At 46.6% G+C, this 144,179-nt stretch overlaps 1 protein-coding gene across 3 annotated transcripts; it reads right to left on the minus strand.

The window, feature by feature from the left end:
* Window positions 1-13,514: 13,514 nt before the first annotated feature.
* Window positions 13,515-105,742, minus strand: LOC121292179 (probable G-protein coupled receptor 132). Of its 3 annotated transcripts, none has more exons than XR_005946208.1 (4): window positions 105,661-105,742; window positions 44,514-44,621; window positions 19,154-20,593; window positions 13,515-14,624 (listed from the first exon to the last, which is right to left on the minus strand). XR_005946208.1 is itself a non-coding variant. In XM_041213829.1 (3 exons), exon 3 carries the CDS (start codon window positions 20,542-20,544, stop codon window positions 19,513-19,515), a length of 1,032 nt encoding a protein of 343 aa, XP_041069763.1. In that variant the 5' UTR covers window positions 20,545-20,593; window positions 44,514-44,621; window positions 92,749-92,885; the 3' UTR covers window positions 17,929-19,512. The 3 variants fall into 3 exon arrangements, 1 of the variants encoding a protein (XP_041069763.1); XR_005946207.1 differs by lacking the exon at window positions 105,661-105,742 and adding an exon at window positions 92,749-92,885; XM_041213829.1 differs by lacking the exons at window positions 13,515-14,624; window positions 105,661-105,742 and adding an exon at window positions 92,749-92,885 and having other exon boundaries at window positions 17,929-20,593.
* Between the last annotated feature and the right edge of the window lie 38,437 nt (window positions 105,743-144,179).

The raw sequence follows: 144,179 nt of genomic DNA on the forward strand, positions 1-144,179 counted from the left end.
GGCAGATAAGGGAAACCAGTGTGTAGTGATGGAGGAGAGCCTCAGCCCCAAACTTTGTACAACAGGGCACGAGGTGCTTGTTACCAGTGTGACTGAGGAGAAGGACTGCAATGTGGATGAGCGGACTGATCATGGTGAAGATGCCATTCAAACAGGAGGAACAAAGAGGAATGTGGCAGTGATAGGAGACAGCATAGTCAGGGGGATAGATACTGTTCTCTGCAGTCAAGAGCGAGAGTCCAGATGGCTGTATTACCTGCCTGGTGCCAGGGTTAAGGACACCTGCTCTGGGCTGGAAAGGAACTTGCAGTGGGAGGTGGAGGATCCAATGGCTGTGGTCCACATTGGTACCAATGACATAGGTAGGACTAAGAAGGAGGTTCCACTTAGAGATATGAGCAGCTAGGGGCTAAATTAAAAAGCAGAACCTGAGCCATGAGCAAATTGGTGTAGGGTAAACAAGATTAAAAAGTTAAAAGCGTGACTTAAAGATTAGTGTGAGAAATGGGTTTTGTACTGAGGGAGGTGTCACCTGTACCATTGGCACAGCCTTCACCTCAACTTCCTGTGACCAGTGCTCTGCTGAGTCATATAAATAGGGCAGTAGAAAGGGAAGATGTGACAAACTAAAGAGAGAGGAGAAGGTAAGAGGGCAGGATTGCAGTAAGGGAAATGGTTATCAAAGTGTGTCAAGAAGGGACAGAGCTGTCAAACAGCAGTTAAGGCTAGAGGTTGCAGAAATAATAAGTCAGAATTAAATGTACGCAGCATTTGCAACAAGGTAGATGAATTGACGGCACAAATAGAAGTAAACAGGTGTGATCTAATTTCTGTTACAGTGATGTGGCTGCAGAGTGACCAACCGCAGAGCCATAGAAATGTAAGAGTGCAGAAAGAGGCCATTCAGCCCATCGTGTCAGCGCTGGCTGTATAAAGAGAACAAGGAAACTAGCTGCTGATTTTTAATCCCACTTTCCAGCCCCTGGTCTGTAGCCTTGCAGGTTACAGCACTTCATGTGCTGATCCAGGTATCTTTTATATGAGTTGAACATTTCAGCATCAGCCACCAATTCAGGCAGTGATTTCCGGACTCCCGTCACCCCCTGGGTGAAAAAAATTTTCCTCGTGTCTCCTCTAATCCTTCTACCAATCACCTTAAATCTGTGCCCTCTGGTAATTGACCCCTCAGCTAGGAGAAACAAGCCTTTCCTGCCTATCCTATTTAGGCCCCTCATAATTTTGTACACCTCAATTAGGTCACCCCTCAGCCTTCTCTGTTCTAAGGAAAACAACCCCAGCCGATCCAATCTCTTCTCATTGCTGCAATTTTTAAGCCCTGGCAACATTCTTGTAAATCCCCTCTGTAATCTCTCCAGAATAATTATGTCCATCCTGTAATGTGGTGACCAGAACTGTACACAAAACTCCAGCTGTGGCCTCACCAGCATTTTATCCAATTCCAGCATTACATCTCTGCTTTTGTATTCAATATCTCGTCCAATAAAGGAAAGTATTCCATATGCTTTCTTTACCACCTTATCCACCTGTCTTGCCACCTTCAGGGACATGTGGACATGCACTCCAAGGTCCCTCACTTCCTGAATATCCTCCCGTTTATTGATTATTCCCTTGCTTTATTTGCCCTCCCCAAATACATTACCCCACACTGCTCTGGGTTGAATTCCATTTGCACATTTTCCCACCCACTCAACCAAACCATTGATATCATTCTGGAGACAACAGCTGTCCTCTTCACTTTCAACTATACAGCCAATTTTTGTGTCATCTGCAAATTTCCCAATCATGCTTCCCATATTTAAGTCCAAATCATTAATATACACAACAAACAGCAAAGGCCCCAACACTGAGCCCTGTGGAACACCACTGGTAACCACTTACCACTCGCAAAAGCATCCATCGGCCATTACCCTTTGTTTCCTGTCACTGAACCAATTTTGGATCCAACTCTCCACCTTTCCTCTGGGATCTCTTTTCTGACCAGTCTGCCATGTGGGTCTTTGTCAAACATCTTACTGAACTCCATGCAGACAACATCCACTGCACCACCCCCTCATCAATCCTGTTATGTTAGTAAGACACGATCTTCCCCTAACAAAACCATGCTGACTGTCCCTGATGAATCCGTGTCATTCTAAGTGACAGTTTATTCCGTCTCTCAGAATTGTTTCCAATAATTTGACCACCACTGAAGTCAGACTGACCGGCCTATAATTTTTTGGCCTGTCCATTGCAGCCTTTTTAAATATTAGTACAATGTTTGCAGACCTCCAATACTCTACCTGTATTTAGTGAGGATTGAAAATGATCCCCAGAGCATCCATTATTGCCTCCATGGCTGCCTCTAAAAACCCAGGAAACAATCCATCCGCCCTGGTGATTTACCCACTTTCAAGGATGTCAGTCCATCCAGTACTTCCTCTCTCATTATGCTTCTTGCATCTAATATTTCACACTCGTCCTCTTTAACTAGAATGTCTGCATCATCCCTCTCCTTAGTGAAGACAGATACAAAGTACTCATTGGGAATCTTGCCCACATCTTCTGCCTCAATGCACAAGTTACCATGTATGTCTCTGATAGGCTCTAATCTTTTCTTAGTTATCCTCTTGCTCTTAATGTACTGGTAAGACATCTTTGGGTTTTCTTTGATTTTACCTGCCAATATTTTTATGCATCCTCTCTTTGCTTTCCTAATTTCCATTTTTTACTTCACCCCTGTACTTTCTATAGTCCTCTAGGCTTTCCACAGTATTAAGCTTTTTGTAACTGTCAGAAGCTTTCTTTTTGTGCTTTATCTAACACTGTTTACTTCTGGATAACCAGGGGGCTCTATATTTGGCAGTGCCACCCTTTTTCTATGCCCGTAGAATCTCACCTTTGAACGCCCACTGATCTGACACAGTTTTCCCTTCTAGTAGCTATAACCAGTCCACTCTCACCAGCTCACCTCTCGGCTTTGTAAAGTTTGTTCTCCCCCCAATTTAGAAACTTTTCACCTGTTCTATCTTTGTCCTTTTCCATAATGATGCCAAATCTAACTGTAATCTGCTCACTATCTCCAAAACGGTCCCCCACTGCTCCTTCATCCACTTGCCCAGCTCCATTTCCTAAGACTAAATCTAGAATTGCGCCCCCTCCTGTTGGACTTGCTACATGCTGGCTGAAAAAGTCCTCTTGGGGCAGAAGATTGCCCCCGTCGGGCGGTCGTGAAGCTGAACCCCACTGCGATTTCACGCTGGCTGACCCACTACCGGCCATCCAGCGTGGAACATGCACCGCAGCGCTCAGCGCCGCTGGGATGGGGGGCAGGAGGAGCACGAGCGCTGCAATTCATGCATGCACGCCTGTGTGCACACAGTAAAATCCCCCTCAGGCACGGAGCTGCTTCAGGGAGCTGAAGGATTTTAACAATAAACATAAAGATATTTAAAATAGTGAAAACACGTCATCATTTTGGATGAGGTTTCCAAAAGAAAAATGCAAAGGCAGCTGGGCCTTTCCACCTGCCCACCAACCGTAAGGTTGGACGAGCAGCGAAAATTTTGTTTCAATGACCTTGTTAATGGCCTTAACAGGCCTTTTAACTGTCAGTGAGCGACTTCAGCACGCACCCGCCGACTGAAATATCGCGCAACTGCACATTGAACCCGGGACGCTCGCCCGACATCAACGCGGGTCATTTTACACCTGAGCAGGTCAGGCACACACCCGCATGCCAAGGTAAAAATTCTGCCCCATATCTAGGGAATGTTGAGCTGCCGTTTTTCCCCCTCTTCAAGCCAAGTTTCCATTACAGCGACGATTATCATGCTGCCATGTATCTATCTGTGCCCTCAGCTCATTGGCTTTAATTGCTTTGCTCCTTGCATTTACCTATACACCTTTTCACAATGCCAAGTTCCTGTGCTGTACACTTTTTAACCTGTGCTGCTTCTGTCTTTCAGAATCACTCACTAATTCTCCATCTCCAGCTCCTTGCTCTGAATTTGCCCTCAGATGCCCAGGTCCCTGACAATCTAGTTTAAACTGCACCCACCACCACGCCTGACCCAATTCTCCCTACGAGCACACTGGTCCTAGTCCTGTTCGTGTGTAGCGTGTCCAGCTTGTACATGTCCCACCTTCCTCAGAACCGGTCCCAATGCCTCAGAAATCTGATGCTCTACCCTCCTACACCAGCTTGCCTGCCAAATATCCAATCGCTCTATTCTCCTATTCCTATACTCACTTGCATGTGGGACTAGGAGCTAATATTTTAAGGATATTTGGCACTTAGGAAGGGTAGGCCAAAATGAAGAGGAGGTGGGGTTGCACTGTTAATGATGATAGTAAAAATCAGTACATTCGTGAGAGAGGATCTTAGATGAAGGATCAAGATGTAGAAACAGTTTGGGTGGAGCTAAAAAACAGCACGGGACAGCAAACGCTAGTGGGAGTTGTTTATAGGTCACCAAGCTGCATTGGTAATGTCGAACATAGTATAAATCAGGAAATTGAAGGTGCGTGTAAAATGAGTAATACAGTAATCATGGGGAACTTCAATCTACATATAGAACTGGGTAAACCCAGTTAGCACTAATGCTGTAAAGGACGAGTTCCTGGAATGCATTACACGGTGGTTTTCTAAAATAAGTATGTTGAGGAACCAACCAGAGAATGGGCTATTTTAAATCTAGTATTGTGAATTGACGATGGGATAATTAATAATCTCGTTGTAACGGAGTCTTTATGGAAGAGTGGCCATAATGTGTTGGAATTTTACATGAAGCGTGAAAGTGATGGAGTTCAGTCTGAAACTAGGGCCTTTAATCTAAACAAAGGAAAATGACAAAGGCTTAAGGGGCAGGTTGGCTGAGGGAGATATAGTAAGTCCATGAAAAGGCATGACGGCAGAGAGGTAATCATTAGCATTTAAAGTATTAATAAATGGGGCAGAACTTTGCCCTCGTAGAGCGGGCACAGCGGACGGGCCCCGGGAGCAGTCTTGAAGCCGACTGCTGCCCGTGATCGGGCCCCGACAGCAATGTCACCCTGGCTGGCGAATGGACAGGCAGCAACGTGAAAGGCGCACTCCAGCGCTCAGCCGAAGGGTTGGCGGGCAATGGAAAAAAATCGAATCAATTAATTGATTCAGGGCCTTAACGGGCCGCTTAATTGTCGGCGGAGGGTGGGGGGAGGGGGGGGCGCTGCCGACTCCCGCGCGTGCCTGCCGGCCGAAATATTGCGTGAGTGCCTGGTGACTTCGGGACGCTCGCACAACCTAACCGCGCGTCACTTTACGCTCGTTCGGATCAGGTGCCCGCCCGCCCAATGGGAGAAATGTTCTGCCCGTGCTTTGCAACAAATTTACCTTCCTTCCAGGCACAAAAAGCCAACAGGAAATCTATAACGTGGCCAATAGGAAGTGGCCAGCCTGAGGGTTGGGACCACTTTAAAACTCAGCAAAGGAGAACCAAGAAACTGATCAAGAAAGAGAAAACTGAACGTGAAATGTGAACATGACAAATGTGGGCCCGTGACAGACAGAGGCTGGGGAGAATTTATAATGAGGAATAAGGAAATGGCGGAGAAACTAGACAAATAGCGAGGCCAGAATTTTCCAGCTCTTCCATGGTGGGTTTCCCTGCGGTGGGGTTGGTGACCATTCAAATCCCCGTTCACATCAGCAGGAGAGGAAGATCCCACCGGTCAGAGGGGCTGGGAAATTCCGGCCTGTGTCTCTGTCTTCTTGGAGCAAGAGATGAGAAATCTCCCTGAAATACTGGGGCATCAAGGGGCTAGTGAGATAGAGGCCTTGAAAAAAATTAATGTTAGTAAGGAAGTCGTGCTGGAGAAATGAATGGGACTGAATGTTGATAAATCCCCTAGACCTACATCCCAGAATATTAAAGGAGGTGGCTTTGGAGATACTGGATGCATTTGGTGATCATGAGCTGTAACTTCCAAGCTCCAGGGCAGTGTAACTGGGGAGTAGCCCAACATTACACTGGGGAAACCCACCCCCACTCCTAGAAGTTCCCAGCTAAGGATTGCATGGTATTTGCCCAGGAAGTGCAAACTTCTGATGGGCAATTGCCCTGCACTGGGAACCATCCGATTTAAATTGCAAACTTTAAATGGTCTTACATCAATAGATACCCCAGAAAATATTCGAAGAATTAAAACCACTTTTAGCTCTTAACCATTGTAAGAGACACACACCGACCCCCCATGGAATTCCGCCCACCCCACTGAACCACCAAGGGACTCTCCCAACCACTCCAGCTACCTCCCCCCCCACCACAGGACTCCACCCTCCACCCCCACTGGACTCCCCTCCTCCCCACAGGATTTCCCCCAAACCCCCAGTGGACTTCCCCCACTACCTGACTACCCTTTCTCACTGGGCTCCACCCTGCGCAACTTCCCCCAAAGCCCCTCGACCCCTCCAGCCCCCGACAAGCCACTCCCAGGCCCAACCTGACCCGATCGCAACCCCTGCTCCCCAGATCCCCACTGTCCCACCCCACAGCTCTCCAACCTCCCCCTGACTCTCCAACCTCCCCCTGACTCTCCAACCTCCCCCCTGACTCTCCAACCTCACCCCGACTCTCCAACCTGCCCCCTGACTCTCCAACCTCACCCCTGACTCTCCAACCTCCCCCCTGACTCTCCAACCTCACCCCTGACTCTCCAACCTCCCCCCTGACTCTCCAACCTCACCCCTGACTCTCCAACCTCCCCCCTGACTCTCCAACCACCCTCCCCAAAATTCTAACCACTTACCTGACAAGCCTACCTTTTCCCAGGCTTCAAAGTGGCTGGGAGCTTTAAACTTACCTGAGTTACTGCAGCTAGTGCTGTAAAAAAGCAGGTGTGGTCTTCTTCCATTCGATTCCCCAGCGCTTGTCTGAAAGTCTCAGGAACGTGCTACCCTGCACGGTTATTCCCCGGCCAGAGTCAGAACGTCGAGTGAGACAGGATCGAAAAGATTTCCAGGGAGGAAAGTAGGAGCGGAGTGACAATTCGACTCTGATTAGCATCCCGCAGAGTTCCAGGCCCCATCTTTACAAATTCTACAGATTCTGGAACGCTGCCTGAGGATTAGAAGGTATCAAATGTCACCCCACTGTTCAGAAAAGGAGGGAAAGAGCAAACAGGGAACGACAGCCCTGTTAGCCTGACATCAGTAACAGGGGAAATGCTAGAATTATAATAAAGGATGTGATAACTGGGCACTTAGAAAATAATGGTGTGATTGGGCAGTCATGTTTGAAAAACCTGTTGGATTTTCTTGAGACTGTTACTAGCAGGATAGATAAGGGAGAACCAATGGATATGGTGTATTTGGATTTTCAGAAAGCTTTTGATAAGAGGTTAGAAAGCAAAATTAGAACACATGGGATTAAGGGTAATATACTGGCATGCATTGGGGACTGGTTAACGAACAGAAAACAGACAGTAGAGATAAACAGATCAGGTTAGCAGGCTGTGACTAGTGGTGTACCACAAGAATCATCGCTTGGGCCCCATATATTCACAATCCAAATGAATGACTTGGATGTGGGAACCAAATGTAATATTTCCAAGTTTGCTGATGACATCAGCATCATTCGTGGCTCCTCAGATACTGAAGCAGTCCATGTCAAAATGCAGCAAGACCTGGACAATATCTAGGCTTGGGCTGACAAGTAGCAAGTAACATTCACACCACACAAGTGTCAGGCAATGACCATCTCCAACAAGAGAGAGTCCAACCATCACTCCTTGATGTTCAATGGCATTACCATCACTGAATCCCCCACCATCAACATCCTGGGGGTTACCATTGACCAGAAACTGAACTGGACCCAGCCATATAAATACTGTGGCTACAAGAGCAGGTCAGAAGCTGGGAATCCTGCAGTGAGTAACTCACCTCCTGACTCCCCAAAACCTGTCTGTCATCTACAAGGCACAAGTCAGGAGTGTGATGGAATATTCCCCATTTGCATGGATGAGAGCAGCTCCCACAACCCTCAAGAAACTTGACACCATCCAGGACAAAGCAGCCGCTTAATTGGCACCCCATCCACAAACACTCACTCCCTCCACCACTGACGCACAGTAGCAGCAGTGTGTGTACCATCTACAAGATGTACTGCAGGAATTCACCAAGGCTCCGTCACCTCACCGGACGCCATATTTAATGTGCAGCTGTGCACACACTTCTCAGTGCTTCCAGCCCAGGACTGCTGCAAAGAAGACATGACCTTGAAGGGCAGGAACACTGCAGCCCTAAGTTTAATGAAGCATCACTTGAGTGCCTTTTGGACACAGGGGAGGCCCGCCGTGATGTTCTCTATCCCCGCTCTGGCTGCAGGATGGGCAGCAGCATCATTAATCTGGCATGGGAGGTGGTGGCAGCAATGGTCAGCACCAATGTCCCACTAAAGAAGACAGCCACCCAGTGCCAAAAAGGGATAAATGATCTCCTCTGTTCTGCCAGGTAAGTCATTCTTCTCATCACTCTCAACTCACACACTCATAAACCCATCACACATCCATAAGGATCTCACTCACTGCCAGTTCAAGGGACATCACCATTCACTCTCTCATACACACCTTCATTGTCTTCATCCCATCGTGGGACCACCCACACATGCCAGGCATACTTATCATCTGGCCTGGCAGGCATGCTGCTTATACTCTCTCCCTCTCTTTCCCTGCAGAACAAGCTGGTGGACAAGAGAGAGAAAGGTCGCAGATCTGTGGCGGAATGTCTGAAATCCAGATTCTCTCAGACTTTGAAAACAGAACCATCCAGCTGTCCGGCGAGGATCTCAGCCAGTCCTGTGCTGATGGTGAGGTCAGCACTGCTCTACCAAGTGAGGGTCCAGCAGTGCAACACCCATCAGATAACCATGCTGTGAGTGATGTGTCCTGTTTCACAGGCCACTGCCAGGCACTAATTATCTCCCCTTGCTTTCACAGGCACATCTGGGAAACAGTCGACAGAATCCATGACCCAGGGCCTCCAATCCAACCCCGAAGAAACCTCTGAAGAGGAATCTGATGACACCCTAATTGAAGTCCTATAACAGTGCTCACTCACACCCTCCACCAGCACAGTAACACACACCTCGGTGGGACCTAGTTTTAGCGCAGCCTCGGGATCACAATCTGGTGAGCACATCTCACTGTCTGACCCACAGCAGGTGGAAGCAGGGACTTCCCAGGTACCCAGCACTCGGGAAATTGCTGGAGCTCAGAAATCTGCTGAACCTGAGTCAGATGAGGAGCCTCTGGACTCGGTCATGTCACAGTTGCTGGAGCTGCAAAGACAAGCTCAGGAACATTCAGGGAATGTCCGCTGCACTGCTCAGATTGCCAAGCACGATGGAGGAGTATGTCCGCCTTCAATCTGAGGTGATAGCGCCGGCATTGCCAATGCACCGAAGTCAACACTGATAGGATGGCGGCCGCCATGGAGACCTTGGTCCAGGACGTCACTCCTGCACTGCTGCACGGGCTCAACTCTATCACTGGTGCTATAGTTGGCCTCCAGCAGCGTGTATGCAAGAGGGGTGCTGGGCAGCTCAATCTCACCCCAGCTCCCCCTTCCGCTCATGGAGTCAGCCAGGGGCCCCCGGGCACCCAAAGGGAGGAAGATCAGCAGGTGCACGCTCCGGGGCCCATCCATCCAGGTGACTCCAGGAGTGTCCAGTCAATCCGACTCCCCTCTCCCTGTGACCCCAGCAGCTTCAGCTCCACAGACTGAGGAGGGTGCCACACAGCAGGACCCCGAAAGCAGGCCGGGTCTCGGCCCTCCAGAGGACGCCCGCCAAGGTCACCACAGACAGGGCGTTGCAGTCAGCAGGCTGCCCCCACCTCCGCTGTGGATGTCTGGGGAGCAACAAGACATAGCGGTAGGGTCGATATCCGCCTCATCAGAAGAAACCTCCATCTCCTCCTCAGCCAGCTCCTCTCCCCATTACAGCGCCAGGTTGTAAAGGGCACAGCAGGTGACGACGATGCATGACACCCTCTGTGGGCTGTATTGCTGGGCTCCACCAGACCGGTCCAGGCACCAGAACTTTATTCTCAGCAGCCCGATGGTGTGTTCCACTAAGGTTCAAATTGCAGTACAAGCCTTGCTGTACCTTCACTCTGCTGCGGTCTGAGGCAGCTGCAATGGTGTCATCAGCCACGTCCTCTGCGGGAAGCCCTTACTTAGTAGGTTTATGAGTGTGAGTGTAGGTGGTTTGCTCTGTGTGGCTTAATTAAATTTGGAATCAGGTAGACTGCAATCCTCAAAAGGAGCTAGGGGCAGGATCTTGCCCCCGTCGGGGGTGAAGTTGAATTGCGGGCGCGTACACGCGCACTTCTGATCGGTGCCCCCAATCGGGGGCGCAGCGCCATTTTACATGGGTGGGCCAACTAAGGCCCGCTCAGCATTACACCTGACGGGAAGCGCTATGTACTCCCTGTGTGGGAGGGGTAGTGGGTGGAATCCCTAAATCCGAGAGTGTGCTCATTCACACATGCGCACGAAGGATTGTACTCATCTTCCTGAAGCTAAGTTCAGCCTCAGGGAGATCGACTGTTCTGTCACAAATATTAAAAATAGAAAAAAAAACAATTCCTGACATGTCCCCTCATGTGACACTGTCACATGAGTTAGGACATGTCCACAATTTTAAAAAAATCCTTAATAATTTTTTAAAAGCCTACATGGAACCTCAACCCACCCGTGGATGAGGTTTGATGCTTTTTCTAATTCCCGCTAGGGTTCTCGGTCTGCCCGCCAGCCTTAAGGTTGGACGGGCAGGTCCATTAATTACTTAAATGACTCTGTCAATGGCCTCAATTGGCCATTGACAGGTCAACAGGGGCAAAGCTGATTTTGCTGCACCCCCGCCTACTGGAAAATTTAAATGGGGCGCGGTGACATCGGGGGTTCTGCCGGACATCACCACGTGTCATTTTATGTGTTGGTGAGTGGGCCCCGCCCCCTGCTCACTGACGGGAAAATCCTGCCCTAGGTGTAGAAATGTACTGGAAATGCTAATGAATAAACATGGATGCTGCCTAAGCATGTAAGGTGTGAAGGAAATTTGCATTTTTGACAAGTGAAAGGATCGTTTGGATTTCAAAGGGATGTTTGTCTGTTTACAAGTAGCCAGATAAGCAAGGCTAAGCAGTGTGTTTATTTTTCCCAAAAGTTACTGACAATATTGGCAACATGAAAGGTACGGATATAATAGGAAAGGTACGGTTCCAAAGACATATGAAACAATGGAATTACATACTAAAAAGACAGAAACATATATAAAGGAGAATGAAAGGCTATATTATAGGGGCCATGTAAGATCTAACAGTACTGTGTGAAACAGCCTTGAAGAAGCCTTGTGCCATTTGTGCATAAGTCTGTTGTGTCCAGTAATGAAAGTTAATTCTTCTGTCATACGGGTACTGTGTTAAATTCTGAGGCTGCCTTGCACCTGGCACCTGTCACTCAGCAGCCAGGAGGCATGAATCAAGTGACCAGAATGGCTCCACCTCCTCAATTTTGCCACCAAGCCTCTGCCTGTCACATGCCCAGTGCCCAGATTTGGAACTTGCCAGAAGAGAGTGGATCGTATTGGTCACACAGCGTGCTGATGGAGTGTTATGTGTTATGCCCAGTTTTACCAGGAAGCCTGCCCTGACCAGCACCTTCCCACCCATTGGCTACATACACCAGGAAACTTCAGGAACGTGGCTTCTGATTGGATGATATCCAGGGCCAATCGATATCATGGGTTTGTAAAACCAGGCGAGCTGAATAGTATAAGAATTACTTAAAGCAAGAAACTTCCATGAATATATTCACCACATTCTTACACTCACTAGCATGCTGTAAGGTTCATCCACTGCTGGAGGACTAATGGAATTATCTATAGAGTGCCTCGCCATGGCGCCTACTTTCCTTTGACCCAATTTAGGCTCTAAACTGACTTTAATCTATAAAACTGGCTGGCTTATTTCCTCTTCAGGTAACATTAAAGGTAACACAATGTAGAGCTGTGGTCATCGTGGCTGCTTTAGATGATACATGAACCAAATTCAAAACAGGCAGCAAATGCAAAAAAAACCAAAAGCTTCACATTAATGTTGCATAGGTTCTGAGGTTTGAGGTTCAGTATATTTGTCAGCATTGAATATCAGAGTTTTACTCTGTATCTAACGCCGTGCTCTACCTGTCCTGGGAGTGTTTGATGGGGACAGTGTAGAGGGAGATTTACTCTGTATCTAACGCCGTGCTCTACCTGTCCTGGGAGTGTTTGATGGGGACAGTGTAGAGGGAGCTTTACTCTGTATCTAACCCCGTGCTGTACCTGTCCTGGGAGTGTTTGATGGGGACAGTGTAGAGGGAGCTTTACTCTATATCTAACCCCGTGCTGCACCTGTCCTGGGAGTGTTTGATGGGGACAGTATAGAGGGAGCTTTACTCTGTATCTAACCCTGTGCTGTACCTGTCCTGGGAGTGTTTGATGGGGACAGTGTAGAGGGAGCTTTACTCTATATCTAACGTCGTGCTCTACCTGTCCTGGGAGTGTTTGATGGGGACAGTGTAGAGGGAGCTTTACTCTGTATCTAACCCCGTGTTGTACCTGTCCTGGGAGTGTTTGATGGGACAGCATAGAGGGAGCTTTACTCTGTATCTAACCCTGTGCTGTACCTGTCCTGGGAGTGTTTGTTTGGGACAGTGTAGAGGGAGATTTACTCTGTATCTAACCCTGTGCTGTACCTGTCCTGGGAGTGTTTGTTTGGGACAGTATAGATGGAGCTTTACTCTGTATCTAACCCCGTCTTGTACATTTCCTGAGAGTGTTTGATGGGGACAGTGTAGAGGGAGCTTTACTCTGTATCTAACCCTGTGCTGTACCTGTTCTGGGAGTGTTTGATGGGGACGGTGTACAGGGAGCTTTACTCTATATCTAACCCCGTGCTGTACCTGTCCTGGGAGTGTTTGATGGGGACAGTGTAGAGGGAGCTTTACTCTGTATCTAACCCTGTGCTGTACCTGTCCTGAGAGTGTTTGTTTGGGACAGTATAGATGGAGCTTTACTCTGTATCTAACCCCGTCTTGTACATTTCCTGAGAGTGTTTGATGGGGACAGTGTAGAGGGAGCTTTACTCTGTATCTAACCCTGTGCTGTACCTGTCCTGGGAGTGTTTGATGGGGACAGTGTAGAGGGAGCTTTACTCTGTATCTAACCCCGAGCTGTACCTGTCTTGGGATTGTTTGATGGGGACAGTGTAGAGGGAGCTTTACTCTATATCTAACCCCGTGCTGTACCTGTTCTGGGAGTGTTTGATGGGGACAGTGTAGAGGGAGCTTTACTCTGTATCTAACCCTGTGCTGTATCTGTCCTGGGAGTGTTTGACGGGGACAATGCAGAAGGAGCTTTACTCTGTGGTTCAGTACTGTCTAGGCAGGATGTGTGAAGATTATCTTAGAATCAATTGTTAGTGCAACAAAATAATTTTATTGACATTGAGATACATCAGTTTTTCATGTAACTTGACCTGAAAACTGAAATTCCAACCCAGAGCGATCAGTTCCTCTGTTCTGAGGGGTTAATTCCTTGCTTGAAAACTCCTCACTTGATGGATTCTTGTGCTTGGCTGGAATCATTGTAAGCCTGGATTTTTCTATCTGAAATTAAAATCGTTACAGGGGAGGACCAGCTGGAGTTTATATTTGTCTTTTCACATTTCGGCAAAGAAGTTGTCAGTTTCTATTCTCAGCTTATCTGTCATTGTCTGTATCAAACTTAGAGCAAGCTAGCCTGCCACATTCACTTCGTCTGCATATCTTGGATCAATAAGCAGGCCTGTAAAACTAAGCAATGTTTAACCTTTGTCCTTTGCTGTAATGGTGTTTTAATAAAATCAGTCCTTTCTTAAGTAACGTATCGATCCCAAATAAGTCTCTAATTTTCTCTCAATTGCATTGACTGCATTCCTCCTTCATTAAGTGTGCCAAATCTTACTCCATCCATTCAGTCTGCACTAAAACCAGGTGTTAAAAGCCCATATTGAAAAGTACATCCTCTGGAAATGCTTGTATACTTGTTCTCAGGAACTTGGCATGTTCTTAAAGACATGTGAGCATTGACAGGCTGGAAAAGACCCTCTGATTAGTCTAGTGTCCCTCCTCTGCACTCTTTCCGAAATCTAAAAGCACCCACCATTTGAAGAGACCAAAACTAGACTCAGTATTCCAAGTAAGGTCTAACCAAAGTCTTGTACAAGTCCAAAATAGATCGCCTCAAATCATTATTCTCTGAATGCACCCCCATTTTTTTCTTGGTTGGAAATGGAATTGTGAGTTGGTTTGTGAAGGTTTGGGTAGAGTTGGTTGCACGGTGTGTGGACCAGGATGGTCATGTCAAGGATGGAAGCAGGAGAGATTCTGATGGGGAGTCTCCATCGGAAATTCCATGTTGTCTCCCAGGTTTGGGCAGATCCACTGTGTTCTCCCAGCATTTCCTGGCTTTATTTCAAACTTGCATTTTTTTTTCTACCTTTCTTGACATCTACACACATCCTCTCGAAGAAATATTCTGAGAAAACAGTGTGGAGCAAGGTGGGGTCTGACACAGAAAGAGAAAACCTAGATCAGAATCAGATAACTTCAGAAATCAGACATCAAAGGCAGAGTATACATCAAATATTTAATCCCTTTTTTAAAATGGCATTAAAATGATAAGGTTTAACACTGAACACATAGATGATGGATCACAGAGCAACTTATTCTTTACTCTTTATTCTTCCATGACTGAACGTGCCACATTGACCAAGATTTGATGCAAACTCACAATAGCATGAAAATAAACGTGTGGTTTCATTCAGGCCTGAGATTATGTTAACAGGAAGTATTAACCGACTTAATTGGCAAAGGTCGGAAAGTCCTATGATGTGTTTCACTTTCTGATATTTAGTAGAAACTGATACTTTTGATTAATTTCATGCTCTCTCCTCCAACTTTCTCATCCTTTTCTTTTCCTGTCATTGCTGATTGCACACGAAGATTGGCCGGGCGGTTAACAGTGAGGCGAAGTGTCTTGGGCTACAGGAAGATATAGATGGGATGGTCAAATGGGCAGATAAGTGACAGATGGAATTTAACCCTGAAAAGTGTAAGGTGATACACTTTGGAAGGAGTAATTTGACAAGGAAGTATTCAATGAACAGCATGACACAAGGAAGTTCTGAGGAACAAAGGGACCTTGGCATGTGTGTCCATAGATCTCTGAAGGTGGAGGGGCATGTTAGTGGGGTGGTGTAAAAGGCATATGGGACACTTGCCTTTATCAATCGAGGCATAGATTACAAAAGTAGGGAGGTCATGTTGGAATTGTATAGAACCTTGGTGAGGCCACAGCTGGAGTACTGTGTGCAGTTCTGGTCACATTATAGGAAGGATGTGATTGCACTGGAGGGGGTGCAGAGGAGATTCACCAGGATGTTGCCTGGGATGAAACATTTAAGTTATGACGAAAGGTTGGATTGTTTTCGTTGGAGCAGAGAAGACTGAGGGACGTCCTGATCGAGGTGTACAAGATTATGAGGGGCATGGACAGGGTGGATAGGGAGCAGCTGTTCCCCTAAGTTGAAGGGTCAGTCACAAAGGGGCATAAGTTCAAGGTGAGGGGCAGGAGGTTTAGGGGGGATGTGAGGAAAAACTTTTTTACCCAGAGGGTGGTGACGGTCTGGAATACACTGCCTGGGAGGGTGGTGGAGGCGGGTTGCCTCATATCCTTTAAAAAGTACCTGGATGAGCACTTGGCACGTCATAACATTCAAGGCTATGGGCCAAGTGCTGGTAAATGGGATTAGGTAGGTAGGTCAGGTGTTTCTCACGTGTCGGTGCAGACTCGATGGGCCGAAGGCCCTCTTCTGCATAGTGTGATTCTGTGATTCTCAGCATGGAACTGCCAATTCTCACTGATAACTCACCACTAAATTGCAGTGGTCCCAAGAATAACGGGTGTCAATTGGCAGGAGTGAGCCTCATTGACACCCTGCCACCAGCCACCACAAATTCCATGTTAACCCCTTCTGCCCTCCGATTTAATCGGGGGATGCTCCTCAGGTGCTGGGAGATTGACACAGGGCCCCACCCTGATTAAGTAGGACAGACCACCAGGCGACCACCACGATGGGTTGCCTTAAAACCAGCCCCATGTGCCTGTGTGTGAGTGTTTGTGTGTGTGTTTTTGTGTTTGTTTGTACATGTGTGTAGACCTGTATATGATTCAATTACAGTCACTTAGGGATGATCCAATCAACGTTCCTGAGAATTCATCCAATCAGAGTCCCTGAGATGATATTTATTCAAACCCTTAACTAAAGGTATGTCATTGCAAAGCAGGATTTATGCAATATATTTTCTACACATGCGCTATCTGAATGTACAGCCCTAATCATATATGATATATATATATATATATTACTGCAATAAGCAAATGATATGTTGGCCTTTATTGCAAGAGGACTTGAGTAGAGAAATCTTGATGCAATTGAATAGAGCCTTGTTGAGAATATTACGTACAGTTTTGGTTGTCTCGTTTAAGGAAGGATATACTTGCCACAGAGGCAGTGCAATGAAGGTTCAACAGGCTCATTCCTGGGATGGCAGGATTGCCCTACAAGGAGGGATTGAGAAAACTGGGCCTGTATTCTCTAGGGTTTAGGAGAATGAGAGGTGATCTCATTGAAACATACAAATTCTTACATAGCTTGACAAGGTAGATGCAGGGAGGATGCTTCACCTGGTTGAGGGTCTAGAACCAGGGGACACAGTCTCAGAATAAGGGGCAGGACACTTAAGACTGAAATGAGGAGGAATTTCTTCACTCAGAGGGTTATGGAGGCTCAGCCATTTAATATATTCAGGATGGAGATCAATAGATTTCTGGATAGTAAAGACATTAAGGGATATGGGGATAGTGTGGGAAAATGACGTTGAGATCGAAGATCAGCCATGACCTGTTGGGATGGCAGAGCAGGCTCGAGGGGCCGAGTGGCCTACTCCTGCTCTTATTTCCTATGTTCCCAATATTCTGTCATTCCTCTCCACACAATGTTTAGTCCAATTCAATTTTTTCATAATAATTTATCAATTTTTGTTTCCATTTTCTCGTTCATTAAGATCAAGAATGTCAGAACTAACAAAGGAAATACTCAGTAACATCTCACTCCCATCAAACACTCCCAGGACAGGTACAGCACGGGGTTAGATACAGAGTAAAGCTCCCTCTACACTGTCCCCATCAAACACTCCCAGGACAGGTACAACACGGGGTTAGATACAGAGTAAAGCTCCCTCTACACTGTCCCCATCAAACACTCCCAGGACAGGTACAGCACGGGGTTAGATACAGAGTAAAGCTCCCTCTACACTGTCCCCATCAAACACTCCCAGGAGAGATACAGCACGGGGTTAGATACAGAGTAAAGCTCCCTCTACACCGTCCCCATCAAACACTCCCAGGACAGGTACAGCACGGGGTTAGATACAGAGTAAAGCTCCCTCTACACTATCCCCATCAAACACTCCCAGGACAGGTACAGCACGGGGTTAGATACAGAGTAAAGCTCCCTCTACACCGTCCCCATCAAACACTCCCAGGACAGGTACAGCACGGGGTTAGATACAGAGTAAAGCTCCCTCTACACTGTCCCCATCAAACACTCCCAGGGCAGGTACAGCACGGGGTTAGATACAGAGTAAAGCTCCCTCTACACTGTCCCCATCAAACACTCCCAGGAGAGATACAGCATGGGGTTAGATACAGAGTAAAGCTCCCTCTACACCGTCCCCATCAAACACTTCCAGGACAGGTACAACACAGTGTTTTCAACCAGGACAGGTACAGCAACACTTCACTAGATTGGTTCCTGGGATGAGGGGGTTGTCTTATGATGAGAGGCTGAGTAAACTGGACCTATATTCTCTGGAGTTTAGAAGAATGAGAGTTGATCTCATTGAAGCCTACATGGTGAAGGAGCTATGAGATTGTTGTGCCTGATTGAGGAATCCAGAACATTGTGGCAGCGTCTCAGGGTAAGAGGTCAATCATTTAGGCCTGAGATGAGGAATTTTTTTTTCACTCAAAAGGTTGAAAATCCTTGGAATTCTCTATCCCAGAAGGTTGTGGATGCTCCATTATTACATATATTCAAGGCTGGGATAGACAGATGTTTAATCTCCCAGGGAATCAAGGGATATGGGGACTGGGCAGGGAAGTGGATCATGTTGAATGGCAGAGCAGGCTTGAGGGGCTGATTGGTCTACTCCTGCTCCTATTTTTTATGCCCTTACAACCTTAAAACCAGAGACACATCATTCAGGAGAGAGGTTAGGAAACATTTTTTCATCCAAAGGGTGGTAGAAATGTGGAGCTGTCTCCCACAGAAAGCAGTAGGTGTTCTCTCAGTTAATAATTTTAAATCTTAGATTGATAGTTGACCCTGTAAAAGGGTAGAGTCAATGCAGTGGGATTGAGTTATAATGTAGATCTACCACGATCTCCTGAAATAATAGAACAGGCTGGAGTGGCTGATTGGACTCCTCCTGTTCCTATGACTGCTTTAGAACCTAACTATAACCACTGAATAGAGGAAACCATCGCCCACTGTACAATAATATTCATTTGCCTTTTGCTGCGTCTAGCTGTCTGAGTGAAGCTATCAGCTTGTACCAATTCTGGTGTGAACCCTTTGGGTATTGATCCCAAGCTGCCCCAGATTCAGGATCTTTGTCATTCACCTTTCTTCAACTAGATTCTCATCCAGGCTCCAGAGAGCCCATGACTATTACTGGCAGATGCCTGTCAATAAGGAGCAATCACATAGATAAATGCCCATTCTTGTGGGAATGGTCTGATTCTGGCTGACTGAATCACGTTGTCATTGCTCATCTACCTAGGCAGAGGGTAATGTAATACAAGATTTTCTCTGCCTGGTTCTTCACTTTGGATTCACACCATTCCCTGAACCCTGACAATTCCATATAATTCTCAGCTGAATAATCCTGGTATAACAGAGCAATCGCTGAGAAAACACTTCAGCATTCCAGAATGCTGCCAACACCACCTGTCGTGGTTTCAAGACTTACATTAGATGAGATTGGGAGCCAATGTATTGTGACCCCCATGCTCCCCCTGTTCTTTTCCCATCTAGGCAGTGTCCAAGGGTGGAGGTAGTCAGATAAGTGCTCCAGCACATTAGGTTCACACAAGTTCCCCTCACCCATCCTGTGAATGAACTGTGGGGGTCATGTCCAAACCTCATGTAACCAGTGGGAGCCTTGGATGTTGGGAGCCTGCACAGAAATGTATACATTATTCCCAGAACACCACCAAGTTTCTAATATGGGCCTATTGAATATTAATCCCCACTTTAATGTGCAGTTTTGTTTAATTGAGCTGGTGTTGAATTTTGGTTGGCATGAGAAGATCTTTAGCCAATCCCTGGTCATATTTCACTGGTGATTTGTTCCATTCTGTATGTGGATGTCCCTGAAGTATTTCCGTTTCTCAAAATGCAGCTGTCCAACCCGTTTCTGCGCCAGATACTACACTGCCTGATGGATTGGAAGTCTCTCCGTAGTTCCTGCCTCACACTCTCACAGGAGAACATATAGAGGATTGGGTTTATGGCACTGTTGATTGTGCAGAAGCAAAGGAAGAGAGTGGAGACAGCATAAATCTTTTGTTCGAACCAGCAGCTGTCCGAGTAGAGGGAGAAGGCGATGGCTCTGCTGAGGAGGATGATGTGGTATGGGGCAAAGCAGCAGAGGAAGATGAATATTATGGCAATGGCCAGGTACTTCACCTTGGTCTTTTCGCGTGGGTTGAGACACTGGCTGTCACGGATCCTTCGGAAAATCAGCAGGTTGGTGAGAGCCAGGATGAAAAGGGGAACACAGAAACCCACACAGAACCTGGCGTAGTTGAACTTGGCCACCAGCTCGGGCATGGGAAAGGTCTCGAAGCATGAATCGTTCTTGGCATCGCTACTCTTCACCTTTGACAGAAAGAAGACGGGGAGGTGGGTGACCATCACCAGAAGCCAGACGCAAACACAGACCAACACAGCCGTCCGTCGTCGGCGACGCCACTGCGCTTTGATGGGGTGGAGAACGACAAGGCAGCGATCCACAGAGATACAGCAAAGGAGCAGGATGCTGATGTACAGGTTGTTGAAGAAGATGAAGCCGGTGAGCTGACAGGCGGTGTCACTCTGAGTCCACCGATTTTGGTTCTTTACATAGAGGATCCACTGCGGGATGGTGCCCATGTAGAGCAGGTCGGACAGTGAGAGGGTGAACAGGTATACCGACAGCACATTCTTCTTCCAGATCTTTAGCAAGGAAAGGCACAAGGTCAGTAGGTTGGCCGGCGCCCCGATGGCAAGAACCAGGCAGTAAACGGTGACCAGTGGCACCGCCCCCTGATTGTAGGTGATGTTGCAGGCCTGCTCTGCACCAAGACTGCTGTTGTTCATTGCAAAGGAAATGCTGGGACCATCTTAGCCATCGATTCCAGGCAACATCCTGAAAGAGAAGGAAAATCCTTAGTGTAAACACAAATAGAAAGGCACATTCCACCTTTTCCCATCTGCCTGCTTCCCCTCCCACTCCCATTCCAAAGCTGTTGGCTGCCTTCTCAAGTAGACGCAAAAGATCCAGTTGCACAATGTCAAAAAAGAATGGTTTGGGATGGGGAGGAGGTGGGGTGCGGGGGTGGTGCAGGGCTGGGCAGGGTGGTGTGTTATACCTGGTGTCCTGGCCAAAACGCATCCCTCAATCTGAAATGGATTATCTGATCATTATAGCATTGCTGTTTAAGGGATACAGGGATAGTGCAGGGAAATGGTGTCAAGGTAGACGATCAGCCATGATCTAGTTGAATGGCAGAGCAGGTTATTGCTAAGCAAATGTCACTTGATAGCACTGTTGATGACCCCTTCCATTACTTTACTGATGATTGAGAGTTAACTGATGGGGCAGTAATTGGCCGGGTTGGATTTGTCCTGCTTTTTGGGTACAGGACATATCTGGGCAATTTTCCACATAGCCGGGTAGATGCCAGTGTTTAGCTGTACTGGAACAGCTTGGCTAGGGGCACAGCAAGTTCTGGAGCACAAGTCTTCAGTACTGTTGCTGGAATGTTGACAGGGCCATTAGCCTTTGCAGTATCCAGTGCCTTCAGCCGTTTCTTGATATCACATGGAGTGAATTGAATTGGCTAAAGACTGGCATCTGTGATGCTGGGGACCTCGGGAGGAGGCTGAGATGGGTCATCCACTTCTGGCTGAAGATTGTAGCTTCAGTCTTATCTTTTGCACTGACCCATCATTGAGGATGGGGATATTTGTGGAGCCTCCTCCTCCAGTGAGTTGTTTAACTGTCCACCACTATTCATGACTGGATGTGGCAGGACTGCAGAGCTTAGATCTGATCCGTTGGTTGTGGGATCGCTTAGCTCTGTCAATCACCTGCTGCTTATGCTGTTTGGCACACAAGTAGTCCTATGTGATAGCTTCACCAGGTTGACACCTCATTTTTAGGTATGCCTGGTGCTGCTCCTGGCATGTCCTCCTGCACTCTTCATTGAACCAGGGTTGATCCCCTGGCTTGATGGTAATGGTAGAGTGGGGGATATGCTGGGCCATGAGGTTACAGATTGTGTTTGAGTACAATTCTGCTGCTGCTGATGGCCCACAGTGCCTCATGGATGCCCAGCCTTGAGTTGCTAGATCTGTTTGAAATCTATTCCATTTAGCACGGTGGTAGTGCCACACAACACGATGGAGGGTATCCTCAATGTGAAGGTGGGACTTCATCTCCACAATGTGCGGTGGTCACTCCTACCGATAATGTCATGGACAGATGTATCTGCGGCAGGCAGGTTGGTGAGGATGAGGTCAAGTATTTTTTTCCCTCACCACCTGCTGCAGACCCAGTCTAGCAGCTATGCCATTTAGGATTTGGCCAGCTCGGGCAGTAGTGGTGCTACCGAGCCACTCTTGGTTCTTGGTGATGGACATTGAAGTCCCCCACCCAGAGTACATTCTGTGCCCTTGTCACCCTCAGTGCTTCCTCCAAGTGGTGTTCAACATGGAGGAGGCACTGATTCATCAGCTGGTGGGGGATGCGGTATGTGGTAATCAGCAGGAGGTTTCCTTGCCCATGTTTGACCTGATGCCATGAGATTTCATGGGGTCCAGAGTCGATGTTGAGGTCTGCCAGGGAAACTCCCTCCCGACTGTATACCACTGTGCCCCCACCTCTGCTGGATCTGTCCTGCCGGTGGGACAGGACATACCCAGGGATGGTGAGGGTGGAGCCTGGGACATTAGCTGTGAGGTATGATTCCGTGAGTATGACTATGTCAGGCTGTTACTTGACTAGTCTGTTGAGACAGCTCTCTCAACTTTGGCACTAGCCTCCAGATGTTAGTAAGGAGGACATTGTAGCATCAACAGGGCTGAGTTTGCCATTGTTGTTTCCGGTACCTAGGTCAGTGCCGGGTGGTCATCCAGTTTCATTCCTCTTTTGAGACTCGTTTGATACAGCTGAGTGGCTTGCTAGGCCATTTCAGAGTCAACCACATTGGGTGGTCTGGAGACCAGAACAGGTAAGGATGGCAAATTTTCTTTCCCCAAAGGGCATTAGTGAACCAGGAGGATTTTTACAACAATCAACGATAGTTTCATGATCACCATGACTGAGACTAGCTTTATATTCCACAGTGGGGTTTGAATTAGTCTGAGCTTCTGGATTACAAGTCCAGTGACATTACCACCGTGTCACCATCTCCCCTGACCTTCTGTCCATCATAGGTGCGGATGTTCGCTGATGATTGCACAATGTTCGGCACTATTTGCGACTCCTCAGATACAGAAGCAGTTCATATCCAACTGCAGTGAAACCTGGACAATATCCAGGCTTGGGCTGACAAGTAGCAAGTAACATTTGAGCCATATAAGTGCCAGGCAATGATCATCTCCAACAAGAGAGAGTCCAATCATTTCCCTTTACATCCAATGGCATTACCATCACTGAATCCTCCATTATCAACATTTTGGGGGTTACCATTGACCAGAAGCAGAACAAGACCAGTCAGATAAATGCTATTGCTACAAGAGCAGGTCAGAGGCTGGGAATTCTGCATATGTAATTCACCTCCTGACTCCCCAGAGCCTGTCCACCATCTTCAAGGCACAAGTCAGACATGTGATGGAATACTCTCCACTTGCCTGGATGAGTGCAGCTCCCACAACACTCAAGAAGCTTGACACCGTCCAGGACAAAGCAGCCCACTTGATTGGCACCGCATCCACAAATATTCATTCCCTTTACCACCGACATACAGTAGCAGCAGTGTGTGCACCATCTACAAGATGCACTGCAGGAATTCACCAAGGCTCCTTCAACAGCACCTTCCAAACCCATGACCACTACCACCTAGAAAGACAAGGGCAGCAGACAGATGGGAACACCACCACCTGGGAATTCCCCTCCAAGCCACTCACCGTCCTGACTTGGAAATATATCACCGTTCCTTCACCGTCGCTGGGTCAAAGTCCTGGAACTCCCTCCCTAACAGCACTGTGGGTGTACCTACACCACATGGACCGCAGCGGTTCAAGAAGGCAGCTCACCACCACCTTCTCAAGGGGCAACTAGGGATGGGCAATAAATGCTGGGCCCAGCCAGCGACACTTACATTCCGTAAAAGAATAAAGAAGAGATAAGTCAAGGCCCAGTTTACTTTCTCAGATGGATTTTAACGTTGCGATGCTACAATATCCTCAGTGCCCTGGCTGATTGTTATGCCCCGTGGAACGCCACTAAACCAGATATTCTGATCACTATCACATTTCTGTTTGTCAGAGCTTGCTGTGTGCAAATTGAATGCAGCATTTCCTACATTATAACAGTGACCACACCTCAAAATTATTGCACTGCAACTGTAAATCGTTTTGGGATAACCTGAGGTTGTGAAAGGTGCTATAGAAATGCAAGTCTTTCTTTTGAACCCTCCTGTTGGTTTGATGTCAGCAGTGAATGAAATATGATCGTGTGCATAGTGATCACTTAATATCTTCTTAACTTGACAGTTCTAATTCATGTCTTTAATCTCCCAACGGAGCCTTCAAGCATGCCATAAACTATGGTCCAGGAAGACAGTGATGACTCAACCCCAGGACTCGTGCAGATCAGGCACCAGCTCAGGTACTCCCGCTTTGATGAGATTAGTGAAGTAGATGGTTGAGTGTTTATCTGATGATTTTCACATCACATACCACAAGAGCAGAAAGTGGAGTCAGGGCAGCCAGGTAGAGAGTGTTGGAGTTGCAAGATATCTAAACTCCGCTCAGCTGGATGTAGATGCTATAAGTCAGGGGCTGATGACGGAGGAGAGTGCTGGAGAAGCAGGAAAGGATGTTTGATACACTGGTACTGTGCACACTTGCAGAGATTGGAAGAGTCCATCTGTCTAGTGCATGAGTTGAGTGATGTCACAGGCTTTTGCAATGATGTCTTCCTTTGTAGGAAGAGTGACTACCTGCTCAGAGTGTCCAATTCAGGTGCATGTGCATTCTCAGCTTGCACACTATGAATGGCACATCAAACAGGATTTGTGATACCCTGGCCCAGTGATTGTCCCACTGCTCTCCAGTTCATTGCTAACAGGGAAAGGCAGGTGGACCATGATAAAAGGGGTGGGGAAATAGGGGCTCGGCTCAAAGCCTCTCCTGTTGCCCACCACCCTCGGTCTGCACCCGCCCCCTCCCTACACACCCACACCCACTCAGTAAGTTCCCACATGCTACCTCCTGCCCCGATGACTGACTCAGCCCCTGTACAGATGCAGGTGGGGTAGTCTTTGGTGGATGTCAGTCATGGCTATCTCAGCAAACACAATAGGCAAACAGCAAACTGCCTCTACCTCTGCTGAAGCCACAGATGTTTGCACCTTACACATCTAGGAAATGTTGGCATAGCGGTAATATCACTGGGCCAGTTAACCCAAAGGCCCAGGTTAGTACTCTAGGGCACAGGTTCAAATTTCACCACTGCAGCTGGTGGAGTTTAAATTCAATTAATAGAATCTAGTGACCATGACAACTATCACTGATTGTTGTAAAAGCCCATCTGGTTCACTAATATCCCTTTAGGGAAGGAAATCCTTCATCTTTCCCTGGTCTGACCTACATGTGACTCCAGACCCACGGCAGTGCCGTTGACTTTTAACTGCCCTCTGAAATGGCCTAGCAAGCCACTCAGTTCAAGGGCAATTAGGGATGGGCAACAAATGCCAGCGACAGGCACCTCCCATGAAAGATTAAAGAAAAAAAGTGTTTGAAAGGGGAAGTAAAGTTTGTACTTGCACAGGTATAAACACGTAGATGTGTTACACAATGATACGATAATCAAGTCTCTATTTGATATGTTATTTGTTTCCACTACTTTCCTGTGTTGCCCAGATTTGGTGGCTGCCTGGCAATTGATCTTTACACTTGTGATAAATGGTAAGACGTGAATGAACTCGGAACAGAGGGCTGTGAAGTGAAGGTTTGGTTGACTGTCGGTTGAGCGGACTGGTGAAACCTAACGTGAATCTCACAATACTGAGCATGTCCTGGCTGGCCATGTACACAGCAGCTGCTGAGGCATCGTCCCCCTCGCTCTTGGAATCCTCTCCGAAGTTTGGTGCTCTTGTGCTCTGTCCCTCACACAGATCCAGATCTCACTGCTGTGTAATGTTGTACAGAGGGCAGCACAGCACCAGGGTCTGGAGAACCCGGCTGGAGCGTATTGAAGGAGATCTATCCAGGCACCTGAAGTGCATCTTCAGCATTGCTGATCGCTTCCTCAATGATGCACCTGGTTGTCACATGGCTTTCATTATGTCGCCCCCCCCCACCCCCCCCCCCCCCCTCCCCGCCCCGGGCTTCATTGGTTGGTTCATCACTGGTGTCATCAACCACATTTTAAGAGGGCTCCCTTGCCCCTGATTGGCCGGCCGGTATCTCTGATTCTGGGTGTGAGGAGTTCAGGAAGGTTGGCCAGGACAAAACCGATATGCTGCTGCCCAGGAATCTTTTGCACACCCACATAAAGATCTTTCTGTGCTTATACACCCGCTGCACATTGATGGGTTGGAAGTCCTTACAGTTGGTGAATGCTCTTGGGTGACCTGGGGATGCCCAAATTGCCACAGGCATTGCAATTGATGACACCCTCCACCAAACAGAGTAACAAAGTCGAGTACCCACCCACTCCGACTGGCATTATCAGGCGAAGTTACCTGTCTTATGTATTTGTAACCCGGTGACTGGGAAATCCTGGAAATGCCTCTGGCAGAGCCCTGGAAGGAGCCGGAGACGAAGAAGTTGAGGGCGATGGCAACTTTGACAGACACTGGGAAAACCGTAGCCTCCAGACCCACTCGGCAGCAGCTCCTGTTCCAGGAGAGGCTGCGAATGTCTGGCACCACCTGACCAGAGACCTGAGCCTCCTGAGATCCTGGCATCCCAACAGGCGGCGGATTCTCATTCTCCGTGTGCCGGGTATAGGTCTCCTGTGAGCTTCTGCTCATCCCCTCCCTCCTGTGGAGCTCCAGGTCTCTGAGTAGCAGCTTGTTGCTGCTGTGAGTCCCGATGCTCACGCTGCTGCTGGTCATCTTGGTCCTCACCTGAGTACAAATGTCACCTCCGAGGTGCAGATCAGATATACAATCCTCCATAGTTGTCAAAGTAACGAGCTGAGCTCCTTGTCTCTGACATGGGGACCAAATGGGGGTCCTGAGCCCACACTTACCGGCAGCATACAACAACGGCGAAATATTCCCAGACGCATCCTCCTAATTGGCCACCTCTTCATTCTCTGTCCCAACCAGGGCAGCAGCCAGACTCTCGACCCAATCAGAGGGCAGCCTCAACAGCCTCACCATGGAGCCATCCGCAGAGACACACAGGCACATGAACAGTATTATGAGGGTTGAAGCCGTTAGTCATATCAGGACAAGGGGAAAAACCCCTCTGGGGGAACCCTTTCTGCCCCGAGTAAGGCCTTTCCTGTCCACGGCTCCATCGTTGGACTTGGAACCCCAGGCTCTGACGGCCCTTCAGCCTGTCGCAGAGGGGCTGCCTCCACACTCAGTGGGGTAGGGGGTGGGGTCACTCCGCCGCTGGCAAATTTCCTGTGAGGCCACTGAATCGCCCCTAAGTGGCTGATCTTATTCCCAGCCCGCTCCTGGGAAACATCCCTGGGATCAGGGAGCTGTCCTGAAGCGGCTACACACTACGTTCCCCCCAACTCCAAGCCCATCTGCACCGTGCCGGAAACCCAGCCAAGTCTCTCAGCGCAAGTGAACAAATTCTTTCAGACAACCAGGCAAGAAAGCAGCTGAGCGGCAGCAGTAACCGAGTGATTAGTACATTGAGATTGGCAACCTGCCTCTCCACAGGGCTTTGTTCACACTCAGCCTGATGCACTGGACTTTAATGCAGAAGCTTCACTGTAAATTTCCTCGGTGTTCATTTCTGCAAACCAACCCCCAAAGCTGGTCCCAGGCTCACAAATTTGCAAGTTAAAACTTAGCCAAATCCTCCACTAACCAGTGAGCCATAAAAGGCTTAGTTATAATTTTGTTCCTGAGGTCCTTGTGGTTCAGTGGGTATTTCAGGAGCTAATTGCAACTTGGCAACCTGGAGGTGCCTTAACAGACTTAGGACTGGTGGAGGTCGTTCAAAAGTGTCACTAAGCAAATGGGAAATACAACCAGCCCGACAACTTGTGAATGTGCAACTGAGCCACAGACTATGCAACATCTCCTGCAATGCCTATCGCTAGAGGAACCCTGCACTGTTGCAGATCTTGCCGAATTCAACATCAAGGTGCAAAAATGTGTCCAGTTCTGGCTGGGCCATGTATAGACTGTCCGTGGACACGATAAGAAGAAGGTAGTATCCCTGCTTCTGAGCCAGAAGCTGCAGGTTCAAGTCCCACTCCAGGACTTGATGACCAACAACGGTGTGTTCAGTAGCTGTGGTAAAACAAAAACTGGGCATGTGGGAGAGATGTTTCCTCTCCCATTGAGAACTTGCTCATCAGTTGCAAGGCAGCTCTTGGTGTTGCTGTGCATGTCTGGCCCGTTCCTCAATCCTGGGCATTGGTAATCGCCTGAGCCATCGTCTGCTTTATCTGGAGGTCAAAAATAGACTGTGTTCACTGGGTCATCATGTACAAGCCTCTGGATAAAGGGGGGGGAAAAATGCCCAACATTGCCCTCATCCTGATGGCCACCTTTTGTGTGTGGTTGCATCAAGCTGTGCCTGGGTCCTCAGTACACAGACACCAAGTGTCTCTGGTGTCGCAAAGGATGGGTCTGGCCATGTTGCCACTGAACACTCCAAGTAGTTGGACCGTGCTGCTCCAACTTTCTCTCGTGGAAAAGTTTATGCAGAAAAACATCTTTGTCTATGTTATGTTCCTTCTGTTGGGATGCTTTGCTCAGCGAACACAATTGCACGCCTATCTAATGGTGAGTGAGCTGGTAAACAATATACTGCAGATGCAGAGACCAATGTAAGATGAAGCACATACTGTGTATTTACACAAGTAACAGAGCACTAACACACATGTGCTTCTCAAACCAGACCCTATTCTAAACATTGTAGCCTGTGCTACACAGCAATTGGGTAATACAGACACATGGTCAATCTGCTCACATTCTCTTAAAGGTGTATTGCACCTCAGATTAACACATCCCTCCCTTTTACCCAAAAGTATAATTTACAATCTTTACAAAATATCAACTATTTACATCAATAAACTATTTACAAATTCAGTCACTCTGGAGGTTTCTTCAAACATGCCATAGTTCTACAACTTCAGATGGTTTATCCGAGGCTTCCCTCTCAGGATTTATCAGCCCACTGCGCTCCCCAGAAGGAACCTGTAAGTTTGTCTCTTCGACTCTCTCAGGCTCAACGGAGCCTAGAGGTACTTCCAAACCAAGGGGAGTTTCTTCCACATGTGGTGTAGACTCCAATGGGAATGCTTGCACCCTCTTTCGGGCCCAATCACATGCGCTCCTTCTGCCTCTCCCCTCCAAACTCAACAACACCAAGGTCAACGGTCAGGCAGGTTCTCAAAATCAGAATGTTGGGCAAGGCTAAACTCAACACAATATGATCAACTTCCCGTTGTGTAAAAAAAAATTTCCGGGCCTTGTTAGTAATTCTGCTTTCTCTTCCTTTGTGTCTTCTGTTAATGGGTTATCTTCTTGGCAGCGCTGACTTTAATCTCGGCCGTCTTTTCAACTTCCCTATTGGCCAAACTAGCCTCAGGTATAAGCTCAACTTGAGTGAACTCAGTGGGTGAATCTTCCAGCGTTTCCTCATCTGTCAGCTCCTTCGAAAACTCAGGGGTCTCTAGTTTTAAAACTTCTTGGCTTTCACTTAGCTGATTCTTCAACTCTTCCATTTCTTTTTTTATATTTGTTAGTTGTTTCCTGGGGAATTAAGTATTGTTGTGTTTTCTCGACTAATGTATTATTAATCTCAGCCAGAGATATGCTGAGTTCATTCTGTCTTTCCTCATACCTTTGTAGTGGTGCCGATTGGGGTCTGAGGGAACCTGGCAATATGCAAAAGTCCTTAAGCAGGGTTTGCTTTACTTTTTGGAGGTTACTGACTTTGACTCGAACTCTGTCCTGAAGCGTCGCTTCTACGAGTTCCTTTTGCTGATTCTTTACATGCTTCTTTTCCCAAACTGCAACATTTCCTGCTTCTGATTGAGATCTCAATAATCTCTCAAGATTAATCTCTCTTAACCAGTTCCTTCCGAGAAGACTCAGTCCTCTACCTGCTATCACTATTAGGGGTAGATTAACAGACTGATTTCCATACTGTACTGGAACCTTATACTCATATGTCTTCACCAGTATACGTCTTTAATTTGCCACCTAAATTTTCCAGATTTAATGATTAGTCTCCTCCATTCAGATATTTGAACATATGTTTCCTATAACTGTCATTGATGCATCTGTATCCACCTCCATTCATATGGGTTTCTTGTTGACTTTCACTGTCACATACATGGGCTCTGTTTTACCCATTTTAAGTTGTTTAGTGAGTAAATATCTGACCCTGTTTATTCTGGTTCCTCTATTATGAGGATTTCACGATATCTAACTCTTTGTTTAAAGTTTTGTCTTCATCTGTCTTTCTATGTCCACCTTGTCAATAGCGTTCAGGATCTTATATATTCAATCAAGTCACCTCCCACTCTTCTAAACTCCAGTGGAAACAAGCCCAATCTGTTCAACCTTTCCTCATAAGACCAGTCCGTTCATTCTAGGTATCAATCGAGTAAACTTCCTCCAATGCATTTATATCCTTCCTTAAATAAGGAGACCAAAACTGCACATAATATTCAAGGTGTGGTCTATGTCCTGTATAACTGATGCATAACATCCTTACTTTTATGTTCAATTCTTCTCATAATAAAGGATAGCATTCCATTAGCCTCCTTAATTACTTGCTGTACTTGCATACTAACTTTTTGTGATTCATGCACGAGAACACCCAGAACCCTCTACGCCTCAGAATTATGCAGCTCTTCTCCGTTTAAGTAATACTCTGCTTTTTTGTTATTCCTGCTAAAGTAAACAACTTCACATTTTCCCACATTAAACTCTATCTGCCATATTTTTGCCCACTCACTCAACTTATCTATATCTGTCTGCAAACTCCTTATGTCCTTGTCACAACATACTTTCCTGCCTATCTTTGTGTCATCTGCAAATTTAGCTACCATGTCTTCACTCCCCTCATCTAAGTCATTGATGTAAATCATAAAAAGTTGAGGCCCCAGTACAGACCCCCTGTGGGGCTCCACTTGTCACATCCTGCCAATCAGAAAAAGACCCATTTATGCATACTCTCTGCTTTTTGCCAGCCAGCCAATCTTCTAACTATATTAATGCGTTACCCCTACACCATGAGCTTTTATTTGCCACAATAATCTTTGATATGGCACCTTATCAAATGCCTTCTCAAACTCCAAGTACAGCACATCTACAGGCTTCCCTTTATCCACAGCACATTACTCCTTCAAAGAGCACCAGTGAATTGGTTGGACATGATTTTCCTTTCACAAAATCACGCTGACTCTTCCTGATTACCTTGAGTTTCTCTAAGTGCCCAGCTATAACCTCCTTAATGAGTGATTCTAACACCTCCCCCATGACAGACGTCAAGCTAACTGGCTTACAGTTTCCTGTTTTCTGCCTCTCTCTCTTTTTGAATATATTATATTTGTTATATTTGCTACTTTCCAGTCTGATGGAACTTTCCAGAATCTAGGGAATTTTGGAAAATTAACACCACCTCATTAGCCACCTCTTTTAAAACTCTAGGATGGAGTCCATCAGGACCCGGATACTTGCCAGCCCGCAGCTCCATCAATTTGCTCAGTACCGTTTCTCTAGTGATTTCAATTTCACCAAGTTCCCCTCTTCCTTCCACCTCCTAATTTACAGCTGTTACTGGGATGTATTTTTGTATCCTCTATAGTGAAGGCAGAGCAAAACTTTTGTTCAGTTCATCCACCATTTCCTTATTATCTACCATTAACTCCCCATTATCACTTTCTAGAGGACCAACACTCACTTTACTTACTCTTCCTTTTTAAATACCTGCAGAAACTCTAGCTATCCATTTTTACATTTCTACCTAGCTTCCTGTCATACTCTAATTTCTTTCTCCTGATCAGCCTTTTAGTGATTCTGTCATTCTTTATATTCTGACCAATCATCAGACCTGCCACTCATCTTTGCGCAGTCTTATGCTTTTTCCTTAAGTCTGATGCTTTCCTTAACTTCTTTAGTTAACCATGGATGGTGGGTCCTCCCTTTAGAATTTTTCTTTATATTAGGAACATAGTCTGAGGATTCTGAACTATCCCCTTAAATGTCTGCACTGCTTCTCTATTGATCTATCCCCTAGTCCAATATCCCAGTTCACTTCAGCTAGCTCAGCTTTCATGCCCACATAGTTGCCCTTATTTATGTTTCAGATACTAGTCTTAGACCCACTCTTCTCCCTTTCAAACTGGATGTAAAATTTAATCATATTATGGTCACTGCTACCTTGGGGTGTCCTCACTCTGAGGTCATTAATTAATCCTGTCACATTACACAATACCAAGTCCAATATAACCTGCTCTCTGGTTGGTTCCAGAATGTGCTGCTCTAAGAAACTATCTTGAAAGCATTCTATGAACTCCTCATCCAGGCTACCACTGTGAGTCTGATTTTTCCAGTTTATATGTAGATTAAAATCATCTATGTTTATTGCTGTCCCTATATCACAAGCACACAATATTTCTTCTCGTATACTTTGACCTAAATTGTGGCTACTGTCAGGGGGCCTGTAGATCACTCCCACTGGTGACTTCTTCAGTGACTGTGGTGTCTGATATTACAGCTTGTAGCAACATGGTGGTTTCCTGCACTGAATTTAATGCTGTTGGTACATTGGCTGACTTACAAAGCACTATTCTAGCTGGATTTGCTGGACCCTGTTCGGAATTCCTTTCCTCTGTTGGTACTCTACCACCCTCTGTTGCCTCTTTCAATCAAAGGCTGCGAGATGGTGAACAGACTCGAGCGACAGAACCGCGGCTCTGGAGACCTGCTTCACCCAGCTGGAAGCCCAAAATACTAAATTGTTGACCAAGGTGGACGACCTGGAGAATCGCAGCCAAAAACAAAATTTAAGGATTCGCTTGGTGCCCGAGGGTACAGAGCAGGGAAACACTACAACCTTTACTGAGGCACTTCTTTTGAAGGTTTCTGGCAAGGAAAGTTTCCATTCACCGCCGGTAGCAGATCCAGCTCATCGTTCTTTGGCATCGCAGCCACGGCACAGTGAGTGCCCAAGGCGGTTAATACTTAGACTGCATCACTGTAGAGTGAAGGAGCAAATTATGCGTCTGTCTAGAGAAAAAGATCAACCATACTTTTGTGGAAGTAAGACAACATCTACCCTGACCTCAGCGTGGATCTAGCCCGGCGTATTGGAGAATATAAATTTGTTAAAGCCCAGATTTATGAAGCCGGGCTTAAATATCGCTTTCCCCACTCTGCTTGCCAATATGTAACTAAAGGAGTGAATAAGATTTTCAACATGTCACAAGAAGCTTCAGCCTTTCTCAAGGTCATTATTGTACCTTCTCTTAATAATTCACATTGTGACTTCATCCAGGACAAAACAGTACTCGGTGCTTCATTAGGAAACTATGTGTGATGGTTCTGTCACACAATAAGTTTTGTTGGCTATACCAATCTTTTTGTATCTTATGTCCAAACTGCACTAATCGCAGGAAGCTTTCCATAAACCCTATGGATATTTATTTTATACCTTTTACCATATGTGCAGCTGAGTTCTTTGAGAGTTGAATTTCTCTTTATATTCTCCCTCTCTTGTTGGGTACTGTGTTTCAAAACTATTGCTTCGAACAGATTCTGCACCTTGTTTAGCACATGCTGAACTTTACAATACTTTTGGTTAGTTTTTAACATTCTTTAGTTGGATGAGCTCTGATTCAAAAATATTTAATCCTTTATTTGCAATATGATTTGATACGTTTTTATTATCATAATGCCCAATAATATTAAGGCCTCACATGGTGCTTGTCCAATCCATTTTATCAGCTGGAATGTGAAAGGTCTAAATCACCCAGTTAAAAGAAATAAAGTTCTCTCCCATTTACATCATTTGAAGGTGGGAAACCTGTAGGAAACTCACTTATAAACATCTGGCCACTCTCAAATGTGGAAGCATTGGTCTGGGCAGATGTTTCATTCTAATTATCAGAGTAAAGCAAGAGGTGTGGCAATTTTAACCCATAAAGACATTCCCTTTGTCCACTCTCAGGTTATAGCTGACCCTAATGGCCGCTATGTTATTGTACAAGGGAGACTTGTAACTGTCCATTGATCCTAGCTAATGTACATGCATCCAGCTAAGATGATCACTGTTTCAGTTCTTATTGTCTTTATCGCCCCCTAAATCGCCGATAGATATTATGTTAGAATTAAATCCTTTTGTTAAGAGGTTCAATTCTAAATTGTATTCTCTAATTTTTTCACTACACTGCCCTTCACTTTCTGCATTAAAAACTCTTTGGGAGCAAGGTTTGACTCAGACTTATCAGAAGCCTATTCTCTCTCGTGTGCATTCCTTATCTGTATGTACAAGTCATGGGTAGTTGGAATTTAAAATCTTACATCATATCCATCTACCCAAGGAGAAATGATTTAAGATTTATTCAAATTTTGATCCAACCTGTGATAAATGTCATACTGCCCCAGCCTCTCTGATTCATATATACAATATGTGTATTGGCTTTGTTTTGGACAAATATTTTTTAGATCGCTCTCACATATTTTCAGTAGTGACATTAAAACTTCTCCTGTTACAGCTCTCTTTGGAGTGGAACCAAATGACATCCTTCTTACAAAAATTCAGACTGATGCGCTCACATTTTCAATGTTACTGCCTAGACATATTGTTCTGTTAAATTGGAAACAGTCTGCCTGGCCCTCTTTTACTAATTGGATACGTGATCTTATGCAGAATCTTCAGCTTGAGAAAATGAAGTACACCATAAGAGGTTCCACTGATGGATTTGATGCAGCTTGATAACCTTTCTTAGATTACTTTGCAGAGCTACAGCTTTCTACTTTCATATAACTGACCCTAATTATATCAGATGAAACTCTATCTGACTATGATTGTATTCGATTTTTTTATTATTTGTTTTTTGAGGTGTTGGGGAGGGTTTTTCTCTCTCCTTTTTCTTCCTCTTCCTCCTACTTTTCTTTATCTTTCTCTTCCGAATATAAGTGTATTGAATTATTGCTGCTCTGTAAGTGTTTTTTTTGATATGGTTACTTATCATGACTGTTGTTGAATTTTTTTTAAAAACAAAGAATTAATTAAAACTTTAAAAAAAGGAAAGCGCGTTGACAATGTGGGCAAACAGGTTGAATATCAACCTCTAAACCCTTCCAACATATGGCACTGGCAGGCGGTAAGAGCAGGAGAGACTCCTGGTTCGACATGTGATGGAAGGAAAATTGGCACCTTTACCATCACTGTTCATTACCACAGGAACTCAGACTCCTCGGAGGGCCAGGTGCCTCTATTGGCTGAATGGGTCAGATTGGCGGCAGTGGCACAGGGTTTGTTTCCTGTTCTGCTTGGTGTGGGTTTGGGACTGGCCTCCTTGTCGTACCTGTTGTGGAAGTTGTGGTGATGTGAATCAGACCTGCCAATGGACAGAGAAATGAAAAAGAAGATATATACTTTCCTGCTCTGTAAAAACCCTTTTAACTTTAACCCCAGGACCAGCTTTGGACCTTTGTAAAATCAGGAGAAAGAAATTACAGTTCACAATATGGGGTCAGTGAGAGGGAACTTTATCCTCATGGGGGCAGCAGGGTATCATGAATGTCTATCTAACTTATACTGTTAGACCCCACAGGTCCTGTTCCCCGCCGTGATCCAGAGGGCCTTTGGCTCCCAACATAACAGAGTGATCCCTTCAGCATTTGCCCCCAAACCCCTACCACCAGGTTGTGCAATGCAAGCAGGCAGGATGAGCAGATTAGATTAAAGAGAATTATGTATAATTGAAATGAAAATAGCAGCGTGAGAATGTCCTGTTTCCTACACTGTTTCAAGGATCTCCCAGTTCCCTTCCACTCTCTTACTTCTTCATATCATAAGCCTTTGTCGCTCATGCTGCAACCTGATCCGCCCACTTACTGATGATTTCACTCCACATTCATCTTTTTTTTTAATGCTCTTAACTCATTAACCTCCTCCACCCCTAAAATATGGCCCAGCCACAGTTCCTTCGTTTTTCTCAACATTAAACCTATCACTCTTACATTTTGATGGTTCACCTTCAGTCATTCTTTACCCATTGATCTGTTGGGCCCTTGTGTTCAAAAGCCTCCGTGGCCTCACCCTTTCCTATCTCAGTGACCTCCCCCGACCCCACATTACACTCAGTTTTGAAGAACATCCAGGATGGATGGTCTGAGGCACTTTGGTAAGCTGAATTCTTCAAGCAGAACAACAGCTTATTTATTTATGTATTTATATAGTTTTTGCCTTTATTTTTTCATGGGGTGTGGGCATCACTGGCAAAACCAGCATTTGTTGCCCATCCCTAACTGCCCCTGATCTGAGTGGCTCGCTAGCTCAGTTCAGCTGAGAGTCAACCTCATTGCTATGCTCTGGAGTCGCATGTTAGCCTGGCTGGGTAAGGATGGCAGTATTAGTGAACCAAATGGGTTTTTACAACAATCAAACGATAGTTGTCATGGTCACCATTACTGAGACTAGTTTTATATTCCAGATTTTTATTGATTGAATTTAAATACCACCAACCGCCACAGTGGGATTTGAACCAATGTCCCCAGAGCATTAGCCTGGGTCCCTGGATTACAGTCAGGTGATATTACCACTACTCCACCATCCCACCCTTTATACAGCACCTCTAACATAGCGAAACATTCCAAGGCACTTCACAGGAACATTATCAAACAAAATTTGACATTGAGCCACATAAGGAGATATTAGGATGGGTGACCCAAAGCTTGGTCAAAGAGGTAGAATTTAAGGGCCATCGTAAAGGAGGAAAGAGAGGTTGGGAGGCAGAGAGATGCAGGGAGGGAATTTCAGAACTTGGAGTCCAGGCACCTGAAGGCACCAATGGTGTGATGATTAAAATTCTGGGATGGACAAATTGGAGGAGGGCAGACATCTTGCTATCTTTTCTAACCTCTCATAAGATCCTCTCATCTTCCTCCATTTCCAAAACAAATTCCAAAAACTTTTAGTTTCTGCTTAACAACTCTTAACTTTCCAAAATGCAGCAAGACCTGGACAATATCCAGGCTGACAAGTGGCAAGTAACATTTGCACCACACAAGTGCCAGGCAATGACCATCTCCAACAAGAGAGAATCTAACCATCACCCATTGACGTTCAATGGCATTACCAGCACTGAATCCCCCATTATCAACATCCTGGGAGTTACCATTGACAGAAACTGAACTGGACTACCATATGAATACAGTGGCTCCAAGAGCAGGTCAGAAGCTGGGAATCCTGCAGTGAGTAACTCACCTCCTGACTCCCCAAAACCTGTCTCCCATCTACAAGGCACAAGTCAGGAGTGTGATGGAATACACCCCACTTGCCTGGATGAGTGCAGCACCCACAACACTCAAGAAGAAAGCAGCCCACTTGATTGGCATCCCATCCACAAACATTCACTCCCTCCACCACCGACGCACAGTAGCATCAGCGTGTACCATCTACAAGATGTACTGCAACAACTCGCCAAGGCTCCTTCAACAGCACCTTCCAAACCCACGACCGCTACCATCTAGAACAGGGGTGGGGGGTGGGAGGTACGGACAGTGGGCCAGATCTGGCCAGTTGCTCAGGTTCATCCAGCCCACAGCAAGACTCCTAAAAATTAAAATCAGCTCAGATGTTTTGTGTAGGGTCCGAATATAGTCCTGGATCTTTCTATTGCCTAAATGACTTTTATTTTTTTTTAACGTCAGACACTATTTTTAGTGAGATCTTTACAAACTCATCATGACAACATGGCTGCTCATTTGTCTCTGTAACTGACCACGATGGTGCATGAAAACAATGAAGTCCCGGGTGAACTTTAGAATAGTGCTAGACTTTTGGATTGGAAAACTTGCCATCTAATTTAAACAAAAGGAACAACATCAGGAATGCTGAGAGACATGATCCTTGACCGTGGTTGCTGTTCTGTGAGCAGAGCTCAGAACAGCAGATTAAAAATTGACAATGTACGTTTAATGTATTAAAGCTCCACCTACACTGTTGATTTTTATGTGTATGTGGCCCGCTGCTGATTTTATCTAATGTGTGAATCGCTCGTGATAAGGAAAAGATCCCGCCCACCTCCCCCCCCACCCCCGCCCCACCCGCCTCATGTGGAAGGACAAGGGCAGCAGACACATGGGAACCCCACCACCTGGAAGTTCCCCTCCAAGTCACTCACCATCCTGACTTGGAAATATATCACCGTTCCTTCACTGTCACTGGGTCAAAATCCTGGAACTCCCTCCCTAACAGCACTGTGGGTGTACCTACACCACATGGACTGCAGTGGTTCAAGAAGGCAGCTCACCACCACCTACTCATAGGTAATTAGGAATAAGCAATGCTGGCCCAGCCAGCGAAACCCATATCCCATGAATGAAGACCAAAACTCCAAGTTTGACCAATTGAGTTCTCCTCCTAAATCTAGGGAGGGCCCTTGCAAGATCTCTCCCACATTCCTCAACACAGTAGAGTTTCCTCATCATTTCTCATGTAACTTTGACGAAAGCTCAATGGAAACCCAATTAGCATGTGTAAATGGGGTGTCTGTTGAAGATACAGCAAAGAATCCCAAAAGCATTAAAGAAATTCACATCACACCCCGTCAACATCAAACAATGATCCAGTAGATTCATGGCCACCATTGCTGATATGAGCTTTATATTCCGGATTTAGTGTTAACTGAATTTAGTTTCTGCAGTGACCATGGTGGGATTTGGATTCATGCCTTTGGATCACTGATCCAAATATAATATAACCACTACACCAATGTTCCTTAATTTCACTCACTCTACATTTCAATCTTTCATTTTCTCTCTCTATTTGATCACGAAACATATAACAGACTTTTGGCTAAAATTAAAGCTCATGGAATATGATGAGTTAATGACCCGGGGCAGAATTTAGCCCTTGTTGGGCAGGCAGGGGCAGTCAGAAGCTGACCGCTGCCCACAATCCAGGCCGGAAGGTGATGGTGGGATAATTAAGGCCCGGCCAGCGTGTAAAGTGAGCAGCGGCACTTGGCGCTGCCTGTGCGGGCAGGGGGAGGAGGACAAGCGGAGCGGGCACACACTTCACATGTGCCCGCAAGTGAACACTTGATAACCTCCTTGATTTTGGAAACATCATCCCACCTGGGGATGAGGTTTTCCTAAAGAAGTATAAAGGCCGCTTGGCCTTTTCGCCTGCCCCGCCAACCGTTAGGTTTGACAAGCAGCGAAAAATATATTTTAATGACCTTGTCAATGGCCTTAACAAGCTTTTTCATTGTTGACAGGTGTGCTGCCGACTCTGGTGTGTGCCCGCTGACTGAAATATTGCGCAATTGCACGTTGGCATCGGAACCCTTGCCTGACGCCAAAGTGTGCCATTTTATGCTCGAGCGGGTTGGGATGTGCCTGCCCACTGAGGTAAAAATTTTGCCCCTGGTTAGGAGATTAATTGGGCAAAGCATTGGGGTAATGGGTATGTACTTGAATTGGCAGGAGGCGATTAATGGACAAAGATCTGTGATGGGGCCTCAACTCTTCATTATATTTATTTACGTCAAAGATAACACGTAGCAAGCTCTATAACCAATGTTAGTCCGTGCGAGGTCATACATTACAGAGTAAAAAAGGGTTTGTGTATTGTTTAAATGGTGAAAAAAATTGAGGTCCAAAGAGATTTAAGAACCCCATGTGCACAGGTCACTATATGTAATGGTCCGGTACCGACAAAATCAAAAAATGTTAATGGAATGTTAGGCTTTATAATTAGAGATCTAGAATATAAAGGGGAGGAGGTTTTGCCTCAGCCACACAGAGTCTTGGCTGGACCACATCAGTAGCATTGTGTAAAGTTCTGGGTATCACAACTTAGAAAGGACGTATTTGTCTCAGAAGGGGAGGCATGCAGAGTCCCTAGAAAGTTACCAAGGGTTAAATTATACAGCAACAACTTATAAGTTAGCACCTTTAACATCATAAAGCACCCCAAAGAGCTTCACAGGAACCTTATAACACAATATATGACACTGAGCCATGTACAGAGATATTAGGTCAGATAGCCTAAAACTTGGTCAAAAAGGGAGGTTTTAAGCAACATCTTATAGGAGGAGAAAGAAGTCAGGAGGCAAAGAGATTTAGGGAGGGAATTCCAGGATTTAGGGCTTAGGCAACTAAGACACAGCAGCAATGGTGGAGCGATTAAAATCAGGAATGCTCAAGAGGCCAGAATTAAATGAGGGCAGAGATCTTGGTAAGATGTGGGGCTGGGGAAATGACATAACTAGGCTTGTACTCCCTAAAATATAGAACATTACACGGTCATTTCATTGAGATTTTAAGGTGTTTGAAAGGAATTAACAGAGAAAAACTTTTTTCACCAGGATCTAGACCAGGGGACATATAGTTAAATCAGAACCAGGTCGTTCAGGAGAGAAGTTAGAAAACATTTGCAAAGGCGGGTACAACAGTGGAACTCTCTCCCTCAAAAACCCATCGATGCTCTGTCAATTAATTTTAAATCTTAGATTGGTAGATATTTGCTGGTCAAGTGTATAAAAGGATATGGCATCAATGTAGATGGATGGTTAGGATACAGATCAGCCATGGGCTCATTGAATGATGGAACAGGCTCAAGAGGCTGAATGGGCTCCTCCTGTTCCTATTTTCCAAATGTTACTGAGTCCTCCTCTCAACATTTCTGTGTTATTCCTCCTGAACTCCCAATACACCATTCTACACTCTTCCCCCTGAATCTTCACTATGTTAGAATCAAGATTAATCTATTACTGCAGCTAGGCTAGAGAAGCATGGATTGTAATTTCACATACCACCTATAATACCATCTTTATTTAATCAACAAACTTTCATATGCAACCTCCTATTCCATTATCTAAGTCGTTAACGACTACAGTGAATAGCTGAGGCCCCAATGCTGCTCTTTGTGGATCACCATTGGTCACACCCTGTCAATTACAAGGTCTTTTTTATTAATTCACAGGATGTAGTGTTACTGAGAAGACCAACATTTACTGTCCACACCTAATTGCTCTCAAGAAGTTGATAGAGAAACATGTTCATGAATCACTGCAGGCCTTAAATCCAAGTTATGCCAAATTTGCATCTGTAGTGTAAGGGTATCTGGCGCAGCAAAGTTTAAGGTGGAACTGGGAAACAGTACTGCCCACAGTCTGGTGTAAAGAAATACATGACCTGAGACTAGAGAGTTGTGGACTGGTCAGAGACCTGTGTAGAAGCAAGCATGGAGTTAGCTCATAGCTTGGGTTATACCCTGTATATATGTACATAGTTTTGTGTTATTAATAACTGATTAACGTTCAACCACAGAAAATTCAGAACCTCTTCGTGACACCTACTAAACGTACAACAGTGTTGATCTTTGGTTAGATCACATTCGAAGTACTGTGTCTTATTCTGGTCTGAACGTTATTAAAAAATGTTATAGAGGTACTAGACAAGGCGCAAAAAAGGGATTACAACATTAATCTCAGAATACAAGGACGATTTTAAATATTCTAATTACAGGAAAGACCTGGGGCTCTTTTTTCTAGAAAAGAGAAGATGGAGGGTTAACCTAATCTATCAGGTCACAAAAAAAATCAACAGGAAAAACGTAGAGAAAATATTTTCCCTTGTGGTGAGTCCAAAGCTATGGGCCATTGATATAAAATACTCAGTGAGGAAACGCTTCTTTACCCCGGCATTGGTGAATATGTGGAACTCGCTAGCACAGGGAAGGTTGAGGCCCATAGCTTAGATGCAGTTAAGGGGAAGCTGGATAATCACATGAGGGAGAAGTGAATAGAAGACAATGCTGACAGGGTAAGTTGAAGTAGGTTAAGAGGAAGCTGGTATGGAGCATAAACACTGCCATGGACCAGTCGAGCGGAACAGCCTGTTTCTGTGACATTCTATTTTAGAAAGTTGTCAGTTCAATTATTTCCATTGAGGTGTTTACCATCTCAGGGTTAACTTCACAGAATTAGCTTTTCACATTCGCTGGTTGGCACAGAATGTCTTAATATTACAGGGATAATTGGATTGGTGTGTGGTAAGTCTTTAATACTGTTACACAATATTGAGAAAATATGCATGATATTAGCAGCTTGAAAGGGTTACAGAACATTGCTTCTCATTTCCTTCTTTATTTCTGTTCTCTTGTGTATTTTCTACTGCACTTTTTAATTTTGTATTATTTTTACCTTTATTCTCAACTTCACTCGTTATTTAATATCAAGTCTTCCCAACTGTAGGCTCTTCAAGTGAGGCAGAGCGGGTACCAGGGATTCCTGCCCCCTGCCCCTCGCCAGGGTCAGTGTGAAATGTGCAACTGGCAAACCCGCTTGCTGCCTTGTGTCAACCTGCTCTACTCAGCGTTGATGCCCAGTCAATCCCCCTCTTTAATAGAAAGCTGATATCGCTGAAGGTATTCGGTGTTCTCCCAGGTAAAAAGAAAGTGATCTACATTTATATACCACCTTTCGGGATATCAGGATGTCTCAGAGAAATTTACAGCCAATGAAGTACGTTTTGAACTATAGTCACTGTCGTAATGAAGGAAATTTGTGTATAGCAAGATCCCACAACTGCAAAGTGATAATGATTACGTGATCTGTTTTATTGCTAATAAAAGCAAAATACTGCAAATGCTGGAAATCTGAAATAAAAACAGAAAACGCTGGAAAAGCTCAGCAGGTCTGACAGCGTCTGCGGAGAGAGAACGTGAGTTAACATTTTGATTCCAGTACGACTTTTCCATTCTGAAGCAGAATCAAACGAACCCAAAATGTTAACTCTGTTTCCGTCTCCACAGATGCTGCCAGACCTGCTGAGTTTTTCCGGCACTTTCTGCTTTTATATCTGTTTTTGTGATGTTGATTGAAGGATAAATACTGGTCAGGACACGGAGGAGGACTCCCCTGCTCTACTTCAAAATAAACCGATAGAATCTTTGACGTCCATTTGAAAGGGCAGGCAAGAGATGAGTGAGCCTTCTCTGAACTACTTCTAACCCAATAGTGGACGGAATTTTACCCCGGCGGGATTTTCCAGTCCTGCCGAGGTCAATAGACTTTTGAAAACTCGCTGCATTTTATGGCTCTGTCCCCACCAGAACAGGGTCCTAACTGACCTGTTAAGACCAAGTTGCATGGGGAAGAGACCACTTGTTTGTCTTATTCAGGCACTCCAGCAGCAGTCCCTTTTTCAAGCGTCACCATTCTTTTCACCGCTGTTAATTTTAAAAAATTCTTTTATGGGAGGTGGGCGTCTCTGGCAAGGCCAGCGTTTATATTGCCCATCCCCAATATCCCTTGAGAAGGTGGCCTTGAATAGACAATATAAATTCTGGCCTGGCCAGCGACACCCTGGCTGGGGCATCTAGAACATGGGGGCACAGTCACAGAATAAGGGAATCAACCCTTTACTGAGATGAGGAGGAATTTCTTCACTCAGAGCATTGTGAATCTTTTGGAATTCTCCACCCAGAGGGTTGTGGATGCTCCAGCGCTGAATACATTTAAGGCTGGGATAGACAGATCTTTGATCTCTCAGGGAATGGTCGTCTTATTTGGGGAGATGTGGCATTAACGGGGAAGGATGGTGTTAATGGGTGAGATGGTGCTAATGGAGAGGGAAGGTGTAAATGTGGAGGGATGGTGCTAATGGAGAGGGAAGGTGTAAATGGGGAGGGAAGGTGTAAATGGGGAGGGAAGGTGTAAATGGGGAGGGATGGTGCTAATGGGGAGGGAAGGTGTAAATGGGGAGGGAAGGTGTTAATGGAGAGGGAAGGTGTAAATGGGGAGGGAAGGTGTAAATGGGGAGGGAAGGTGTAAATGGGGAGGGATAGTGCTAATGGGGAGGGATGGTGTAAATGTGGAGGGATCGTGTTAATGGAGAGGGAAGGTGTAAATGGAGAGGGAAAGTGTTAATGGAGAGGGAAGGTGTAAATGGAGAGGGAAAGTGTTAATGGAGAGGGAAGGTGTAAATGGAGAGGGAAAGTGTTAATGGAGAGGGAAAGTGTTAATGGAGAGGGAAGGTGTTAATGGATGAGATGGTGTTAATGGGAGGGAAGGTGTTAATGGGTGAGATGGTGTTAATAGTGGGGGGAAGGTGTTAATGTTGCAGACTCCATTATCTTGTTCCTCGATTCTGTTAACACTATCAGTTAAAATTGACCCCATCATCTCAGTGTTGCTCCACCACATTTCCCTGTCTCCCATCCCTTTCTCTCAATTTATCTTCACTTCTATCGTTTCACTTTTTCCTCACCCCTCCCTGCATCTGGCCCTCTTTAATTTTCACTCTCTCTCTCTCTCTCTCTCCTGCTGTCTGGTTGTCAGTCACTACACGTGCTGCTGTGAGATTAACACCAGAACCTCTCAACTGCCATGCCCAGATCTATCCTGTTCCTTTACCAAAACGTTAGAGAACTGATCGGACAAATGGTGCAGAATTCTGAATAAGTTGTACAGAAGCAGGGTAAAATTAAACAATTCTTACCTTTTCGAAGTATAGATTTCCACGGAAGAAGTTGACAGGGGCTCCTCTCACTGACTAATCACGCCGATAAATACAAGCTTCTCAACGTGTGACACAGGACGAGGCAGGCTGCAGTTGAAGAGGAAACTCTGTGTCAGTACTCAACCTTACCACACCAAACACTTATGAAAGTTACTCACAGCACTTCTTTAAAACCTGCGCAAAGCGTTGTCAGAAACTCTGAGTGACAGAGGCCTTCGGTTCAGTCTGCATGATCACTGTGCCTGTGTACCACCATTCTTTGGGTATGAGCATTTGACGGTAAATGTCAATAAATCAGAACGAGAGGTGATCTCATTGAAACATATATGACTGTGAAGGGGTTTGACAGGGTAGATGCTGAGGGGTTGTTTTCACTGGCTGGGGAACCTAAAACACAGTCTCAGAATCAGGGAATGATCACTCAGCACTGAGATGAGGAGGAATTTCTTCACTCAGGGAGATGCAAATCTTTGGAATTCTCTCCCCAGAGTGTTGTGGATGCTCCATTGTCGAATATGTTTAAAGCTGGATGGACAGATTTTTGATCTGTCAGGAAGTTAAGGATATGAGTAGTGGACAGGAAAGTGGAGTTGATCCATGATGGTATTGAATGATGGAGCAGGCTTGAGGGGATGAATGGTCTTTTCCTGCTCCTATTTCTTATAATCTTATGAGATTGCTGGCTTATTGGACAGTGATCAGGATCAAACCAGGATCCCAAAGGCAGTTACAACATCCTATCATCAGCCAACCAGAGTACTGTGTCCAGTTCTGAGCACCACACTTTAGAAGGATCTGGAGGCTTTGGAGAGTGTGCTGAATAGTTTTACCAGAACAGGACTGTAGGATAGACTGGAGAAGCTGGGATTGTTCTCCTGCGGGCAGAGAAGGCTAAGGGGAGATTTGATACAGATGTTTAAAATCATGAAGAGCTTAGGCAGAGTGAATAAGGAGAAACTGTTTGCACTGGTTAGAGGATCAATAATTGAATTTAAGGTGATTGGCAAAAGAACCTGATCAAGGCAACATGAGGAAAAGCTGTTCTGACATTGAGTGGTCAGGGTTTGGAACTCACTGTTGATTGTCTGATGGAAACAGGTTCAATAATATCCTTCAAAAGGAAATTGAATGAATACCTGATTGAAAATGGTTGCAGGGCTATGAGGAAAGAGTAGGGGAGAGGGACTAACTGGATTGCTCATCAAAAGAACTAGCACACATTAGATGGGCCAAATGAGCTCCATCTTCACGATACTATTTTATGATTCTATGATTCAAACTCTACTAAGACAATGGGAAGGGATGTTGGGGTGGTGGGGGAAGGAAAATGACCCAATAGTCTTCGTGACCCTTCAACAGAACAAAGTAAAAATAGGAAAGGGGTGAAATATAAGCTGGTTAAAAGGGGTGAAATATTTCACCCCTTTCCTATTTTTACTTAGTTCTGTTGAAGGGTCATGAGGATTCGAAACGTCAGCTGTGCTCTTCTCCGCCGATGCTGCCAGACCTGCTGAGTTTTTCCAGGTATTTCTGTTTCTGTTTTTGTTTTGGATTTCCAGCATCCGCAGTTTTTTGTTTTTATTTTTTGTTTTTATGACCCAATAGTCTTCCTGTTTTATCACATTAAACAAGTCATAGAATGATACAGCACAAAAGGATGCTATTCAGCCCATTGTACCTGTGACTGGTCCTTGGTAAAGTTATCCAATTAATCCCACTCCCCACTCTATCCCCATCATCCTGGAATTTTTCCCTTTAAAAGTATTATCCAACTTTCCTTTCAAAGTTAGTATTGAATCTGCTTCCACTGTCTTTTCAGGCAGCGCCTTCTAGATCACAGCCGCTCACAGTGGAAAATAATTCCCCTCATGTTGCCTGTGGTTTGTTGAGAGCAGCCTCCTGATCTGCGTCTTTGAGTGAGCTGATAAGGTGATTACAAACAAGGTCCACACACCCAGTCAGAACCGGGTCCAAGAGAGTCAATTTTCATTTCACAGAGAGGAGGGTACAACAACTTGCATTTATATAGCACCTTCAACACAGTTAGTCATCCCAAAACATTCTACAGGAACATCACCAAATATGATGTGTCCAGAATAAAAACAAAATACTGCAGATGCTGGAGATATGAAATAAAAACAGGAAGTGCTCGAAAAACTCAGCAGGTCTGGCAGCTTCTGTGGAAGGGAAACAGAGTTAATGTTTCAAATCCAATATGACTCTTCTTCTGAAGAGCCTACTTAGGTCCAGGTGGTAGCACTCTGACTGCTCAATCCATAGGTTGGGGTTAGATATAGCTTATTATATAGGTAGGTTTTATCTTTCTTAGCACACCAGGTGGCACATTTACCCAGCTTGACACCATCCAGGAAAAAGTTCCCCACTTGATCAGTAACCTGTTCCCACTGTGAACATTCACTCCCTCCACCACCGACGCACAGTGGCAGCAATGTGTGTACCATCTACAAGATGCACTGCAGCAACTCACCAAGGCTCCTTCAACAGCACCTTCCAAATTTGTGACCTCTACCATCTAGAAGGATGAGGGCAGCAGATAGATGGGAACACCGCCACCTCCAAATTCCCCTCCAAGATACACACCATCCTGACTTGGAAATATATCGCCATTCCTTCACTGTCGCTGGGTCAAAATCCTGCAACTCCCTCCCCAACAGCACTGTTTGAGGATGACTTGCTTATACTGCAGTTCAATGGGTTCTGAGATGGATGATAATTCCAATGCACGGTCCGTAGACTCTGCCACGTGTGGGGAGGTGGAATGTGGACGCTTGGCTGGGTGGGTTGTTTGGAGGTTTATGCACTTTCTCCCATGTCTGAACTTCAACTCTGCGTAATCCTGACGAAGTCTGTCAGTGTCTGTCAGCGCCTTCCCTTCCCGAATGAGCCTTCTCCATTTTTGGTCAGTCACAAGCCAGGGACTCTCCATGAGTCGGTGGTGATGTTTGGCCTCAAGATCAAACTCTGAGGACATCCCTAAAGCGTTTCCACTATCCTGGGAGTCTCCTGCCACAGCCAAATTCTGAGTAGAGCAGTTGCTTCAGGAGTCTGGCGTCAGGCATACGAACGATGTGTCCCACCAAGTGGAGCTGGTTTGGAGTGATTAGTGTCTCGATTCTGGGCGGGTTGGCTTGGGGGAGGATGCTGCTGTTGAACCACCTTTCTTGCCACCAGATTTAGAGGATCTGGCAAAGTCTGGTGACATCTCCCCAGTGCTTTGAGGCGATTCTGGAGGCTGTCCAAGTTTCTGAAGCTTAAAGGAGCCTGGGACTGCTGACCTTAACCTCTCCATGGACTGCAGCGGTTCAAGGAGGCAGCTCATCACCAACTTCTCATGGGCAATTAGGGATGGGCAATAAATGCTGGCCTTGCCCCTCATCTTGAACTAAACAAAACCTCAGCCAAATGGGGGAGCTCGGATTGTTTTCGAGTTGGTAATCCCAGACTGATAACTTGTGATAAACGAACATTGTTATCGTAATACCACAACTTCCAGTCACAGCCAGTTATCAGAAATTGTGGGGGTTTGGACATTAGAGACCAGTTCAGCATAGTTTCTTCCTAACAAGGTGACTTCAAATTCTGTTGAAACTCCCACAAAAGAGGGTAACCTGCTGACTTACTGACCACGTTGATCTTGATAAAATCATTTGAGATCACACTAATTGAGATTTTGAAAGAAAAGGTTTCCATTTCTGCAGCATGTACCCATATCTTTTGGAAATATCCCACAGTCCTTCATGCAAATAGGTAAGTAGATAACCATGGGGAGACATTTGGAGACATCACCATAAGAACAGCAATGGCATGGGTGGCCAGTTAATCTGATGGTTTTGGTTGGGGACTAACCTTCCCAGCACATTGGAAAAACTTCTCCCATCCTCCTGCTCACCTTTGAATAGCGACACCACCTGAACAGTCAAGCGGACCTTTGTTTTAATGGGGAAGGTTGGGCATTAATTCTACAAGGTATCATCCAAAGACGGCACTTCTGACAATGCAGCACCCTATCAGTACTGCACAGCTTCCGAAGTGTAGTTAGTCACTGTTGCAATGGAGATGGTATGGTTGGTGTGGGGATGGAACACAGCTGCTAAGCTGTGCAAAGTTCCACAGACAACATCTTGCATTTATGCAGCACCTTTAACATGGCAAGGTGCTTCAGAGGAGCATTAAAGGAGATATGAGGACTGGTGACTTAAAGCTTGGGTTAAAGAATTTGGTTTTATAAAGTGTCTTAAAGGAGGAGGAAGAGCCAAAGAGGTGCTGAGTTTTGGGGTGGGAATTCCAGAGTTCAGGGCCTAGATAGCTGAGGTCACAGCCACTAATAGTGGGCAATTAAAATAAGGGAATGCTTGAGAGGCCGGAATTAGAGCATTTTCTTGGCCGGAGAGGGTTATGGGAATGGAATTAATGCTTTGAATGGCATTGGTTTTGGAATAAATATTGGGTCAGGACACTGGGGGGAGATCAATCCTGATCTTCAAAATAGTCCAGTGAGAGTTTTAGGTCCACCTGAGAGGTCAGATGGGTCCTGGGTTTAATATCTCAACTAAAAGATGGCACTGCCACCAGCCTGGATTACATGTTCAGGTTTTGTGTTGGGAGCTTGAACACATGACTACCCTGAGTGGCTGCCACTGTGGTTCACAGTGAGATGCATTGCTCCAAATCCACCCCGATCTAAAGTTTCGACATATGGTCCCCGATCACTGACATCGCCAAAGGAATACTGGAGAGGAGCAACTGTGGATCAGTCAGTATGATTGTGTGTGAACTTTGTACTATGTCTGCATGATCCCTGGCAAGTATACTATGTCTGTATACCACCTTTCTTTAGCTATGAGCATTCAACAGCAAATGTCAATATTCCCTAATCAGCATGAGAGGTAATTTCATTGAAACATACAAGATTCTGAAGGAGTTTGACAGGGTTGACACTGACAGGTTGTTTCCCCTGGCTGGGGAACCTTAAACACAGTGGTAGGATAAGAGGCTGGTTGTTTAGGACTGAGATGAGGGGAAATTACTTTGCTCAGAGGGCTGTGAATCTTTGGAATCCTCTACCCCAGGGAATTATAGACGCTCCATTGTTGAATACATTCAAGACTAGATGGACAGATCTTTAATCTCTCAGGGAAATCAAGGGCTATGATAAATGGGTGGGAAAGTGAAGAGTTGAGGGGGGAAAATCAGCCACAATCGTACAGAATGGCTGAACAGGCTTGAGGGACTAAATGGTCTACTCCTGCTCCTATTTCTTATACTCTTTTGTCCTTAATTGTTCCTGAAAGCTAGAATCATCATAAATGCTTCCTTCATTCACACACACACTCTAGCACAGACATTCTATGAAATTATGGGGTAATAACTTAAGTCTCCATACTTATAATGTTGACCACTTCACACAGGCACCCACCAATATTGGGTAAATGTCACTGACTAATTGCTATCATTCTAGATTGCAATTACTGAGCTTAAACTGGATCAACATTTGCCAACTATTTCAATGCTCACTGATTTAAAGGCTCCATTGATTTCAGAAAAATCCAGGTTTTTGGAAACTTTAGTTATCTGGCTGAAGTCTCATAGAATGATGTAACACAGAAGGAGGCCATTCAGCCCATCACACCAGTGCCAGATCTTTAAAAGAGCCATCCAGTTAGTCCCATTCCCCTGCCCTTTCCCCAAATGTTCATGATTTTGAATATCTCAATTAAATCTCATTTTAATGGATATGGGAAATGGGATTAGTTTGGGATTGATATAGGATTATAAGGAGAGAGTGGGACACTGGGATTAGTTTGAGGATTGATACAGGGCTATGGGGAGAGAGTGGGGCAGTGAGATTAGTTTGAGGATTGATACAGGGCTATGGGGAGAGAGTGGGGCAGTGAGATTAGTTTGGGATTGATACAGGACTATGGGGAGAGAGCAGGACAGTGGGATTAGTTTGGGATTTGTACAGGGACATGGGAAGAGAGCGGGGCAGTGGGATTAGTTTGGGATTACACTACCAAAGGACTGGCAGTGGGCTAAAAAATGCTAGAGTTCTAAGTTTTCCAATGTAAGACTTTATGCAAAGGTTAACGGATACTTTTATAATTTCTTTTACAGAAAGAAAGAAGTTGCATTTCTATAGTGCTTTTCACAACCTCAGCATGTCCCAACGTGCTTTACAGTAGTACCCTTTGAGGTGTAGTCACTGTTATAATGTAGGAAACACAGGAGCTAATCTGCACACAGCAAACTTCCACAAACAGCAAAGTGGTAAGGACTAGATAATCCATTTTTGTCGTATTGATTGAGAGATAAATATTGACCAGGTTACTGGGTATAATTCCTCTGCTTTTCTTACAAAACTGTGGGATCTTTTATATCAATCTTAGAGGGCAGACTAGGGCTTCAGTTTAATAACTGATGCAAACGATTATATGTCTGACGTGCAGCACTCCCTCAGTACCACCCTAGAGCATTAATCTAGATTCGTGTGTTCTGGGGTGAGACTTAAACTCACAACCTCTGATCTCAGAAGTGAGTGCACTGTCCATTGATCCTCAACTGATAACTGCAGACATTCCGAGGAAGCGCTTGTGTCAGAACAGTTACTTGTGTTAAGTGGTTTAATTTACATAAAGTATTCTCAATGTCTGGTAACAAACACCAGCAAATTGTGTCATTAGATAATGTCTATCTCAGCACAATTACTCCTGGGTTTTTCCCTTGTGGTGAGAAACAGGCTCATTTTAGACAAATATTTTAACACTTCAAATTTTAAAAAATACTTCAAATTTCAAATCACTATCAGCCGTATACATACAGTACCTGTCAGCTTACGTTTTCTGGGAAACCCCTAGGGAACATTTGCCACTGTTTGGCCTTTGACAGGGTTTACTTCCCCTTTAAAGGTTCCCAGTCCCACCAACAGAACAGAGAGAATGAGACAGTGAAAGGGGAGCCTGACTGGGAAGGCATGGGGTGTTCAGGACAGACCAAGACAAAGGGAAAGGTAGGGAGGTGACTAGAGATAAACATGAAGTGGGCAGGGAGACTGAGTGAGATACAGGATAAAAGAGAGAGGGAGAGATTGAGCACGGGAGGTGGGGGTGGTGGGGGAGGTGGGTGGGGTGTGGGAGGTGGTGTGGTGGTATTGTCACTGGGCTAGTAATCCAGAGACCCAGGGTAATGCTGCCTGAATCCTGCCACAGTAGATGGTGGAATTTGAATTCAATAAAAATCTGGAATTAAAAGTCTAATGGTGACCATGAAAACCATTCTCGATTGTTGTAAAAACCCATCCGATTCACTAATGTCCTTTGGGGAAGGAAATCTGCCGTCCTTACCTGCTCTGGCCTTCATGTGACAGCAACATGGTTGACTCTTCATGCCCTCTGAAATGGCCAAGCAAGCCACATAATTGTAACAAATGCTGCAAAGTCACAAAAAGGAATGAAACCAGACGGACCTCCCGGCATCGACCAAGGCACCGAAAATGACAACGGCAAACTCAGCCCTGTGGACCCTGCAAAGTCCTCCTTACTAACATCTGAGGGCTAGTGCCAAAATTTGGAGAGCTGTCTCACAGACTAGTCAAGCAACAGCCTGACAGAGTCATCCTCACGGAATCATACCTTACAGATAATGTCCCAGACACCACCATCACCATCCCTGGTATGTCCTGTCCTATCAGCAGGACAGACCCAGCAGAGGTGACAGCACAGTGGTATACAGTCGGGAGGGAGTTACCCTGGGAGTCCTCAACATGTCTCATGGCATCAGGTCAAACATGGAAGCAAGGAAACCTCCTGCTGATTACCTCATACCGCCCTCCCTCAGCTGATGAATCATTGCTTCTACATGTTGAACACCACTTGGAGGAAGCACTGAGAGTGGCAAGGGCCCAGAATGTACTCTGGGTGGGGGACTTCAATGTCCACCAGCAAGAGTGGCTCGGTAACACCACTACTGACCGAGCTGGCCAAGTCCTAAAGGACATAACTGCTAGACTGGGTCTGCAGCAGGTGGTGAGGGAACCAACAAGAAGGAAAAACATACTTGACCTCAACCCCACCAACCTGCCTGCCGCAGATGCATCTGTCCATGACAGTATCGGTAGGAGTGACCATTGCACAGTCATTGTGGAGACGAAGTCCTGCCTTCACATTGAGGATACCCTCCATCGTGTTGTGTGGCACTACCACTGTGCTAAATTGGATAGATTTCGAACAAATCTAGCATCTCCAGACTGGGCATCCATGAGGTGCTGTGGGCCATCAGCAGCAGCAGAATTGTACTCGAACACAATCTGTAACCTCATGGCCCAGCATATCCCCCACTCTACCATTACCATCAAGGCAGGGGATCAACCCTGGTTCAATGAAGAGTGCAGGAGGGCATGTCAGGAGCAGCACCAGGCACACCTAAAAATGAGGTGTCAGCAAGTGAAAGACAGAGCTAAGCGATCCCACAACCAATTTAACAAGTCACTGGAGGAGGAGGCTCCACAAATGTCCTCATCCTCAAAGACAGGGGAGCCCAGTACGTCAGTGCAAAAGATAAGGCTGAAGCATTTACTGATATCTTCAGCCACAAGTGAAGAGTGGGATAATCCATCTCGGCCTCTTTCGGAGGTCCCCAGCATCACAGGTGCCAGTCTCTAGCCAATTTGATTTACTCCACATGATACCAAGAAATGGCTGAAGGCACTGGATACTGCAAAGGCTATGGGCCTTGTCAATATTCTGGCAATAGGACTGAAGACTTGTGCTCCAGAACTTGCTGTGCCCCTAGCCAAGCTGTTCCAGTACAACTACAACACTGGCATCTACCCAGCTATGTGAAAAATTGCCCAGGTATGTCTTATACACACAAAGCAGGACAAATCCAACCCAGCCAAGTACCGCCCCATAGTCTACTCTCGATCATCAGTAAAGTAATGAAATGTGTCATCAACAGTGCTATCAAGCAGCACTTGCTTTGTAAAACCTGCTCACTGACAGCCAGTTTGGGTTCTGCCAGGGCCACTCATGTCCTGACCTCATTACAGCCTTGATTCAAACATGGACAAAAGAGCTGAGCTCCTGAGGTGAGGTGAGAGTGACTGCCCTTGACATCAAGGCTGCATTTGACCAAGTGTGGCATCAAGGAGCCCTAGCAAAACTGGAGTCAGTGGGAATCAGGGGGAAAACTCTCCACTGGTTGGAGTCATACCCAGCACAAAGGAAGATGGTTGTGGTTTTTGGAGGTCAGTCATCTCAGCTCCAGGACATCACTGCAGGAGTTCCTCAGGGTAGTGTCCTGGGCCCAACCATCTTCAGCTGCTTCATCAATGACCTTCCTTCCATCATAAGGTCAGAGGTGGGGGTGTTCGCTGATGATTGCACAATGTTCAGCACCATTCGCAACTCCTCAGATACTGAAGCAGTCCATGTCCAAATGCAGCAAGACCTGGACAATATCCAGGCTAGGATTGACAAGTGGCAGGTGACATTCACACCACACAAGTGCCAGGCAATGACCACCTCCAACAAGAAAGAATCTAACCATCGCCTTTTGCTGTTCAATGGCATTACCATCACTGAATCCCCCACTATCAACATCCTGGGTGTTACCATTGACCAGAAACTGAACTGGACTAGCCATATAAGTACTATGGCTGCAAGAGCAGGTCAGAGGCTAGGAACCCTGCATCTAGTAACTCACCTCCTGACTCCCCAAAGCTTGTACTCCATCCACAAGGAAAGGTCAGCAATGTGCTGGAATACTCCCCACTTGCCTAGGTGAGCGCAGCTCCCACAACACTCAAGAAGTTTGACACCATCCAGGACAAAGCAGCCCACTTGATTGGCACCCCATCCACAAACATTCACTCCCTCTACCACCGACGCACAGTAGCAGCAGTGTGTGCCATCTACAAGATGAACTGCAGGAATTCACCAAGGCTCCTTGGATAGCACCTTCCAAACCCACGACCACTACCATCTAGAAGGACAGATAGATGGGAACACCACCACCTGGAAGTTCCCCTCCAAGTCACTCAGCATCCTGACTTGGAAATATATCACCGTTCCTTCACTGTCGCTGGGTCAAAATCCTGGAACTCCCTCCCTAACAGCACTGTGGGTGTACCTACACCACATGGGCTGCAGCGGTTCAAGAAGGAAGCTCACCACCACCTTCTCAAGGGGCAACTAGGACTGGGCAATAAATGCTGGCCTAGCCAGCGAAGCCCACATCCCACGGATGAATTAAAAAAGAGATAAAGAGAAGAGTGGTTCTACCTGTTGTCATTCAGTGCTCAAACATATCTGGCAGAGAGAGGTGATGAAAGACTGAGAGAAACCAGAGCCTGAGAGGAATTGAGGCAGGCAGAGGCATAGAGAGACGTGTGCATAAGGATAGCTAGAGCCAGAGAGCATGGTGAGTGGAAACAAGGAGAGTTGTAGGGAGGGACACACAAGACACAAAAGCTATGCCTAGGAAGAGGCTTAGGGCATTCAAGAGAAAAAGCAACCCAGGCAACCATCATTTCTGTGAAACTGTGCAAGTGCATCTGTAAAGGAGGCTGGAACATACCACACAGGCTTTGTTCCATGTTTAATTGTGCTCAGCTGTGATAAAAAGACATTTCCAGATACCACATATTGAAAAAGGCAGGTCATGCACAACAACTTTTACAGGAGTTCACATTGAATACACTTGTGAAACATCAAGAAAGTGAGAGACATATAGCATTTACACCGACCGACTCAACAAGGTTTTCAGATACAGTCCCAAGAACAAGGCAAAACTTTCCTATCGCAGTGTCACAGGCCAAATGCTGAGTCTGAGTTCACTCTCTGTATCTTTTGGAAAGCCTGTCTGCTAAAGGAGCGTTCCCTCCTACACTCACCCCCAGGGAATTCTTAGAAAAGCGACTGCTTTTTTAACTGGCTTGTCCCATTGCCATTGGTACATATGCCCAAAGTGGGCAGGCATCTGAGACACAGCTGTACACATCTGAAACACAGCTGTACACAGTGACAACAAAGGATCAGACCTGCTCCTCCACCACAACAATCACCACTCGTATCGATACAGCATCTTTAACATGGTAAAACATTGGAAAGCCCTTGACAGGAGCATTATCGAGTACAATCTGATACTGAGCTACAAAAGGAGATATTAGGTAAAAGCAAAAAACTGCGGATGCTGGAAATCTAAAACAAAAACAAAAATACCCAGAAAAACTCAGCAGGTCTGGCAGCATCTGCGGAGAGGGATACAGTTAACGTTTTGAGTCCGTATGACTCTTCAGCAGAACTAAGGAAAAATAGAAAAGTCGAAGGGTCATGAGGACTCGAAACGTCAACTCTTTTCTTCTCTGCCGATGCTGCCAGACCTGCTGAGTTTTTCCAGGTAATTCTGTTTTTGTTTTGGTGAAATATAAGTTGGTTTAAGGGGGGGTGGGACAGGTAGAGCTGGATAGAGGGCCAGTGATAGGTGGAGGTAACCAAAAGATGTCACAGACAAAAGAACAAAGAGGTGTTGAAGCTAGTGTTATTAACTAAGGAATGTGATAATAAAGGTACAGATAGTCCTAGTGGGATGGGGGGAAGGGATCAAAATAGGCTAAAAGACAGAGATAAAACAATGGGTGGAAATACATTTAAAAATAATGGAAATAGGCGGGAAAAGAAAAATATATATAAATTATTGGAAAAAAGGGTAATCGGAAAGGGGTTGGGGATGGAGGAGAGAGTTCATGATCTAAAATTATTGAACTTAATATTCAGTCCGAAAGGCTGAAAAGTGCCTAGTCAGAAGATGAGGTGTTGTTCCTCCAGTTTGCGTTGAGCTTCACTGGAACATTGCAGCAAGCCAAGGACATACATGTGGGCATGAGAGCAGGGTGGAGTGTTGAAATGGCAAGCGACAGGGAGGTCTGGGTAATGCTTGCGGACAGACCGAAGGTGTTCCGCAAAGCAGTCACCCAATCTGCATTTGGTCTCTCCAATGTAGAGGAAACTGCTGCTTCACTTGAAAGGAGTGTTTGGGCCCTTGGACAGTGAGGAGAGGGGAAGTAAAGGGGCAGTTGTTGCACCTTCTGCAGTTTCATAGGAAGGTGCTGTGGGAGGGGGTTAAGGTGTAGGAGGAGTGGACCAGGGTGTCCTGGAGGGAACGATCCCTACGGAATGCTGCCGGGGGGGTGAAGGGAAGATGTGTTTGGTGGTGGCATCATGCTGGAGTTGGCAGAAATGGTGGAGGATGATCCTTTGAATGCGGAGGCTGGTGGGATGATAAGTGAGGACAAGGGGGACCCTATCATGGTTCTGGGAGGGAGAGGAAGGTGTGAGAGTGGATGCCTATTAGGTAAGATGGGCAAGTGCTTGGTCAAAGAGGCAGGTATTAAGGAGTGTCTGAAAGGAGGGGAGAGAGGCGGAGAGGTTTAGGGGGGGCATTCCAGAGCTTAGGGCCCTGGCAGCTATAGGCACAGCCACCAGTGGTAAAGCAATGGGGTAACCAGGGATGTGGAAGAGGTCAGAATTAGAGTGGTCTAGAAATCTCAGAAAGTTATGGGGCTGGAGAAGGTTACAGGGAATTAGTGGGTTGCAGGGCTGTGGGGCTGGCACAGTGAAGTTATGGGGGGATTTTAAAACAAGGATGAGAATTTTAAAATTGTGTTGCCAGACTGGGAGCATATGTAGGTCAGTGAGCACACATGTGATGGGGTGAATGGGTCGTGCTGCTACATCCAGAGCCCACAATACTCTGTCAATGCCATATCTGGAGCTCATCACCCCCCCCACCCCCCCACTATTCCTGTTCAATACATCATTATCCACACATTAGTGAGGTCAGTAATCCTGAAAGGAACTTGGAAAGAGCTGCCAATTAACAAAGGACGAACAGAGAAGGGGATGGAGAAGCAAAGACTTAACCTTTACAAACAATTTAAAACCATCTGCTGAAGGCAGTCCCCACATTGACTTACATCACTATGTGATGGAACAGTGTTTCAGCTGTTGGGGAGGTAGCCCAAAGGACTCAGACTCCACTCAGTTACTCTGGCCATATTCCAACATCCCAATTATTGCCCCTGAACTTAGCCCCTCCAGCCTTGCCTGTCCTGTTAAGGAGAGAAATAGAGCTCCCTTTCCCCCAGTACCATCTTTCAGTGTAGCACAGCTCTCAGTGCTAACAGCTTGTGCACCTCTGTAGCTTGGGAGGGCCAAGGCTGCAAAATTTAGAGGTGAAGTGTCCTTGTGTCGCATCGAGGGAGGGAAGACAGGGAGATAGGGTGCAATGGAGCGAGAGGATGGAGGTGCTTATGTTCTTATCCATGGCAGGACCCCCCACTATTCCATCTCATCCTGTTTCCCTGGTGAATCGCTATTCCTAGAATCGTACAATTGCACTGCACAGAAGGAGGCCATTTGGCCCATTGTGTCTGTGTTGGCTCTTTGAAAAACCTATCAAATTAACTCCAAACCGTTGCTCTTTCCCGATAGCCCTGAAATTTCTCCTTTTCAAGTGTTTATCTGATTTTCTTTTAAGTGTTTCTATTAAATCTGCTTCCATCACCCTTTCAAGTAGGTGCATTCCAGATTACAACAACTCGCTATGTGAAAAAAGTTTATTTTGTCAACTCTGCTTCTTTCTCAAAACCCTTCATAATTTTAAATGCCTCTATTAAATCTCCACTTAACCTTCTCTGCCCTAAAAAGAACAACCACCATTTCTCCAGTCTCTCCACACAACTGAATTCCCTCAACTTTAGCACCATTTTAATAAATAGTCTATGAAGTGAGGGGAAAGCAGCAGTGGAATTTTCACTAGATCGCGTGAGAGATACACAGCCTCAGCCAGCACCTGTTTCTCAAACTGAGTAACCAAACTGGGTATCTACACTTCCAGCAACTCCCACCTTACATCCTTCAAATACTAGAGCTCATCCAAACTCTGCCATCTGTATCCTAACTTACACCAAGTCCCCTTCCCCTATCACCCCAGTTCTCACCGACCTACATTGGTTCCTGGTCCAGCAACACATAGAATTTAAAATTTTCACCCTTGTGCACAAATGCCCTCATGACCTTGCTCCCACAATCCCCTATTTCTGTCATCTCCAGCTCTGCAACTCTCTGGGATATCCACACTCCCCTAACTCCTGATTTTACTCATTCCACCATTGGTGGCGATGACTTCAGCCGTCTACGCCCCAAACTCAGGAATTCCCTCCCTGAACCTCTCCACTACTCCCTTTATAAATGCTCCCGAAAATCTATCTCTTCTTCCTAACTTTTGGCCACTTGTCCTAACATCTCCTTCTGTGGTTTGATGTCAAACTTTGTTGATGAACAATTCTTTGATGGACATTTTTTACTATGTTATAGTTGCTTTAAAAATGCTAGTTGTTTTTCTGTATTGAAGAATTCACTATACATTTATCAGATCATCCATCTTCATTTTCTTCACTTCTGTCAGTATAACGTGTAGCCAAAGGAAGAGATTACAGAGACGGTGAAGGGGGAGGCCATGGAAGGATTTGAACACAAAGGTGGCAGTATAGAAAATAGATCAGGACAAGGAATGGAGGAGGCCATTGTTATAAGGGATGTAAAATATTGGGAGGGAACTTAGAGCCTGGGAAGCCCGAGTCAAAATAAAACGTACTTGAAGACAAGTCATTTGGGGAGAAATGAAATAGTAAAAAGTAGCTTGGGTGGGAGGCAATCTGTCAGTATTCTGTTTTGATGGAAATGGTTTCACAAAAACTCTGAAGAGATCCACGCTAGTGACAGATGATTCATCCAGGGCTTATCAAATGAAGAAGTGAGTCGTGGAGCCAATAACATCTCAGTTTAGTAACACCGAAAACAATTATTCTTCTGGCCTGTTTCCTGTGCTGATTGAGCTGCTGGGCATGGGAAATGTTGAATGTGGGAAAATGTGGGGCCGTCCACTTTGTCAGGACAAATAGAAAAGCAGAGTAGTGTTTAATGGAGACATGCTGCAGAATGCTGCAGTACAGAGGGATCTGGCTGCCCTTATACATGAATCACAAAAAGTTAGCATGCAAGAACAGCATCTAATTAGGAAGGCAAATGGAATGCTGGCCTTTATTGCAAGGAGAATGGAGTATAATAGAGTATAAAAGTAGGGAAGCCTTGCTACATCTATACAGGGCATTGGTGATACCACACCTGGAATACTGTGTACGGTTTTGGTCTCCTTACTTAAGGAGGGATATACTTGCACTGGAAGCAGTTCAGAGAATGTTCACTAGATTGATTCTTGGGACCAAGAAGTTGTCTTATGAGGAAAGCTTGAGCAGGCTGGGCCTGCACTCATTGGAGTTTAGAAGAATGAGAGGTGATCTTATTGAAACATATAAGACTGGACAAAAGCAAAATTACTGCTGGAAAACTGAAATAAAAACAGAAAATGCTGGAAAATCTCAGTTGGTCTGGCAGCATCTATGGAGAGAGAAACAAAGTGGATGTTTCAGGTCAAGGGCCTTTCATCAGATTCCGAGGAGGGTGCGAGACAGGTTAGATGCTCAGACAATATTTCCCCTTGTGGGGAAATCTAGAAATAAGAGCATAATTTCAGTATAATGGGTCACTCATTTAAGAACATGGGGAAGAATTTCTTCTCTCAGAGCAGATAGATGGGAACACCACCACCTGGAAATTCCCCTCAGAGAATTCCCTAGCCCAGAGACCAACTGAAGCTGCATTATTGAATATATTCGAGTTAGATTTTTGATTGACAAGGGAGTCAAGGGTTATGAGGAATTGGCAGGAAAAGAGAGTTGAGGCTGAGATTAGATCAGCTATAATATTATTCAATGGATGAATAGGCTTAAGAGGCAATCATCTTAGTTCCTGGGCATCACTGCATGAGTTCCTCAGGGTAGTGTCCTCAGCCCAAATATCTTCAGCTGCTTCATCAATGACCTTCCGACCATTATAAGGTCAGAAATAGGGATGTTCGCTGATGATTGCACAATGTTCAGCACTATTTGTAACTCCACAGATACTGAAGCAGTCCATGTGTAGCAAGACCTGGACAACATTCAAGCTTAGGCTGATATGTGGCAAGTAACAATTGCGCCACACAAGTGCCAGGCGATAAACATCTCCAGCAAGAGAGAATCCAACCACAACCCCTTGATGTTCAATGGCATTACCATCACTGAATTCACCACTATCAATATCCTGGGGGTTACCATTGACCAGAAACTGAACTAGCCATATAAATACTATGGTTGCAAGAACAGGTCAGAGTCTAGGAATCCTGCAATGAGCAACTCACCTCCTGACTCCCCAAAGCCTGTCCACCGCCTACAAGGCACAAGTCAGGAGTGTGATGGAATACTCTCCACTTGCCTGGATGAGTGCAGCTCCCACAACACTCAAGAAGCTCAACACCATCCAGGACAAATCAGCCTGCTTGGTTGACACCCTAACCACAAACACTGACGGACTGTAGCAGCAGTGTGTACCTTCTACAAGATGCACTGCAGCAACAGACCAAATCTCCTTCGACAGCACTCCCCAACGCGCAACCTCCACCATCTAGAAGGACAAGGGCAGCAGATAGATGGGAACAACACCACCTGGAAGTTCCCCTCCAAGTCACTCACCATCCTGACTTGGAAATATATCGCCGTTCCTTCACTGTTGCTGGGTCAAAATCCTGGAACTCTCTCCCTAACAGCACTGTGGGTGTACCTACACCACACGGACTGCAGCGGCTCAAGAAGGCAGCTCATCACCGCCTTCTCAAGGGCAATTAAAGATGGATAATGAAAATGCTGCCCTTACTTGTCAGTAACGCTCACATCGCATGAACAAATAATAAAAAAAGAAAACAGTCACTGTCCCAGGGTCCATAAGACGTAGGAGTAGAAGGAGGCCATTTGGCCCATCGAGCCTTCTCCGCCATTCAGTGGGATCATGGCTGATCTGATAATCCTCAACTCCACTTTCCTGCCTTTTCCCCATAACCCTTGACTCTCTTACTGATTAAAAATCTGTCTATCTCAGCTTTGAACATACTTAATGATCCAGCCTCTACAGCCCTCTGCGGTAAAGAATTCCACAGATTCACTACCCTCTGACAGAAGAAATTCCTCCTCATTTCTGTTTTAAATGAGTGACCCCTTACTCTGAGATTATGCCCTCTGGTCCTAGACTCTCCCACAAGGGGAAACAACCTCTCAGCATCTACCCTGTCAAGCCCCCTAAGAATCTTATATGTTTCAATAAGGTCGCCTCTCATTCTTCTAAACTCCAATGAGTACAGGCCCAACTTACTCAACCTCTCCCCAGAAGAAAATCCCTCTATACCCGGGATGAACCTTCTCTGTGCTGCCTCCAATGCCAGTACATCTTTCCTTAAATAAGGGGACCAAAACTGTTCACAGTATTCTAGGTGTGGGCTAACTAGTGCCTTGGATAGATTTAGCAAGACTTCCCTATTTTTATACTCCATTCCCTTTGAAATAAAGACCAACATTCCATTTGCCTTCCCTATTACCTGCTGAACTTGTCTGTTAGCTTTTGGAGATTCACAGGCTATGGGGAAGTGGGGGGGGGCGTTTGGGGGGTGGGGGACTGGTGGCGTCTGCAGGTTAAATATAAATGGACACAGCCTGTTTGACCTCCTGACCCCTCCCCTGCCACAAGCTGCCCGAGTCACATGACCCAGCAAGAATCCAAAACAACCATTGCACCTATAATAGCGCTCACCTGGAAGGTCCATTAAGGTGGAGGAATCAAGGCTGGAGAGGGGGAGAGGTGTCAAAACATAGCCCCAACTCCACAGATCGCACAGGACCCCTGTCACACCCTGCATGCCACAAAGAGGTTGGAGATAATAGATTACTGCCTCCCCATCATAGCTGTCAGGCTGAATTTCAACCCATTATGAGATATTCAGTAATGAGAGGTACAAGACAGTGCTCCGACCCACGCTGTGCTCAATTATTTGGGATTTAATATATGTCAAATGACATCAACAGCCCCCCCAGTAATAACTGACAGATGCAAAAACAATGCCGGGGAAAACAGGTCAAAATTCAACATTTCTGTTGTTGAAAGTTCAGAAAGCAAATTATGTAAGTTATTTTAGTCAGGCATGTGACCAGGTTTCCCAATTGTTGAAGTTTAGCTGTGAAACTTCCGCTGCTCAAGAAGAAGAATGTTAGTTCCAGGAAGCGCTTGCTATTTAAGGCACCAAGATCAGAATTAAACACTGTCAGGTACAGCACGGGGTTAGATACAGAGTAAAGCTCCATCTACACTGTCCTCATCAAACACTCCCAGGACAGGTACAGCACGGGGTTAGATACAGAGTAATGCTCCCTCTACACTGTCCCCATCAAACACTCCCAGGACAGGTACAGCACGGGGTTAGATACAGAGTAAAGCACCCTCTACACTGTCCCCATCAAACACTCCCAGGACAGGTACAGCACGGGGTTAGATACAGAGTAAATCTCCCTCTACACCGTCCCCATCAAACATTCCCAGGACAGATACAGCACGGGGTTAGATACAGAGTAATGCACCCTCTATACTGTCCCCATCAAACACTCCCAGGACAGGTACAGCACGGGGTTAGATACAGAGTAAAGCTCCCTCTACACTGTCCCCATCAAACACTCCCAGGACAGGTACAGCACGGGGTTAGATACAGAGTAAAGCTCCAGCTACACTGTCCCCATCAAACACTCCCAGGACAGGTACAGCACAGGGTTAGATACAGAGTAAAGCTCCCTCTATACTGTCCCCATCAAACACTCCCAGGACAGGTACAGCATGGGGTTAGATACAGAGTAAATCTCCCTCTACACTGTCCCCATCAAACACTCCCAGGACAGGTACAGCACGGGGTTAGGTACAGAGTAAATCTCCCTCTGCACTGTCCCCATCAAACACTCCCAGGACAGGTACAGCACGGGGTTAGATACAGAGTAAATCTCCCTCTGCACTGTCCCCATCAAACACTCCCAGGACAGGTACAGCACGGGGTTAGATACAGAGTAAAGCTCCATCTACACTGTCCCCATCAAACACTCTCAGGACTGGTACAGCACGGGGTTAGATACAGAGTAAATCTCCCTCTACACTGTCCCCATCAAACACTCCCAGGACAGGTACAGCACGGGGTTAGATACAGAGTAAAGCTCCCTCCACACTGTCCCCATCAAACACTCCCAGGACAGGTACAGCACGGGGTTAGGTACAGAGTAAAGTTCCCTCTACACTGTCCCCATCAAACACTCCCAGGACAGGTACAGCACGGGGTTAGATACAGAGTAAAGTTCCCTCTACACTGTCCCCATCAAACACTCCCAGGACAGGTACAGCACGGGGTTAGATACAGAGTAAAGCTCCATCTACACTTTCCTCATCAAACACTCCCAGGACAGGTACAGCATGGGGTTAGATACAGAGTAAAGTTCCCTCTACACTGTCCCCATCAAACACTCCCAGGACAGGTACAGCACAGGGTTAGATACAGAGTAAAGCTCCATCTACACTGTCCCCATCAAACACTCCAACATAGAACATAGGACTTAGAGCTGGATTAGACCATTTGGCCCCTTGAGCCTGTTCCGCCATTTGATAAGATCATGGTTGATCTGGTTGTGGTCCCAACTCCACCTTCCTGTCTACCCCCCATAACCCTCGACTCCCTTGTCTATCAAATATCTAACTCAACCTGAAACATATTCGATGACCCAGCCTTCCCTGCTTTTTGGGAAGAGAATTCCACATACTAATGACCCTATGAAAGAACAAAATTCTCTTCATCTGCTTCTTAAAAGAGGCACCTCTTCTCTGATTCTTAAACTGTGTCCCCAGTTCAAGCCTCCCCACAAGAGGAAACATCTTCCCCGTTATCCACCCTATCAAGTCCCCTCAGGATCTTACATGTTTCAGTAAGGTCCCCTCTCATTCTTCGAAACTCCAGTGGGTATAGACCCAACCTGCTCAACCTTTCTTCATAAGATAAGTCCTTCATCCCAGGAATGAGTCGAGTGAACCTTCTCTGAACTGCTTTGAATGCAATTTTCAAAGCAGGAGACTAAAACTGTACATTGTACTCTTGATGTGGCCTCACCAAGGTGCTGTACAGCTGGAGTAAAACTTCCCTAATTTTATATTCCACTCCTCTTTCAATAAACATCAATATTCCATTTACCTTCCTAATCATTTCCTGAGATTCTGTACCAGGACACCCAGATCCCTCTATACCACCAAGTTCTGCAATGTCTCGCCATTTAAATAATTTGCTGTTTTTCTATTCTTCCTGCCCATGTGGACAAGTTCCCAGTTTCCCACATTATATTCCAGCTGCCAAATTTTTGCCTCCTCACTTGCCTTCGCAGACTCTTTACCTCCTCTTGACAACTTACTTCCTTACCTATCTTGGTCTCATCAGCAAATTTAGCTACCACACACACTGCCCCTTCATCCAAGGCATTGATATAAATTGTGAATAGTTGAGACCCCAGCTCTGATTCCTGTGGCACCCTGCTAGTTACAGTTCGCCAATATGACCCATTTATCCCTACTCTCTGCTTCCTATTAGCTAAATAATCCTTTATCCATGTTAAATATGTTACCCACCTACACCATGAGCTCTTATTTTGTGTAGCAACCTTTGATGTAGCATCTTATTAAATGCCTTTTGGAAGTTCAAGTACACCACATCTACAGGTTCCCCTTTATCCACATTGCTTGTTATTTCCTCAAAGAACTCCAATAAATTAATTTATCACAATTTCCCTTCCAGAAAACCATGTTGACTTTGCCTCATCGCACTGTGATTTTTTTTAAGTATCTTGTTATAACCTCCTTAATATTGTATTCTAGCAATTTCTCTATCACACTGGCCTATAGTTTCCAGTTTTCTGTCTTCCTCCTTTCTTGAATAAAAGTGTTACATTTGCTATTTCCAATCCACTGGGTCACTTCCAGAATCTAAGGAATTTTGGAAGATTGTAATCAATATCTCTACCACCTCTGTAGCCACTTCTTTTACGACCCTAAGGTGCAGACCAGCAGGTCCTGGGACTTACTTGTCAGCCTTTAGGTCTAATAGTTTCCCCAGCACCTTTTCCTTGGTGATGATCATTGCTTTAAGTTCCTCCCTGTCTTTCTTGATTTTCAAGTATCTTTGAGGAGTTTTCTAAGTCTTCTACAGTGAAGACAGACACAAAATACCTGTTTACGCCTCCGCCATTTCTCTTTTTTTCCATTATCAAATGCCATACTCACTCTCCGGAGGACCAACATGAGCTTTGGTTACTATATTCCTATTTAAACACTTGTGGAAATTCTTACTTTTTTTCTATATTACTGGCTAGCTTTCTCCCATAATCTACTTTATCCTTGTTTTTTTTAGTCATTCTTTGTTGGTTCTTAAAATCTGCCCAATCTTCTGACCTACCACTAACCTTTGCAGATTTGTACTGTGTTTCTTTCAGTTTGACACTATCGTTAGCTTCTTTATCCAGTCACGAGTGATACATCCTTCTCACTGGGATAAATATTTGCTGAGAGTTATTAAATATCTCCTTACAAGTCTGTCACTGCATCTCTACAGACCTACCTTTAAAACTAGTTTCCCAGTTCACTTTAGCTGGCTGTGCCTTCATCCCCTTAAAAATACCTTTATTCAGATTTAAAACACAAGTCTTAGAACCACACTTCTCCCCTTCAGACTGAATGAGAAATTCTATCATGTTACGATTGCTGTCACTTAGAGGCTCCTTGATCATGAGATTATCGATCAGTCCTATCTCACTGCATTTCATCGGGTCTCAGGTAGTCTGCTCCCTGGTTAGCTCTAAAACGTACTGCTCTAAGAAATTGTCCCGAATGCACTCAATGAACTCATTTTCCAAGCTATCTTTGCCAATCTGATTCTTCCAATCTACATGCAGATGAAAGGCACCCGTGATTATTGTGGTACCTTTCTTACATTTTCCATTTATTTCTTCCTGTATACTCTGTCCTCCAGTGTAAATACTGTTAGGGAGCTTATGAATTACTCCCACAAGTGACCTCTTAGCTTTCTTTTTTCTTATCTCTACCCAAACAGAGTCTACATCTTCCTCTTTCAAGCTAAGATCATCCCTCATTACTGTACTAATTAGCAGAGCTACCTGACCATTGTTCCCTAGCTTCCTATCTTTTCAAAATGTCAAATACCCTTCAACATGCCTTGGTCACCCTGCAACCATTTCTCTGTAATGGTGAGCAGGTCATACATATTTATTTCTATCTACGCTAACAATTTATCAAGTTTGTTATGAACGCTGCACGGATTCAGAGGCTTTAATTCTGTCTTTTTACCATTTTTGAAATCTCTGGCCTTATCTGCAGGTGCACTCTTAAGTGTGTACTCTCTATCCCTGTGTCATGGAAGTATAATAATTTTCATAATATTATTGTGATTTATTGTAAAGGTAGGTTAATAGTGGGGTTTGGATTAGTTTCTCTGTGTGAGGCTGGGTGTGGGGTGTTTTAATTGAATTTCAGACAACTAGTCTGGAGCTTTTGAGTTACCAAAGAGAAGCTAGGTTTAAAATGCTAAATGCTGAAGTTTTAGAATGTGAGATGTGAGGAACATTTGCATTTTTGGATAAACCAGAGTCATGAAGTTCAAAGAGATGGTAAGATGTTACACCTAGCCAACGGAGGCTAAGCCAAACAGTGTGTTTATTTTTCCCAAAGCTTATTGATAATATGAGTACCATGAAAGATTTATATTATGGAAAAAGTAAAGTTGAAAAGACATATTGGTACAATGGAATTTACATTAAAAAGGGAGAAACCTGTATAAAGGAGATGAGGTGATGTATAAAGGGAAGACATTCGAAGATCTAACAAGTGTGAAAGGCCTCCAGCCTCTATGTACCAAGCTGCTGTCTACAGGAACCGAAGCTAAGAGACTTGACTTTGAATGTCACTGTCTAGGGTATTGTGTGCTTTGCCTGGGTCTGTTGAAATCTATGTTGTTTTACTGTTGCCTTAATGTAGGTATAACCAGGAGCTATATTAATTGGGAGATTTAGGATTTATTATAGTAATAATTTGTAGACCTATGTATGTGCTTAAAATATTTTCTTCTATTAAATAAAAGTTTATTTTAGTTTTGTAAAATAAAACCTTTAAGTCGTGGTGGGCTCATTACTACTGAATTTAAGGCACGCATCTCGAAATAAAGTACAAATTGCAAAACAGTTGTGGCAGCTGTTTCAAGTTTCCCTCTGGGATTTGAGCAGCTCAGAATTTATCATCCGCTGCGCAAAACTGGGGGCTCCTTGGGGAATACATTTGAAATCCCTTGATTGGTTTGGAGTTGGTGAATCTTAAGTTTACGAGTACGAGAAGCACTTTGTATTCAGAGTTGGTGTGAGGTGTTTTAAAGTGGTGAGACTGCAAAAATGGCTGTATCCATGGCTAAAACCTTTTTGGAAGTAGAGGATATAACTCTGATTGAGTTACAAAAAAATCCAAGTGTAAGTTAACAGAGTTGGTGGATAAGTTGCGGTTGTGGTTACCTGGAGGGGCAAAGAAAGCAGGCACAGTTGAAGTGATAGCAGAGAGTTTGAAGTTGAAAGTGATACCTGACATGAGTGAGTCACAGCTGGATGTAGTGAGGCTTCAGTTAGAAATGAAGAGGCTTGAATCTGAACAAATAAATGAACTGAGAAAACTTGAATTGGAGGCAAATGAAAAGTAAAAAGAATTGGAAATGAAAAGAACTGGAAATGGAGGCAGCAGAAACAGAAAGGGAAAAAGAGAGATTATTTCAAAAAGAAATGGAAACGCAAAAACTCGATTTTCAGAGGGAAAGGTTAGCAATGGAAGAGAGAATGAAGGAAAGAGACAGAGAATATCGGCTTAAAAAGCTGGATTTTAAAAAGGAAACATCCGATGCTGAGGAAAGTTCTGATGACGAGAAAATCTTTGACCTGAAACCAAGGACAGAATTTTGCCCTCGATGGGCAGGTGGGCAGCCGATTGCCGCCGCTGAAACCGGCCCTGCCGCCATTTTATGTGGGCGGGCCAATTAAGACCCGCCCAGCGGGCCACCTGACGGGAAGCGCTATGTGCTCCCTGTGCGCGGGGGTGAGGGGGGGGGATTCCCCAACTGTCAAAGTGCGCTCTTTCGTACATGCCCACACACCTCCCTGAGGCTCAGTGCTGTCTCAGGGAGATCAGTGAAAGTCTGTGAGACATTAAAAATAGAAAAATAAAAAAATCATTAACATGTTTCCCTCCCCCCCCATGTGAAAATGTCACACGAGATGAGACATGTTAATGAAGAACACAAACACTTTATTGAACTTTTTTAAAACCGAAATCAAACCTCATCCCGCCACTGGATGACGTTTGTGAAAAATCACTTGCTCACGCCTGCCCGTTGGGTCCATGCACCGACCCAAAGTTCGCACGGGCCCCTCAAAATCCTGGTCGATTGGTCATTTAATGGCCTTAACGAGGCCTTTAATTAATGGCGGACGCGCGTCCTGCTGCAGAGCGCGCCCGCCGACCGAAACATCGTGATGCTGTGTGCTGACGTCGGGACACTCGCGCGGCATTTTAAGCACTTACATGCGGGCTTCACCACCCACACATCAGCCAGAGGATTCAGCCCCTCGTGGGGAAATGTTTAAATTTGTACCAGCTCTTCCGAAGTTTGAGGAAAGAGATGTTGAAACATTCTTTATTTCATTCGAGAAGATAACTAAACAGATGAAATGACCACAGGAAAACTGGACATTGTTGTTACAATCCAGGCTGATGGTTAGAGCACATGAGGTTTATGCTTCACTGTCTGAAGAAATGTTGGTCAACTATGATGTGGTAAAAAGGCTACTTTGAGTGCATATGAGTTGGTTCCTGAGGTATATGGTCAGAAATTTAGCAATATGAGAAAACGGCCTGGGCAAACTTATATTGAGTTTGAGAAAGTAAAACAAAGTAATTTTGACTGGTGGACATGGACATTGCAGATAGAGACAACATATTCAGCTGTTAGAGAAGTAGTTAGAACTCATGCGGAGGAACAGAGGGTTAAAACGGTAAGACAAGCAGCAGAGATGGCCGATGATTATGAGTTAGCTCATAGATCTAAACCTTTTTGTCGTCACCATTTTAAATCAGAGAAGCATAGAAAGTGGGAAGGTGAAAGGAAGGTGGGTCTTCAGGGAAGAGGAGTATCTAGAAATTCCCAGGAAGGTTTTTTCTCAGAATAAAAGATAAGGGGCTGAGGGTAGATGTGACACTCGAAAATTGAGGTGTTTTCATTGTAATAAATTTGGACACATGGAGTTAGTGTGTTGGAAATTACAGGGAAAATCTATTGGAGTGCAGAAAAGTTCTGGAAGTAAAGGTCCTGTGGGTTCTGAAGTTCTGCCACTGTTTTGTGTACAGGTAAAACAGGGAGAATCAGTGATAGATAAAGAAGTGGGAATGTGTTCACAATTTACCCAAGGGACTTCGGAGGAGCAGTTTGTGGAAATGTTTAAAGATTTTGTGCGTGAAGGGGAAGTCTTTCCATGTGTACAAGGTGGAGTAGGTAAAGATGTTAAAATTTTAAGAGACACAGGGGCTAGTCAATCCTTAGTGTTGTGGGGTAGTGACATTTGTTGTTTAGAGGGAATATTGCAAGAACAGATGATAATAAGTGGGGTTCATGGAGATATGAAACCTATTCCATTGTGGATGGTAGACTTAAAGAGCAAGCAGAAAACAGGTGAGGTGATTGTTGGAGTAGTGGAAAAATTGCCCATTGCAGGGGTTCAATTTATTCTGGGTAATGAAATAGCTGGATCAAATATGTGGTGATGCCTATGGTAGTTGAGCAGACTTTAGATGTGTTTTCCACAGAAGTGTTGCAGAGAGAGCATCATGGATTGTTTCCAGATTGTGTGATAACAAGATCACAGGCTCACAGGTCAAAACAAGAAGAACAGGAAGTTAAAAGGCAGGGAGAAGCTGCGGAAGTCCAATTAGCTGACATTGTTTTTGACTGCATTGTTCCGGAAGAAAAAATGGAGGAGTGCAGAGGAGATTCACCAGGATGTTGCCTGGGATGAAACATTTAAGTTATGAAGAGAGGTTGGATAGACTTGGGTTGTTTTCGTTGGAGCAGAGAAGACTGAGCGGTGACCTGATCGAGGTGTACAAGATTATGAGGGACATGGACAGGGTGGATAGGGAGCAGCACCACTTAGTTGAAGGGTCAGTCACAAGGGGGCATAAGTTCAAGGTGAGGGGCAGGAGGTTTAGTGGGATGTGAGGAAAAGCTTTTTTACCCAGAGGGTGGTGACAGTCTGGAATGCGCTGCCTGGGAGGGTGGTGGAGGTGGGTTGCCTCACATCCTTTTATAATTACCTGGATGAGCACTTGGCACATCATAACATTCAAGGCTATGGGCCAAGTGCTGGTAAATGGGATTAGGTAGGTGTTTCTCTTGTGTTGGTGCAGACTCGATGGGCCGAAGGGCCTCTTCTGCATTATGTGATTCTGTGATAATGCAACTGAGGCATTTAGCTCAAGGCAGTTGGTGGAGTTATAGAAAAAGGATATGCAAATAAGACAGTTTTATCAAACAGCTTATTCAGAAACAGAGGCAGAATTTGCTCCAGAATGTTATTACCTTAAGGGTAATGTTTTATGAGACAATGGCAGCCATATCATGGTTCAGAAAATGAAAGCTGGAGGGAGGTACATCAGATTGTTATACCATTTGGATATAGAAATGAAATTCTGAGAATTGCCCATGAAATTCCATTGGGGGGACATTTAGGAATTAGAAAGACACTGACGAAAATACAAAAACATTTTTATTGACTTGGGTTGCATAGAGATGTAGTCAAATTCTGTAGAACATGTCACACATGTCAGGTGACAGCGAAACCACAAGCAGCGATTAAGCCAGCACCTTTGATTCCAATTCCAGCACTTAAAAAGCCTTTTACTAGGGTCATCATTGATTGTGTAGGACTCCTCCTCAAGACTAAAAATGGAAATCAGCACTTACTGACAATAATAGATGAGTCTACAAGGTTTCCTGAAGCGATATCTTTGAGAAATATTACAACAAAGAGAGTTGTGGAAGAGATAACTGAATTTTTTTTTACAAGATATGGTTTACCAAAAGAAATACAATCAGATCAGGGGTCAAATTTCATCTCACAGCTGCTTAAGGAAGTAATGAACAGTTTGGGGATGAAACAGTTTATGTCAACAGCTTATCATTTAGAGTCACAAGGGGCTTTGGAAAGATGGTATCAAACTTTAAAAACTATGATGAGGTTGTATAGTCAGGATTGTCCACTGGATTGGGATATAGGAATTCCATTTTTGTTATTTGCTATTAGAGACGCTCCTAATGCATCAACTGGCTTTAGTCCTTTTGAACTACTTTATGGCCATGAGGTAAGGGGACCCCTGATATTGATTCATGAGAAATTAGTGGGTCAAAATTCAGGAACTATTCTCCTGGGTTATGTATCGTGCTTCAGAGAAAGATTGGACAGAGCATATGAGGTAGCTAGGGAACATTTAAAGATATCACAGCAAGTGATGAAAGTGAAGGCAGACAGATAAGCTACAACTCATAGTTTTGTTGCTGGATAGAAAGTGCTAGTTCTGTTACCAGGACTGGAAAAGGCAAGCTTTATAGGGCCTTACAAAGATGAAAAGAAACTGAGTGGAGTAATTTATTTAATAAATACTCCAGATAGAAGAACAAAGCAGAGGGTATGTCACGTAAATGTGCTTAAAAAGTACTTTGACAGGTAAGAGACTAAAAGAAGGTATTAGTGGTGGTAGATAAAGAGAAAGAGGCAGAAATGCAGGATTCTAAAATTGATTTTTCTCTAATCAAATTGGACAATGAGGAGGCACTTGAAAATTTAAACGTAGTATCGAGTTACCTTAAGATAAGTATCAAAGTGATTTGAAGAAGCTATTGCAGTCATGCAAAGCTACTTGCGGGAATAAGCTGGGGAGGACACATTTAGCTATACATGATGTATGTGTAGGAGTTTCATAATTGATAAAGCAATATCGATATAGATTAAATCTTGCAAAGTTATCACAAGTACAGAAATACATTGAATTTCTGCTTCAAAGTAACATAATTGAGTCTAGTTTCAGTAACTGGAGTTCCCCTATTGTGCAGATACTGAAACTGGATGTAACACAAAGTTTGTGTGTGTGGATTATCGAAAGGTGAATGCAGTGACGAAAGGGGATTCATATCCTATACCACGGTTGGAAGATTGCATTAAGAAAGTGGGACAATCAAAATTTATCACAAAGATTGACTTGCTGAGAGGATATTGGCAAGTACCATTATCAGAGAGAACAAAGGAGATATCAGCTTTTGTGACACCAGATGGATTATATCAGTTTAAAGTCATGCCTTTTGGGTATGAAAAATGCACTTGCAATATTTCAAAGACTGACAAACAAAGTAATTGAAGGGCTGAGCAAATGTGCTGTTTATATTGACAACTTAATAGTTTTCAGTCAAATGTGGGAAGAGCATTTACAACATCTGGAAAAATTGTCTGGAATAATTTTTTCGTCGATTACAAGGAGTTAATCTGGTGATGAGCTTGGCTAAAAGTGAATTTGCAAAAGCGCAAGTTACATATCTAGACCATACTATTGGACATGGTAAGTTGGCTCCGACAGATGCGAAAGTCAAAGCTATCGTGGATTTCCCCATGCCTATAACAAAACGAGAAATTTTGAGATCTTTGGACATGGGTGGGTTTTACCGAAAATTTGTACCAACTTTTAGTCATTAGTTCCGTTGACTGAACTATTAAAAAAGAACAAGAGGTTTCAATGGACAGAGGAGTGTCAGAAGGCATTGACAGTTTGAAAACTGTATTGACTACAACACCAGTTTTGGCAGTATCCAATTATGCCAAGCAATTTAAGTTGGCCATTGACGCATCGGGGCTGTATCGTTACAAGAAGATGACACTGCAATTGAGAAACCAGTAGGGTATTTTTCATGCAAGTTGAATGTACAACAGAGAAGATATTCAATGATCGAAAAGGAGACTCTGGGTCTGGTGTTAGCACTGCAGAGTTTTGAGTTTTACGTTGCAAACAATTCGTCAGAAGCAATTGTTTATAGAGACCACAATCCTTTAAAGTTTCCGGACAAATTTCGAGACAAAAGTGCAAGGGTATGGAGTTTATTACTGCAACCACTTACTCTATAGGTTATACATGTGGCTGGATGAGAAAATCTGATTGCAGGTGCATTGTCAAGAGTTTGAAGCTTAAAGGGAAAATTGGACATTTAAAAACCTGGACACTGGACTAGAATGATTTGTGTTGAAACCAAGGATTTTTATGTATATTGTTACGTTAATGCATGCATCTGCTCACGTAATAGTGTGAAAATATATAGAGAAGCATATGAGTTAATGAAGGTGGGTTAAGAAAATGAAGCCATCTTTTTAAATTATGACAGTTCATTTTCCAGTAAGGAGGGGGGTGTCATGAAAATATAATAATTTTCGTAATATTATTCTGATTTATTGTAAAGGTAGGTTAATAGGTGGGGTTTGGATTAGTTTCTCTGGGTGAGGTTGTTTGTGTGTGGGTAGTTTTAATTGAATTGTAGACAGCTAGTCTGGAGCTTTTGAGTTACCAAAGAGAAACTAGGTTTAAAATGCTAAATACGTAAACATGGTTAAAATTTTAGAATGTGAGGTGTGAGGAGCATTTTCATTTTTAAATTAACCAGAATCATGAAGTTCAATGAGATGGTAAGATGTTAACCTAGCCAACAGAGGCTATGCCAGTGTGTTTATTTTTCCCAAAGATTACTGATAATATGAGTACCGTAAAAGATTTATATTATGGATAAAGTAAAGTTGCAAAGACACATTGGTACAATGGAATTTACATTAAAAAGGGAGAAACCTGTATAAAGGAGATGAGGTTATGTGTAAGGAGAAGGCATTCTAAGATCTAACAAGTGTGAAAAGCCTCCAGCCTCTACGTACCAAGCTGCTGTCTACAGGAACTGAAGCTGAGAGAATTGACTTTGAATGTCTGTGTCCAGGGTATCGTGTGCTTTGCCTGGGTTTCTTGAAATCTATGTTGTTTTACTGTTGCCTTAACGGAGGAATAGCCAGGATCTAGATTAATTATGGGATTTAGGAGTTATTATAGTAGTAATTTGTAGACCTTAAAATCTTTTCTTCTATTAATAATGTTTAATTTAGTTTTGTAAAAAAAACCTCTAAATCGTGGTGGGCTCATTACTACTGAATGCATCTGGAAATAAAGTAGAAATTGCAATCATCTGTGGCATCTGTTTTAAACTTCCCTCTGGGATTTTAAACTTCCCTCTGGGATTTTAAACTTCCCTCTGGGATTTGAGCAGCTCAGCATTTACCATCAGCTGTGCCATAACGCCCTGCCTGCCACACCCGGCTGTCATTACCAAAATCGCTACCCTGCTCTATTACCTCAAATATTTCCCTCTGATTTACCACATCTCCTCTCGCATGATCCCTTCCCTGCACTATTTAGTTTAAAGACCTTTCTACTGCCGTAGTTATACAACTCAGCAGAACACTGGTCCCAGAACTGTTCAGTGACGGCTCCAGGGAAGGCACAGCCCCCACTTTCCCCAGTACAGATACTAGTGCTTCATGAATCAAAACCCATTTCTCCCACGTCAGTCTTGGAGCCATGTGTTCATCGATCTCCATGCAAGATCAAGGTATTTTCCCTCGCAATTTGTTGAAGGTTGTCAATTGTCTGTCCTATTGGTGAAATGGGTTATTTTCTATGTGCGCCGTCATATTGTGAAAAACAGTAGAGTTTATTTATTGTTCCAGGTGAAGCCTGAGGAAAAGTTGGGAGCAGGGAAAAGGTGTGGGGGCTGGGAAAAGGTTTGGGAGCTGGGAAAAGGTGTGGGGGCAGGGAAAAGGTGCGGGAGCTGGGAAAAGGTGTGGGGGCAGGGAAAAGGTGTGGGAGCTGGGAAAAGGTGTGGGAGCTGAGAAAAGGTGTGGGAGCTGAGAAAAGGTTTGGGAGCTGGGAAAAGGTGTGGGAGCTGGGAAAAGGTAGGGGAGCTGGGAAAAGGTGTGGGAGCTGAGAAAAGGTTTGGGAGCTGGGAAAAGGTGTGGGAGCTGGGAAAAGGTAGAGGAGCTGGGAAAAGGTGTGGGAGCTGAGAAAAGGTAGGGGAGCTGGGAAAAGGTGTGGGAGCTGAGAAAAGGTTTGGGAGCTGGGAAAAGGTGTGGGAGCTGGTAAAAGGTGTGGGAGCTGGGAAAAGGTAGGGGAGCTGGGAAAAGGTGTGGGAGCAGGGGAAAGGTGTGGGAGCTGGGAAAAGGTGTGGGAGCTGAGAAAAGGTGTGGGAGCTGGGAAAAGGTGTGGGAGCTGAGAAAAGGTGTGGGAGCTGGGAAAAGGTAGGGGAGCAGGGAAAAGGTAGGGGAGCTGGGAAAAGGTGTGGGAGCTGGGAAAAGATGTGGGAGCTGGGAAAAGGTGTGGGAGCTGGGAAAAGGTAGGGGAGCTGGGAAAAGATGTGGGAGCTGGGAAAAGGTAGGGGAGCTGGGAAAAGGTGTGGGAGCTGGGAAAATGTGTGGGAGCAGGGGAAAAGGTGTGGGAGCTGGGAAAAGGTGTGGGGGCAGGGAAAAGGTGTAGGAGCTGGGAAAAGGTGTGGGAGCTGGGAAAAGGTGTGGGAGCTGGGAAAAGGTGTGGGGGCAGGGAAAAGGTGTAGGAGCTGGGAAAAGGTGTGGGAGCTGGGAAAAGGTGTGGGAGCAGGGGAAAGGTGTGGGAGCTGGGAAAAGGTAGGGGAGCTGGGAAAAGGTGTGGGAGCAGGGGAAAAGGTGTGGGAGCTGGGAAAAGGTGTGGGAGCTGGGAAAAGGTGTGGGAGCAGGGGAAAGGTGTGGGAGCTGGGAAAAGGTAGGGGAGCTGGGAAAAGGTGTGGGAGCTGGGAAAAGGTGTGGGAGCAGGGGAAAGGTGTGGGAGCTGGGAAAAGGTAGGGGAGCTGGGAAAAGGTGTGGGAGCAGGGGAAAAGGTGTGGGAGCTGGGAAAAGGTGTGGGGGCAGGGAAAAGGTGTAGGAGCTGGGAAAAGGTGTGGGAGCTGGGAAAAGGTGTGGGAGCAGGGGAAAGGTGTGGGAGCTGGGAAAAGGTAGGGGAGCTGGGAAAAGGTGTGGGAGCAGGGGAAAGGTGTGGGAGCTGGGAAAAGGTAGGGGAGCTGGGAAAAGGTGTGGGGGCAGGGGAAAGGTGTGGGAGCTGGGAAAAGGTGTAGGAGCTGGGAAAAGGTGTGGGAGCAGGGGAAAGGTGTGGGAGCTGGGAAAAGGTAGGGGAGCTGGGAAAAGGTGTGGGAGCTGGGAAAAGCTGTGGGAGCTGGGAAAAGGTAGGGGAGCTGGGAAAAGGTGTGGGAGCAGGGGAAAGGTGTGGGAGCTGGGAAAAGGTAGGGGAGCTGGGAAAAGGTGTGGGAGCTGGGAAAAGGTGTGGGAGCTGGGAAAACGTGTGGGAGCTGGGAAAAGGTGTGGGAGCTGGGAAAAGGTGTGGGAGCTGGGAAAAGGTGTGGGAGCTGGGAAAAGGTGTGGGAGCTGGGAAAAGGTGTGGGAGCTGGGAAAAGGTAGGGGAGCTGGGAAAAGGTGTGGGAGCTGGGAAAAGGTGTGGGAGCTGGGAAAAGGTGTGGGAGCTGGGAAAAGGTGTGGGAGCTGGGAAAAGATGTGGGAGCTGGGAAAAGGTGTGGGAGCTGGGAAAAGGTGTGGGGGCAGGGAAAAGGTGTGGGAGCAGGGGAAAGGTGTGGGAGCTGGGAAAAGGTGTGGGAGCTGGGAAAAGGTGCGGGAGCTGGGAAAAGGTGCGGGAGCTGGGAAAAGGTGTGGGGGCTGGGAAAAGGTGCGGGAGCTGGGAAAAGGTGCGGGAGCTGGGAAAAGGTGTGGGGGCTGGGAAAAGGTGTAGGAGCTGGGAAAAGGTGTGGGAGCTGGGAAAAGGTAGGGGAGCTGGGAAAAGGTGTGGGGGCTGGGAAAAGGTGTAGGAGCTGGGAAAAGGTGTGGGAGCTGGGAAAAGGTGTAGGAGCTGGGAAAAGGTGTGGGAGCTGGGAAAAGGTAGGGGAGCTGGGAAAAGGTGTGGGAGCTGGGAAAAGGTGTAGGAGCTGGGAAAAGGTAGGGGAGCTGGGAAAAGGTAGGGGAGCTGGGAAAAGGTAGGGGAGCTGGGAAAAGGTAGGGGAGCTGGGAAAAGGTGTGGGGGCTGGGAAAAGGTGTAGGAGCTGGGAAAAGATGTGGGAGCTGGGAAAAGGTGTGGGAGCTGGGAAAAGGTAGGGGAGCTGGGAAAAGATGTGGGAGCTGGGAAAAGGTGTGGGAGCTGGGAAAAGGTAGGGGAGCTGGGAAAAGGTGTGGGGGCTGGGAAAAGGTGTAGGAGCTGGGAAAAGCTGTGGGAGCTGGGAAAAGGTGTGGGAGCTGGGAAAAGGTGTGGGAGCTGGGAAAAGGTGTGGGAGCTGGGAAAAGGTGTGGGAGCTGGGAAAAGGTAGGGGAGCTGGGAAAAGGTTTGGGAGCTGGGAAAAGGTGTGGGAGCTGAGAAAAGGTGTGGGAGCTGGGAAAAGGTGTGGGAGCTGGGAAAAGGTGTGGGAGCAGGGGAAAGGTGTGGGGGCAGGGAAAACGTGTGGGAGCTGGGAAAACGTGTGGGAGCTGGGAAAAGGTGTGGGGGCTGGGAAAAGGTGTAGGAGCTGGGAAAAGGTGTGGGAGCTGGGAAAAGGTAGGGGAGCTGGGAAAAGGTGTGGGGGCTGGGAAAAGGTGTAGGAGCTGGGAAAAGGTGTGGGAGCTGGGAAAAGGTGTAGGAGCTGGGAAAAGGTGTGGGAGCTGGGAAAAGGTAGGGGAGCTGGGAAAAGGTGTGGGAGCTGGGAAAAGGTGTAGGAGCTGGGAAAAGGTAGGGGAGCTGGGAAAAGGTAGGGGAGCTGGGAAAAGGTAGGGGAGCTGGGAAAAGGTAGGGGAGCTGGGAAAAGGTGTGGGAGCTGGGAAAAGGTAGGGGAGCTGGGAAAAGGTGTGGGAGCTGGGAAAAGGTGTGGGAGCAGGGGAAAGGTGTGGGGGCAGGGAAAAGGTGTGGGAGCTGGGAAAAGGTAGGGGAGCTGGGAAAAGGTGTGGGAGCTGGGAAAAGGTGTGGGAGCAGGGGAAAGGTGTGGGGGCAGGGAAAAGGTGTGGGAGCTGGGAAAAGGTAGGGGAGCTGGGAAAAGGTGTGGGAGCTGGGAAAAGGTGTGGGAGCTGGGAAAAGGTGCGGGAGCTGAGAAAAGGTAGGGGAGCTGGGAAAAGGTAGAGGAGCTGGGAAAAGGTGTGGGAGCTGAGAAAAGGTGTGGGAGCTGGGAAAAGGTGTGGGAGCTGGGAAAAGGTAGAGGAGCTGGGAAAAGGTGCGGGAGCAGGGGAAAGGTGTGGGAGCTGGGAAAAGGTGCGGGAGCTGAGAAAAGGTAGGGGAGCTGGGAAAAGGTAGAGGAGCTGGGAAAAGGTGTGGGAGCTGAGAAAAGGTAGAGGAGCTGGGAAAAGGTGCGGGAGCAGGGGAAAGGTGTGGGAGCTGGGAAAAGGTGTGGGAGCTGGGAAAAGGTGTGGGAGCTGGGAAAAGGTGTGGGAGCTGGGAAAAGGTGTAGGAGCTGGGAAAAGGTGTGGGAGCTGGGAAAAGGTGTGGGAGCTGGGAAAAGGTGTGGGAGCTGGGAAAAGGTGTGGGAGCTGGGAAAAGGTGTGGGAGCAGGGGAAAGGTGTGGGAGCTGGGAAAAGGTAGGGGAGCTGGGAAAAGGTGTGGGGGCTGGGAAAAGGTGTAGGAGCTGGGAAAAGGTGTGGGAGCTGGGAAAAGGTGTAGGAGCTGGGAAAAGGTGTGGGAGCTGGGAAAAGGTAGGGGAGCTGGGAAAAGGTGTGGGAGCTGGGAAAAGGTGTAGGAGCTGGGAAAAGGTAGGGGAGCTGGGAAAAGGTAGGGGAGCTGGGAAAAGGTAGGGGAGCTGGGAAAAGGTAGGGGAGCTGGGAAAAGGTGTGGGAGCTGGGAAAAGGTTGGGGAGCTGGGAAAAGGTGTGGGAGCTGGGAAAAGGTGTGGGAGCAGGGGAAAGGTGTGGGGGCAGGGAAAAGGTGTGGGAGCTGGGAAAAGGTAGGGGAGCTGGGAAAAGGTGTGGGAGCTGGGAAAAGGTGTGGGAGCAGGGGAAAGGTGTGGGGGCAGGGAAAAGGTGTGGGAGCTGGGAAAAGGTAGGGGAGCTGGGAAAAGGTGTGGGAGCTGGGAAAAGGTGTGGGAGCTGGGAAAAGGTGCGGGAGCTGAGAAAAGGTAGGGGAGCTGGGAAAAGGTAGAGGAGCTGGGAAAAGGTGTGGGAGCTGAGAAAAGGTGTGGGAGCTGGGAAAAGGTGTGGGAGCTGGGAAAAGGTAGAGGAGCTGGGAAAAGGTGCGGGAGCAGGGGAAAGGTGTGGGAGCTGGGAAAAGGTGCGGGAGCTGAGAAAAGGTAGGGGAGCTGGGAAAAGGTAGAGGAGCTGGGAAAAGGTGTGGGAGCTGAGAAAAGGTAGAGGAGCTGGGAAAAGGTGCGGGAGCAGGGGAAAGGTGTGGGAGCTGGGAAAAGGTGTGGGAGCTGGGAAAAGGTGTGGGAGCTGGGAAAAGGTGTGGGAGCTGGGAAAAGGTGTAGGAGCTGGGAAAAGGTGTGGGAGCTGGGAAAAGGTGTGGGAGCTGGGAAAAGGTGTGGGAGCTGGGAAAAGGTGTGGGAGCTGGGAAAAGGTGTGGGAGCTGGGAAAAGGTAGGGGAGCTGGGAAAGGTGTGGGGGCAGGGAAAACGTGTGGGAGCTGGGAAAAGGTGTGGGAGCTGGGAAAAGGTGTGGGAGCTGGGAAAAGGTAGGGGAGCTGGGAAAAGGTGTAGGAGCTGGGAAAAGGTGTGGGAGCTGGGAAAAGGTGTGGGAGCTGGGAAAAGGTGTGGGAGCTGGGAAAAGGTGCGGGAGCTGAGAAAAGGTAGGGGAGCTGGGAAAAGGTGTGGGAGCTGGGAAAAGGTGTGGGAGCTGGGAAAAGGTGTGGGGGCAGGGAAAACGTGTGGGAGCTGGGAAAAGGTGTGGGAGCTGGGAAAAGGTGTGGGAGCTGGGAAAACGTGTAGGAGCTGGGAAAAGGTGTGGGAGCTGGGGAAAAGGTGTGGGAGCTGGGAAAAGGTGTGGGAGCTGGGAAAAGGTGTGGGAGCTGGGAAAAGGTGTGGGAGCTGGGAAAGGTGTGGGAGCTGGGAAAAGGTGTGGGAGCTGGGAAAAGGTAGAGGAGCTGGGAAAAGGTGTGGGGAGCTGGGAAAAGGTGTGGGAGCTGGGAAAGGTGTGGGAGCTGGGAAAAGGTGTGGGAGCTGGGAAAAGGTGTGGGAGCAGGGGAAAGGTGTGGGAGCTGGGAAAAGGTGTGGGAGCTGGGAAAAGGTAGGGGAGCTGGGAAAAGGTGTGGGAGCTGGGAAAAGGTGTGGGAGCTGGGAAAAGGTAGGGGAGCTGGGAAAAGGTGTGGGAGCTGGGAAAAGGTGTGGGAGCTGGGAAAAGGTGTGGGAGCTGGGAAAAGGTGTAGGAGCTGGGAAAAGGTGTGGGAGCTGGGAAAAGGTAGGGGAGCTGGGAAAAGGTGTGGGAGCTGGGAAAAGGTGTGGGAGCTGGGAAAAGGTGTGGGAGCTGGGAAAAGATGTGGGAGCTGGGAAAAGGTAGGGGAGCTGGGAAAAGGTGTGGGAGCTGGGAAAAGGTGTGGGGGCAGGGAAAAGGTGTAGGAGCTGGGAAAAGGTGTGGGAGCTGGGAAAAGGTGTGGGAGCTGGGAAAAGGTGTGGGAGCAGGGGAAAGGTGTGGGAGCTGGGAAAAGGTGTGGGAGCTGGGAAAAGGTGTGGGAGCTGAGAAAAGGTGTGGGAGCTGGGAAAAGGTGGGGGAACTGGGAAAAGGTGTGGGAGCTGGGAAAAGGTGTGGGAGCTGGGAAAAGGTGCGGGAGCTGGGAAAAGGTAGGGGAGCTGGGAAAAGGTGTGGGAGCTGGGAAAAGGTGCGGGAGCAGGGGAAAGGTGTGGGGGCTGGGAAAAGGTGCGGGAGCAGGGGAAAGGTGTGGGAGCTGGGAAAAGGTGCGGGAGCAGGGGAAAAGGTGTGGGAGCTGGGAAAAGGTGTGGGAGCAGGGGAAAGGTGTGGGAGCTGGGAAAAGGTGCGGGAGCAGGGGAAAAGGTGCGGGAGCTGGGAAAAGGTAGAGGAGCTGGGAAAAGGTGTGGGAGCAGGGGAAAGGTGTGGGAGCTGGGAAAAGGTGTGGGAGCAGGGAAAAGGTGTGGGAGCTGGGAAAAGGTGTAGGAGCTGGGAAAAGGTGTGGGAGCTGGGAAAAGGTGTGGGAGCTGGGAAAAGGTGTGGGAGCTGGGGAAAGGTGTGGGAGCAGGGGAAAGGTGTGGGAGCTGGGAAAAGGTGTGGGAGCTGGGAAAAGGTGTGGGAGCTGGGAAAAGGTGTGGGAGCTGGGAAAAGGTGTGGGAGCAGGGGAAAGGTAGGGGAGCTGGGAAAAGGTGTGGGAGCAGGGGAAAGGTGTGGGAGCTGGGAAAAGGTAGGGGAGCTGGGAAAAGGTAGAGGAGCTGGGAAAAGGTGTGGGAGCTGGGAAAAGGTAGAGGAGCTGGGAAAAGGTGTGGGAGCTGGGAAAAGGTGTAGGAGCTGGGAAAAGGTGTGGGAGCTGGGAAAAGGTAGAGGAGCTGGGAAAAGGTAGGGGAGCTGGGAAAAGGTGTGGGAGCTGGGAAAAGGTGTGGGAGCTGGGAAAAGGTAGGGGAGCTGGGAAAAGGTTTGGGAGCTGGGAAAAGGTGTGGGAGCTGGGAAAAGGTGTGGGAGCTGAGAAAAGGTGTGGGAGCTGGGAAAAGGTGTGGGAGCTGGGAAAAGGTAGAGGAGCTGGGAAAAGGTGTGGGAGCTGAGAAAAGGTGTGGGAGCTGGGAAAAGGTGTGGGAGCAGGGGAAAGGTGTGGGAGCTGGGAAAAGGTGTGGGAGCTGGGAAAAGGTGTGGGAGCTGGGAAAAGGTGTGGGAGCTGGGAAAAGGTGTGGGAGCTGGGAAAAGGTGTGGGAGCTGGGAAAAGGTGTGGGAGCAGGGGAAAGGTGTGGGAGCTGGGAAAAGGTGTGGGAGCTGGGAAAAGGTGTGGGAGCAGGGAAAAGGTGTGGGGGCTGGGAAAAGGTGTGGGAGCTGGGAAAAGGTGTGGGAGCTGGGAAAAGGTGTGGGAGCTGGGAAAAGGTGTGGGAGCTGGGAAAATGTGTGGGAGCTGGGAAAAGTTGGGGAGCTGGGAGAAGGTGTGGGAGCTGGGAAAAGGTGTGGGAGCTGGGAAAGGTGTGGGAGCTGGGAAAAGGTGTGGGAGCTGGGAAAAGGTAGGGGAGCTGGGAAAAGGTAGAGGAGCTGGGAAAAGGTGTGGGAGCTGGGAAAAGGTAGGGGAGCTGGGAAAAGGTAGAGGAGCTGGGAAAAGGTGTGGGAGCTGGGAAAGGTGTGGGAGCTGGGAAAAGGTGTGGGAGCTGGGAAAAGGTGGGGGAACTGGGAAAAGGTGTGGGAGCAGGGAAAAGGTGGGGGAACTGGGAAAAGGTGTGGGAGCAGGGGAAAGGTGTGGGAGCTGGGAAAAGGTAGAGGAGCTGGGAAAAGGTGTGGGAGCTGGGAAAAGGTAGAGGAGCTGGGAAAAGGTGTGGGAGCTGGGAAAAGGTAGGGGAGCTGGGAAAAGGTGTGGGAGCTGGGAAAAGGTAGAGGAGCTGGGAAAAGGTGTGGGAGCTGGGAAAAGGTAGGGGAGCTGGGAAAAGGTAGGGGAGCTGGGAAAAGGTGTGGGAGCTGGGAAAAGGTAGGGGAGCTGGGAAAAGGTGTGGGAGCAGGGAAAAGGTGGGGGAACTGGGAAAAGGTGTGGGAGCAGGGGAAAGGTGTGGGAGCTGGGAAAAGGTAGAGGAGCTGGGAAAAGGTGTGGGAGCTGGGAAAACGTGTGGGAGCTGGGAAAAGGTAGGGGAGCTGGGAAAAGGTAGGGGAGCTGGGAAAAGGTGTGGGAGCTGGGAAAAGGTGTGGGAGCTGGGAAAAGGTGTGGGAGCTGGGAAAAGGTGTGGGAGCTGGGAAAAGGTGTGGGAGCTGGGAAAAGGTGTGGGAGCTGGGAAAAGGTGGGGGAACTGGGAAAAGGTGTGGGAGCTGGGAAAAGGTGGGGGAACTGGGAAAAGGTGTGGGAGCTGGGAAAAGGTGGGGGAACTGGGAAAAGGTGTGGGAGCTGGGAAAAGGTGTGGGAGCTGGGAAAAGGTGTGGGAGCTGGGAAAAGGTAGGGGAGCTGGGAAAAGGTGTGAAGAGGACTGGGAGCAACATAAGGACAAGGAGAAGGCCATCAGTTCTTTGAACCTGATCCACCTTTCAATTAGATTATGGCTGCACTGTACCTGAACCCCAAAGACACTATCCTTTTACATAACAACATCTATCCATCACAGACCTGAGATCTTGATTGACACTCACCATCAAAATCCTTTTGGTAAAGTGTGCTCCAGATTTCCGTGACTTTGTGTTAAAAAGTATTTCTGGATTTTACTGCTGGATGACCTAGCTGCATTGTTAAAATTGTGCCCCCTTATTGTGGATCCCCCTGCTGCAGGAAACAGTTTTTCGGTATCTACCCTGTTGAATAATTTGATGACTTTAAATTCCTCAGTTAAATCACCCCACCTTAACCTTCTGGTTTCAGCCAATTCCAGCCACGATTATGCCTGCCAGACTTCATAATTTAACCCTTTCCATCCTGGTATCATTTTGCGCTGTACCCCCTCCAATGTATCCTCCCTGAGCCCTGATACCCCGAACTGAACACAGTATTTCCCTTTGCTTTCTATTCCAGCCTCCTTCAAATAAAGGCCAACATTTCATCAGCCTTTTGAATCAGTTTTTGTTCCTCTGTACTAGCTTTTAGAGATTTGTGTACGTGGTTATCTAACTTCACGTCCTCCTCCATATTCACTAACTTCTCGCCATTACTCCAGTTTGTCTCTCTTAGATCGAGAGTGGGTGATCCCAGGCCATCTCCTGTTGAATTCATGAATTAATTAAAATAACCAGAGGCAAGATAAGGAGAAATTGATTTTCACAGCAAGTTGTTGTGATTGGGAATGCGCTGCCTGACTGGGCGGCGGGAGCAGATTCAATTAACTTTCAAAAGATAAGTACGTAAAGAGGAAAAATTTGCAGGGCTATGAGTGAAGATCAGGGGAGTGAGGCTAATTGGAGACCTCTTCCAAAGAGCTGCCATGGACACTGGGCCAAATTCACTCCTCCTTTCCATGATTCTGGAACTCTATCTGCCACAATTTTTCCACTCATTTACTATGTCTCATATCAGTCCATCTACATTATTTTTTATTCATTCAAGGGATGAAGGCATCGCTGGCGAGGCCAACATTTATTACCCAACCCTAACTGCCCTTGAGAAGGTGGTGGTGAGCTGCCTTCTTGAACCGCTGCAGTCCGTGTGGTGTAGGTACACCCACAGTGCTGTTAGGGAAGGAGTTCCAGGATTTTGACCCAACGACAGTGAAGAAACAGCGATATATTTCCAAGTCAGGATGGTGAGTGGCTTGGAAGGGTATTTCCAGGTGGTGGGGTTCCCATGTGTCTGCTGCCCTTGTCCTTCTAGATGGTAGTGGTCGTGGGTTTGGATGGTGCTGTTGAAGGAGCCTTGGCGATTTCCTGCAGTGCATCTTGTAGATGGTACACACTGCTGCTACTGTGCGTCGGTGGTGGAGGGAGTGAATGTTTGTGGATGTGGCGCCAATCAAGTGGGCTGCTTTGTCCTGGATGGCGTCAAACTTCTTGAGTGTTGTTGGAGCTGCACTCATCTAGGCAAGTGGACAGTATTCCATCACACTCCTGACTTGTGCCTTGTAGATGGTGGACAGGCTTTGGGGAGTCGGAAGGTGAGTTACTCACCACAGGATTCCTAGCTTCTGACCAGCTTTCATATACTGCCACAGTATTTATATGGCTAATTCAATTCAGTTTCTGGTCAATGGTAACCCCCCAGGGTGGTGATAGTGGGGGATTCAGTGATGGTAATATCATTGAATGTCAAGGGGATAATGGGTAGATTCTCTCTTGTTGGAGAAGATCATTGGCTGACACTTGTGTGGCACAAATGTTACTTGCCACTTGTCAGCCCAAGCCTGGATATTATCCAGGTCTTGCTGCATTTGAACATGGACTGCTTCAGTATCTGAGGAGTCGCGAATGATGCTGAACATTGTGCAATCATCAGCGAACATCCCCACTTCTGACCTTATGATGGAAAGAAGGTCATTGATGAAGCAGCTGAAGATGGTAACATAGCTTACTGTTCCATCTATCTTCGTGCCATCTACAAATACAAGAAAGAAATCTAGTTCCTCATCTGAGTCAATGACAAGGTACAACTTTGTAACACGTTGATGAGCAGAGAGACTTTGGTGTCTATATACACGAATCCTTAAAGGTAACAGGCAAATTGATACAGTGGTTTTAAAAAGCATAAGGATTTTCAGACTATGGGGATGGTGGATAATGTTACTCAACAAGAAATCCAGAGGCCTGGGCCGATACTCTGCTGACGTGAGAGAATTTAAATTCAATTAATTAGTAAATGTGGAATTTAATACCTAGTCTCATCAATAAAGATCATGAAATCACTGGTTTGTCATAAAAACCCATCTGGTTCACTCATATCCTAAGAAAATTTGCCATCCTTACCTGGCCCAGCCTATATGTGGCTCCGGACCCACAACAATGTGGTTGAATCTTAATTTCCCCCTGAAATGGTCACTCGGTTGTATACAACAGCTATAGAAAATAGCATTCATGGACTGCAGAAGTTCAAGAAGATGATAATAAGAAATAGGAACAAGAATAGGCCATTTGGCTCATCAAGCCTGCTCCACCACTCAACAAGATCATGGTTAATCTGAACGTGGCCTAAGCTTCACTTTCCTTCCTGTCGCCCATAACCCTTCACTCCCTTGTCGATTAAAAATCAAACTAAGCCTTGAACATATTCAATGACCAAGTCTCCACGATTCTCTGGCTCACCACCACTTTCTCAAGGGCAATTAAGGATGTGCAGAAAATGCTGGCCTTGCCGAAGATGTTCACATAATTTGAACAAATAAAAACAAAATAATACATTTATAAATCACTGGTTAGGCTTCAGCTGGAATACTGTGGACAATTCTGGGCTCCACACTTCAGGAAGGATGTAAAGACCTTGGAATAGGAGCAGGGGAGGTTTCCCAGGATGCTACCAGGGTGAGGGATTCAGTTATGAGGAGAGGTTGGAAAATTCAAGACTATTCTTCTTGGAAAGAAAAGGTGAAGAGGTGACCAAATAGAAGTTTACAAGGGGCATGAGTAATTTTGATAGAGGAGAGAGAAGTGTGGAGCCCGGAATTGTATTTCCTCCAGGGAATGGTCAATAAGCAGAGGTCATAGATTTAAAATCACTGGAAAATGACCTGGAGGGAAAATGAGGAGAACTTTGTCACTCAGAAAGTTGTCAGGATCGGGAACATTCTACTGGAAAAGGTGATGGAAGCTACTTCAATAAATAAGTTGCAAAGAGAGTTGGTCAGGTTCTTGAGGATGAGAAACTTACAGGGCAATGGAATCCAATAACTTCCTCCCCTTATTATGTTTAGTTTCCATTGTACCACTGCCAATATTCTTCCTCTTCTGTGAAGCCCTCAGTTAACAAGTTGCCATTTCCCTATTGTCCATGACAGTTTTCCCCTGGGTTTGACTTTAATGGGTTTACACTTCCCTGAGTCTCTCTCTCTCTCTCTCTCTCTCAATGGATTTGTTAAATTTGTGCTGTTAGCTTTGATACCCTGCAAATTATTTTTTTTGTGTATTCTCTTTTTAAACACCTTACTGCTTTCTTTGTATCCCTTGCTTTCTACCCAGTCCATTGGATTATGCATATATTCGTTTTCATTCACTTGTTATTGTAACTTAAACCATCATTGCTTAACTACACAGTTAATTACTTTTTTATGTAATGTATTGGTTTCGTACTGAATCGAGTACTGCTTCTAAGACCTTTCGCTCTTTCTGTAGATGTGTATATTAGTGGTCTTGCTTGGTAAACTGCGGTCACTTCATGTCTCATCCTTTCAGACTCAGTCTTACTTAGATTGCATTTTTGGTTTGTGGCTCTCCCTTCTCCAACCCCCCCTCCCCCAACAACAAACAGCCGACACTAACAACAACAACAACAACTTGTATTTATATAAAACAAAAACAGGAAGACCTGGAAAAACTCAGCAGGTCTGGCATCATCGGCGGAGAAGAGCAAAATTGACATTTCGAGTCCTCATGACCCTTCAACAGAACTAAGTAGAAATGCCTCAAGGGAGCATTATCAAACAAAATTTGACACTGAGCCACAGCAGGAGCTACTAGGACAGATGAGCAAACACTTGGTCAATAGGTTTTAAGGAGCTTCATGAAGAAGGAAATTAGAGGGAGAGGTTTAGGGAGGGAATTCCGGAGCTTAGGGCCCAGGCAACTGAAGGCACAGATGCCAATGGTGAAGCAATTAAAATCTAGAATGCTCAAGAGGCCGGAATTGGAGGAACGCAGGGATCTCAGAGGGTTGCAGGGCTGGATGGGATTACAGAGACAGGAAGGGCCAAGACCATGGAGATATTTGAAAACAAGGATGAAAATTTTAAAATTGAAGTGTTGCTTAACCAAGAGCCAAGGTAGGTCAGCAAGCACAGGACTTGGTGTAACAATGTGGACAGTAAAGTTATTTTTATTGGAATAGACAAGTTTAGAGGTAACATGCATGTGGGTTTCACCAGTAGATGAGCTGAGGCAGGGATGGAGTTGGGTGATGTTGCAGAGGTGGATATAGGCAATCTTATTGATAGTGTAGATAAGTGATTGATAACACACCTAAGGATCAAATACAACACCAACTTTACCATGCTATGTTCACAAGATGCTCCTTTGCCATCAGATTATTAGCTATTGCTTGAAACTGCATGCACTATTGTTAGAAAGTTGCTAAAGTCCCAGAGCACCACAGGATGCTCTCTCATTAGAGAGAGGTGATGATGATAAGTTTAACCCGAGAGTCACCAAACCTCAGGTGAGGGATGAGGTTGAGAGGACAAGGATGACCTCAGCCAGTGTGGGAATTGAACCCATGCTGCTATCATCACTCTGCATCACAAGCCAGCTGTCCAGGCGACTGAGCTAACCAACCCCTTTAACTACTGCAGATAGTAACTAATTTTGGCTCAATAGTCATCATTAACTCTAGCGTGGCCAGTTTCCTTGTCAGTTCTAAAACATACCATAGAATCAGAGGAAGATACAGTACAGATAGAGGACAATCTTTCTTTGAAAGCTATCCTGCTTTCTTTGAATGGTACAGCACAGGTGGTGGCCATTTGGCCCATCTTGTTTGTGCCAGCCCTTTTGTAGAGCTTTCCAAATAATCCCACTCCCCTGCTCTTTCCCCATACCCAGCAAATGTTTCTCCTTCAGGTATTTATCCAATTTGCTTTGAAGGTTGACATTGAGTCTATATCCACCACCCTATCAGGCTGTGTATTCCAGATCCTCACCAATTGCTGTGTGGAAAAGCTTTTCCTCGTGGCACTTCTAGTTCTTTGTCAATCACATTAACTCTGTGCCTTCTGATAACTGACCCTTGCGCTGGTGGAAAGAGTTTGCGGGTATTTGAGGCAATGATGTGAAATTGAGGGCATTAAACTGGCCATTGACTTCAATAGGACTCTAAATCCATTGTGCGCAGCAGGTGACAAATTTAATATCACCCATCTGATACTATCGCCCACATTTCAAATTACTCCTATTCTTCCAGAAAACCTAGCTGGACGCACTCTGGAAAGTTGCTGCCTTTATAACTTCTTGAGTTACTATGCTTCTTATAGTCAATATTAACGTTAAGATTCCCCATTATAATATAAGAGAAAGGAGCAGTAGGCCATTCGGCCCCTCAAGCCTGCTCCACGCACTTTACCTTTGCTGCACACTTCTCTAATCTCTGCAGGTCTGGCAGCATCGGCGGAGAAGAGCAAAGTTGACGTTCCAAGTCCTCATGACCCTTCAACAGAACTAAGTAGAAATAGGAAAGGGGTGAAATATAAGCTGATTTAAAGGGGTGGGGGGGGGGGAAGAAGGGGACTGGTGGAGTTGTTGGGACAAGCAAGCAGTGATAGAACAAGGCAAAAGAGAGATTTGAAAATCCTGACGGAGAGTAGTACAAAACTTCTTCAAGGTAGGCATTTCTTGAAGAGAAGTGACAGTCAATTAAACACAGAGATAAAAATAAAAAAACTGCGGATGCTGGAAATCCAAAACAAAAACAGAAACAGAAATACCTGGAAATCTGTTTCTGTTTTTGTTTTGGATTTCCAGCATCTGCAGTTTTTTGTTTTTATCTCTAATCTCTATGTTTACCACTGTTGTCAGGCAGTCTGTAGGTAACTTTCATTAGACTTGTTTTTTAATTCTGCACAGAATGTCCCACTGCCTGATCACACTCACATAATATGCCTCCTCTCAGCTGCGATAAATAACCTCATACTGCGTTGTGTTTTTAGTATATCACACAAGAAATCAGCAAGGGCTTTATGTCAAGTTATCATCGAATTATGAAGGTGTTCGATAGGGTAGATGCAGAGAAGATGTTTTCACTTGTTGGGAAGATCAGAAGTAGGGATCATAAATATAAAGGTGCAACCAATAAATCCAATTGGGAATTCAGGAGAAAATGTTCCTTCCCAGAGAATTATTAAATTGTGGAACTCGCTGCCCAAGGAGTGGCTAAAACAGATAGTGTGGGTGTGTGCTTAGAGGATACGGTTATGTAACTGGACTTTTAATCCACAGACCTCAGCTAACAAACTGGATACGTGAGTTCAAACCTTGACATCCTGTCCAATGAACCCTGCAAAGTCCTTCACTAACATCTTGGTACTTGTGCCAAAATTGGGAGAGCTGTCCCACAGGCTAGACAAGCAACAGCCTGACATAATCATCCTCACGGAATCATAACTTGCAGCCAATATCTCAAACTCCTGCATCACCATCCCTGGGTATCTCCTGTCCCACCAGCAGGACAGACCGAGCAGAGGTGGCAGCACAGTGGGATACAGTCAGGAGGGAGTTACCCTGGTCGTCCTCAACATTGACTCTGGACCCCATGAAATCACCAGGTCAAAATTGAGCAGGGAAACCTCCTACTGATTGTTACACACTGTCCCCCCTCAGCTGATGAATCAGTGCTCCTCCATGTTGAACACCATTTGGAAGAAGCACTGAGGGTGGCAAGGGCGCAGAATGTACTCTGGGCGGGGGAACTTCAATCTCCATCACCAAGTGTGACTCAGTAACATCACTACTGACAAGCTGGCTGAGTCCTGAAGGGCACATCAGCGAGACGGGGCTTATAACAGGTGACGAGGGAACCAACACAAAGGAAAGACCTGCTTTGCTAATTTACCTATCACAGATGCAGCTATCTATGACAGTATTGGTAGGAGTGACTATCAGACAGTCTTTGAGGAGATATATGAACATACAAAATAGGAGCAGGTGTAGGCCATTCGGCCCCTCAAGTCTGCTGCGCCATTCAATAAGATCATGGCTAATCTGTTTGTGATTTGAATCCCACATTCCCATCTACCCCCGATAACCCTCGATTCCCTTGCCTAACAAGAATCTATCCACCACAAAAGATATCCACGCAATGAGGATACCCTCCATCGCACATTGTGACACTTCCACTGTGCTAAATGGGATAGATTCAGAGCAGGTTTAGCAGCTTCACTTGGCACACATGAGGCTCTGTGAGCCAGCAGGAGCTGAATTTTATTCAACCACAATCTGTCACCTCATGGCCCAGCCTGCTCCTCACTCTACCATTACCATCCAAACAGGGGACCAACTCTGGTTCAATGAGGAACGTAAGGGAGCATGCCAAACCTACGCCAGCACCGACGCTAGTTGCCATGAATTCCTCAGAATTTACAACCAAGTGTTGAGGAACTTTGTTATTTTTCTAGAAACCAACAGCACCTCCAGCTCCTTATGTCCCCCACACCTCCCCTACCCCTCCCAACCCTTCCCCAGTCCCCATGGCTAGGGTATCTTTGCACCACTATCAGTGTCAGCTGTGTTCAGTGGGTCATACTCTTGATATCCTTGTAGGTCACTAAAAGCAGATTATCTGGTCATTATCACCTTACTGTTTGTGGGAGCTTGCTGTGCATAAATTAGTTGCTGCTTTTCCTACATTACAACAGTAACTACACTTCAAAAATGCTTCTTTGACTGTGGGACATCTTGCGGCTGTGAAAGGCGCTTTAGAAATGCAAATTCTTACTTCCTTCTTTTTTAATTAGCTGTTTACTCCTCCTGTAGGTGCTGGGATGCAGTTTCACCAGGCAGTAATGTACCAGATTCACTACTATGAGTGTCTGCAAACTGTTTAACTACATGCAGCACAGAGTCACAGAATTGTTACAGTGTACAAAGTGGCCATTCAGCCCATTATGTCTGCGCCGGCCCTCTTGAGCATTTCAACTTGGTGCCAATCGCCTGTCTTTTCCCATAACCATGCACATTGTTTCTATTTAAATAATCATCCAATTCCCTCTTGAATGTCTCAATCAAACCTGCCTCCACCACACTTCCAGGCAGCGCATTCCAGACCCTAACTACTCGCTGTGTGAAATAGTTTTTTCTCACCTCGCGTTTTGCTTCTTTTGCAAAACACTTTAAAACTGTGCCCTCTGGTTCTCGATCCGTTTACGGACGGGGACAGTTTCACCCTACCTACTCTGTTCCAGGCCCCTGCATCACAGGGAGGGTGGAGAGGGAGGGGGTTGGTGGCTGGGAGGTGGGGAATGATCATGAACCAGAATCTAAAGGATCCTGAGTCTTGTCCTGGGTCCTGTCAACTGCCGCTCTCACCACAGAGTGAGCAGGAACCCCAGCCTGGGGCCCAGCGACTCTGGATGACTCAGTATCAGATGATAATGGCGGGGCAGTGGTTCAGTTTCTGGATTAACTGGCAATTTGTGAACGTGAATTCAGTTTGAAAAGGTATGGAAACTAAAATGCTGCTTCTAGTAAACATTCTAGAAATGACACTGTCCAGGCTGTTGTTTAAAAAAAGATCCAACTGATTCACTCATGAGCAATTAGAGAAGGAAATCTGTCATCCTCACCTGGTCTGGACCATACGTGACTCCAGCCCCCTTGCCCAACCTCCTTAACTCCGAGCTGCCCTTGCACGTAGCCTAGCACGTTATTCAGTCATACCAAAGCCCTGACTGAAAGCAACTGAGAACGCGGTAAAAGAGGCTCAGCCTCCTACATTTGCCTAATACTTTGAATGTCCTTGAGTTTCAGTCAGCAGACCTGTCTCAACACAAGTAACGAGAGGACAAGCAGCAGCACGATTGAGGCGGCCACTGATTCCTTTTTGCATAGCATGTCAGTCAAACAAACCACAGGCAGATGCTCTTTCACAGGTTTTATTTTTTGCATGTTGACTGCTTTTTTCTCTCCCTCTCTCTCTCATGCAAATAGTCCCCGTCAGGGATAAGGGGTCCCAGTTGCAAGGTCACCCCCCAACTCAGCCAGGGGCCTTGTGCCTGCAGGGCTGCACCAGGAACGTGAGGCGTATAACACCAGAAGTTTTGCTGCGGTGTCTGTTGCAGCTCGCACCCTCACCTCTGAAGCAGGAGATGTCTGGGCTTAAGTCCCACTGGCCAGAGTTGTGCGGTGCGAGAGCTGCACTGTCAAACGTCAGATGCTAAACCGAGGCCCTGTCTGCTCCATCAGGTAGACATAATCCCACTATTTCCCAGTAAAAGCGCTGAGTTCTCCCCCAGAGTCCCGGCCAATATTTATCCCTCAATCAACATCACAAAAAAAACAGATTATTTATCATTTGTCACGCTGTTGTGTGTGGGATCTTGCTCTGCACAGACTATTTCATTTCCTATATCAGTGACTACACTTCAAAAAGTACCTCACTGTGTCTAAAGCACTTAGAGACATGCAGAGGGGGAGAGGGCTGTTACAGAAATGCAAATGCTTTCTGTTATATCCCCATCCTGCCCAACTACCCTCCCACTCCACTCCCCCACACTGCTCCCACCCCCCAGCCCCACCCCTCACATTGGCTCCGTGGGGAAGCTCCATTCCCAGTTTAAGATGCTGACACTTGAGCTCCACCAACTGGGAAGCTTTGGGCAACACAATGGATTGTGTTTCCAGCTGTGGTTGGCTGACCTGGAACCTGCTGGGTTTGCCATGTCCTTCACTGGAATAGCTCACAACTGGCAACAAGGCTTTCACATGAGTAACAGGAGGGCTGAGAATCCCCTGTAGCCTTTCCACAGTACAATGTGCAACACACTCAGGATTCCAGCAAGGACAGAGTGTGGGGACTGGCGATGTTGCGCAAGGGTGGAGTGGGGGGTGCTGAATCAAACTCAAGAAGGTTAAGAAGACCCATCAAGGAACCTCCCCCCACCCAACTTCCTCCCTTTCTTCACACCCATTCCACCACCACCCCCCTCCCACCACCACCCCACAACCCCCATTCATCAGACTGTCCCAGTGAAAGCATTCAGTCTGAAGCAGACTCTCTACATGTTAGTCCTGTGAGCAGAAACAGCAGAAAAACACCAGCCTCTCATTGTCCTTCTCATTCCAACTTGAGATGAAGGCCTGAACACTCTCAGTTTCACCGCTGGAACTTCCACTGTGTTTTTGTTAGTATTTTTCCATGACAGCTGTGTTTTATCGGTGTGTGTACAGCATCATTGTGTAGCATGTAACAATATTTACATGATGCAGGGAAATGTGAGGTGGAGCATTTTTTATGAAGGAAGAGGGAGAGGCAACATAGATTAAATGGCACAATGCAGAGAGACAGAGGGACCTGTGGGTTCATGTGTAATCGATCTTTGAAGGTGACAGGACATATTGAGAGAGCAATTAGGAAAGCATATGGGATTTTGGGCTTCATAAACAGAGGTCTGGTGTGGAAAAGCAGGGCTCACACTAGGCCCCAATGAGAGTATTGTGTCCAGTTCTGGTCACCACACTTTAGCAAGGGTGTGAGGGTCCTTGAGAGGGTGCGGAGGAGATTTACCAGATTGGTTCCAGGGCTGGGGGATTTTAGCTACAAGGTTAGGTGGGAGAGGCTGGGGTTGTTCTCCTTGGAGCAAAGGAGATTGAGGGGAGATTTGATAGAGGTGTGCACATGACAGGTGACAGGTTCAGATGGGGTAGATTTAATGTTTTGGGCAAGAGGGGGGATGTGAGGAAGAACTTTTTCTCACAGCCAAGTGGTAACAACTGGATTTCACTGCCCACAAGGGTAGCAGAAGCAGAGATGATAAATGACTTCAAGAGAGAATTGGGCTGGCACTTAAGTGAAATAAACTTGCAGGGGCCACATGAAAAGAGTGTAGGGATGGAACTGATCAGACTGCTGTACAGAAAGCCAGCATGAGCTCTCTTCTTTATTCATTCATGGGATGTGGGTGTCGTTGGCTGGGCCAGCATTTATTGCCCATCCCTAGTTGCCCTTGAGAAGGTGGGGGTGAGCTGCCTTCTTGAACCGCTGCAGTCCATGTGGTGTAGGTACACCCACAGTGCTGTTAGGAAGGAAGATCCAGGATTTGGACCCAGCAACAGTGAAGGAACAGTGATATATTTCCAAGTCAGGATGGTGAGTGACTTGGGGGGGAACTTCCAGATGGTGCTGTTCCCACCTATCTGTTGCTCTTGTCCTTCTAGGTGGTAGTGGCGAGTTTGGAAGGCGCTGTCTAAGGAGCCTTGCTGAATTGCTGCAGTGCATCTTGTAGATGGTGCACATTGCTGCTATTGTGCGTCAGTGGTGGAGGGAGTGAGTATTTGTGGATGGGGTGTCAATCAAGTGGGTTGCTTTGTCCTGGATGGTGTCAAGCTTCTTGAGTGTTGTTGGAGCTGCACTCATCCAGGCAAGTGGAGAGTATTCCATCACATTCCTGACTTGTGCCTTGTAAATGGTGGACAGGCTTTGGGGAGTCAGGAGGTGAGATACTTACTGCAGGATTCCTGGCCTCTGACCTGCTCTTGTAGCCACATTATTTATATGGCTAGTCCAGTTCATTTTCTGGTCAATGGTAACCCCGAGGATGTTGATAGTGGGGGACTCAGTGATGGTAATGCCATTGAATGTCAAGGGGCAATGATTAGATTCTCTCTTATTGGAGATGGTCATTGCCTGGCACTTGTGTGGCATGAATGTTACTTACCACTTGTCAGCCCAAGCCTGGATATTGTCCAGGTCTTGCTGCATTTGGACTTGGACTGCTTCAGTACCTGAGGAGTCACGAATGGTGCTGAACATTGTGCAATCATCAGCGAACATCCCCACTTCTGACCTTATGAGGGAAGGAAGGTCATTGATGAGGAAGCTGAAGATGGTTGGGCCGAGGACACGACCCTGAGGAACTCCTGCAGTGATGTCCTGGAACAATGGGCCAAAAGGCCTCCTTTTGTGTTGTAATGACTTGATGAATCTATGACTATTAGAGTCAAGAACACCTGCGATCACAGGGGATTGTGGCTGCTACAGCGCAAACAAAGAAGGAAGTGAGAGAAGAAAAAAAAGAACTTGTGTTTGTTTAGTACTTTTCCCAACCACAGGATGTCCCAGAGCACTTCATTGTCAATGAAATAGTTTTGAGATGCAGCAAGAAATTTACACACCTTGAGGTCCCACAACCAGCAATATAATAATGATCAGATAATCTATTATTAGTGCTATTGTTTGAGGGATTAACATTGGCCAGAACATGGACACAACACATTAATTAAATGCACAACTGAACTGAACCAGATGAGAAACAGTGTGGAAGATGAGGAACAAATGTCACCACCCTCTCAGCTAGGCCTGGGAAGTAAATGCCAGCCTTGCCAACGATGACCACATCCTGAGAATTACTATATATACAACCTAGTGACAAAGTGCCCCATGTGAGCACAATGCTTCAAAGGAAATTTAGGGATTTAGGAGCATAGAAACAGCAGGAGGCCATTCAGCCCCTCAAGCCTCTTTTGTCACTCAAGTCAATGACAATTAATCTGTATTTTAACTCCATCTTGGTTCCAAATCCTTAATAACCTTAACAAAAATCCTGCAATCTTATTTTGAAACTTTCATTTGACCTCCAGTCCTCATTAGCTTTTTGGGTGAGAGAGTTTCAGATTAGCACCACCCTTTGTGTGAGGAAGTGCTTCCCGACATCACTCCTAAATGGTCTAACTCTAATCTTAAGATTCTGTCCTATTGTTATAGAATACATATCGGAAATAGTTTATCTCTCTATCTACCCTACCAAATCTTTTTTTAACATTTCAAGTTCTTCAATCAGATCTTGCAATGCTTAATCTTCTCACCTGGAGGAAATACAAACCAAGTTCACATATTTCGATCCCTTCCCCCCACCCCACCCCCACCAGGGCTATCTGTCGCTTGCTCATTCTGCTTTCTACTATTAATGTCCCATTAGCACTTCCTTTGGCTAATATCACCACCATCAACACCCCTTTAACCTTTTGTCTATGACATCTTTTGCAATCTCTCCTTTGCCTCCACCTATTGCTGCCCTTCTACCCAGCTCCACCTGTCCCACCGCCCCCCCCCACCTTAAACAGCTTCTATTTTACCTCATTTCTATTTCTCTTTAGTTTTGAGGAAGAGTCACATGGACTCGAAACATCAATTCTATCTTCCTCTCCCAGATGCCGTCAGACCTGCTGAATTTTTCCAGCTATTTTTGTCTTTGTTCCAAGTTTACACAACCTGTCCTCAACCTCTAAGCCCTGGTAACGTCCTGGTAAATTGTACTGTGCGCACTGAAAACCTAATATAACCTTCCTAAGCTGTGGTGCCCAGAACTGAACACAGCACTGTCAGTGAGGTCTGACACCTTCCTCATTTTGGTATATCTACCCTTTGTGACAGAGCTCAGCATTCCATTAGCCTTTGGCTTACTTAATATGACTGTTGACAGGTTTTTAATGATCCGTGTACATGATCAACCAAATCTCTCTGCTCCTCCACATTTGCTAATCTCCTACCATCAAGAAAATATTCCTGCTTCTCTCTCAGAGGCAACACTGAACTCCATGTGCCACAGTTTCAATCACTCCGTGGAGATTATGTGGACTTTGTACAGTGGTGTACAACAGCTGGTAGCGAATGGACTATTTCTGCTCCTAATTGTTGTGTTTATGTTCTTGTGAGTCAGCAGCTACCCTGTTTTACAGCTCTCCCAACTTCTACTTTCATAAAAGTCAAAGTTGTGCCCCCACTTAGTTTATGTCCCATGTAGAAGATAATAGCTTGCATTTCTATAGCACCTTTACAACATCCCAAAGAGCTTTAGACAATGAAGTATTTTTTGAAGTGTAGTCACTGCTGTAATGTAGCAAACGTGGCAGCCAATTTACACACAGCAAGTTCCCAAAAACAGCAAGGTGACAGAGACCAGATCGTTTGTGCTTCGTGGTGTTAGAATAAATATTGCCCATGACACTAGGAATTCCCCCTACTCTTCTTGGAAAAAAAACAATGGGACTTTGGATGTCAACCCAGAGAGCCAACAGGCCCTCAGTTTCAAATCATACCTGAAAGATGGCACCTCTGACAGCCCAGCACTCAACTGGATTGTTAGTCTAGGTTTGTGCTTGAGTCCCTGAACCCACAAGCACCTGACTCGGAGGTGAGAGTGCCACATACTGAGCCATGCCCCTGCTCCATCTACACAACTCTAGACGTGGCTGTCGAAACTGGTCTATCAGGCTCAGTCCAATATTGGACAGAGCATCTATAAACTGGGGCATCAAGAACGCTTGAAAGCTCATACTTTACAAAAGGAACCTTTCAGGATTTAAAAACAGGATTTCTGCCTAATGTACATCATGGGGAGATTTGCCATCTCTGGTTGTATATAATTCTGGAGGAATCATCACATGTCCTCCAACCATCCCACCCAAAAACTTTCACCATTTGTTGTCCAACATGTCCAGCCCCTCAATGAGCCACCTTCGCAGCCAATCAGAAAGCAAATAGACTCTTGATTATTTCCTCAGGCTGTCACTTTCAGCCCTGAAAAGTGCCCGGTTTGCCTCAGATTACCCTGGAAGGGCAAAGGTATCTCAAAAATTTAAGCAACAGGTGAAGCTAGCTGTTTCACGCTGCTACTATGCAGTAGCAACACGAGTGGTATTCACCACTAACAGGATGCTGCCCTCAGGCCAAAAAGATGTTCTGTCTATCACACAAATGAGTAATGTGGTGTATGAATTTCGATGCCAGTGTGATGCTCGGTATGTAGGCCGTATGTCCCAAAGACCAACAGATCGTATCAAACAGCATGTCCCAGCCACTGTTCACAATGGGCAACATACAGACCGTACCCAACCAGCCCGTACTTGCAAAACTCAAAACACAGTGTCCAACATTAGATGTGATTCCGTGATTGGACAACATTTGCTAAATAATCCTCCGTGTGCTAAAAATTACGCTGACAACCAATTTAAGATTGTCAGTAGGGCTCACAATGTGGTGCATTTCCGTGTACTGGAAACTACATACATCAATACACAGGGCTCTGTTCTTTGCGGACAGAAAGAACATGTACACACATTGTGCCTATTTCAGCTAAACAAAATAAGTGACAGCCACTCGCTGATTCATTCCTCAGGGTAATGCGTTGACCAATCAGGGTCAAGCTGCCTGGTTTAAATTTCAAACAATGCTTGGCAGTTAACTGTCAGTCACCATCACTGGTGTATTCTCCATGGCAACGCCTCTACCAATCAGACAGTACTTGTCAATCAATCAACACTGCCTTCTTATACAGTATAAATTGTTGTTTTCCCCTTATGTTGGTACTCTTGCAAAGTGTTCTGATGGGTGCGAGATGAGAAGCTTCAGCATGTCTCTTTTTTCAGCAATACTCAAGTTCTGTACTACCAAACAACTCTCGATTATCCGATTTGATGATTCTTGACCATCAGTTAAAAAGACTGTATTCCCTATCTCACATGTTCACAAGTAAACAACAGTATTCAAATAAATAAAATTGAAATAAACGTTCCTGTCCCTCTACAATGATGGGTGCCACGGGAGGGCCTGGAAAATCCCGGCCTCAGTAACCCTGTCCTCAGAACAATATAACTCTCTCTCCCTGATGGCATCCTTTTGAAAAGCAAGGACATAAAAGCAAAATATTGTGGATGCTGGAAATCTGAAAATAAAAGCAGGAAACGCTGGGAAAACTCAGCAGGTCTGGCAGCGCCTGCGGAGAGAGAGACAGAGTTAACGTTTCGAGTCCGTGTGACTCTTCTTCAGCTGAGTTTTTTCAGCATTTTCTGTTTTTATTTTGCGAAGCGTCTGGATTCTGCCAAATTTATCTTCTTCTCCTGATTCTGGGGGAGTTGGGACCTGTACAAGCCAGATAGGTTGGAACTCAGCGCCAGAGATAATATAGTCACGGACGAGGCTCACCCCCACGTGGTTGGGAAGGATTGGAAACCTGAGCATAGGTTCAGAAGGGAGAGAAACCAAACAGAAAAGGAAAGACAGAAAGTTATTACACGTGGAAAGCCATAGGAACTAATGCTCGAAAATAGACAACAAGACATTGTTCGGTGATTAGTGGCGTATATTTCATCGCAAGGAACCTGGTGAATAAGGCAAATGAACTGAGGACACAGGTAGACACTTGGAAATGCGATATGATAGCTATTATTGAGACATGCTTGAAAGAAGGACAGGAGTGACGATCAACATTCAGGGTTACAGGACTTTTAGCCAGGATAGAACACAAAGGAAGGGGAGTCTTAATATTGGTTAAAAAGCAATTACAGATGTGGGGAGGGAATGACATGCCAGAAGGGTCATCAAATGAGGTCATGTGGGTTGAACTGAAGAACGAAAAGGGGTAATCCCACTGCTGGGATTGTACCGTACACACCCAAACAGTCAGCGGCAGATAGAAGAGCAAATATATAGGCAAGTCTCTGGCAAGTGTAGAAGCATTAGGGCCTGTCACAATGGGGGATTTCCACCAGGCTATTATTAACACAGATAGAATTGGTGTGAAAGACATGGACAGAGGGAGCAGAACTCTTAAAATGTTTTCAGGAGAACCTTTTTGGTTAATAAATGGCAAGCCCAAGAGAGGAGGCAGTTTGGAAGGCGGTAGGGGTATCAGTGGGAGAGCATTTTGGTTTTATTGATCAGAATTCAATTATAGTTAGGCCAGAATTTTAGGCTCCCCTGTCCCGGCAGGTTCTGAGGCAGTTGCTTGAGTGGGAGGGTGGGGTGGGGTTGGGGGGGGGGGTGGGGTGGGGTGGGGGGGGGGGGGGGGGGGGTTGTGGGGGGGGGTGTGGGGGGGTGGGTGGGGGGGGAGGGGCGTGAAATTGCATAGACAGGATTCCCTCCTCACCCGCCCAGACCTCACAGTGATTTTACACTAGGGTGGCCAGGGCCTTGACCGGGAAGCCCACCCTTGCCCTAGTTGAGGCCCTTAAGTGGCCAATTAATAGCCAGTTAAGGCCAGTGGGGAGCACCTCCATGACAAGCCCCCTTCTGACTGGGGGTGCCTTCCCCTTAAGGCCCAGCGACATCCGGACCTCCTCCAACCCCCAGCCTATCCCCTAAGACTCCAATACTCCTCCCCCACTTACAAAACCCCAGGCCTTCCCTACAATGACCACCCTGGGACCTCTGCCACTTATCTGTCCTCCGACTTCATGCCTGGCAGTTCCCTGCAGTGCCTCCTCCGGCCATTGCAGCGCTGTTGCTGGAGGGACTGGAGAGCTGCTGGCCAATCTGATTGGCCGGCAGCTCTCCAAGGTGGGACTTCCTCTGACTGAGGGACAGGAGTCCCACCTTACACCAATCAATGCCCGTTAGAGTGTAAAATGGCAGCGGGGCTCATGGAGCTGGTGGGATGTGTTCCAAGCACCTGCCATCCTAAAAGCTTCACCCTTAGAGTAATTATGGGAAAGAATAGAACAAGGGCAAAAGTTTTAAACTGGGGACAGGCTGCTTTTACTAAGCTGAGATGTGATTTGGTAAACGTGGACATGAAACAGTCACTTGAAGGTAAATCAGTGTCAGAGCAGTAGGAGGAAGTCAAAGACCAGATAAACAGATTTCAGAACGATAATGTTTCCGCATAGAAAATTGACGGGATTCCCAAATCTAGACCCCACCACCGCCACCCCACTCCCACCCCACCCCTCGATGTCAAAGGTCATACAGAGTAGGATAGGGCAAAAAAAAGGGAAGTTTAGGTCAGATACTGAGAGCTAAGAGCTGCAGAAAGTCAAGAGGAGCATAGGAAGTGCAGGGGTGAACTCAAAAAGGGACATTAGGAAAGCAAAAATATGGCGTGTAAAATTATTTGCAATGAAAACCAAAGATGTTTGGAAATACCTGAAGAGCAACAGGATGAGCCGGGTCAATTAGAGACCAAACAGGTAACTTGTGTGTGGAGATGGAAGGTACGGGCATGGTTCTTAATGAATATTTAGCAACTGTTTTCACAAAAGAGAGAGGCAAAGCAGACATTGTGGTTAGGGAGGAGGAGTTTGAAATACTGGATGGGGAAAACATTGTGAAGGAAGCAATATCAAGGCCTCATGTTGCACTGTTGGTTAAAAATTGAGAAAGGGATCTATCAGCCTGACCTCAGTGGTGGAAACGTTATTGGAAAGAAATTCTGAAAGGCGGTGTAAATCATCATTTAGAAAAGCACAGGTTAACCAAGGACAGTCAGCGTGGATTTGTTAAGGGACTGTCGTGTCTGACTAACTTAACTGAATTTTTTGAGGTGGTAACAAAGAGGGTCAATGATGGTGGCACGTTTGACATTGTCTACGTGGATTTTAACAAGGCTTTTGACAAGCTCCCCATATGGTAGACTAGTCAGAAAGTAAAAACCCTTAGGATCCAAAGGCAAGCGGCAAGTTGGATCCAAAATTGGCTGAAAGACAGGGAGCAAAGGGTAATGGCTGATGGGTCCTTTAGTGACCAGAAAGGGGTGGGATTCCACAGTTCCTGTTCTTGGTTTATACCTACCGATCCTTGAAGGTCAGAGGACAGGTAGATAAGGTGATCATGAAGGCATATTGGAATACTTTATTAGCTGAAGCATAGAAAATAATAGCAGGGAGGTTATGCTGGAACAGTATTAATTAGTTAGAGTGTAGCTAGAGTATTGTGTCCAGTTCTGGTCACCGCATTCCAGGAAGGATGTGGTTTCAGTGGAGAGGATGTAGGGGAGATTTATGAGGATGTTGTCAGGAATTGGGAATTTTAGCTATGAGAAAAGATTTGTTAAGGCTGGGTTTCATTCTCCTTGGTCCAGGGGACGTTGAGGGGAAATTTAATTGAGGTGTATAAAATTATGAGGGGCCGAGATAGAAAGACCTATTCCCCCTCACGGAGAGGTCAATAATATGGGGCATAGACTTAAAATAATTGGTGGAAGGATTGGAGGGGATGGAGGAGAAATTTTTTCACCCATTGCATGGTGAGGGTCTGGCACACACTGGCTGAAAGGTTGGTAGAGATAGAAACTCCCATCACATTTTTAAAAATATTTGGAGTTGCACTTGAAGTGCTGTAAACTGCAGGACAATTGGCCAAGAACTGGGACGTGGGATTAGGCTGGAAATGGTTTAGTCAGCTGGGCACAGGCATGATGGGCTCAATGGCCCTCCTCCCGTGTAGTAAAGGTTTCTTTCTTTTTATATTTCTGTGGGTGGAATCATCCCAGATTTGCACTAAGTGCGGTAGCGGGAGGGTAAAAGGGACATCTTACTCTCCGCCCACAATGGCGGGTTTTCACACCGTATCGTCCCAAATGCACCACGTTACTTATACATTCCCCAGAAACAGGCCCTTTTCATGGTGGGAGTGCTCCAATTCGCCCACCACGCCGTCACCTCGCTGCTTCATCACGCCAGGCACCATGTTTAATGTACAGCCGCACTCAGTGCTTCCAGCCCAGGACTGCAGTGAAGAAGACACGAAGGGCAAGAAGATTGCAGCCCTCGAGCACCTTTTGAATGCCATGGAGGCCACTGTGATGTCCTCTACCCCCCATTCTGCCCTCTGGAGGGGCAGCTACATTACCACTCCAAGATGCCAGTGGTGATCAGTGCCAATGCTGCGCAGAGGAGGCTGGTCATCCAATGCAGATAGAAGGCAAATGATCTCATCTGTGCAGCCAGGGTATGGCAACCATCCCATCACTCTAAACTCACACACTCACAAGCCCATCACACATTCACTGGCATCTCTCTCACTGCCAGCTCAAGGGACATCACCACCCATTCTCACACACACACCCTCACATGTCCATCTGGCCTCATCTCCTCTGGAGGCTGCCTCCTCAGCCCTCACCATCTTGAGGCCACTTGCACAGATCAACATGTGTCCCCCACACATACCCTGGGATACCCTCCTTCCCCAGTACAGCCCTCACCCTGCAGCCTCTTCCCTTACCTGAGGCCACCTCACCCCCTTCCCCAAGCAAGCCCCAATCCTGCAGCCATTGAAAGTCCACCCACATATGGAGACCTACCCATGATCCCCCCCCAAAAAGTGATGCGGTGGTGTCTGTGAAGCCTGGCGCTGATGACTGCGAGAGCTGACTGAGGCAAAGTAGGCAAACCAACCTCGAATTCCGGAGTGAAGTGCAGCCCCCCCCAGTTGCACGCCTTATATATGTTGTTGTGGGATGTGTCGGCGTATTTTCCTGACGATGTGGGCGGACGGTGGGGTGGGGGTGGGGGATGGGACGAGTCTGATGGGCTGGCCTGATAATGATTTGCTGATGTGTTACAATCAGGTCCCCGATGTCCGATGGTGAGAAACATGGCCCACCATCAGCGGACAGAGCGGACAATCGCTCACTGGTTTCACCCCACAGTGAAAGCGACTCTCGGCCTTCTCGCCATGTTGTCTGCTCGCTGAGCGTGCTGCCAGCGGGCACAGAAAAATCCCGGCCAGGAGAGACTGAGCGATCAGAGACAGGGAGCGTGAGAGGGAGAGTGAAAGAAAGGGACGAGAGGGAGAGATAGAGAGATTGAGAGTGAGAGAGACACAGAGTATACAAGCAAGAGAAACTGGGAGACAGAAATTGAGAGAAGGTGGCCAAAATTTCCGCTGGTCGGATGGGCACACGGTCCAACCCCAGTGGGAATAAACTGACGCACGATGACGTTGGGTGAGGGTCCCGACATCATCACACACCCACGTGATATTTCAGTCGACGGGCGCTGGTGGGAGCAGCAGCACAAGTAAGAGGCCTATTAAGAGGCCTTTGAAGCAATAACTAAAATTCAATATTTCACTGCCTGTGCAACATTACGCTTGGCGGGCGGGTGAAAAGGCCAAGCGGCCTTTGGGTTTCTTTAGGAAATCGAGGGCGGGATGAGGTTTCAAGCAGCAAATCAAAATGTTTAAATTCCATTCATACCACGACCCTGGCTCAAGTGACAGAGTCACGCTGGGGGAACATGTTGTTTAACATTTCATAATTCTTTATTTTAAATTTTTTTTTAAATCCTCATCCGCTGGGGCATCTCTCTCTGTGCCTCAGGGGGCTTTTCCTGAGGGGGTGGGGGGCACATAGGCAGTGTCTCCCCCACAACCCCCCGCCCCCCCCCCCCCCCCCCCCGCCTCCTCCTCCGCTCACCCTCCTTCCACCCACCCCCACCCTCCTCCCCCTTCATTGTCCAGCCAGCGTGAAATTGCGGCCCTGGCCGGATCGCAGGCGGCGGGTCAGCTTTGCGGCCGCTTCCGCTCGCCCGCCCGGCGAGGGCAAAGTCCTGCCCGGTGTGTGAAAGAGACAAAGTGAGAGAGAGTGGAGTGTCAAAGACCTAACGGAAAACAATGGCTGTGATTGTGATCTGGCTGGTTGGCTGGTCTGCTTCGTATCAGAGAACAGGATTAAAAGATATTCGACACACAAGTACATCGAGCGTTCTGTGCAGCCACAAGAATAGTTACAAAGCGCTGGAGGCACTGCCTGCCTGTCACTCACCACAGTCTGCTTCTCAACGTGACTCAATCCTTTCCCTTGCTCACATTTTACTCCGGTAACTTTGCTCCCTCTGTAACTCTCACTCCATTCTCCTCCTGCCGTCCCTCCACTCCTCTAACTTCCAGACACGCTTCCAAACTTTGGGAGGTTGGATGGCCGGCAATTTTAGTGCCCCCCCCGCCCCCACCCCCCCCCCACCCACCCACCGACTAACAAGCAGACATTCCGTGTGTGTGTACAGGAAGCCTACACAGCTCTTCCTCTTTCCACTGGGTCAGTCAGCGTGTTCATGTGAACTCCAACACCACAAAACATTAGGGAGATCCCCCAGTTGTAGAATCAGAAACCCAGGGTGGGGAGGAAGCGTTGGGAGGGTTGCAGTGAGAAAGTTCCACTTTCCCACCCCCTTCTCAGTCTGCACCTCGAGCCCTCTCACTGCATCTGCCCACAGTGGCCAGCTCTCCTCCAACCACCCCATTTTGTTCTCTCTGATTCTAACCATTGACCCCCCACTGGCCCCTCCCCCACCCCCCCCCCCCCTAACCACCATTCACCCCCCACCCCCCCTCCTTCTCTCTCTGTGCTGCAGCCCCTCTCTTGGCCTCCTGCAGCTCCCAGATACCCGATGGCCAGGAGGCAAGCTGGATGACGATTGATAGGCCATTCAACTGTGGAGGGCATTGTGGCTGTGCCTCTTCCTGCCCTCGCTCCCTCGGTCCGGAATTTTCAGTGGGAATTCTGGGGCAGAGCTTACCACTGGTTGGATGTATTCATCCCATGACCGCTCACCTCCAATCACCCCCCCACCCCGTAAACTGGCCTTTTCACCCCCTTTCCGATGTTCCTATAACTAATTCATGAAATTGATCAAATATTAAGAATATTTAGGTCAAACTCCTGGAACTCCCTCCCTAACAGCACTGTGGGTGTACCTACACCACATGGACTGCGGCGGCTCAAGAAGGCAGCTCACCACCACCTTCTCAAGGGGCAATTAGGGATGGGTAATAAATGCTGGGACCAGCCAGCGAAGCCCACATCCTGTGAATGAAAAAAAATTCCAATGATTTTTCTGTCGGGTTCTTGCTGGAAGTGGTGAGGTAGAGATTAATTGTCACTCCGGAAGACTTGGGAGGCTATTCTGGAGGGTTGGAGACTCCTAATACCCACATCGGACTCGAAAGGCCCAGGGACTCAAGTGGGGGTGCGACGGGGTTGCCTGCCCCAATCCCACCCCCAACGGCAGCACAAAGGCTTTTCCCCGGGCGTGTTTCACGCTGACTGGCCCTTAATTGGCCAACCCGTGTAAGATCGCAGAAGGAGGCTGATCACAGGCAGAAGCACATTTCATCTCCGCTTCCAGACCCTCCGATCACACACACCCAATGAGCACAAAATTCAGGCCATAGGATTTTCGAAGGTGACTACCAATGCATCCTCTATCTTTCGAGCCACTGCCTTCAACATTCTGGGAAGTAGAATATCAGCTCTCGGGGACTTACCCAACTTTCAGCCACATTAATCTCTCCAGTACCACTGTTTTCCAGATACTAATTTCTTTCAGTTCCTCATTCCGGCTAGTCCCTTGGTTCTGTCATATTTTCAGGGAGGTTTTTTGTACCTCCCTTTGTGAAGACGGACACAAAGGGGGAAGTTCTCCCCCTGTCGGGTGTTGGGGGGGGTGGGGGGGGGGAGTGTGAGAGCGGGGCGCAGGTGGAGACGCCTCCAATCGGCGCCCCCAATCGGGGGCATTCTGCTATTTTACGTGGGCAGGAAAATTAAGGCCCACCCGGCGTGACATCCACCAGGAAGTGCTATGCGCTCCCTGTGCGGCTGGTGGGAAGGGGGGGATTCCCTCAGCCGGGAGTGCAGGAAGGGGGGGATTCCCTCAGCCGGGAGTGCAGGAAGGGGGGGATTCCCTCAGCCGGGGGTGCAGGAAGGGGGGGATTCCCTCAGCCGGGAGCACTGATCTCCCTGAGGCTAAGTGCTGCCTCGGGGAGATAGGCTCCAAATTCAAAATTGTAAAACAAATGACAGCAAGATTTCCCTGACATGTCCCCTCATGTGACATGTCCATCACTTTCACTGAAACCTTCATTAAGTATTGAAAAACCCTCATGAAGCCTCATCCCATCCGTGGATGAGGTTTGATGCTTTTTCTAATTCCCGCCAGCGCTCTCGGCCTCCCCGACAACCTTAGGCTGGACGGGCAGGTCCATTAATGATGCTAATTGCTTTTCAATGGTCTCATTGACAGGTCGGTGGGCGCGCAGCTGATTCGGCTGTGCCCCCGCCGACCCGGAAATGGAAATGACGCGGGGTGATGGTGGGAGTTCCACGTTATCCCGCATCATTTTATGCACCGGCGAGTGGGCCCTGCCCCCACTCGCCAACTGGAAGATCTTCCCCAAAATATTTGTTTAGTTTCTCTGCCACTTCCTTATTCCCTGTTATAAATTCTCCTGACTCTGCCTGTAATGGACCCACGCTTGATTTTGTTAACCCTTTCCTTTTCACATACCTACAGAAGCTTTTACAGTCCTTTTTTTGTTTCTTGCTAGTTTACTTTGATATTCTATTTTCTCTTTCTTTAACAGTTTCTTGACCCCCCCCCCCCAACTATGCTGAATTCTAAAATGCCCCCAGTTACTACTTTTTCTTGGCAACTTTATAAGCCTCTTTCTTTGATCTAATACAATCTTTAGCTTCTCTTGTTAGCCATGGCTGGATCACTTTTCCCGCTGGATTTTTTTTACCTTAAAGGAATGTAACTTTGTGGTAAACTATGTATTAATTATTTCAATGCTAGCCATTGCCTGTCTACCGTCATATCCTTTAATGTGGTTTCCCAATCCACCACAGCCAACTTGCCCTTCATACCTTCATGATTTCCTTTGTTTAAATTGAAGACCCTAGAATCAGCTTTGGTGACCCTGCAACCATGTCTCCACAATGGTAATTAGCTCATACCTGTTGCTTCTGTTGGTACCACCAATTCATCGACCTTGTTGTGAATGAGTGCATTCAGAGGGAGTACTTTTAATGCTGTCTTTTTAAGGTTTTCGCAACCTTTAGCCTTATCTGTTGGCGCACTCTTAAGTTTGTATACTCTGTCCTTCCTGCTACTCTAATTAGCATTTCCCTTATTGCTGTTTTGCTGTTTTGCCTTGTCCTCTCCCTTTAGTTCATCACATCTTTCCTTATCTGATTCCACACCCCAGCTATTTATTTTGAAGCCCTCTCTACCACCCTAATTACACAACTCACCAGAGCACTGGTCCCAGCATGGTTCAGGTGAGGACCATTGTAACGGTCCAGCTCCCACTTTCCCCAGCATTGATGCCAGTGCCCCAGATTCGAAAATCATTTCTCCCACACCAGTCTTTGAGCCACACATTTAATTCTCTAATCTTATTTACCCTACTCCAATTTGCTTGTTGCTCAGGTTATAATCCAGAGATTGTTACCTTTGAGCTTCTGCTTTTTGATTTAATCCCTGGCTGCTCATACTCCCTAAGCAAAAATGCTTTCCTAGTCCTATGATATCATGGGTACCTACTTGGACCATGACAACTGGATCCGCCCCCTCTCACTGCAAGTTCCTGTCCAGCCCAGAGCAGATGTCCTATCCCTGGCACCGGGCAGGCAACACAGCTGTCTAGACTCCCACTCTTGCCTGCAAAGAGCTGTGTCTATCCCCTTGACTCTACTGTCCCCTACTAGCACTACATTCCTATTAGCTCCCCTCACTTGATTGGCTTCCTGTGCCATGGTGCCTTGGTCAGTTTGCTCGCCCATCTTGTAGTTACCACTTACATCCGTACAGACTGCGAGAACCTCAGATCTGTTGGACAATTGAAAAGACCAAGGCTCTTCCACTTCTATCTTCTCCATTTCCTTACCTGCTTCACAACCTCCTGTCTCTGGCCATGAACCAAATCAGATGACCCTATCCTAAAGGGTTTGACACCTCCTGGAACAAACTGTCCAGGTAATTTCCCCCTCCCTGATGCATTGCAGTATCTGAAGCTCTACCTCCAGCTCAATAAATCTGAGCCAAGCTCCTCCAGCGACGGACAGTTGCTGCAGACATGTTTGTCCTGGGACACCCCGGTGTCCAAGAACTCCCACATTCTCCAGTCGCAACACATCACCTGTGCTGCCATTTTTATAGTGTTAATTAATTAAATAATTATTTTTACTAATTAAATTTTAATTAATGTCTCTAGTCATGCTTGTGTTCATATTCTTATTATTTCCATAAATGTTCTTCTTACCCCAATTGAAATTCCCCAGTTATGATAAATACTCAACAGCCAACCTAATAAGCATTACTGCTCTTTGTAGACCTTTTACTATGAATAAAACATTACAATTACTAAAATTACTTGAGTTTTGAAAGGGAAATGAGAAAATAATCACCAACCAATCAGCCGCCTTTATCCTGAGAGGTCACATGAATTTCTCAGAACGTGGATGGTCGTCTCTGGTGCCAGGGACTGAACTGGCTTCTTTATGAAGTCTGCTGGCTCACTGCTCTCATGGTCTCTTATGAAGTCTCTTTACAAGATAGCTACTTAAGCCAACAACACCTCCTCCCTCCCTGCACTGAATTCCCTCGCTTGCCAAATTCCTGAGCTCACACTTTGTGTCTAGCTGCATTTGGTGGTGAGCTGCTCTCTTCATGCTCGCTTACTTTGAGTGCTTAGCAAGACCACCTGCATTTTTAACTCCTGAAATTCTGCAGAGATGAGCCAACACTGCTGTCTCGAGAAACCAGTTCCAGCTAGTTATTTAATTAACTAACTGCAGCTGCATCTCCAGTAGACAGCCTGTTTATCCATGACCATGACTGAAAGGAACTTAATTTTAACAGTAAATTGTAATTAAATGCTAAATACAAACTAGACTAGATTTTAGAAAGAGATTAACCCTAAAAATTAACCCTTAAAATTTCCTCACTCACAAACTCAATATCTGGCTGCACTCAGTGATGAGCTGCTGTCTTCGTGCTTGCTTCAAGGCTGCTAGACAAGCTCATTCTGGGTTCCACACCTCCTGCTTGAACAGGCCAAGCTCACCAGGACTGCAGGCTGTAGCCACAGCGAGAGGACATGAAACTGTGAATAGACAGATAAAGGCACCGACTACCTAAATGGTTAGCTTTCAGTGAAGGCAGCAGCATTAATGCAGTGAAACAGCAACAAGAGAATGCAACACCAGACAGGGAGAAAGATGTGCAAGAGCTGTGGTCAACCACATGGCTTCGCAGACATAAAGAAACGTTCCACATTTGGATCAAACTGCTGAGCTTGTGGGAAGGACCATCACTGAGACAAGATATGCAGAACAAAGAAAGAAGATGGTAAACCTGTTATCAGAGAGAGAGCAATGAGAAGCAAAGGAAACCAAAACATCCAAACTCTGGAAGATAGCGATGAGTTTAAGGACATAATAGACATCAGAGCCATACTAATGCATGAAATGGCTGGATGATCCCAGAGAGAAGAAATTCACACAAGCATTCAGATCAGGAAGAGATTGAGAAATAAGCCCAAAACTATACATCTGAAGCTGAAATGGATACTGGAACACAGAGCGAACAGGTACACTATGGAGGATACAAGTAACATCCCAGAAACTTATATGAATGACTTGGATGAAGGAACCAGAGGTATAGTTGCTACATTTGCTGATGACACAAAGATAGGTAGGAAAGTGAATTGTGAAGAGGACATAAGGAGGGAACAAAGTGACATAGATAGAATAAGTGAGCGGGCAAAGATCTGGCAAGTGGAGTATAATGTGGGCAAATGTGAAATTATCCATTTTGACAAGAAAAATAAAAGAGAAGCACATTATCTAAAAAATGAGAGATTTCAGAGCTCTAAGATGCAGAGGGATCAAGGTGGCAGTGTGCATGAACCACAGCAGGTTAGTATGGAGGCCCAGTGACTAATGAGGAAAGCTAATAGAATGTTATCGTTTATTGTGAGGGGATTAAATACAAAAATGGGGAGGTTATGCTTCGGTTATATTAGGCATTGGTGAGGCCGCATCTTGAGTACTGGTCTCCTTATTCAGCAATGGATGTAAATGCATTGGAAGCAGTTGAGAGAAGGTTTACGAGATTAATACCTGGGCCTGAATTTATCGGGTGGTAGGCAGGCTCGGCGGGAATGGGTGGGGTGGCTGCGGAGCTGATTGCTGCCTGTGATCGTCTCCGCGCCGCCATTTTACACGGGCGGGCCAATCAAGGCCCACCCAGCGTAAGACACGAGCCATAGTGCTCAGCGCTACCTGTGCGGGCGGGGGTGGGGGGGGAGGAGGAGAGAGAGTCAGGGGCAGACGCTCTTTCACGCATGCAGGCGCAAGCCAGCGCTTTAATCTCCCTGAGGGACGGAGCTGCCTCAGGGAGATTGAATCACTGTCGTAATTAATGAATAAATAGATTAAAAATTTATTCAAACATATTCCCCCCCCCCCCAACCCACCCCACCATGAGACCGTGTCAAATGAGATGGGACATGATTTTCTATTTAGGAAAATTTTTTAAATTTAATCAATAAAAGCTTTAGGAAACCTCACCCTGCTCGTGGATGAGGTTTCTGAAAAAACCTGAAGGCCTCTTGGCCTTGTCGCCTGCCCTCGCCAACCTTCAGTCAGTGTGTCAGTCTCGCCCGCCTCGCATGCTGACTGAAAAATCCTTCCCCTGGAACGGGCAGGTTGTCTTATGCGGAAAGGCTGAACAGGCCAGTCTCGTATCCGCTGGAGTTTAGAAGAGTAAGAGGCGACTTGATTGAAACCTTTAAGATCCTGAGGGGTCTTGACAGGGTGGATGTGGAGAGGAGGTTTCCTCTTGTGGGAGAATCTAGAACTAGGGGTCACAGTTGAAAAGTAAGGGGTCACCCATTTAAGACCGAGGTGAGAAGAATTTTTTTTCTCTGAGGGTCATGAGTCTTTGGAACTCAAAAGACAATGGAAGCAGAGTCTCTGAATATTTTTCAGGCAGAGATGGATGGATTCTTGATAAGAAAGGGGGAGTGAAAGGTGATAGGGGTTAAGGCAGGAATGTGGACTGAGGTTAAAATCGGATCAGCCATGATCTTATTGAATGGTGGAGCAGGCTCGAGGGACCAAGTGGCCTACTCCTGCTCCTAATACGTATGTTTGTATATTTGTATGTGTGTCCATATGCTCGTATCATCCAGCTTACTCTATACCAGAAGATCGTGCCTGACAATTTGAAAGAAGATGGGTACTCAAGGAAAGGTGCTCTGAAACTGAGCAAAATCATGCTAATGGAATATGGGGAACTGAGATCGTACAGTGAGGAACAGCCAAATCAGAGGAACAAAGGAAAAGATTTTAACTGTATGTTCTACCTCACTGAAACAGATGATCCTGGCTGTCATCCTAGGGGTGAGCAGTTGCAGACAGCTGCAGCTTACCACAGCAAATCTTGAGATAGAAGATTTAGGTATAACGAATTATCACAAAAATAAAAATAAAAATACCTGGAAAACCTCAGCAGGTCTGACAGCATCTGCGGAGAGGAACACAGTTAACATTTCGAGTCCGTATGACTCTTCAGCAGAACAGTTCTGTGGAAAGGTCATACGGACTCGAAACGTTAGCTGTGTCCCTCTCCGCAGATGCTGTCAGACCTGCTGAGTTTTTCCAGCTATTTTTATTTTTGTTTTTGTTTCGGATTTCCAGCATCGGCAGTTTTTTTCCTTTACTGTAAAGAATTATCACCCAGTGAGCATAGTGTCACTAAAACTGAGTCAAATTAGAGGTAAGACCAGCAAAAATGGAGAGTTATGGATCATCTCTCAGCAAGTGATAAAGGGGTGGCCTGATAAGATAGCACAAACACAGCCAGCAATGTGACAGTGCTGGTCTATCAGTGATGGCATTTCACTGGAGGATGGTGTTCTGCTTGCCAGATCCAGAATTATCATACCCAAAACAATGAAGAACTGCTCTAAAAGATACAGGAAGACAACATGAGAATGGGGAAGTGTAAGCACAGAGTCAGATCAGTTGTGTACTGGATAGGCATATACAAAGATATTGAAAATATGGTGTCCACATGCAATATATGCCATAAGCACAGGAATACACAATAGGAAGAAGCGATGAGAGCTACTGAAGTATCACCCAGACCTTAGCAAGCTATCGACGCCAATTTAATCATACACAATCAAGAATGGAATCTCATAGTTGCAGACTCCACCTCAAAGTTCCCTTTTAACTGAAAGGTGAAAGATTTGAGAGCTGCAACAGTCATCTCAGCCGTATGAGTTCTGTTCGCTGAGCACCAAATTCCTGAAAGAGTAATACGTGGCAATGGAACCCAATTCACCTCCGGGGAATTTCAGAAATTTGCTGAATGGTTTGGGGTCAACATCATCAACTCATCACTACATGACCCAAAGGGGCACGGATTTAAGGGAAGATGCATCCAGGTGGTCAAAAGAACCCTTGTGAAATGCCAAGAGACAAAGGAAGACCCAAACCTTGCCTGTCACTCCAATCTACGACTCTCAAGGCTGACATGAAATCACCTGCAGAGTTATTGAATGGAAGAATGTATAAGACAAAACTGCCAAGAAAAATCGATCCTCCAAGTAACCAGTGGGAAGTGAGACAACAACTCACTGATGCACAGGTAGAGAGAGGTCAATGCTCCAACAAGCATGTTAAATCCCTGCCTGAGCTGTTGAAAGGATAAACTGTACAGGAACAGAATCCAATCATGAAAATCTGGAACCCAGCAAAAGCTGCTGGTGAAGCCAAGGCTTCAAAGTTGTATATCATTGAGACTGAAACCTGTAAGCAAATGAGAAGCAGCAGAATCCATATTCGACTTACACCTGAGCTGGAAAAGTTAAAGGATCATCAACAACACCAACAGCATCACTAACAAATAGTAAAACAACAATAATATCACCAGCAAATGACACAACATTAGCAACATCAAGCACAACTTCTACAGCAGCAGGAATACCATGCACACATTGCCAACTCACCACAGAGTGATGAATGCCAAATCTACATGATGGAGCCAAACATCCTACCACCTACGTTATAGAGTGAAAAGAACTTTCAGAATAGAAAACAAGCTATAAAAAAAACTCTTAAGCTGTTCAGTTTATTTATAAAAATTGATTATTAATCTTCTTTAGTTTAGAAAAGAAGAGCTGCTTTGGGATGTATTAGAGTGCTTCAGTTGGAGTTTGCTGAGTGAGGGAGTTCAGAGAAGAGGGAAGGAGGGATCCTTTCATTTTCTACCTTTCCTCAGTAAGAAGAGCAGTGACCTTGGTAAGTAGGACCTGGTGAGTATTTCTTCTGTCCTTAATACTTATCTAAACTAGAGGAAGTATAAGTGAAGGGAGTAATTTAAGGGTAAGCCATGGCAGGGCAGCTCAGCCAAGTGGAATGATCCTCCTGTGCACTGTGGGAAGTCAGGGACACTTACAGTGTCCAGGATGACTACGAGTACAAGAGGTGTCTCCAACTGCAGTGAGGCGATGGCTTGGTGGTTTTGTCACTAGGCTAGTAACCCAGAGGCCCAGGGTAATGCTCTGGGGACCCCGGTTTGAATCCTGCCATGGCAGATGGTGGAATTTGAATTCAATAAAAATCTGGAATTAAAAGTCTAATGATGACCATGAAACCATTGTTGGTTTTTATTAAAAAAAAAACCCATCTGGTTCACTAATGTCCTTAAGGGAAGGAAACCTGCCCTCCTCACCTGGTCTGGCCTACATGTGACTCCAGGCCCACAACAGTGTGGTTGGCTCTTACAAGATGAACAAGGGCAATTAGGGATGGGCAATAAATGCTGGCCTAGCCAGCGACACCTACGTCCCATGAATGAACAATTTAGAAAAAAGAAATCAGTGTTTCGGAACTGGAGCTGCGGCTGGAGTCTCTGTGGAGCATCTGCAAGGATGAGATCTTCGTGTACAGCATGTACAGTGAGGTGGTCACACTGCAGGTAAAGAGTGCACAGGCAGAAAGGGAATGGGTGACTGCCAGAGAATAAAGGCACTAGACAGGTAGTTCAGGAGTCCCCTGGGTCTATCCCACTCTCTAACAGATCTTCCGTTTTGGATACAGCTGGGGGAGATGGTTTCTCAGGGCAATGCAACAAGAGCCAAGACCGTGGTGTCACCAGATGCTCAGCTGCACAGAGGGTAGGGGGTGGGGGGAGTGGGAGAGCAATAGTGATAGGGGATTCCATCGTAAGGGGAACAGTTAGATGTTTCTGTGTTTGCAGATGTGACTTCAGGATGGTACATCGCCTCCCTGGTGCCAGGGTCAAGGATGTCACTGAGTGGCTGCAGGACATTCTGAAGAGGGAGGGTAAACAGCCAGGAGTTGTGGTCTATATCGGTACCAACGACATAAGTAAAAAGAGGGACGAGGTCCTGAAAGCAGAATATAGGGAGCTAGGAAATAAATTAAAAAGCAGAACCTCAAAGGTAGTAATATCACAATTTTTCCCAGTGCCACATGCTAGTGAGATCAGGATAAGGGAATAGACCAGGTAAATGCGAGTCGAGAGATGGTGGAGGAGTGACGGTTTTAGATTCCCGAGGCATTGGGACCGATTCTGGAGAAGATGGGACCTGTACAAACTGGACGGGTTGCACCCCTGCAATATCTTCACAGGGGTGTTTGCTAGTCCTGTGGGGGAAGGTTTCAACGAGATTGGCAGGACGATGGAAATCTGAGCAGGGAGACACAAGAGAGGGAAACAATATAGGCTATCCTAGATTTGGTATGGTGCAATGAGAAGGGTTTAATTAATAATCTTGCTGTGTGGGGTCCTTTAGGGAACAGTGACCATAACATGATAGAATCCTTCATTAGGGTGGAAAGTGAAGTAGTCTGATCTGAAACTAGGGTACTAAATCTAAACAAAGGGAACTACAAAGATATGAGGCTTGAGTTGGCTAAGATAGGTTGGGGAACTCTTATTAAAAGACATGACGGTGGATAGACAATGGCTAATATTTAAAGAATGAATGTACACATCGCAACAGTTCCTTTCTGGCACAAAAACACAACAGGAAAAGTGACCCAACCATGGCTAACAAAAAAAATTAAGGCTAGTATTAGATCCAAAGAAGAGTCATATAAAGTTGCTAGATAAATTAGCAAACCTGAAGATTGGGAACAGTTTAGAATTCAGCAAAGGTGGGCCAAGAGATTGATTCAGAGGGGGAAAATAGAGAATGAGAGTAAACTTGCAAGGAACATAAAAGCGGGCGGTAAAAGCTTCTATAAGTAAGTAAAAAGAAAAAGATTAGTGAAGCCAAATGTAGGTCCCTTACAGTCTGTAACAGGAGAATTTATAATAGAGAACAAGGAAATGGCAGATCAATTAAACAACCACTTTAGTTCTGTCTTCACAGAGGAAGGCACAAATAAACTTCCCAGGAATGCTAGGGAACCCAGGGTCTAGTAATGAGGAAGAATTGAAGGAAATTAGTATGGACAAAAAAACAGTGCTGGAGAAATTAATGGAGAAAGCCGATAAATCCCCAGGGCCTGATAATCTACATCCCAGGATACTAAAGGAGGTGGCCATGGAAATAATGGATGTGTTGGTTGTTATCTTCCAAAATTCTGTAGATTCTGGAACAGTCCTGGCAGACTGAAGGATGGCAAATGTAACCCCCCTATTTAAAAATGTAGGGAGGGAGAAAACAAGGAATTACAGATCAGTTAGCCTAACCTCTGTAATAGGGAATGTACTAGACTCTATTATAAATGGGGTTTATAACAGGACAGAAAATATCAACAGGATTAGACACAGTCAACATGGATTTATGAAAGGGAAATCATGTTTGACAAACCGACTGGAGTTTTTTGAGGACGTAACTAGCAGAATAGATAAGGGGGAACCAGTGGATGTGGTGTATTTGGAATTTCAGAAAGCTTTTGATAAAGTCCCACATAAGGGGTTAGTGTGTAAAGTTAAAGCACATGGGATTGGGGGTGATATATTGGCGTGGATTGAGAATTAGTTAACAGACAGGAAGCAGAGATTAGGAATAAGTGGGTCTTTTTCGGAGTGACAGGCAGTGTCTAGTGGGGTACCACAGGGATCAGTGCTTGGGCCCCAGCTATTCACAATATATATCAATGATTTGGATGAGGAAACCAAATGTAATATTTACGAGTTTGCTGATGACACAAAACTAGGTGGGAATGTGAGTGGTGAGGAGTATGTTAAGAGGCTTCAAGACGATTTATACAGATTGAGTGAGTGGGCAAATACATGGCAGATGCAGTATAACATGGATAAGTGTGAAGTTATCCACTTAGGTAGGAAAAACAGAATGGCAGAGTATTATTTAAATGGTGATAGATTGGGAAATGTTGATGTACAAAGGGACCTGGGTGTCCGTGTACACCAATCACTGCAAGCATGCAGGTGCAGCAAGCAGTTAAGGAGGCAAATGTTGGCAAAAGTTGGCCTTCATTGTGAGAGGACTTGAGTACAGGAGCAAGGATGTCTTACTGCAGCTGTACAGGGCCTTGGTGAGACCACACCTGGAGTATTGTGTGCAGTTTTGGTCTCCTTACCTAAGAAAGGATATACTTGCCATAGAGGGAGCGCAGTAAAGGTTCACCAGACTGATTCTTGGGATGGCAGGATTGTTGTATGAGGAGAGACTGGGCTGACTAGGGCTGTATTCACTGGAGTTTAGAAAGATGAGAGGAGATCTCATTGAAACATATAAAATTCTGACAGGGATGAACAGACTAGATGCAGGGATAATATTTCCTCTGGCTGGGGGGGCGGCGGGGGGGAGGGCCTAGAACAAGGGGTCACATTCTCAGGATATGGGGTAGACCATTTAGGACTGAGATGAGGAGAAACTTCTTCACTCAGAGGCTGGTGAACCTAAGGAATTCTCTATCACAGAGGCTGTGGAGGCCAAGGCACTGAATATATTTAAGAAGGAAATAGCTAGATTTCTGGAGTCTAAGGGCATCAAGGGGTATGGGGGGAGAGTGGGAGTACGGCGTTGAGATAGAGGATCAGCCATGATCATACTGAATGGTGGAGCAGGCTCGAAGGGCTGAAAGACCTACCCCTGCTCCTATTTTCTATGTTTCTATTGGAGCAGGTATATTGCTTTAAAGGCATTGACCCGAATCTTCTGAGGAGCGCCAATCATCGTCGGATTGCCACTCCCCTCCTACTCCTCTGAGCCGTGTCAGAGTTCCACATCTCCGGGCAGGTCTTCCAATCCCAGCTTCTCCAGAAATGTGGAGCATACCTGAAATGGGACTGTTTCTTTGTAGCGCTGGACCATCGAGGAAGACAGGACACGCCCCCTTAAGACACTAGCTGCTGTGTTCTGGAAATTAAAGAGTCTAAATGTCCCAAAGCTTCTTTGAAAAGCCATGAAGAGAAGGTAAGTGGATAAGGGAGTAGAGTGCATGAGGTGAGGGGGTAAGGGGGTAAGTGGGTTAGGTAAGTGGGTAAGGGGGTAGAGTGCATGAGGTGAGGGGGTAAGGGGGTAAGGTAAGGGGTAGATGGGTAAGGGGGTAGAGTGCATGAGGTGAGGGGGTAGGGTTGGTAAGGTAAGGGGTAGGTGAGTAAGGGGGTAGGGTGGGTGAGGTAAGTGATAAGCTGCCAGCTGGGTAGGGTGATAGATGAGTGAGGTGGGTAGGGTGGCAGGAGGGCGAGTGGGCAGTCGGGTCAGGTGGGGAGGGGTTGTCAGGTTCGGGAACTGAACAGGGTCGAGTGAGAGGGAATCAAGGCGTCAGGTGGGGAGTTGGGTGATGGGGGCTAGTCAGGTCAGGTCCAGAAGGGTGTCGGTGGGGGCATGGTCAGGATAGGTGGGAGAGTTGAGTAGTGGGCTTAGTCCTGTTAAGTCAAGGGAGAGTTTGGGGGTTCAAGGTGGAGACGAGGGCTCAGGGGTTCTTGGAGGGGGGGGGTGTGGCGGTGGGAGCTACTGGGGTCAGGTTAGGGTGGAACAAGGGTCAGGGGGTTGCGAGGAGTGTCGGGGGTGTCAGTGTGAGTGATGGGGTGCAGGGAGGTGCTGTCATATCTTTACCCAGGAAATAGCCTGCAATTTTTCTAACATTCCCCGGGTAACTATTCAGGTAAGTAAGTCGGAACTGTTTGAGGTCTCCAACTGTAACTCCAAGTCAGAGACTTTCTTGGAGAGTCCTGGGGAATAGGAGAATTGCCCCATCGGAAGTTCAAACTTCCCGGGCAGTTCCACAGCGTCAGTGCATATGGACTTCCAAGGGGTCCTGCAGCACATTTTCCAGGATACATCAGGTATCAGATGATCTGGAGACTGAAAGATCTGGGCCATAATATATTTTTTTTCTCAAGGAAGAGGGATGTTATATTATTTGTAAAGAAATGGGAATTAATTGTCATGAGAATGTGCTTCTGCCTGCCACAATTTACTGTTGCGTTGCAGTTAGATGCTGAATGACAATATGAATGACATCAGTCCACCAGCCACTTGGAGAGATGCAAGAAATATACTCGATGAAGCTCTGGCACCTTTTGAACCTAAAGCGTGAGTATTTCCAAATTACTGAAACTAAGATAATAAGGTAACAAGATTCTCCCCTTGCCTGGCCTCGCTTCCTCCGCCCCCTCCACATCTCAGAGTTTTCCCCTCTTTTGTAATTTTTAAAAATTCATTCACGGGATGTGGGCATTGCTGGCTGGGCCAGCGTTTATTGCCCATCCCTAATTGCCCCTTGAGAAGGTGGTGGTGAGCTGCCTTCTTGAACCGCTGCAGTCCATGTGGTGTAGGTACACCCACAGTGCTGTTAGGGAGGGAGTTCCAGGATTTTGACCCAGTGACAGTGAAGGAACGGCCGATATATTTCCAAGTCAGGACGGTGAGTGACTTGGAGGGAAACTTCCAGGTGGTGATGTTCCCATGTGTCTGCTGCCCTTGTCCTTCTTGATAGTAGTGATCGTGTGTTTGTAAGGTGCCGTCAAAGGAGCCTTGGTGAGTTGCTGCAGTGCATCTTGTAGATGGTGCACACACTGCTGCTACTGTGCATTTTACTTTGTAAAATGCTTTTGTTTTCTAACTTTCAGTAACTTTCTTAACCTGAGAGTCACCTGAGTCAGCACAACAACTGATTCATCGATAGCCAAGTTAATGGACTTTCCCACTTCCTCAAAGATGTGGAGAAAGGTCTTTCCCTTCTCAGCCCAAGCTAACTCCCTGTTCATGAGATTACTGTCGACACATTTCTCCCCACTACTCTGATGATTCATCCCATTCTTTTACAGGGGCTTGAAATTAGATTAACGGGACCTGTAGATTTTTTTTGTTCATGTCTTGTCCTCTGTGTTGAAAATGGGCACTGTACTGCCTGGTTCTGATATACCTCCCAGTGTCTATCAGCCCTCCATGGTGACCATCAATGGCTTAGAATCTGCCTCCATTGTCTCTTTCTCTCCCTATCTCAGTAGAAACCATACTGATCTATTCCTGTAAATTTGCTAATTCTTATGGAATTGACCGGGTCAATGCTAAGAGGTTATTTCCTCTGGCTGGGGAGCCTAGAACAGTCTCAGTATAAGAGGCCAATCATTTAGGACTGAGATGAGGAGAAATCTCTTCACTCAGAGGGTGGAGAATTTTTGGAATTCTCTACCCCAGAAGGTTGTGGATGCTCAGTCATTGAGTATGCTCAAGACAGAGATTGATAGAATTTGGGTATGAGGGGAATTGACAGCTGGGATTTTTCAGATATGCCATGTCGGGACCTGCCGTGAGAGATTCAGCAGCACAATCAAAAGTCCACTGACTTTTGGCAGGACCAGAAAATCCAACCCGGGGTATATGGTGATAGCGTGGGAGGGTGGAGATACGATAAAAGATCAGCCATGTTGAATGGCAGAGCAGGTCCGAGGGGGCTGAATGGTCTATAGCTGTTCCCATTTCTTATGTGCTTGGACTGTGCTTAGGATATCCCATGGTCAGTGAATGTCCATGGGCTCCATCTATATAGTGAGAGCTAATTGATCATTTAGCCATGAATTAAATTGGGACAGGTCATCACTCAGGTTGTCATCTGTCTCACGTTCACCGTCTGTTGTAACATATTTGCATCCTTTATGATTTTAATCACTTCTTCTGCTATCATGAGCTTTGCATAAAAACTGTAGTTTGATCTAAACTCGTTCAACAATTCCTGGCGAAGTTATAAGCACTGGCACATAATTTTAGCTTAAATCATGAAGCTGTTCTCATTAATTTAACAGCAAAACAGTAAACATGAAACAAAAAAGATGAATATCTTGTATTTCTAAACCCTCTTTCGCAGCCTCAGGATGCTCAAAAGCACTTCACAGCCAATAAATGAGGTTTGTTTAAAGATTATGAATCTTACCTCCACGAAGCAACTGAGTAGTAACAATCTGTTTGAATCGATAAGCTGTGTCTGTTTCTCAATCTCTCTCTCTCTCCTATTCTTTGTGTGTGTCTCCTCTCTCACTCTCTCCCTCTCTTTCTCTCTCTCTCTCTCTCTCTCCCCCCCTAGTCTTTCCGTGAGTCCCCTTCTCTCTTGCTCTCTCTTTCTCTCGCTATGCCCTTTTCTGCATCATTCTCTGGATGTTACCCTCTCTCTCCCTCTGTCTCTCCAATAATGAATCTCCACGTCTGACTTTAAAGCTGTTATTTCAGTTCTCACTGGGTTAAAATGAGGCAGGAAGTGTCTTCATTTTGGGCACAACATTTTTAAAATGTATTTCCCACTCATGTGCTGCTCAGACTGAGGCAGTTATGTGATTGGTTTGAGTTTAATCTTTAAACTAGTCAGCTGCATTGGCAGTGAAACACTTTGGGATGTCCTAAGGTTATGTATAAGGAACTGTACGGACAAGAAGTCATTTTATTCATTTCACAAGCTTGTGGATTTCCTGTTAAATTCAATGAAAATTGTGTTTTTTTTTTACTCAAATAAAAACCATCAGCCCCGGCTGGTTGTTGCAATGAGATTGCACGCAGTTGGACTATGAGTAAACTGCTGGCCCCGTGCCAGGAGAGTGTTACTAATACGAAACGTTTTAAAGCGTGTGAAATTCACACATTGCGTTTCTCCCCTGGACCTCTGAGTCCCTACAAGAGGACTTTGCAAAATGCAGCATGAGAAGCTTAGCCGTGCTTCAGGGGCACCTGAAATGTTTATTTTCTTCAAAAGTGTTTAACTGGGGAAGAGTGACGTGTACCACGCACAGTTACACAGTGAACAGAACAGAAAGAGGATTCGATCCTAGAATCAGATGAATTTCAACCTCCGAAAGTCCCTGTCAATTTTGTAACAAACGCAGTGTTGTAGTCTGGCCTTGTCGCCTGTTGTAATAGAGATGATCCGCAGACAACTTTCTAAGCGGAAACATTAGGTTTATTTACAGTACAGCCAGCAGCAGCTACACGTGTGCTTTCAACTCCATCTCTATCTCCACACTGACTATGGAGGAAGCCCACGCTGCTAACACATTAGTTTACACAGATCATGTGATCTTACATCACAGGATTATCCGTAAAGGTACAGTCCAACACTTAACAAAACCATAATTACTGCAAGAAACCATATTGTGGACGCTGGAAATCTGAAACAGAAGCAGAAGAGAAGATGCTGGAAAAACACTCAGCAGGTCAGGCAACCTTGTGGAGAGAGAAACAGCGTTAATCAGCTTGATAATAATGACCTTCCCCATTCCCAAAATGGAGGGAAGGGAAAGTTAAAAATTAAAAAAAAAACACAAGCCAGCACTGGTTGTCATAAGACCATAAGATGTAGGAGCAGAAGGAGGCCATTCGGCCCATCGACTCTGCTCCTCCATTCAATGTGATCATGGCTGATCTGATAATCCTCAACTCCACTTTCCTGCCTTATCCCCATAACCCTTGATTCCCTTACTGATTAAAAATCTGCCTATCTCAGCCTTGAATATACTTAACCACCCAGCTTCTACAGCCCTCTGCGGTAAAGAATTCCACAGATTCACTACCCTCTGAGAGAAGATTTCCTCCTCATCTCTGTCTTAAATGGGTGACTTTTTACTCTGAGATTATGCCCTCTGGTTCTAGACTCTCCCACAAGGGGAAACAACCTCTCAGCATTTACCCTGTCAAGCCCCCTAAGAATCTTATATGTTTCAATAAAGTCACCTCTCATTCTTCTAAACTCCAATGAGTACAGGCCCAACCTACTCAACCTATCCTCATAAGAAAATCCCTCTTTACCCGGGATCAACCTAGTGAATCTTCTCTGGACTGCCCCAAATGCCAGTATATCTTTCCTTAGATAAGGGGACCAAATCTGTTCACAGTATTCTAGGTGTGATCTAACTAGTCCCTTGTATAGTTTTAACAAGATTTCCCTATTTTTATACTCCATTCCCTTTGAAATAAAGGCCAACATTCCATGTGCCTTCCCTATTACCTGCTGAACTTATATGTTAGCTTTTTGCCATTTGCATGGTTATGAGTTTCCTGGAGTATGATTTCCTTCCTGTGGAGAGGAGGGACACAAAACATCAGCTTATTCAAACATGTGAACTAAGAGCAGGAGTGGGCCATTCAGCCCCTCATCATCCAATAAGATCATGGTCGATCTGATTGTCGCCTCAACTCCACTTTCTTGCTTAATCCTGATAACCTTTGAGTCCCTTGTTAGTGAAGAGTGTATCTCCTCCACCTTCAAAACATTCAGTGACCCTGCCTCCATCGCTGTCTGAGGAAGAGAGTTCCAAAGATTCACCACCCTCTGAGAGAAAAAAATTCTCCTCATCTCTGTCGTAAATGGATGACCCCTTATTTTTAAACTGTGTCCCCCCCTCCCCCAGTTCTAGTCTCTCCCATAGGGGGAATCATCCTTTCAGCATCCACCTTGTCAAGTCCCCTCAGGATCTTATATTTCAATAAGATCATCGCTCGATCTCCTAAACTCCAATGGGTACAGACCCAGCCTGTCCAGCCTTGCCTCATAAAATAATCCCCCCCCCCTCCAATCCCAGGAATTAGTCGGGTGAACCTTCTCTGAACCGATTCTATTGCTGTTATATCCTTTCTTAAGTAAGGACACCAAAACCGTGCACTAATCACTTGATGTACCTACATACTAATCTTCTGTGATTCATGAAAGCAAAATACAGCAGATGCTGGAAATCCGAGATAAAAATAGAAAATGCTGTAAAAACTCAGCAGGTCTGGCAGCATCTGTGGAGAGAGAAGCAGAGTCAACGTTTCGAGTCCGTGTGAGTCTTCTTCAGAGATCCAAAAAAAAGATGAGTTATTAGTAAAGAGAAACGCAAAGCAAAGAAGCCCAAAAAGCAAATCAAATGGCGATAGACAAGTCCCAGAAACACAGAGTACTGTGACCATTCCTCCAAATGTGACAGACTGAGAGGTGGAAGAACTGTCAAGCCTCAAGACCATCTGAATCTATAAGGTCAGAAACTTGAGATGGGGGAGAAGGGCTAGAAAGTAAAGGTTGTGTTGTAATACTCTGTTGGAAGGGAGGATAGTTTTTTCTTTGGAGAAGAAAGGGGGATTTTGGATGATTTGCCTGCATGCCATTGTAATGTAAAGGTGCTCAGCAGACCAAGGGTTAATGTGGGACTGGAGAATTGCCCCACCCATGGTATGATGTATAGAGTCACATGGTAACAGACTGAGAGAACAATCTAGAGAGAACACCCTGGAATCAGCCTGCATGGAGGTAACAGCACTATGCATGACACTAACCTAAGATCTGTGAATAGTTAAGGTTAACAAAAAAGGGCTCATGTTTAAATATACAAGTCTCATGATCTCATCATTGAGACAGCTAAACAATCCATATTACAACACTGTGTACCCCCACCAGCCCCCCAGTGTAACCCCCACCCAGTGTCCCCCCTCCCAGTGTCCCCCCCACCAGCCCCCCAGTGTAACCCCCACCAGCCCCCCAGTGTAACCCCCACCCAGTGTCCCCCCTCCCAGTGTCCCCCCCACCAGCCCCCCAGTGTAACCCCCACCAGCCCCCCAGTGTCCCCCCTCCCAGTGTCCCCCCCATCAGCCTCCCAGTGTCCCCCCTCCCAGTGTAACCCCCACCAGCCCCCCAGTGTCCCCCCTCCCAGTGTCCCCCCTCCCAGTGTCCCCCCTCCAGCCTCCCAGTGTCCCCCCCACCAGCCCCCCAGTGTAACCCCCACCAGCCCCCCAGTGTAACCCCCACCAGCCCCCCAGTGTCCCCCCTCCCAGTGTCCCCCCTCCAGCCTCCCAGTGTCCCCCCCACCAGCCCCCCAGTGTAACCCCCACCAGCCCCCCAGTGTAACCCCCACCAGCCCCCCAGTGTCCCCCCTCCCAGTGTCCCCCCTCCCAGTGTCCCCCCTCCCAGTGTCCCCCCCACCAGCCCCCCAGTGTCCCCCCTCCCAGTGTCCCCCCTCCCAGTGTCCCCCCTCCCAGTGTAACCCCCACCAGCCCCCCAGTGTCCCCCCTCCCAGTGTAACCCCCATCAGCCTCCCAGTGTCCCCCCTCCCAGTGTCCCCCCTCCCAGTGTCCCCCCTCCCAGTGTAACCCCCATCAGCCCCCCAGTGTCCCCCCTCCCAGTGTCCCCCCTCCCAGTGTCCCCCCTCCCAGTGTAACCCCCACCAGCCCCCCAGTGTCCCCCCTCCCAGTGTAACCCCCATCAGCCTCCCAGTGTCCCCCCTCCCAGTGTCCCCCCTCCCAGTGTCCCCCCTCCCAGTGTAACCCCCATCAGCCTCCCAGTGTCCCCCCTCCCAGTGTCCCCCCCTCCCAGTGTCCCCCCTCCCAGTGTCCCCCCCTCCCAGTGTAACCCCCACCAGCCCCCCAGTGTCCCCCCTCCCAGTGTAACCCCCATCAGCCTCCCAGTGTCCCCCCTCCCAGTGTCCCCCCCTCCCAGTGTCCCCCCTCCCAGTGTCCCCCCTCCCAGTGTCCCCCCCTCCCAGTGTCCCCCCTCCCAGTGTCCCCCCCCTCCAGCCTCCCAGTGTCCCCCCTCCCAGTGTCCCCCCTCCCAGTGTCCCCCCCCTCCAGCCTCCCAGTGTCCCCCCCCCCCACCAGCCCCCCAGTGTTCCTCTTCTAATTACACTCTCTGTGATTTCTAAACAAATACTTGCATTAAAGAGTTCCCTGTCTTTACCTGAGGGTACACCTGCCTGTAGTAATCTCCGACAGACAGACACTGTTGAGGGTAGGAAGCCAGTATCCTGGCAACAGTATCACATTACCTCCAATCAGCAGCCACTGCTTCTGCGCTCTGGCCTCCTGCAATCTAGCTGCTTTGCTACTCCCTCGAATCAAATGCTCATATGTTCATATGTTCGTACCCACGGCTGGAGGCACAAAGCTGGTGTAATCGCTAGTTTTCAGGTGCCACCTTCACCCCCCCCCCAGATAATGACTTTTGCTTCTTTTCTCAGTCAGGTGATCATCCTGATCATCGCGACCCTCCTCCACACCCACATCATTCGAGCAATTTAGCAGCTTTAATGTAATGAACAGCCTCGAGTGGGTGGGGCGGGGAGGTGGGGGTGCTTCACCGGGACATTCTAGTACACAGTCTGACACTCAGTCACACACAGCCATATTGGGTCTGGTGACCAAGAGCTTGATCAAAGAGGTAGGTTTTCAGCCGTGTGTTAAAGTAGGAAAGTGAAGTGTAGGTGGAGAGGCGTAGGGTGAGAAATCCAGAGCCTGGGACCCAGGGAACTGGAGGCCGTGTTTCCAGTGGTGGAACGCTTGTAATCGGGGATGTACAAGAGGCCAGAATCAGAGCAGGGCAGAGATCTTGGACGCTGTATTGACCCACTTAGATCAGCCTCCCACAGTGCAATTGGGAGCCCGATTTAGACTTTACATTTACTTCAAGGTAGCCTGAGGCCCACACCAGGGAAGAAATGGTGGTGTGGTGGTAATATCAGTAATCCAGAGGCCCAGGCTAATGCAGTGTGGATCAGAGGTTCAAGCCCCACATCAGCCACTGGTGAAATTTAAATTCAGTTAATAAATCTGGAATTAAAAAGCTAGCCTCAGTAATGGTGACCATGAAACCATCGCCGATTGTCGTAAAAAAAACCCATCTGGTTCACTAATGTCCTTTAGGGAAGGAAATCTGCTGTCCTTACCTGGTCTGGCCTACATGTGAGTCCAGGCCCACAGCAACGTGGCTGACTCTTAACTGCCCCCTGAAATGGCCTAGTGAGATACTCAGTTCAAGGGCAATTAAGGATGGGCAACAGATACTGGCCTTGCCAGCGACACCCACCTCCCACTAAAGAATAAATGAAAAAGAAGATTTTCTGGTCATTATCATGTTCCTTTTTGTGGGAGCTTGCTGTGCACAAATTGGCTGCTGTGTTTCCCACATTAAAACAGTGACTGCACTTCAAAAAGTACTTCATTGACTGTAAACCACTTTGGGATGTTCTGTGCTTGTGAAAGGCACTACATAAATGCAATTTCCTTCATTCCTCAGCACTTAGGTAGCCCGGCAGTGAAAGGGAGGTGGGAGCTGTTGACTCCAGAGGGTGAGCACCTTTCCCAGCACTCCTTGGGGGCTAAGAGGAGCAGGAATGCTTCCCACTTCCCCCTTCCCCATCTCGTTGAGCGTGTCTTCAGTCTCCCACCACCTCTGCCTTTTGTAGCATCTCTCTCTCTTTCCGTACCCCTTCCTAGGCTCAATCTCCTGTCTTGTCCAGCCCCTTCCTGATTATCACAGAGCCACTCCACCCCCCACACTACCCCCACACCCTGGCACCCCAAACAGCCCTGGCTACAGCCTCCAGCCTCTAACCTTCTCACTGACCAGTGGGGAATAGGGAAATTACAGGGCAGTTCTCTTGTTCTTAACTACGACACATCCCTGGCGATGTTCACACCCTCCTCCCCCAAACTGAGAAGTTGAAATCCCCAGGATCTACGTTAAGAATTAGCTTTGCCCCTGGTCAGGATGCCTCTAGGATGAAATTATCCACAACATTGATAGGTTACAAAGCATAGCCCTCCCTCTATCTCTCCCTCCAACCCCACAACCCTCTGAGATCCCTGTGCTTCTCCACTTCTGGCCCCTTGAGCATCCCCAAGTTTAATCGCTTCCCCGTTGGTGGCCATATCTCCAGCTACCTGGGGTCTGAGCTCTTGAATTCCCTCCCTAAACCTCTCTGCCTTTCTCTGCTCCTTTGGGGGTAGGGGGAGTGTGGGGGGGTGGGAACTGGGGGGGCGCGGCGGTGGTAGGGTTCTGATTTGTGTTATTCAGTAATTACGGCTATGCATCTCCAAAATACATCAAAGCCGTCTGTCACAGCCAAACTGGATGCTCATGGTAACACCCAGTATCCTGTCGATTCCTACTCTTCCATAGTTTAAACTCATGACCCCCAGTCCTCACCAGACTGGAATGACCTATCCACAGGGACTCTATCCAGCCCTTTAGGGACAGATCAGTTACTTATGTATGTCCCATTCACTTGCTATATTCCCAGTCCAGACGGTGAAAGACATCAGGTCTGAGCTGTGAGATCACCCAGAACTGTCAACTTATTGACTCCTCTTGATGGATCACAGTGACCACATTCACTGCACTGAGAAGGGTTCTGATCTCTGTATACCTTGATTAGACCATACACAGAGCACTGTCCACAGTTATGAAATGGATACAGACTTGGAGAGGGTGCAACAAGACTTGCAAAACAGATATCAGAACTGAGAGATTATAATCACTCAGTGAGGACTGAACAGGCTGGGACTTTGTTACCCAGGAATGAGTAGACTGAGGGGTGACAAGACAGAGGTCCTTCCCATTATGGAAGGATAAGGTAGACATAGTGAAAATGTTTCCATTTGTGCAGGAGTCAAAAACTATGAGTCATGGATATAAGATAGTCAGTAAAGGGGAACTCAGGAGGAAGCTCTTTACTCAGACAACAGTAAGAATGTGGAACTCTCCACCATTGGGTGTGGTTGAGGCGAATACATAGACACGTTAAAGAGGAAGTGAGAAAAGTCCATGAGGGAGGAAGGAATAGAGGGATAAGCTGATAGGGTGAGATGGCATTGAGTGGTAGCACGTTTGTGTGGAGCACAAACACCAGCATTGACCAGTGGGGCCGAGTGGCCTGTTTCTCTGCTGGACTGTGTAACTCTGTGGGGGCTGCAGAATGAAGGCCCACTTCAGTCAGACCGTTCTAACCCACACCATGTATCTCCCCGGCATTCACACTTACTGAGTATCCCACTCAGAGTATCACAGTGGAAGGACAGTGTCGTGTCTTTTCGGGTTTCGATAGAATAAATAAGGAGAAACTGTTTCTATTGGCAGGAGGGTCAATAACCACAGGTTGAAGATCATTGACAAAAGGACTAGGGAGGGTGTGAGGACAATTTCTTACACAGCAAGTCATTGCGATGTGAAACGTTCTGCCTGGAAGGCTGGTGAACACAAAAACGCAAAAATTAGGAGCCGGAGTAAACCACTCGACCCATCGAGCCTGCTCCTCCATTCAATATAATCAGGGCTGATCTTGGTTTTCAACTTCTCCTTTCCACCCGCTCCCCATACCCTTTGATTCCCTGAGAATTCCAAAGATCCACAACCCACTGAGTGAAGAAATTTCTCCTCATCTCAGTCCTAAATGATCAGCCCCTTGTCCTGAGACTGGGTCCCCATGTTCTGGAAGCAGATTCAATAGTAACTTTCAGAAGGGAATTGGATTTGTATTTGAAGGGGAAAACGTAGAGGGACTAATTAGATAGCTCTTTCAAAGAGACAACATAGGTTTGATGGGCCAAATGACCTCTTTCTGCGTTGTCCCATTCTCCGATCGCTTCACGTTCTACTTTTGTACATTCTGAAGAAATTTGACATGCCGGTGTTTATGACTAACTTACCAGAACCTCACAGCTCAATGTGTCACTCTCACCCAGTTCACAATTACTGATGTAGCTGATCAGACACCCAGCAACAGTCAAACACCAGGCAACAGTCAGACACCCAGCAACAATCAGACTCAAAGCAACAGTCAAACATCAAGCACTCAGGCACCCAAGAACAGTCAGACACCTGTCAACAGTCAAGACATCTGGCAACAGTCAAACACCCGGCAACAGTCAAGAGACTCCCAGCAACAGTCAAACACCCGGCAACAGTCAAGACTCCCAGCAACAGTCAGACACCCAACAACAGTCAAGACAGCCAGCAACAATCAGACACCTGGCAACAATCAGATGTCAGGCATCAATCAGACATCCAAAAACACTCAGACCCCCGGCAACAATTGGACACTCAGCAACAGAAAGACATCTGGGAACAGTCAGACGTTTGACAACAGTTGGACACCCAGCAACAGCCAGACACCTGACAATAGTTAGACACCCAGCAACAGTCAGATGTCCAGCAACAATCAGATACCCAGCAACAGTCAGGCACCTGGGAACAGTCAGACACCAGGCAACAGTTGGACAGCCAGGCAGCAATCGAACAGCAGGCAACAGTCAATGTCCAACAAACAGCAATGTGCTAATGGCCAGATAACCTGTTTTGACTGTTACTTAGCTAAAAAAAATATTGATCTGGGCACCAGGGATAACTCCATTGCTCTTCTTCGATGTAGAGCAATAGGATATTTTACCTCCACCTGAGAAGGCAGACAGAGCCGCAGTTTAACATCTCACCCAGAAGTTGGCACTTCTGACAGTGTTGCACTCCCTCAGTACTGCACTGGAGGGTCAGCTTGGATTTCACACTCAAGTCTCTGGAGTTGAACTCATGACCCACTGAGGCAAGAGTGACACCACCGACCCACAGTTACATACAAACATACAAAGATACACACACTAGGGGACAGGAGTAGACCACTCGGCCCCACAAGCCTGCTCCACTATTCAATGAGATCATGGCTGATCTGATTTTAACCCCACATTCCTGCCTACCCCCAATAACCTTTCACCCCTTTGCTTATCAAGAATCTATCTACCTCTGTCTTAAGGATATTCAAGGACTCTACCTCAACCACCTTTTGAGGAAGAGAGTTCCAAAGTCTCTCAACCATCTGAGAGAAAAAACTTCCTCATCTCTGTCCTAAATGAACGACCCCTTATTTTTAAACAGTGACCCCTAGTTCTAGATTCTCCCACAAGGGGAAACACCCTCTCCACATCCACCCTGTCAAAACCCACAGGATCTTATATGTTTCAATCAAGTCACCTCTTACTCTTCTAAACTCCAGCGGATACAAGCCTAACCTGTCCAACCTTTCCTCATAAGACAACCCACCCATTCCAGGTATTAGTCTGGTAAACCTTCTCTGAACTGCTTCTAATGGCACAGTTGGAGTGTTCAGTTAGCCTCAGTGCCCTGGGCTGGACTCCCTTTCTCCATCGCCTTCTGGCAGGTTCTATGGAAAGTGCCCACACTTGGATGTGGCAGTGAACAGATGGGATGTTCCTCACAATCCGATGACAGAGGGAAAGAGCTCAGGTTCCGCAGGTTTTGATGGCTGAATCCATTATGAGAACCCAAGTGAAAATTCCAATGAATCCGCACTTTGCTGGAAAGGATGATATTTTAGAGCAGGCTGTCTAATTTATAAAGACAGTCCACGAGTTTCTGCAATGCCACTTCCTACTGACAGGTGGCAGTGCAGCACCATCACTGCCTCGACCAAATCCCTACCAATGGCGGCCTCTGCTGGCAAAGCCACAGGATAGCAACAACAACAACAACTTACTTTTATATAGCACCTGAAACGCACCAAGGTGCTTCACAGGAACATTATAAGACAAATTAGGACACTGAGCCACAGAGCCATTTGGTCAGATAACCCAAAAGCTTGGTCAAAGAGGTAGGTTTTAAGGAGCATCTTAAAGGAAGTGAGAGAGGGGAAGAGAGGTGAGAGGTGTAGGGAGGGAATTCCAGAGCTTGGGGCCCCCGGCAGCTGAAGGTACAGCCGCCAGTGGCGGAGGGATTAACATTGGGAATGCCCAAGAGGCCAGAGCTAGAGGAGTTCAGAGACCTCGGGAGGATGTGAGGCTAGAGGAGATTACTGAGATAGGGAGGTGGTGAGGTCAGGAAGAGATTTGAAAACGACAATGAGAATTTTAAAGTCAAGAGATTAATAGAAAGACCTGCATTTATAAAGCACCTTTCACCAACCCTGGTTTTACAGCCAATGAAATGCTTCTTGATGTGTAATCGCTGATGTAATGTAGAAAGCACCAACAGCCAATTTGTGCACAGCAAGCTCCCCCAAGCAGCAACATGATAATGACCAGATAATCTGTTTCCAGGAGTGTTGAATGAAGGCTAAACACTGGGCCCGAGACAGTGGGGAGAAATCCCCTTATTCAAAAAGGTGGCTGCGGGACCTTTTACATCCTCAGTTAAATGTCTATTCTGAAAGACAGCACCTCCGACAATGCAGCACTCCCTCTGGGCTGCACTGGAGCACCAGTACCTCGAAGCCTTTGAAATGTGATATGAACTTACAACATTTTGAGTCAGAGACAAGAGTGCTACTGACGTGCCGTTTTGGTACTACACAAAAAGACATGCATTTATACTGTCTCATAGTACTTCAGGACATCCTAAAGCACCTCACATCCAATAAATCACTGCTATTGTCCAGTCGCTGTTGTTATGTGGGCAAAAGTGGCTGCTACATTCTACACAGCAAGATCCCACAAGCAGCAAAAGGCATCTTCTTTGTGTGATGTTGGTTGAGAGGTTAATTATTGATCCAAGACGTTAGGGAGAACTCCACACGCACCACCCCCCCCCCACCCCACCCACTCCCCCCGCCCTCCCCCCCACTGCATTGCGCCCCCACCCTGATCTCCCTCAAAATAATGCCATGGGGTCTTTAACACCCACCCCAGAGGGCAGATGGCTTCTCAGTTTAAGATCTCACCTGAGAGACAGCAGCAGAGCCCCTCTCAATGATGCACTGAATGACATCAAAATAACAACATGGAAATGGACCATTCGGCCCCACCAGCTGCTGCTGGTGTTTACCCTCCATACACGCAGCACTCCTTAGACCCGCAGCCAATGAAATACTTTTATAAAATCTAGTCACACTGTGAAGTGTTATCCATTCATCAGCATTAACCTTCCTCGACTCTTACACTGCGCATGGCATAAGCCAGTTGTTAAAAAGGTGCCCTTTTGTTTACTGTTTTGAACATTAGATGCAGGAACTGAGTCACCTTTTCATGTTTGATAAACAATCAAATCAAATCCGAGGTTGTAAAATAAACAAGGAGCTCCCTTGATGCTCAGTGGCTGATCTAACCAGCCACACAATCCTCACTGTTATCTCTGTTATCTCTTGGCTCATTCTTTTCCACGTCAGTCTAGAGGCTAATCAGATCTTCACATGTTCCTCCTCCAATCCCTCCCCGTAGATGTTGTCATATCCCTCACCTCAGGGGCTGGTTGGTGTGTGGGGTGGGGGGTGGGGGGGGGGGCGGCAGGTGGCAGGGTTTGGCGGAGGTACAGGGGTGAACAGGGAACTGCTTTGTTCTGTTTTGTTCAGTTGGTTCCACAGCCCTTGCACTGGAAACATTAGATTCAATCACCAACCTGCAGATCCCCACGCCCCAGATCACCAGGTTGTAAAATCCCAGGTTTATAGATCCTCATTTTATAGATTCCCACGTTATAGACCCTCAGTCTATAGACGATCAGTCTATGATCAATGTATAGATCCCCAGTCTTTAAAAGCCTAACCCTTGGATCCTCAGTCTATAGATCCTCAGTCTATAGACCCTCAGTCTATAGACCCTAAGTGTATCGATTCCTTGTCTGTCAATCCCCAGTCAACAGATTCCCAGACTCTAGATTCCAGTCCATTGATCCCCAGTGGGTAGATCTCCAGCCTGGTGCTGTTCACAGCTGAGGTGCTCCAATTGGGATTTTGGGGGCCTTTGGCCTGGAGGAGATCAGTGCAGCCCTGATGGTAACTCAGTATCTCCCGTCTCCTGCTGGAACCAGAGGAGAGAAGATGATGGAGTTTGGCTGGGACTCCAGCCCATCCAATTAACCTTGTGTAGTAGCGCAAACAATGAGTGAGCATTCTAGGCAAGTAGTGGAAGGCAAATGAAAGCAGAACCTGAGGGCCATTGGCTGCTCAATATCAGGTTGAATTTGATGTCAGTAAGTGTGAGGTGGGAAGTTATGGTCACAAGAAAGTCAAAGTTGAAATTACAGTCAAAAGGAAAAGCCAAAAGCCAAATGGGAGAATGTTGTGGGTTTGGGAGGATCCTGTCCAATATTAATCCCTGCCGTTTGAGCATGCTCCCCCATTCATTATGATCATGGCTGATCATCCAACTCAATAGCCTGCTCCCGCTTTCTCCCCATACCCTTTGATCCCTTTCGCCCCAAGAGCAATATCTAATTCCTTCTTGAAAGCATACAATGTTTTGGCCTCAACTACTTTCTGTGGTAACAAATTCCACAGGCTTACCACTCTCTGGGTGAAGAAATTTCTCCTCATCTCAGTAATTCCATAGATATTGACTTCTGCTTCTTCCCTGGGTGAGGTGCATAGGAGGGAAACATAAGCAGATACATTGCTATGTCATCCATACCCAACACTGGGGAGGAGGAGCAATTTCAGCACCCCATGGGCCCCCACAAACAGCAAAGAAACAGATCATCTGTTTTCAGTGTTCCCGGTTGAGAACCAAACCTTTGGCTGGGAGACCAGCGAGGAGACCCCTGCCCCTCTCTGAAGAATGCCGAGAGATCTTTTATCTCCACCAGAGAGGACAGATATGGTCTCAGTTTAATGCCTCATCTGAAAAACGGCACCTCGACACTGCACAGTTGACTGGACTGTTTGCTTAAATCCTGAGAACGCTTGGCTCGGAGAGGGAGAACTACCAACTGAGCCAAGCCGATATAAGATGGGTGCATCTATCAACCGCAAGAAAGTGCATTTATATAGCACCTATAAGATGGTAAAACATACCAAGATTCCGTTCTGTTGTCAGACAGAAATTTGACACTGAACCACATAAGAATTTACTGGGACACATGAGCAAAACCTTGGCCAATGTAGGTTTTAAGCAGAATTTTAAAGGAGGAGAGAGAGACAGAGAGATGGAGAGGTTTAGGGAGAGAATTCCGGACCTTTGGGCCCCATCTCGTGATCTGATCCCTGTTCACCAAGGGGTGAACAGTACCAAGACTTCACACAAAGTCATTTTTGAAATGACTTTCTTTGAAACGAACCTCACCTTAAAAGCATTTCTGATTGAATAAGCCCCTATATATCACATTTGTCTTCAGGCACAGGTATATTTTAGTCTTAGATGAACAGAGCAATGTTTACTCTGTAATCTCTGCTACATACTGCAAACACATGAAACAAGTTCATTGTGTCTCACTGATCCCTATTTCAGCCCTGGCACTTTCCCAATATAGAAATACATGTATACAAATACAGTAACCCTGGTATGAGTCACCGATGGTGGCAACCACTGTGACTTTCCTTTCTCTCAATTATCGACACACACCGATAAATTGTCCCATTGAGAAAATACGCACACTGCAGCGGTTTTGGAGCCAGGCAGGTTAGTTCCCAGTAAGAACTTATATTCCTGCAGTGCCCTTCACAACCTCAGGACATCCCAATGCATCTTACAGCTGATGAAGTACTTCAGCAACCGCTGAACAATCCCGTGTGCGCTAATAGCTACAATAACAATTTAAGTCGAGCTTGTAATGTGGCTCGTTTATGCTTTCTAGAAGCGACGTACATACATACATAAATACACGGGGATCCATTCTCTGCAAACTAAAGGAATATGTTCAAGCCGTGTGTTTATTTTAAATTATCCAGGAGCTTAAGGAGCCTATAGTTCCCATGGAGAGTTCCCCATGCTCTCTCCATGGCAGTGCCTTAGCCAATCAGAGTCGACTGTCCGACCAATCAGCACCTTTTTCTCCTGTAGTGTAAGTTATTGTGATCTTTCACAATTTGACGTTCTTGCGCTTGTCCTGATGAGTAAAAAGCAATCAACTTTGACAGCATGTTTCTCTTTTCAGCAATATTCAAGATCTGTGCTATCAAGCAACTGTTTGAACTTTAGCTGTGTAGTCACATTGTAATCTAAGAAAAGCAGCAGAAATTAGTGCACAGCAAGCTCCCACAAAGAATATTGACATAATGACCAGAGAATAAGAAATAGCAGTCACACAGCCTCCTGAGCCATAAGATTGTGACTGATTTTCAACCTCAATTCCATCTTCCCACAATATCTCTTCATTTACATTAAGACCAAAATTCTATTGAATCTATTTTGAATATGCTCAATATTGAATATGCTTAATCTGTTTATAGCGATGGTGATTGAAGGTTAAATATTGACCAATGGATCAGGAAACCTGCCCTGCTCTTCTTCAAAATGGTGGCTACTGGAGATTTTACATCTGCCTGAGAGAGCCTACCTCATACCTCACTTGAAAGACGGCACCTCCAACAGCGCAGCGCTCCCTCAGTACTGACCCTCCAACAGTGCAGCACTCACTCAGTACTGACCCTCTGACAGTGCAACACTCCCTCAGTACTGACCCTCTGACAGTGCAGCACTCCCTCAGTACTGACCCTCCGACAGTGCAGCACTCCCTCAGTACTGACCCTCTGACAGTGCAGCACTCCCTCAGTACTGACCCTCTGACAGTGCAGCACTCCCTCAGTACTGACCCTCTGACAGTGCAGCACTCCCTCAGTACTGACCCTCTGACAGTGCAGCACTCACTCAGTACTGACCCACCAACAGTGCAGCACTTCATTGGTACTGACCCTCCGACAGTGCAGCACTCCAGCGGTATTGACCCTCCGACAGTGCAGTGCTCCATCAGTACTGACCCTCCAACAGTGCAGCACTCCCTCAGTACTGATCCTCTGACAGTGCAGCACTCCCTCAGTACTGACCCTCCGACAGTGCAGCACACACTCAGTACTGACCCTCCAACAGTGCAGCACTCCCTCAGTACTGACCCTCTGACAGTGCGGCACTCCCTCAGTACTGACCCTCTGACAGTGCAGTGCTCCATCAGTATTGACCCTCCAACAGTGCAGCACTCCCTCAATACTGACTCTCCAACAATGCAGCACTCCCTCAGCACTGACCCTCCAACAGTGCAGCACACCCTCAATACTGACCCTCCAGCAATGCAGCACTCCCTCAGCACTGACCCTCCAACAGTGCAGCACACCTTCAGTACCGATCCTCCGACAGTGCAGCACTCCCTCAGTACCGACCCTCTGACAGTGCAGCACTCCCTCAGTACCGACCCTCTGACAGTGCAGCGCTCCCTCAGTACTGACCCTCCAACAGTGCGGCACTCCATCGGTACCGACTCTCTGACAGTGCAGCGCTCCCTCAGTACTAACCCTCCAACAGTGCAGCACTTCATCGGTACTGACCCTCCGACAGTGCAGCACTCCCTCAGTACTGACCCTCCAACAGTGCAGCACTCTCTCAGTACTGACCCTCTGACAGTGCAGCACTCTCTCAGTACTGACCCTCTGACAGTGCAACACTCCCTCAGTACTGACCCTCCGATTGTAGGGTTGATCTGCATTTTGAACATAAGGGCCAAAGTTCGAGCTGAGTCCTCGTTGTGCCCCAGGATTTTTACAGACGCTTCCAGTTTCCCTCCTGTTCTCCTGCCAGATATTTGCAGCATGTTTCAATCCAGCTGGAGCAGATACCATGTGAGACACTGGACCAAATCCAGCTGACTTGGAATATCGGGTTAAATTCCAGTCATCTGGAATCACAGGGCAATTAAGGTGATGGGTGAAAATGGGATATTGGAATCTGTTTCAGTGTTGTTGATTAATATGGTCCTAGGGCACTGAGAGTACCACCTGCCCTTCTTCCAGTCGAGCTGTGAGACCTTAGTGTCGACCTGAGAGAACAGACAACGTCTCAGTTTCTGTCCATATCCAATGGACAACGGGCTGTATTTTACTCCGGCCCCCAACGCCCCCCACCAGCTCCGCCCCCCCCAACACCCACCGAACCGTTTGTGTGTGAAATAGGGCGCAATGCTGTCATGTCAGCAATATGATGTCATCACGCCAGTGTCCCAAATTATGGATGCCAAAGGGGCACCGGAATTGGAAGTCCGCCCACCTTCTTGAAATTACTCGTTAACGAACTATCGACCTTGTTAACCACCCAGTCATCCACCACCCCACCCCCCAACACCGACACCCCCCCACACCCTCCCCACCGCACCGCCCCCCCCACACCCTCCCCACCGCACCCCCCCACACCCTCCCCACCGCACCGCCCCCCCCACCACCCCCCCACACCCTCCCCACCGCCCCACCCACCCCCCCCAACTGCGATTTTCAGGAGTCGGACGTGATAACATTGGGGGCCAGGATTTTAGGGCCTCTCTCGCCTGGCTGGATATAAGGGTCCCGCCGAACTGAATGGAGGGTTAAGCAGCTTCACCGCATCCACTGAGGGCGGGGGAGACACACCATGGCGGTGGGGGGGTGGTTGGGGAGGTGGTGGTGGGGGGGGTGTAAAATCCTGGCCTGGGGTCCCCTTTATGGCAGCTATAGCGAGGCTGCAGACGGGCGATTGTAAAAGCCCCCTCACGGGACCATGGCAGAAAGTACCAGCACGTTCTGCGGAGGAACGTGACAGTGTCTGTATGTTTTGTCGTCACTTTGAAGATAACTCTTCAATAAAAAAGTGAAGACTGATTTAGAGGGGGGCACGGGGCCTTTACAATTTTAATCCCTGACCCACTTCCTGCTCATGGACTTAACCCCCTGACCCTTGACACCCTGTCCTACGATGCTGATTGGGCGCGGAGCGCCCCCCTTCGCTCCTCTGGTTGGTCTCCTTCCCGCCGATTGGCCACTCACTGGGACGCCCTGATGCTTGATTGGCTGTGTTGGGATGGCGGGGGGGGTTAGGTGGAGGGCAGGGACGAGCAGGCCGCCTGGCCTTCTTCCTGCCTCCCTCCCTGGCCCACCCCTCCCCCCACCCCCCCACCCCACCGCCATCCCCCACCACCACCGAGAGACGTAGATTCGATCTGACAGTGCAGCGGGAGCCGCTCTGGGGTGGGTTCCGCCTGAGCCAGAGGGAAGATCCTCCCCATTTGCGAGTCAGCACAAAGCCTTCAGCTGGCCAGATCAGCCTGGAATGCACGGCATCCCAACTTCAGGGGAACTTGTGAAATCCATTCCTGCCACCCACACCATTCTTGGGCCTGTGTACAGTCTTGCCACTTTGATATGGATCACTGCACAGCTTGAGTAGAAAGGCTGTGCCCTCAGATTAGATTAATGTGATGCAGGCCTGTCAGTGATGGAGTGGGCTGGGGGTGGGGTGTGGGGTGGGGTGGTGGGTGGAGTGTTCACCGACTCATTACTACAGTTCCTGTACCTAGTGAGTAATGAACTCAGATCTGTCATCACTCCTGGCTGGTTTGAAATGTAAATATGACTTGAGGCAAGACAAGTGAATGGTTTTACACAGTTACCCAACTGCCAAACTTTACAATATTGTGTCAAGACTGAGGCACGAGCCCCTTTACAATTATTGGCTGCTGTTGCCTGAGAATCCGCAGGACACAGGAGCATGGTGGTTCTGTTACTACATTAGTAATCCTGAGATTTGGGCCAATCGATGGGGAGCTGTGAGTTCAAATCCCACCCCAGGGCATCCAGGAGAATTTAAAATTAGTTTAAAAAAGTCTTGAATTTAAAAGGTTTATATCAGTAATAGTGACCATGAAACTACTGGGATTGTTATAAAACCTCATCTGCTTCATTCCAGTCCTTTAGGGAAGGAAATCTTCTACTCCTACCCACTGAGGCCTCCATGTGACTCCAGACCTACTGCAGTGTGGTTGGCTTTTAACTGCCCTGTAGGCCCTGATGTTATTCTGGCAATAGTACTGAAGACTTTGTGCTCCAGAACTTGCTGTGCCCCTAGCCAAGCTGTTCCAGTACAGCTCCAACACTGGCACCTAGCCGTCTATGTGGAATATTGCCCAGGTATGTCAATCAGTCTACTCTCGATCATCAGTGAAGTAATGGAAGGGGTCATCAACAGTGCTTTCAAGCAGCACTTACTCAGCAATAACCTGCTCACTGGCGCTCAGTTTGGGTACCGCCACTCAGCTCCTGACCTCATTACAACCTTGGTCAAACATGGACAAAAGAGCTGAGCTCCTGATGTGAGGTGAGAGTGACTGCCCTTGACATCAAGGCAGCATTTGACCGAGTGTGGCATCAAGGAGCACTAGCAAAACTGGAGTCAGTGGGAATCAGGGGGAAAACTCTCCGCTGGTTGGAGTCATACCTAGCACAAAGGAAGATGGGTGTGTTTTTTGGAGGTCAATCATCTCAGCTCCAGGACATCACTGCAGGAGTTCCTCAGGATAGTGTCCTCGGCCCAACCATCTTCAGCTGCTTCATCAATGACCTTCCTTCCATCATAAGGCCAGAAGTGGGGATGTTCACTGATGATTGCACAATGTTCAGCACCATTCACAACTCCTCAGATACTGAAGCAGTCCATGTCCAAATGCAACAAGACCTGGACAATATCCAGGCTTGGGCTGATAAGTTGCAAGTAATATTCACACCACACAAGTGTCAGCCAATGACCATCTCCAACAAAAGGGAATCCAACCATCGGCCATTGACATTCAATGGCATTACCATCACTGAATTCCCTATTATTGACACCCTGGGGGTTACCATTGACCAGAAACTGAACTGGACTAGCCATATAAATACTGTAGCTACAAGAACAGATCAGAGGCTGGGAATCCTGCAATGAGTAACTCACCTCCTGACTCTCCAAAGCCTGTCCACCATCTATAAGACACAATTCAGGAGTGTGATGGGATACTGTCCACTTGCCTGGATGAGTGCAGCTCCCACAACACTCAAGAAGCTCAACACCATCCAGGACAAAGCAGCCCGCTTGATTGGCACCACATCCACAAATCCCTCCACCACTGACGCATAGTAGCAGCAGTGTGTACCATCTACAAGATGCACCGCAGGAACTCACCTTCCGAACCCACAACCTCTACCTTCTAGAAGGACAAGGGCAGCAGACACATGGGAACACCACCACCTGTAAGTTCCCCTCCAAGTCACTCACCGTCCTAACTTGGAAATATATCGGCCGTTCCTTCACTGGGTCAAAATCCTGGAACTCCCTCCCCAACAGCACTGTGGGTGTAAGTACAACACATGGACAGCAGTGGTTTAAGAAGGCAGCTCACCACCATCTTCCCAAGGGCAACTAGCGATGGGTGATAAATGCTGGCCCAGCCAGCGAAGCCCACATCCCATGAATAAATAGGGAAAAAGTAGCCAAGCAAGTCACTTAGCTTCATTTAAAAAGATGTTCAGCACCCCCCATACGCCAGGGCAAGCAAGCCTGGGGAATAAACACTGACCTTGCCAGAGAGTGCAGAACCATCAGACACATTGTCTTTTGGATGAAACGTTAAATGGGAGATCCCTCTGCCTTCTCAGGTGAATGTGAAAGAGTCCATTGCCCTATTTCAACTTTAAGGAGTGAGAGAACATTCAAAAGCACAGGAACACAAGAGTTAGGGGCAGGATTAGTCCATTCACCACAAACCCCAGCCCCCCACAGCACCCCCACCAAGCCTGCTCCTCCATTCAATTAGATCATGGCTGATTTGATTGCGACCTCAACTCCACATTCCTGTTTGTCTCCCCATAACCCTTGACTCCCTTATCGATCAAAAATCTGTCTAATTCAGCCTTGACTATAAACAATGACCCAGCCTCCACTGCTCTCTGGAGCAGAGAATTCCAAAGATTCACAACCCTCTGAGAGAAGAAATTCACCCTCATCTCGGTCTTAAATGGAAGACCCCTAATTTTTAAACTGTGTCCCCTAGTTCTAGACTACCCATCAGGGGGAAACATCCTCTCAGTGTCCACACTGTCAAACCCCCTCAGCATCTTATATGTTTCAATAAGATCACCTCTCAATCTTCTAAACTCCATTGGATGCAGTCCCAACCTGTTCAACCTTTCTTCGTAAGATAACCCCTTCATCCCAGGAATAAAACGTGGTCACTGTTATGATGTAGGAAGGATGCATCAGCCAGCTTGCACACAGCAAGATCCTTCGAGTGAACCTTCTCTGAACTGCTCCTAATGCAATTATATCCTTTCTCGAGTAAGGAGACCAAAACTGTATACAGTAATCCAGATGTGGTCTCTCCAAGGTTCTGTACAACTGCAGCAAAACATCCCTACTTTTATACCCCATTCTCCTTGCAACAATCTTCCAGATTCACTTCCTAAAGACTTGAGTATGTAATCCAGTGCTAAAGAAGTGTTGCACCATTAGAGGTGCCATCTTTCAGATGAGACATTAACCCAAGCTCCGTCTGCTCTCTGAGGTGAACGTAAGTGACTCTGTGGTACCATTTCGAAAGGCAGTGCCATGTCCATATTTACCTTTTAATCGATTAATTCCTGGGGCAAGAGGACTGCTCTACAAGCTGAGAGTGAGTAGAACAGATCTATACTCTCTGAAGTTTAGAAAAATGAGAGGTGATTTCATTGAAATATATAAGGTTCAGGCGAGTTGACGGGGTTGATGCTTTGAGGCTGTTTCCTTTGGCCAGAAGGATTAAAACCCGGGGTCATGATTCTAGGATAATGGGGTGACCATTTAGGACTGAGATGAGGAGAAATTTCCTGACCTTGAGGGTTGTGAATCGTTGGAACACTCTACCCCGTTGTGGACATTCAGCCATTGAGTATGTTCAAGGCTGAGACCAATAAATGTTTGGTCTCTCAGAGAATCAAGAGACATAGTGATTACACAGGAAAGTGTAGTTAATGTGGAAGATAGCTGAGTGATGAAGCAGGCTTACAGGGCCAGATGGACCACACCTACTGCTTTTCCCTGTGCTCTTAACCAACATCACCAAAAACAGATCATCTGGTCTATGTTATATTTTCGGGATCTTGCTGTGTGCAAGTTGGCTGATGTATCCTTCCTACATCATAACAGTGATTTTATTTTATGCATTCGTGGGATGTGGGTGTCACTGGCTAGACCAGCATTTGTTGCCCATCCCTAATTGCCCTTGTCCAGAGGGCATTTAAGAGTCAGCCACATTGCTGTGGGTCCGGAGTCACATGTAGGCCAGACCAGGTAAGGATGGTAAATTTCCTTCCCTAAAGGACATTAGTGAACCAGATGGGTTTTTACAACAATCAACAATGGTTTTAATTCCAGATTCCACCTGTTATGGTGAGATTTGAGCTCACGTCCCCAGAGCATTACCTTGGGTTTCTGGATTATTAGTTCAGTGACAAAACCCACTATGCCACCACCATGTACTTTCACAAAGTGCATCACTGTAGTGCAGGTCCTTTCTTTCACTTAGAGCTCAGGTAGGAAATAAACAAGTAATCTCATCAATAAGAAGCAATAATGAAA

The sequence above is a fragment of the Carcharodon carcharias genome, chromosome 20 (genome assembly GCF_017639515.1).
Source record: "Carcharodon carcharias isolate sCarCar2 chromosome 20, sCarCar2.pri, whole genome shotgun sequence".
Classification (NCBI taxonomy): Eukaryota; Metazoa; Chordata; class Chondrichthyes; order Lamniformes; family Lamnidae; genus Carcharodon; species Carcharodon carcharias.

Bases quoted from the DNA above. Each gene is read 5' to 3' on its own strand.
- LOC121292179 (XM_041213829.1), bottom strand. From the start codon at position 20,544: ATGAACAACAGCAGTCTTGGTGCAGAGCAGGCCTGCAACATCACCTAC.